The 127,123-nt window shown below is 34.0% G+C and overlaps 13 protein-coding genes, 3 long non-coding RNA genes and 5 pseudogenes across 32 annotated transcripts; 9 read left to right on the plus strand and 12 right to left on the minus strand.

Annotated features, from left to right (window-relative positions):
* Window positions 1-4,888: 4,888 nt before the first annotated feature.
* On the minus strand, window positions 4,889-6,038 carry LOC147930843 (putative F-box/LRR-repeat protein 23 pseudogene; annotated as a pseudogene).
* A 6,928-nt stretch (window positions 6,039-12,966) lies between these two features.
* On the plus strand, window positions 12,967-17,406 carry LOC104732374 (putative glucomannan 4-beta-mannosyltransferase 15). 2 transcript variants are annotated; one of them, XM_010451906.3, is made up of 10 exons: window positions 12,967-13,118; window positions 13,568-13,873; window positions 14,495-14,593; window positions 14,734-14,986; window positions 15,286-15,396; window positions 15,474-15,610; window positions 15,903-16,016; window positions 16,439-16,638; window positions 16,731-16,910; window positions 17,126-17,406. In XM_010451906.3, the coding sequence occupies exons 1-10, from the start codon at window positions 13,053-13,055 to the stop codon at window positions 17,271-17,273; spliced, it is 1,614 nt and encodes a 537-aa protein (XP_010450208.1). In that variant the 5' UTR covers window positions 12,967-13,052; the 3' UTR covers window positions 17,274-17,406. The 2 variants fall into 2 exon arrangements, with proteins under 2 accessions (XP_010450208.1, XP_010450209.1); XM_010451907.3 differs by lacking the exon at window positions 13,568-13,873 and having other exon boundaries at window positions 12,976-13,118.
* Window positions 17,407-21,796: 4,390 nt separating this feature from the next.
* Window positions 21,797-24,329, minus strand: LOC104732375 (uncharacterized). Its single transcript, XR_002034601.2, has 7 exons — window positions 24,098-24,329; window positions 23,799-23,938; window positions 23,019-23,081; window positions 22,490-22,524; window positions 22,324-22,412; window positions 22,145-22,229; window positions 21,797-22,058 (listed from the first exon to the last, which is right to left on the minus strand). It is a non-coding gene; the product is annotated as an uncharacterized LOC104732375 (long non-coding RNA).
* Window positions 24,330-25,651: 1,322 nt separating this feature from the next.
* LOC104733717 (uncharacterized) lies at window positions 25,652-27,755 on the plus strand. Its single transcript, XM_010453273.3, has 3 exons — window positions 25,652-26,552; window positions 26,628-27,236; window positions 27,330-27,755. Exons 2-3 carry the CDS (start codon window positions 27,096-27,098, stop codon window positions 27,618-27,620), a joined length of 432 nt encoding a protein of 143 aa, XP_010451575.1. The 5' UTR covers window positions 25,652-26,552; window positions 26,628-27,095; the 3' UTR covers window positions 27,621-27,755.
* A 354-nt stretch (window positions 27,756-28,109) lies between these two features.
* LOC104733718 (uncharacterized) lies at window positions 28,110-30,765 on the minus strand (annotated as a pseudogene).
* Window positions 30,766-30,956: 191 nt separating this feature from the next.
* LOC104732377 (uncharacterized) lies at window positions 30,957-35,391 on the plus strand. Of its 4 annotated transcripts, none has more exons than XM_010451909.3 (14): window positions 30,957-31,926; window positions 32,029-32,106; window positions 32,286-32,335; window positions 32,436-32,489; window positions 32,575-32,627; window positions 32,933-33,005; window positions 33,216-33,277; window positions 33,468-33,536; window positions 33,982-34,087; window positions 34,232-34,299; window positions 34,455-34,555; window positions 34,728-34,823; window positions 34,977-35,044; window positions 35,150-35,391. In XM_010451909.3, the coding sequence occupies exons 1-14, from the start codon at window positions 31,858-31,860 to the stop codon at window positions 35,274-35,276; spliced, it is 1,074 nt and encodes a 357-aa protein (XP_010450211.1). In that variant the 5' UTR covers window positions 30,957-31,857; the 3' UTR covers window positions 35,277-35,391. The 4 variants fall into 4 exon arrangements, with proteins under 4 accessions (XP_010450211.1, XP_010450212.1, XP_087335049.1 ...); XM_010451910.3 differs by having other exon boundaries at window positions 31,649-31,926; window positions 32,032-32,106; XM_087478923.1 differs by having other exon boundaries at window positions 31,752-31,926; window positions 32,020-32,106.
* A 3,744-nt stretch (window positions 35,392-39,135) lies between these two features.
* Window positions 39,136-44,220, minus strand: LOC104732378 (heavy metal-associated isoprenylated plant protein 18-like; annotated as a pseudogene). Its single transcript, XR_015573533.1, has 5 exons — window positions 44,080-44,220; window positions 43,881-43,966; window positions 43,192-43,458; window positions 39,526-39,610; window positions 39,136-39,408 (listed from the first exon to the last, which is right to left on the minus strand). The product of XR_015573533.1 is annotated as a heavy metal-associated isoprenylated plant protein 18-like (transcript).
* Window positions 44,221-45,940: 1,720 nt separating this feature from the next.
* On the minus strand, window positions 45,941-47,689 carry LOC104733719 (heavy metal-associated isoprenylated plant protein 18-like). Its single transcript, XM_019233924.2, has 5 exons — window positions 47,520-47,689; window positions 47,321-47,406; window positions 46,644-46,896; window positions 46,432-46,514; window positions 45,941-46,346 (listed from the first exon to the last, which is right to left on the minus strand). Exons 1-5 carry the CDS (start codon window positions 47,561-47,563, stop codon window positions 46,072-46,074), a joined length of 741 nt encoding a protein of 246 aa, XP_019089469.2. The 5' UTR covers window positions 47,564-47,689; the 3' UTR covers window positions 45,941-46,071.
* A 1,671-nt stretch (window positions 47,690-49,360) lies between these two features.
* On the minus strand, window positions 49,361-50,416 carry LOC147930844 (heavy metal-associated isoprenylated plant protein 18-like; annotated as a pseudogene). Its single transcript, XR_015574255.1, has 3 exons — window positions 50,089-50,416; window positions 49,876-49,958; window positions 49,361-49,790 (listed from the first exon to the last, which is right to left on the minus strand). The product of XR_015574255.1 is annotated as a heavy metal-associated isoprenylated plant protein 18-like (transcript).
* A 6,037-nt stretch (window positions 50,417-56,453) lies between these two features.
* LOC104732380 (tubulin beta-4 chain) lies at window positions 56,454-58,332 on the minus strand. Of its 9 annotated transcripts, none has more exons than XM_087478085.1 (5): window positions 57,671-58,332; window positions 57,484-57,540; window positions 57,254-57,379; window positions 57,072-57,171; window positions 56,454-56,736 (listed from the first exon to the last, which is right to left on the minus strand). In XM_087478085.1, exons 1-4 carry the CDS (start codon window positions 57,897-57,899, stop codon window positions 57,149-57,151), a joined length of 435 nt encoding a protein of 144 aa, XP_087334211.1. In that variant the 5' UTR covers window positions 57,900-58,332; the 3' UTR covers window positions 56,454-56,736; window positions 57,072-57,148. The 9 variants fall into 9 exon arrangements, with proteins under 9 accessions (XP_087334211.1, XP_087334214.1, XP_087334213.1 ...); XM_087478088.1 differs by having other exon boundaries at window positions 57,484-57,510; window positions 57,671-58,327; XM_087478087.1 differs by having other exon boundaries at window positions 56,454-56,910; window positions 57,484-57,510; window positions 57,671-58,325.
* A 2,454-nt stretch (window positions 58,333-60,786) lies between these two features.
* On the plus strand, window positions 60,787-63,581 carry LOC104732383 (protein CORTICAL MICROTUBULE DISORDERING 3-like). Its single transcript, XM_087478814.1, has 5 exons — window positions 60,787-62,113; window positions 62,216-62,434; window positions 62,516-62,607; window positions 62,699-62,991; window positions 63,094-63,581. Exons 1-5 carry the CDS (start codon window positions 61,001-61,003, stop codon window positions 63,429-63,431), a joined length of 2,055 nt encoding a protein of 684 aa, XP_087334940.1. The 5' UTR covers window positions 60,787-61,000; the 3' UTR covers window positions 63,432-63,581.
* On the minus strand, window positions 63,534-66,952 carry LOC104732382 (3-hydroxyisobutyryl-CoA hydrolase-like protein 3, mitochondrial). The gene is made up of 10 exons (XM_010451914.3): window positions 66,447-66,952; window positions 66,181-66,282; window positions 66,026-66,090; window positions 65,293-65,427; window positions 65,102-65,198; window positions 64,721-64,850; window positions 64,454-64,632; window positions 64,183-64,310; window positions 63,999-64,100; window positions 63,534-63,772 (listed from the first exon to the last, which is right to left on the minus strand). The coding sequence occupies exons 1-10, from the start codon at window positions 66,661-66,663 to the stop codon at window positions 63,671-63,673; spliced, it is 1,257 nt and encodes a 418-aa protein (XP_010450216.1). The 5' UTR covers window positions 66,664-66,952; the 3' UTR covers window positions 63,534-63,670.
* A 431-nt stretch (window positions 66,953-67,383) lies between these two features.
* LOC147930845 (uncharacterized) lies at window positions 67,384-67,538 on the minus strand (annotated as a pseudogene).
* Window positions 67,539-72,181: 4,643 nt separating this feature from the next.
* On the plus strand, window positions 72,182-74,639 carry LOC104732385 (uncharacterized). Its single transcript, XR_015575596.1, has 2 exons — window positions 72,182-72,235; window positions 72,569-74,639. It is a non-coding gene; the product is annotated as an uncharacterized LOC104732385 (long non-coding RNA).
* An 874-nt stretch (window positions 74,640-75,513) lies between these two features.
* LOC104732386 (uncharacterized) lies at window positions 75,514-77,558 on the plus strand. Its single transcript, XM_010451917.2, has one exon. The coding sequence runs from the start codon at window positions 75,561-75,563 to the stop codon at window positions 77,409-77,411; it is 1,851 nt and encodes a 616-aa protein (XP_010450219.2). The 5' UTR covers window positions 75,514-75,560; the 3' UTR covers window positions 77,412-77,558.
* A 1,707-nt stretch (window positions 77,559-79,265) lies between these two features.
* LOC104732387 (uncharacterized) lies at window positions 79,266-83,495 on the plus strand. 2 transcript variants are annotated; one of them, XM_010451919.3, is made up of 13 exons: window positions 79,266-79,599; window positions 79,841-79,972; window positions 80,080-80,141; window positions 80,248-80,335; window positions 80,430-80,491; window positions 80,568-81,030; window positions 81,216-81,617; window positions 81,710-81,844; window positions 81,932-82,039; window positions 82,141-82,221; window positions 82,500-82,632; window positions 82,726-82,765; window positions 82,905-83,495. In XM_010451919.3, the coding sequence occupies exons 2-13, from the start codon at window positions 79,874-79,876 to the stop codon at window positions 83,038-83,040; spliced, it is 1,809 nt and encodes a 602-aa protein (XP_010450221.1). In that variant the 5' UTR covers window positions 79,266-79,599; window positions 79,841-79,873; the 3' UTR covers window positions 83,041-83,495. The 2 variants fall into 2 exon arrangements, with proteins under 2 accessions (XP_010450221.1, XP_010450222.1); XM_010451920.3 differs by having other exon boundaries at window positions 79,322-79,599; window positions 79,850-79,972.
* A 324-nt stretch (window positions 83,496-83,819) lies between these two features.
* On the minus strand, window positions 83,820-88,752 carry LOC104732388 (uncharacterized). Of its 2 annotated transcripts, none has more exons than XM_010451921.3 (13): window positions 88,484-88,752; window positions 86,284-86,660; window positions 86,117-86,190; window positions 85,862-86,021; window positions 85,734-85,758; window positions 85,560-85,649; window positions 85,298-85,469; window positions 85,119-85,192; window positions 84,858-84,927; window positions 84,688-84,759; window positions 84,465-84,598; window positions 84,276-84,349; window positions 83,820-84,183 (listed from the first exon to the last, which is right to left on the minus strand). In XM_010451921.3, exons 2-13 carry the CDS (start codon window positions 86,471-86,473, stop codon window positions 84,134-84,136), a joined length of 1,185 nt encoding a protein of 394 aa, XP_010450223.1. In that variant the 5' UTR covers window positions 86,474-86,660; window positions 88,484-88,752; the 3' UTR covers window positions 83,820-84,133. The 2 variants fall into 2 exon arrangements, with proteins under 2 accessions (XP_010450223.1, XP_019089722.1); XM_019234177.2 differs by having other exon boundaries at window positions 85,734-85,788.
* Window positions 88,753-95,761: 7,009 nt separating this feature from the next.
* LOC147930846 (uncharacterized) lies at window positions 95,762-98,433 on the minus strand. The gene has a single exon (XM_087478092.1). It carries the CDS (start codon window positions 98,175-98,177, stop codon window positions 96,045-96,047), a length of 2,133 nt encoding a protein of 710 aa, XP_087334218.1. The 5' UTR covers window positions 98,178-98,433; the 3' UTR covers window positions 95,762-96,044.
* A 284-nt stretch (window positions 98,434-98,717) lies between these two features.
* Window positions 98,718-99,274, plus strand: LOC104733721 (S-protein homolog 5-like). Its single transcript, XM_010453278.2, has one exon. The coding sequence runs from the start codon at window positions 98,739-98,741 to the stop codon at window positions 99,195-99,197; it is 459 nt and encodes a 152-aa protein (XP_010451580.1). The 5' UTR covers window positions 98,718-98,738; the 3' UTR covers window positions 99,198-99,274.
* A 21,960-nt stretch (window positions 99,275-121,234) lies between these two features.
* Window positions 121,235-123,603, plus strand: LOC104732389 (uncharacterized). Its single transcript, XM_010451924.3, has one exon. The coding sequence runs from the start codon at window positions 121,492-121,494 to the stop codon at window positions 123,433-123,435; it is 1,944 nt and encodes a 647-aa protein (XP_010450226.2). The 5' UTR covers window positions 121,235-121,491; the 3' UTR covers window positions 123,436-123,603.
* Window positions 123,604-123,805: 202 nt separating this feature from the next.
* Window positions 123,806-126,357, minus strand: LOC147930847 (uncharacterized). Its single transcript, XR_015574574.1, has 2 exons — window positions 125,922-126,357; window positions 123,806-124,481 (listed from the first exon to the last, which is right to left on the minus strand). It is a non-coding gene; the product is annotated as an uncharacterized LOC147930847 (long non-coding RNA).
* Window positions 126,358-127,123: the final 766 nt, after the last annotated feature.

The following is a 127,123-nucleotide window of genomic DNA, read 5'->3' on the forward strand; positions in this document are numbered from 1 at the left end:
TTCTTCTTTAAACTCAAATAACATCAAATCAAGGTTTAGCAACGTCAATCCTTCTTTCTTAGACTTTTTCTTTGTCGACAAAAGATTAGCTCAAACGAGCCAATGTGAAGGGAAATTGTTTACATACAAAACATTATGCGGAGATATGCGTGCATAGCGTGCCAGAAGATCCGCTTTTACATTTGCATTTCTATAAATAAAAGATAAGGAAAAAAAAAGAAAATTCCTCCCTGTCCATCTTGATATCATCGAGGTATGTCGAGAACACCGGCCAGTCCTATGGTGAAGACACCATCTTCACCAAGTCAGAGCAGTCTGAGTAGAAAGCCACATTACGGTAATCATGCCCGATCATGCAACGCATTGCCCAAATGAAAGCTTCGACTTCAGCTTCTTTCTTAGACTTAAAAATACAAAATTTACTACAAAAGTATCAAATCATCTGTAAAGTCATACATAAAAACATGTTTTACAGCTCATAAGAGATATAAAGCACAAACAGAGATAAGTAAGATAATTTCAAGATATTTGTACAAAAAAAAAAAGATAGTTTCAAGATATTTAAAAATTTGATATATAATATTTAGTAATTCTTAAACTTTTCAATTTTTTATAGAGATTAAATATTTAAAATATTTTAAACTTTAGATGTAGTTTAAATATTTGTAACATTTTATTTTATTTTAAAGTTAAATATTAATGACACTTTAACTTTTTATAGAGTTTAAATAATTATAATATTTTAACATTTTAAAGGAGGTATTTATAATATTTCTAAACATTCTATAATAAATATTTAACCTTTAAAAATTTTAATTTGCTAAAATAAATCAAATAAAACTTTTAAATTTGGAAACCTGATAAATAAGCATAAATCAAGCAAACCTGATAAATTTATAGTTAAAAACATATTAGTTTTATTTATAATGGTTCTCAGCCATTGTCTAAAATTTTCTAGCTGATGTGAGACGTTGTACATATTTCTTTTTTTTTTTAAATCTTAATAATATAGATTACTACGATTTTTCCAAAAACGTTATTAGTGAAATATCTAATTCTTATTGGGTTTTTTAAATCCTATATGGACACCTTTAGGAGTTTATAGATTCAACTTTTTATTAATATAGATATAATGTCTTAAATTTTCTATGGAGGTTAAGTAATTGTAATATTTTAAAACATTTTATCAAGTTTAAATCTATACTAAATAAAAGTAGAAGTTATAAGATCCTAAGGCTGTCCACATAGGATTTAAAACATCCAATCAGAATTTGATATGTAACTAATTAACATTTTCTAAATTTCCAGAATTTTCTATATTAAAATATTTTTAAACAACCAATCAGGATTTGACATGTCATTCATTAACATTTCTAAATTTCCAGAATTTTTTAGAAAAAAGAAAATTTTAAATTTATGTAAATAAAAGAACTATGTACAATATCCCACATCGGCTAGAAATTTTTTAGACAATGGTTCAGAACCAGTATCACTATTTATAATATTTATAAACTTTTAAAAATTTTAAACATTATAATATTTTTTTTTGAAACATTTTAAAGTTTTAGTTTGATCAAATAAAAAACTGGACCAAACCGAATAAAACTTTTAAACTTGGACGCCTGATAAATCAAGCTTTCCTGCTCATTCGTTGTTGGAAGCATATTAATCTTAGGGAGATTGACACAATGACACACTTTTTATGAAACTTCTTCCATTTTAGACACTTTATGCTATTGGAGCACTTTTTCTATTGTTCACTATTTTTATGACAAGTTTACCCTTACTCAAATATAAACAAAGAAAACAAACTAAAAAGTAACCAAACCAAATATATTTTTGTCTCTATCTCATTCTTCTCTCTTATTTTGTTACTTGCTTTCTATCTCTCAACCAAATAAAAAAAAAAGATTTAAGACAACTCATAATTTACACCATCAATATCTCATTAGATTCCCCTTCTGTCTATCATCAACATATTATTAACTCTTATTTATGCTTCTTGCTCAAAAAAAAAAATAGAGAAATTATTTTGAACAATTTTATTACTAATTGTAGCTAAATAACTTGTATGATCATGATGTGCTTATGTATGTTTTCTAATTTGCTTCTTTTTAAATATATATATATATATATATATATTTTTAATATAGTAGAAAGTATAATCCATAAAATATTAATTTTAGATGAGCGACTAAATAGTTGATTTTATTTTTGAGATTTAAACAACATAATTTATTTATTTTCTTCTTATTTTCTATGATTTTCTAGATTTATTAATTTCAAAAAATTTAAGATTAAAAAACAAAAAAATGAAAGTTTATATGTTAACAAGCATCATGTAGTGCCAGAATTTATTTTCAATTTTGTGGGATAGGTTTATCCCACATTCTTGTTTATCTCTTTCTCTCTTTGTAATCAATTTATTAATTATTATGACATATATTTTCAATTTTGTTTTTATGATTCATTATAATATTTTTTTTCTACATTTGAAGATCCATTTTACTATATTTAAAATGAATAATTGTATTACATATTATCCAATTATAGTTGAATATTTGTAAATTATTATGTGGATACTTATTTGTGGATACTTTTACTTATCTGTGGATACTTTTTTATGGATACTTATCTGTAGATACGTTTTTGTGAATATTTTTTTTGTGGATACTTTTTTGTGGATACATTATAATGCCTAATTAACATAATTATTCATTATTAATGCATTATTTCCAATAAGAATGTTTCTCTAATAGAGTCCATTATGTATTGTTTATGTGGACAACATTCTTTACAAAATTGGTGTCCATTAATTTGTATGGAGCGATTGTATTTGTATCTTAAAAACTAGGTTTGTATAATGAAAATTTGATGCCATCATGTGGATGAGGTGCTATGGATACTGATTAGTTATACATTATCTATTTATATTTGAGTAATTGTTCGCTATTATGTGGATGGTTAACCTCATCATATCCCCTAAAAAACTAAGCATGAGACCGTTCATTATATCCTATCCTAAATCGTAAACTCTAAACCTCTAAACTCTAAACCCTAAACCCTAAATCCTAAACCCTAAACCCTAAAGCCTAAACCCTAACACCTAAATTCTAAACTTTAGACCTTAACCTCAGATCATAAACCATAATCATAAATTTAATTTCATAGAAACTTTAACAAATATAGTCAAATATGAAGATCTTTTACTATAAAACATGAAATTGACCTACCCCAACCTGTAAACCCTGAACCTTAAATTATGCCAAATTTTTGACTTCTTGCATTACATTCTTTATAAATTTTCAAATTCATTGATATTGTTCGCTATTATTTGGATGGTTAACATGCATAGATGGATAATTATTTTGGATGACCAGAAAAAAAAAACATATGAATACCTAATTAGTTAAACAACTTGTGGTTTATTTAGTAAAGTAGTCATGGTAAACTATCAAACGATTTTAATCTTTCATGTCCATAAAATCAAGTCCACATGGACGCTAAATTATACACGTCCACTAAAAACTACTTGTGTTTTGGTGAATTAGTCATTATTGTTAACTACCAAACAATTTTAACCTCATCATATCCCCTAAAAACCTAAGCATGAAACCGTTCATTATATCCTATACTAAACTCTAAACCCTAAATCTCTAAGCCCTAAACCCTAAAACTCTAAACCCTAAACCCTAAATCCTAAATTTTAGTTCATAAACCAACCATAATCATAAATTTAATTTCATAGTAATTGTAACAAATGTAGTTAAATCTGAAGATTTTTTACTATAAAACATAAAACTAAAGATCAATAACATATGAAAAAGATTTGATGGATGATATTATATATATTGAACATGAAACTAATCAATCATAAACATATAAGCATCTGGATTTGATTTTGTAGATGATAAATAAATCAAAATGAAAATTTTTTAAAAGATATAAATGTGCCTAAGGGATATATATATTGTTATCCACTACTCAAGATTATTCAAACACATATATCAAAGAAAGGGAGCAAGATAAACAAATAAAATAAAAATTATTTGGAAATGGGGAGAGAGTTAGAGAGGGTGAGAAAGAAAGATAAAGAAAAGAAAATAGAGTAAAAAATAAAAAAATAAAAGAAAGATGTGTGTTGAGAAGTAATGCGTTTGGAGAGAGAGAGAGTTAGAGGGTAAGAAAGTAAAACACTATAAGAAAAGTGTGTGGTGGTCCAAAAGTGTGTTAGAATGCAATTTTTTTTATAGAAAAATGTGGTAGAATGCAATTTAATGGTTACAATCTTATTTGGAAAAGAGGATCTGAAATCGAGATTTAACTAATTGTTACAATCCATATAACCTATAACCTATCAAATAATCAAATAATTAATCTTATAACTCATATTATTGTCTGCAGAAAAGGTTGTTTACTTCCGTTTTGTTATATAGGGGATGTATTCCAAGTGAAATTTTTGAAATTCTGAATTGTGCGCATGTTGCAGCTGTAGAGATGAAAGATAAGAACAAGAAAAATACGATTACACTCATAGCCATGGTTTACATGGAGGAACATTTTCCGGATTATCCAAACAGACGAAGAAGACAAACATTTGATTTTGTTTTTCTTTAATTAATTGTTTACTAGAAAAGAAAATCGCAATGTCTTGCTGTTTATCGTTTTCAAAACATTAAGATTTTAAACTGCCACATCGTCGATATAGGAAAGAGTTATAATGCGGATGACTTTTGAGATTGCAATATTGATCTTCACTTATTTGACATAAGGGATTATCTTGCAAAAAAAAATATTACTTTGAGAAACCCACAAAGATAGAAAATAGTGCATACACGAGCTCATAAGTTGGTGACCCGAAAAAAATAAAAAAGAACGAGTTCTCAAGTCACAGCCACGCGGGGTTAAACTTGACAAGTCCAGCAAAACATGTCTCTGCATTGTCCACAAAGACTTCAACGTCAAGTCCCAATGATAGTCACTTGGACTAGGACAAGAGAACTCAAAGTCAACATCATTGTCGGCGCCACAATAAAGATCCAAAACCCATTCAGGGCACTCATATTCATACATTGTGGTTAGAAATGATAAATCAGCAGTTGAGTCATATGGGCGTCTCAAAACACTAATCCTCTCAGAACACTTCTTCTCGAGATCCCCGACAAGGTTAATGTTAAAACACTTGCGTAAATCAAGGTGGTCCAGGTGGGGACAACCATCAAGAATGGCGTTCAAGCCTGTGTTGTTTAGTCCATTCCCAATAAGTTGGAGGTGGCGTAGCTTGGGCATGCATTCTGCAATTTCTGTGGCAATACTATTATGCTCATAACAAACAGAAAACTCAAACATAGGGTTATGGTTTAGCTTCAATGTCTTCAGGTTTGGACAAGAACCTATTTTTATTTTTATTTTTATAGCACACTAAGAACACTAAGAACCTGAAGCCAAACATTAAGACTTTTTACTGCTAAACCAAACATTAAGACTTCATAAGCACAACAATTCTAATAAGATGTAAATGTTCTCTAGTTCAACCCTATTCAATTTCCAAAGCTGCATTCATCAGAGAACCAATATAAGGATAGAGAAAAGATAAATCTAGCTAAAAAATTGACAAAAAATCCTTCAAAAAACAATCGTAAGCTAAAATTAATTGACGTGCTTTTGAGTCACAGCCACAGGGAGAGAAAAAGGAAAGAGACAGAACCTTTCAGCGATGTAATAGAGGAGATATCAGTACCAAAGTCCCAAATATCAATATCAACCAAACCACCTTGGCTAAGATCAACTGCATGACGACACATGATCTCGAGGTCGTACTTCATTGCAAAGTCTCCGAGGTTGCGCATGTCAATCTTCCGCCACACTGAAGGGTCTTTACATACGCGACGCCACGGCCTACAAACTTTCTGAACGTTTTCCAGTATATCAATCATGCCAAGCCGATTAAGTATCAAAGACGTCAACTCGGACGGAAGCTCCGCCCAGTTTCTCGGCTCTTCATCTTTCATCAACGAAGGCACGTAAGAGGAAGCCATTTTAGAGAAAACAAAATGTCGAAGTGAAGAAATGAATAAACAAGGTCAACGTGAAGTAGTTTTGGACATCTCACAAAGATTGATGTTCTATGATTTATTTTTGTCCGATCATTAAAAAAATTTAGAAATCTCAGTAGTCATTGGTTTATAAAGATACAATTCTTTTTTAATAAGAAAACAATCATTATTTCTTAATTTGTGTGAAATACCTTAAACATTTATATTGGAGGGACAGAGGGAGTATAAATTTGATGGAGTAGATAGGGCACTATGATCACTTATTGCTTCCCCTTTAGCCGTAAGATCGACACGCTCCAGTTTCTTGGAAACTTGCAAACCTATCAAAGTAAAGATCTTTGTTGGAGTTTTTTCCTTTTTTTCATAGAAAACCAAGAGCCACGGTCAAAATGTCTCTCTTATTTTTCCAAGACATTCATTAACTAATACATTGAAATTTTCCACGTTCAAACTCACTTTAGTCAAACAGCAATCAGTTTTAACTTTTTCTGATAAGAGTAAAAACATTATGTTCTGTTCATGTATACAACAATATCATTTTCCCAACACGAGAGTATGATTAAGTTGGGTATTGTAGTTTCATATTATCATATATAATCCCGAAAGCATGTGTATTCTACAGTATTTCTTCAGTAAAATAAAATTAAATACTAGATGTATGCATTTTTTAAATACTTGGTAATGTCATGTAGTACTCTAGATGGCGAGTGTTTATTTTCCTCTTATGTGTATCATGATTTGATTAAAAATGTAGGATGTGATTTAGAGCTGATTGGTTTTCCTTCAAAAACTATGTTTTCTTGTAAATCTCTTTATATCGTCCCAACTCATTCAAAATTGCTAAATTTTAAAAGCTTATTATCTCACAGATGTTTTCATTTATGGGCATGAGCTGATGTGGCCATTCTAAGTAAAATCCATATTGGCGATTTGGTGAGGTAATGTAATTGTTTTAATGTAAGTAAAGTCCATATTGACGACACGCTCTAGTTTTAATGTAAACAATTAATGGAGTAATTGTTATTTTTAAGAACTTGGGTGTATCATATATGGGTTATTTAATAAAAGAATTTGAGTAATTTCTGCATTTAAGAAAGATTAATTCTCAAAAATATCAAAAGAAACTACTATCAAACAAACCTCTACAAGTTTTTGGTTACTTTTCTCATGTTGTTTTGTTCTATACCATTTCGTGTGGTCCAAATGAAAACAGCAACACAAGCCATATTTGACAATGCTTTATTTTTTTTTAATTTATTCTGATTCGTTTTCGACATTTTGGAAAAAAAAAATGTATTATTAATATTACAAAAGCCTTCTTCCTTAAATTATTTGGGTTGCATTTGCATACACAAGATTCTCTTATTTTTATCTTCCGCATCTTCATAAGTGGCTTTAGATAATATTATATTCCCACGTTTTACACTCTTATACATATAAAGAGACTTCAAAAAGCATATTTAAGAGATAATAAATCTTAGCCTCATATTGTGGAGAGAGCCGGGCAATTATTGCCACATTTTTATTATTAGAGCCATATATATTAATGGAAAATGAAAATATTGCATCTACATCCACTTTTCTACAAACTAATAACACTTACCCCTACTTTGTGCTATTGGTATATTTTTACTACATAAAATGCCTATATATTTTTTTATCTTATTTTACTTTACTTTTTTTTTCCTTTTCATTTCTCTCTTTTAATATTTACTAGGTTCGGACCCGCACGTACGTGCAGGGTTATGTTTATAAAAAAAATTAATTTTGTATATATAATCAAACTTATACTAATTGAGATTTTAGTTTGTATTTGGTTTGCTTTATTAATGTTTGAAAATTTAAAATAATAATGATTTCACCAGTATCTTAAAATTTGGAACAACATAACGGTTGGACCGGTAACAAACTAAATCCAATAAATGATTGGTTAGATTCTATTAAATTTGTGAACTATCAAATTGGATATATAACCGCTAACAGCGATAAAAACCCGTTTGAAACATAGACAAATATTTAGGATGGCCGTAACTCTCTTTTCGTTTTGTCAAGTTCTATTATGTCTTACACCCGTTCTCAAATTTTCGTTGCATAACAGAAAGCATTCTCAATATGGGACATTCCAGATATAGGAAAAATTTGTATTTTCTGATTGAAAACGGGAGGGGATCGGACGAAAACATAAATTCTTGAACTCCCGTATGAAATAAACATAAATATAATTCATAGTATATCTATATATCATATGTTTTAATAAAAATATTACAAAATTAATTGACTTCTTTATTCTTACTATTTTATAGATGTTTCACCTATATTAGATTATGTTTTTTAAATACTTTTAACGGTTATAGAACATATTTTATGAGCTGGCAAAAAAAACATATTTTATGTATTTTTTTTTTTTTGAACTTATGCTAGTTCAATTGAAAGTAGTAAGATTTATTTGAAAAAATTAAATGTATTTTAATATTTAATAGAACACGTCAAGAATTAAAATTATTTATTTAGCATGTGTAAACATATTTATATAGTCTAACGTCATTAACCCAAAATTTTGAAAATTTTGGTTTATGAATATTTGGGTGTTTGAGTGTTAATCAGTACTTTAAAATTTTAATTAGAAATTTTTATACTATGAACTATACTATGAGTCATCGTTACCTTGAATATTTCATTAGGGATTCAAGGTAATTATGACTTAAAAGTCTATAAAAATTTAAAAAGTATTGAGATTAACACTCAAACACTCAAATTTCAAGGAAAATTTTAATAGACTTTTTAAAGATAACATGATTTAAAAACAAATTTCAAGGTGCTCATGTTATAAAATTTTACTGCCATGTGTGTTTTTTTTTTTCTTTTCCATATATTATAGAGCCATTTTAATAAAGACTGTTAACATCATATATTTGAAAAAATAAGAAAATAATATAATTTAATACATCCAGCTGATTACAGTATAGTCATGGAAGATTAATTGTACTTATATAGATTATGTATACATACCCCTCGCTGTATTTGCCGGTTTCAAAAGTTAATTAATGTTAATGCAAAGCTCAACTACATACTCTAATAAGAATTTCCTACGGAGGTTTCTTAAATAAATCTATATAAAAACTGAAGAAAACAAACACTAATATAGTATTTTGTGACTTACCGGGTTCATATAAAAAATGTGGACTTCTTTTAAGCAATCAAATGTAATTTTGTTGTTTTGCAGATGCTATGTCAATTGGATGAACATCCGTTCATACCACAATCTTCCCTTATATACAATCTCTAGGTAGAAAAATATATGCTTTAAAAAAAGATCTTGATTTATATATGCTTATATACACGATAGAAAATTATAAATTTAACAAATCATAAGAATCATAAATCATAAACTGGACATAGAACATAGTATTGGCGAACTAGAAAAAGAATATAGTAGATGTTAGCAAGAGGTATATTATGCAAACTCAATACAAAGACATTTTTTTATTTTATTTTTACAGAAACAAAGAGATACAAAAATAATGCTAGAGTGGTGCATAACTGTATATGATATGTGAATGTTAGGTCGATTTCTCTATTTATAAGCTGGAAAGAGTAAACATTTTTACTTTTACGTTTAAAACTAAAAAATCTATATAAAATCTTTTAAAAACTTATTTAGTTTTCAGTTAATGCATATACAATATGTTTGAATCTATATGGATGATTAGATTTGAATTTTGAATTAATTGTCTAGATTTTCCTATTATACCGATGAGAGTACATATATAAGGTTAGTTTTAGAAATAATCCCTAAATTTTAGAAATTTGGTAAATAATTACTGATTTTATTTCAAGATATCTTAAAATAAATCATCTATTTAAATTTAAGTTAAGTTATTTTCATAAATACTATTCGAAATTAATTAGATTCATTTGTTATGGAAATCTTGTTAAATAATAAGTTACATTTTTGGTATGTTATTAATTGCGGAAAACTCTTATTGTTCTATAAAATTTTAATAACTATATAAATTCAAGAAATTATTAATAGAAATAATTTTGTTTTTATTATAATATTTTAAATTTCATTTTGTAATCTTGTTGGCTTTAATTTCATTTAGAAAACTATACATGTTTAGTATTTAATTTAGAAAAATATTTGGATAACTTAATATATTCGAAATTAATTATTTATGCTTTATACCCATATCAAAAAATAGATATGAAATCTATAACCAATTATAAAAAAGTTAATTATTTATTTCTTTAATAGTTGTTACCATTGTTTTAGGAAAGTTTATTTTTTTTTTATTATGTAGGCAAATGGGTCTGTTTGGCAACATGGATATATGTTATATTTTTTTCTTTTTTTTATCCCTAAGTGTACTCCCCAATTAATAGTATAGATGTTTTATCTCACTTTAATTATATTATTTTAAATGTAACTTGTAGATTAACATTGTTTGTATTTTTTAATTCTTTTTTTTCACAAAACAAAAAAATTATGAGTCCAATCTAAATCAACTATAATTGAATTAGTATTCATAGCCAAATTAATAATTTCTAATTACACCTAAATTAGTATTTTATTTTATTAATTAATAATCTAAATATGACTGAAAACAGCTTCTACTTTTAAATCTTAACATATATCTGGTATCCATAGTTAAAAAAAATATAGAGTCATGTCAATCATCCATGATAGCTCATCCACCAAGCGATGTCCATGTGGATTACGTTGTATGATATGTGTGGTGAAGAGAAAATGTAGATATGAGCTAGTCTTACAGAGAAATTAATGACCATGCATGTGTAGTATGCTTGGTGGATAGGCTTTGAGATTAATGACCATGCATGTGTAGTATGCATGGTGGATAGACTTTGAGATTAATGACCATGCATGTGTAGTATGCTTGTAGTGACACTTCTAACATTCCTAGTTCTAGATGAGAAAATAATGCAAAAACGTTTGGATAAAAGACATCTAAATGACTAATTTATCTTGGACAAATTTCTCCTCATCTAGAATGAGCAAGATATTATGAAATAGGTATCCATAGCTACTCATCCACATGATTGATATCCAATGTTTTAAATAAATCAGTGTTATCTATTTTTTTTTATGAACCATTTTGTGTATATATGTTTTTGTTCTAACACAAAACATGATGCAACGAGCTCCTGTCTATAGATTTGATTGTGTGGATATTGTATGATGGTTCTTTGGTCTGTGTACATTGGTATCCACACAAAAAATATCCACAAAACATACTTTTCTATCTAAAAAGTTACACTATAACCCCAATCAATAAACATGTTTCCATGTGGACTCGTTGTCATGGACACCGGAATTGATAGATATTACTAAACTCTACACTCTGAATCTTAAATCCTAAATCTTGAACCCAAAACATAGACACATCATTCACATAAGCCCTAATACCTAAACTTTAAACTCTAAAACTTAAACCCTAAACCATAAGTCATTCATGTTACTTCACATGCGGAAGACATCCACAAAAGTGCATCCACAAAACCACATCCAACCAACCACATTACATATTCAAATTATGAATTTAATAGTCTAATCAAGTAAGTATCCACAATTTACCATCCACTTATCATAAAACAAATGTTCAGCTAAAATTGGATAATATGTAACTTATTCATCTAAAGTATAGCAAAGTGCATCTTAAAATGTAAAAAAACTGTAATTATAATCTTTTGTGCAAAAAAATATACAAAATTTATTAATAATAACTAAATAAATGATAATAAAGATAAATGAGAGAGAAAGAGAGAGAAAGAGAGAGAAAGAAATGAAAGCTGAAAAAGATAGAAAAAGTGACGAAGAGATAAAGGTTTTTGTTTGATATTTTTTAGTTTATTTTCTAAAGAGGTGATTGAGGGTAAAATGGGCATAAAATAATGAAAGTTGTAAAAAATAGAGGAAAAATACACCTGTAGTGGAAAGTATGTCTATATGCAAAGTTTCTCATCCAAAGTAGGTGTGGATGCAATTTTCTCATGTAAAATTATGTTTAACTAAACAATTAATAATAAAATTATGATTTTTAATAATGAAAATGTATTCTAATGGAAATTAGAGATGTCATTATTATATATGAAAGCAGATTCTATGGAAATTTTTTTCATTGATATACTGAAACACATGCCATAATAATATAATAAGGTAAAACTAAAACATTAAAACCAAAAATTCTAAAATTTGTGCTTTATAAATTTATATTATTAATATTCATTATGATTTTTATTTTTGAGACTATAATATGATTACTTAAAAATTTATTACAAGAGCTATATTCTTTACAAACCTGAGCAATTCACTAGATTATGGTTTCAGATGGTAAACTCTGCAGAGATTTCGGGTTCAAGTTTTACTTCGAACAAAGGGTTGCACATGTTCGGATTTTAGGGTTTTACCTCGGATTACTTGCCCAATAAGAGCTTCTGAGAAACTCGACCAAAAAACCTTCTCACTTCTCGGATTTAATAGAAATACTATTTCTAAAATTATGTGTACATTACACAAATCTTTTTTTTTGGCACCAAACTTTTAAATTAAAAAGGAAACTTAAGAAGTCACAAATCTGGTTTTGTCTACAAGCAAATTAATTAAACAGTCTATCCTAAAATTTAATCGATGATCTTTTTAGTATTCTATTTCAGAAACTGATTTGAATCGTATAAAAACGAATAATCGTATAATCTTGACCAACTCAGAGTCATCTCTTGTTCTTCAAACTCCATGTTGTCTATCTGCAATTAGAATGTGTTTTATTCTTATTTATCATTTATTTTCCTTATTTTCTCCTGCATCTTTGTTACTTACTTTAGGTATTAAATTATTTCCACGTTGTGATATTCTCATATACCAAATATATATATATATATATATATAAAACAATGGTAGCATGGGGTTCTCTTTTCCTAAATATATCAAAGAAGGCAGCATAAAAAAAAACCACTCAGTCACTGAACCCAAAAAAAAACATGTTACAGCTTCTGAAGCCTCTCCTTTTCCTACAAGATTCATTTCTTTCCCTCCTCTCAATAATGGTAAGTCATCTTCTCTCTATTTCGTAAAAGGTTTTCAAATTTTTGACCTTAATATAGCATTCTTTAATAATAAAGCCGATCAAATTCAACTAAACTATATATATACATTTGCAGTTACATGTATTATATTCTTATCATTTTTTTATATAGATTCTCCACCTCGTTGGTTTCTCATATCCCCCATATTCAATCTATCAATTAAGATCGACAGCACAACTTAACATCTCAAAAACCAAAACTTAAACGTAAACGTGAAACACAGATAAATTAAGAACTATTTATCTGAAGAAGTAAATGTAAACATATAGTATGAACATTATTTGTCTATTGTAAATGTAAACGTGAAACACAGATAAATTAAGAACTATTTCTCATATAGTACGAACTTCTGTAATTTGCTTACACTAAGGATAGCTTTATTCTTTTTTTTGTACGCCTACTATGAGAAGTTCCATGGAGGAGGTCGTAAACCATCCGTGGATGGTGTGAGGATAAGCATGAACACTATGTGGAAAGAAACAAAGACTACACTCATAGTACCAGTGTTTAAGTATTTAGTGGCTATGTGTTTGATCATCTGGCTCTTAGTTTTCGTAGAGTGTGCTTACATGAACCTTGTAGTACTCTACGTCAAGTTGTTTAACCGCAAACCTGAGAAAGTCTACAAATGGGAAGCAATGCAGGAAGATATGGAGCTTGCTCATCAAAACTACCCAATGGTCCTTGTCCAAATTCCCATGTACAACGAACGAGAGGTTGTATATTTACTCCCTATCTCTTTATGATATCTTTTATATATTAATTGACAACAAAAGCATAGAATAATATGTTTGTCCAAAAAAAAAATAACAGCTTAGAATAATATATGATTTGTTTATAAATTACATCTCTAGTTACAATGTATAAAAACAAAATATATTTCTGAAGAAGTTGGCTCCACCATTTGAGTGGACTGGCAGAATTTATCCAAACTGTCTGCCATTTTTGTCTAAAGCTTCTTTATATATTACTAAGATGACAAAAGTATATTAGACAGAAACTTAGTTTAATATATTTGTAGAAATTAATAATAGATGTTGATTATATATACACTTACGTCATCAATACTAGCTACCCGGGTATCACACCATGCATAAACCAAAATCCGTCATAATATCCTACATATAATTACTTATATGTACATTTCAGAAAATCACCAAAATCTATTTAGATATAAAAAAAAAAAAAAAAAAAAAAAAAAAAAAAAAAAAACAAGAAACGATATGAAAACTTGGTTATTGTTACTTTGGTAATATTAATTAGTTTTTTTTTTGTTATGTGTGATGGATATGTAAAAGTAAAATATAATGTATACTAACATAGTTTTAAATCTTCAGGTCTTCGAATTATCAATAGGTGCTGCATGCAGACTAATATGGCCATCGGACCGCCTAATCATTCAAATTTTAGACGATTCCACCGATCCAACCATTATGGTCAGTTCTTAATAAAGTCTCCAAGGACAGAGTGGGCTAATACAATTTCGAAAAAAAAACATATGAATACCAAGATGACCTAATTATAGCTTTATTGAATCGATTGTATACATATACTTAGTAAATAAAATTTCATGCAGGAACTGGTGAGCATGGAGTGTGCAAAATGGGCATCAAAAGACATAAACATACACTATCAGAGGCGTGACAACAGAAATGGTTACAAGGCTGGAGCTCTTAAGCATGGAATGAGGCACAGCTACGTCAAGTTGTGTGACTATCTGGCCATATTTGATGCTGATTTCCAGCCGGAGCCAGATTATCTCCAACGCGCTATCCCGTTTCTTATTCATAACCCTGAGCTCGCTCTTGTCCAAGCTCGATGGAGATTTGGTATGTACATATTTATATATATAATGACGACAAAGCAAAGTTCCTAGGCATTTTAATTATTTGTTTTTGGAATTATGGTTCCAACTTGAACTCGGTTTGAATGAGTAGAGAAGAATGTCGATCATATAGAATGTAAGATACAACCCCATTTGTGATGTGGCACATACTAACAAAATCTGACAATGAAAGAAACAAAATGTTACATAATCATTGGTAAACTATCCTCATTGCAAATTAATGAGTTTGACATAAAACTTAATGCGAATGTGGTTCTGGACATATATGATTTGGTCATGCAGTGAACGCGAACACATGCTTAATGACAAGGATGCAAGAGATGACTCTCAACTACCATTTCATGGCAGAGCAACAATCTGGATCCACAAGACATGCTTTCTTTGGCTTTAATGGTGAATCAATCGTTACAATATTATATAACATCTATCTATATAAAAATATGATTAGAAAAAGTGTTTTATATATGCAGGAACCGCGGGAGTATGGAGAATGGCAGCTATGGAAGAAGCCGGAGGATGGAAAGATCGGACGACCGTAGAAGATATGAACTTGGCCGTTCGTGTTGGTCTTCTCGACTGGAATTTTGTCTTCATCAATGACCTTGAGGTACGTTATATCTTTTGTTTTATTTTATTTTATATTGCTAGAATGTTGTTTCTGTAAAACTAGACTTGTTTAGTAATCCACAATTTGTAATCTCTTTTTTTTTTTTTTTTTAACGTTTACATGCAAAACATTTGTTCCAAAAGTTAACATTCGATATGTATGTATGTACTATTTGTTTCTAGTAAAATGTAAACGAAAAGACTAATCATAAACATATATTGTATGCATTTGCATGTGGCTATGTCTAATTTAAGTGCTTATAATGATTGTAAAATATTAACCGTGGTCGTAGGTGAAAAGCGAGCTACCAAGCAAATTTAAGGCTTTTAGATTCCAACAACATCGATGGTCGTGCGGTCCAGCCAATCTCTTCCGCAAAATGACGATGGAAATTATTCACAATAAGGTCGTTTACTTTATTTCATTTTCACTTTTCAGACAAAGTTTTCACGTGCCAATTATATTTTCGCTGGCTCATCTTTAGCGACAGTTTGCAAAAAGGACAAGTTTTAAACCACTAGAAACAAAATAAAAATACAAAAGTAAAATGTTTCGTAGTTATAACTTCTGGTCATGCTGAGTTAATCGGTTTTGTATGGTTTTTTTCTAACTATCACGGTATGGAACTTGATTTGATATCTAGTAATTTGTTGGTTTAAACATGAGAAATTCTAGGTTTGTTCTAGAATTACCAAGTGGAACCAAACGTTGCGATTTGGTTAAACCAAATGTAACCAAACATTGAGATTTTCTTTTATTTCTGTACTTTTTCTTAAGATGGTATGCTTTATGATAACTTTAATCTAACTAAAAACTTGTGATAAGCAGAGAGTGAAGATTTGGAAGAAGTTTTACGTGATCTATAGCTTCTTTTTTCTACGGAAGATCATAGTCCACTTCTTCACTTTCTTCTTTTACTGTGTTATTCTTCCTACAAGTGTCTTCCTTCCCGAAGTCAAAATTCCTACTTGGTCAACTATATATGGTCCTTCGATCATCACCCTCTTCGGTGTAATCGCCACTCCAAGGTTAGTAGTACTATAATTACTGACCACATTTATTCACTCTATATATGACCTTAATTTCATTTTTACTATGAATTATTGGTATATGTGTATAGATCATTCTACCTTGTGGTTTTTTGGGTATTGTTTGAAAATGTAATGGCGATGCACCGGACCAAAGGAACTTTCATTGGCTTATTTGAAAGGAAAAGAGTCAATGAATGGGTTGTCACTGAAAAACTAGGAGATACTCTTAAGACTAAGCTGCTTCCCCGGAATGGACAAATTCTCAAAAGGTAAACTAATCAGAAAGAATGCAAAAACAAAAATCAAGTAGTTAACATAAGTTCTTACATAATTCATTCATGTGTGTTTGGTTTAGTGATTTATCCGGTATCAGGCTAGCAAACAACTTTGTGACAACCCATTCATAGACTTCATTCATGTTAAATTTGTGAGTCCATAAAGAAAACAAAAGTACTAATGAGTGCAAGAATTTTTTTTGTCGCAGAGTAAATATGAAGGAAGTGATGATGGGTATATACATATTATGCTGTGCCTGCTACGACTTTGCCTTTGGGAACACATTTTTATATTTATATCTCTTCATGCAAGCCACTGCTTTTCTCATCTCCGGAGTCAGCTTTGTTGGAACTTAACATGACTCATTTGAGAATCTTCTAATCACAATCAAGTTCAAGTATATATATGCAATAAGCATTCTCATGCTAAAAAATATGTGAATTCATTTGTTTAGCATGATGTTAATATGATATATAGTTTTCCATGGTATTTTTCTCCAAGTGAAAAATTAAGTGTTTACTTAAATATTTTTGGATGAGAAAAATACACACATATATTTTCTCTGACAATAATTTTTGAACTACTGATTCTTTTCACCGTGAGGGAATGTCGAATGCTCGGGAATAACCAAAAAAAACATAATACAGTTGATTCGACCAAGGGGGACAAACCAAGTTAGACTCAAGCCAACATTTGGTGAAAGGTTAAGAGAAAAAAAAAAAAAAAAAAAAAAAACAAGTGGTGAAGGATTCTCTCCTCCAACCGCCTTCATAGGGTCGTATACCTTTCACATTAACAAGATCATCAAGATGGTTCCAAGTAGACAAAAATGAATTTGTCTTCCTAAGGCACTTCAATGCTCAAGTCAAATATTGGACAACGTGACTAGCCAGAAACTGAATTTACGAGATGAAAGTGGGAGTTAAAATTATGGATCTTAGTGTTTTAAATCTCATATTTAGATAATGGTTCGAAAAGAGTGAAAACATGTCTATTAGAGTGGGGATGGAACACCAGGATGAATTTCAACTGTGGTGAAACTAATTAAAGTTTAATCAACTCATGGATTACGAGAATTATAAATGAAATCCATATCCCTTATATATTAACGGAGGAACATTCTTGAAAAAATGTTCATAATCATAATTAATTAATATTAATTACATCTATGTCATTATAGATTTAAATCAAATTTTTTTATATAAATTAAAATTATTTGTATCCATTATATTTGAATCTCTATTATACTACTTTCAAAAATAGAAAATTAATTTCTTTTTAAAAAATTAATAATTATTTATGTTTTATTAAAATAAAGTCTATACAAATCTATATATACATTTTTGGAGACATTTATGAAATAAATCATGGAGTTGGAACTTATTTACAATCATGCCATTAACATTAATTTTATAATTATTTTTTTATTTTAAATAATATCAAATTTGGAATCAACTTAAGAAGATTTTCTCCTACTCAAATTTCCAAAAGTATCGGACCAACACCCATTAGCATTAAATATTTTATATTTAATTAATCCATTTTCTAAAAGACTGTTGATAATAACTTATTTTTAGGTGTTTGAAAGCCAAGTGATTAAACTGTTGATAATAACTTTAATTTTTTAAAAATACAAAATATATTATATACATATATAGTTAATATAATAAAGAAATTTTATTTTGCATTTCTAAACAAAAAAAAATATAGTCCCGCGGTGTACCGCGGGTGAACATCTAGTTTCTCTAAATGCTAAAACTTTTTTTCCATGTTTAAATTATTTAAGGAGTAAAATATATTATTACACAAACTGAATACAAATTTGAATAAAACAAAAAAAATTTAGTTACACATTTTGTTTTAGAAATCTTAAATCCCAATAATTAAGGAATCTTACTATGTGCGGGTTGTTACGTGAGAGCATGATCAAGTCATCGGTTTCGCGTTATTATGAAATAGGTAGTAACCCGTGCTACAGCACGGAGACAAAATATTTTTATATAAATTTTGAATTCATAAAATGATTAAAATTATACTAACACGGGTGCTATAGCACATGTGCGTTAATTTTCATTTAAATTAAAAACAAATTTTCGTCCCATCCTCTCATTTAAGGTTTCGTCCCATCCTTTCATTTCCCAGTCCCATCCCATCCTCTCTTTTGCCAACTCATCCCCTCTCGTCCCGTCTCATCCTATCTAATCTCGTCTTGTCTCATCCAGTCTCTTTACGTCTCGTCCCGTATCCATCAAAATTTTTTTGTCTTATGTTCGTTCTCTTTTAAATAATTACTCGTTAGATAATATTTAATAAAATAGATTGGGTAAGAAATTTAGACGGGATATTAGAGTGCTCCATTGATTTTTTTTATTTAGTTAGTTGAGATTATAAAAAAATATATAAGTTTCAAAACTATATAATTATTTTCAAAAATACCAAAATTTTCAAAGTGTCGTATAGTCAATCTTTATCCAAATTAGTGAAAGTTTGATACTTGAATTTATCTACCTATATTTTTTTATTTTGTACTTTAATCTAAAATTTATGTTCCCTTTTTTTTTTTAAAAAGTATTCAATATATTGTTTTTCATTATTTGAATTTACTAGTTTCAGTTTACATATACTGGAATTCTCTCAAAATTTAATTATTATCTTTAAAGTATATGTACTTAATTAGTAAATTAAATTACTTCAAAATAACACTGGTAAAACATATATTTAGTCAAGTAATAAACCTTTTTCAGTTGTAAAATTTTAATTGTATAATAGTAGTATTTTTCCATAAAATTTGGTTGGCAAGTCTTTTATGGTGTTTTGTAAATATTGTGTTGTAAATGTAAAATACTGCAACCGTTACCAAAAATAAACATGATTATCATCTTCATCAGCTGGAAAATATATTATTTTTTGCAATCCATCCGTAATAATCAAAGACAGCCTCGTGTTTGTTGAAAATATTAAAGTAATTTTGTTACAGGGTCTTAAATCTCATCCAGTCCTATTCCATCCCATCCCATCTCATCTCGTCTTGATCCATTCCATTAAAAATTTTATGTCTTATAACCATTTTATTTTAAATAATTATCAATATAATAATGCTCTTAATAAATTTTGGCTAAGAAATTTAAATGAAATACATGTATTCTCCATTTGTATGTTTAATTTATATCATTAGTAGAAATTATAATTCTCAAAAACTCTCAAAATATTTTCAAAAATATCTAAAATTCTCAAAATACCTGTCTCAAGGTAGTAACCCGTGCTATAAAACAAAATAATTCATACAAATTTTAAATTCGTAAAATGACTAAGAATTATATTAACATGGGTGCTATAGCACAGATGCGTTATTTTCATGTAATTGTTTTTAAAATTAAACCTAGACGTATTTACTTCGGAAAAGGAAACACGTCCAGTCCTGTCCCATCCTCTCTCGACCCGTCTCATCCCGTATCCATCAGAATTTTTTGTCTTATGTTCGTTCTCTTTTAAATAATTACTCGCTAAACAATATTTACTAAAAGAGATTGGGTAAGAAATTTAGACGGGATACCTGATTTCTCCATTGAATATTTTTTTTTTAGTTAGTTGAAATTATCCAAAAATTATAATTTTCAAAAACTATATAATGATTTTTCAAAAATACAAAAATTTTCAAGTGCCCGTTCTAAAGTCTATAATTACATGTCGCATAGTCAATCCTTATCTAAATCAGTGAAAGCTTGACACTTAAATTTATCTACCTATTTTTTTTGTTTTTTGTAGTTTTATCTAAAATCTATGTCCTTTAAAAAAGAAAAAGTCAATATATTGTTTTTCATCATTCGAATTTACGTGTTTCAGTTTACATATACTATTTCTCGTCTTAATACCATAAATATACTGGACTTTTCTCAAAATTTAGTTACTGTATCTTAAAGGATATGTACTTAATTAGCAAAACTTTCATTAAATGTGAATTTTTTGTTATTATTAATATCAGAATTAAAAAGTAGAATTATCATTAAATAGCTAAAAGATATATTAAAATATTTTTGATATCAGTGGTATTATCTCGTAACGTTTGCTTATTTTTTACTGAAAGTTTCCTTTTCTATTTCTATAATCTTGATTGAATAAATTAATGGATTTTTGAAAACAAAAAAATGTTAAAAACTGCTACCATTTAAGGTCTTAATCTTATACCATAAAACAGAAAAGGGGGTTTTTTTGTTTTTTTGTTTTAGTGAATTTATTCAAAACATTCGAAATTTCTTTGTCAATGCTTTTCGCAAAATTTAAAGGATATTTTATAGAAGACATGTGTTTTTTTTTCATCTAAAAAACCTGTTTTCTGTTTTAATATTGTTAAGATTATATGTTTGTAAAATTTGGTTAAACAAAACCATATTTTGGAAGAGTAATGTAAATTTATGGTTATTTCCACAAACGATGTGATTTTCCTTTAATTTACAATTAAAATGTTTGTTTACAAAGGTAGAGATATTTTGACCGATTTTTTTACAGTAAATTAATTTTTGAGTTTTATGGAGATTTTGTATATTCAGTTAAAAAAAAAGAATTAAAGTAACTCTTTTTAATAATTAAAAAATGAGATTGCGGATGAAAATGAATAATCGGATAAATTTGAAAATATCTTTAAAATTTGTTTAGAATAAAAATTATTTTGGAAACTCGAAATATTTCATTTTTAAATTAATGTTTAATAATTATTCGAAGATAATAAAAAATAAAGACATCCTATTAATATTACTTTTAAGAAATGCTGATTACAATATTAATATAATAAAATAATTAAGATTTAAGACCACAAACTTAACAAAGAAAAATAATAGAGATTTTTGAGGAGAAAATAGGAATCAATCACCTAACAGAAAAATATGAAACAATTATGATTAGTATGTAATATGTTTGGAAAACAAAAATTTAAATAAAACATGTTAAATTTTGTTTTAGATAATCCTATTTCTGCAGATCTAAATTATTTATATTTTGTTGTTGAAGATATAAATAAATATGGAATATAATAGATAAATCTAAAATAAAACGTAGTGCCTCCAAAAGATCTACATAATCTCACATGCTCACATGCCATCATCTTCTTCATTTGAAGGTTGTCCGACATTACTTTGAGGTTTTTCCTGCACAAGAGAAAACAAAAAATACAAATCTCAATATAATAATAATAATTTTTTCTAAGTATAATAAGTTTGAAAAATGAACTGACCCGTCTCTCTCTGCTCCAATCTTGGCCTTAGTGACAGATCAAAGGAATGACTATTCTTGTTTCTATGTAGTGTACTATTTTGATTCTTGCAAAGATTAATTACGTGGAATTATATCAATTGCTACATTTGTGATTGTCTAATAAGTAAAGTATATTAAGAGAGTGCAGTAATCTTTTACCAAAGAAAAAGATGGAAAATCACGTTGTTGAATAGGTACATGAAGCCATCGAAACAACGATATGTTGGTCAATGAAGCCATCGAAACATCTGCAGATCTTATAAGATTAGTCACATATTTTTCCATTAATTAGAAAAAAAAATCTAGATCATAAGATTAGTCATACCTTATAAATTTAATAAAGAATGATTTCATGATAACCTGAGAGGAAAAAAAACCAATGTTGGAAATATAAATCTATGCAGGAATATTAAGAAGGCTTAAAATATTAAGAAGGCTTACAATCATGAATGTGATCCGGTAATGAGAGATCTGGTAGTAGAGGGTATATATAGATTTTAAAATTTGGGCTGTTTTTTTGAATTACAAAAGAACTAGGTTAGAACCCGCGCTATGCAGCGGGGTACTTTTCAGAAATTGTATTTCAAACCAAGCAAGTAAATATTTTTTCGGTGTTTCAAAACACTTTAAAAAATTAGCTTATATAGAAAACCAAAAGCATTAGTGGTTTTGTTGTAGAGTTTATATGAAACTGTTTTCAGTAGCAATTTTTCTCTTATATTTCTGTTGAGATTGAAATAAGATACTAAAATAAATAATTTTTATATATAATTAAATTTCCATTTATTAGACTAATCCATGACCGTGTCTACTCTACTCCAGCAACATATAGTCGATAGTAGCAAAAGTAAAACCTGCTTGTTCTTCTTTGACACTATAAGTGTATAACTCTCATCCACACCCAATTGAAGCTGAAACTGAAAAGATATCAAACCAAAATCAAGCAATTTAATATTTTTTCAGTTTTAGTTCCTAAAAAATTACAAATTCGATTCATTAAAACACAACAGTACTTCACTAAAATATAGTGACTAAGACTATGGTCGCTTTATACAGTAACTATGTATTTATACATAATTTATACAAATTACTATATTATTTTAATCATAATAATTTTATGATAAATTTAATTAATTTTAAGTATATATTTCTAAATTATGAATAATGATCTTTTGGAATGAAGTGATATAAAAAAATTAAAACACTATATTTATTATTCAGAAACCATGATTTGAAAAAAAAACTGTATCAATGAATAATTAGAAGCAAGACAATATTTTTTCTACTGAGACACCTAAAGTTCAATACTCATTTTGACCCCCACAGACCAATCTTTACCAGAAAACCAAATAAACCAAGAACTCGATATGGCTACTAACATTGAATTAGACCTACGTATAATATTTATGAGATTTGATTTGATTGGCTTTACTAATATTAACACTAATTCATTTGGTACATTAGAACTGATGATATTGCAGCCATAAGAACTGGCAAAAAATGTCAATAGATACATTCTATAATTATAATCATAAGAAATCACCATTATACTTTTGTGCAATAATACTTTCTAAATGTTCAAAGAGAAACATGAATCAATATGTATGGTCTACTCAAACCAAACAACTGCATACCTTCTTCAATTCCATAAAGAAACCGACTTAGAAGCTCTTGTAGTGAAGAAGACAAACTCAGCCTGAATTCTCACAGAGATAAATTCGTGATCATGTTGTTGTTCAGAAGCCCTCTTGTCCAACTTCTTGACAGCAAACAACTGTAAAAGACAACATTAAGGATAAAAGATTCAGAACCAAAGCAGAGTTTTGTTCTGTGAGTTTTTAAGCTTTCACTTCAAATCTACTATGATCAATAGAAACCCTTAAGAGAATAAAACAGTAGAAGTAAGGGATACAAAATCAATCGCCGAACTTACTCAATCGCCCAGGAGTATGATATCCGCTACAGTTGTTTCTACTGTTTTGCTTTGGTTCTGAATCTAGGGTTCTATTCTGTGAGTTTTGTTTCTGAATTAATCGCCGAACTTACTCAATCGCCGAGGAGAAGTTCAAAGAAATCAAACAAAAATCAAGATGGAAATAAAAAAACCAAACTGAGTTACTCAATCGTGTTAAACGACGGAACATAAAACCATTGCAAAAAGACATGTAAGCAACAATTGTGCTGATCTGTATTAATTGTTTTAACTTGATTGGATATTTATTTTAACTGATGTGTCAGTCTCTGCTTCAATACAAATGTTGATGTGTTATGCTCTGGAAAAAAACATTTCTACTTTATTATATTGATTGATATTTTTAACACTAAAATATGCAAGATCACCAGGATTGTAAATTTTTTTTATGTGAGTTAATTATTGAATTGATTGGATGCAAGATTTATACTATCAAAGATTACATAACGTTTTGCTATTTTTGGTAAATAATTAGAATATATGATTATCTTATAAAAATGTGAAAGAAATCGCTTAAATGAATCAATCCAGTAGCACAAAAAAAGGAAACAAATTTAATTAGCATTGCGATTTTATTGGAAAATCTTAAATGAATAACTCTATTAATAGTGTAATTATATTTTATACAATATCCTTAAAGATATCGATAATAATATTAGGTAATAAATGACTGAATTATAGGAGGAAGATTAGGGTGTGAATGGTTGCAGCGGTTGGGGCAGAAATCCGTCTGCAGACTGGACCGCTTTTTATTTACCATTCAGCAAATGTAGTTCGCAGTGGTGCGGTCCAAATAAAGCAGAGACAAGACCGCAGCGGACCAATTGTGGACTGTTTTTGCATATAAATAGAGTTGGTCCGCAACGGTCTGTAATCTACCTTAAAAATGAAGTGATTAGACTGTAGATGGATTTGGCCGCTCTGACCGCAGTTATCATTCAAACCCTTAGAATATAATTAGCATCTCTTCCATTTGACCACTTAACTTTTTTTTTTTTTTGAACGAACCATTTGACCACTTGACCATGACTTGTTTTTTAGAGTAAGGCGAAAGTAATTGTTTTATTAGTACCGTGAAACTGGGAAAAAAAATAAAAATAAGATCTGACCCGATAACCCATGCATTTAACCGATTAAAAGATAGTTAATTGATGCTTTTACTCTTAATGAGAATCTATTATTTGGTCATAATTTTAATGGCAGTCCGTTGTAATTTTTACAAAACTAAGGTTAGTTTTTTTTTTTTTTTTTTCACAAGGGTGTTATTTATTCATAGACAATCGGACCAAGCCAATTGTAACAAGCCAAATATTTTACAAACCATTAAAATAAACATACCACTAAAACATAATAATGAAAGCCCAAAAGCCCAAATAGGGAAACCTAACAATGAAGAAAAAGCATTCGACAACAGCGAGGATACGTGACAGAAGGAAACAAGTTAGATGCCACGTGGGAAGCCAAAGAAGATGGATTCTGGTCGAAGGCACCGTGAAGTTTCTCAATTCTTGTATCAGATCTCAATCTTCGCCGAGAGAATTAAAGGCGAAATCCCAGTCTGCTTCAGATAAAGATCTGATCTTGGCTGCTTTCACTCCAAACAGATCAAACTAAGGACTACTAAAAAGAGTAAATCCAGCCTAAAGTTTCAACAGAAAATTAAAAGACTAAAAGGGGAAAAACCAAATTTCTCACTTAATCCCCATCCTAGGAACATTTACACTTAACACGCGACCTAGTGAAGCCATGAGTGCAATCCAGTCAACCCAAAACTTCGGTAAGACACTCAGTCACGAAGATCCCAAAGCTTGAAAGAGTTGTAAGCCAAAGATTAAACTTCTACGATTCTTATTCATCTTCTTCTTCAAACAAACGCTTTTAATCTTCAAAGAAATTACGTAGTTCACCAAAGATAGACTTGCTTTCATCAAAACCGTTTCAAATCCAAAGTTTTTCTTTTTTCCTTTGACAAGGGCTGGTATCCGTCGATCCAAGACAAACTCCGATCAATTGGACATCAATCTTCGTCAGATCCAAAACCAAAAAAATCCCAACTGGCGGTGGTAACACCAGATAGAGACCCAACTGATCTCGCTACAGAAACCGATATCGTTAGAGCAAAGCCAGCCACATGTGTTATATAAACCACCTATGCCGGAGACAAAGCCGGCCACATGTGCCATGGAAACCACATATGCCAGAGACAAAGCCAGCCATAGGTGTCATGGAAACCACCTATGCTGGAGACAAACCCGACCAACCAACCATCGCTGTGTAAGCTGGAGGAGGTCGGACGGAAAACCGATTAACAAATCGGACGGCGGAGCAAAAGGAGTCTCTCTCTCTCTCTAAAAGATTTTTAGAGAGATAAGAGAGAGAGCTCTTTTTCTTTAATTAAGTCCTTTTTTCTTCTAAGGTTAGTTTTGTTAAACGACTTTTATTTTAATAGTAGGGATGATATAAATATTAATACTAATAAAAAATATCTCAGATAAATTTATTTTGGAAAAAAGATTGTGAGCTACCTGAAGTATGGCGGAATGCATTACCACACATGCCAACTATGATAAAGGACACTCAACTACATCACCTATATGTATTGCATGATCACATGTATGAAGTATATGATGTTATGTGCTCAACATCATACATATAGAATCTCGGTTTACCTGATCATTTACGCTGACGTTGACCTACCATTGACTCGTCGGAACCGAAAAAAAGACCCGATCGGATTATTGACCCGAACCCGAGACCTGACCCGGTTCAGATAATTGTTGGGTTTAGTTTTTGGGCCGAAATTTAATTAAAATTTAGGCCCATTAAAAAAACCCTGAAATTGATTCCATCGTTCTCTCTCACAAGTGAAACACGGTTTCTCGAAAACAAAGATATTCGAGTCAGTCGCTGTGAAAGGTCGAGTCGACTATTAGGGTTCTTAGTGTTCATCATTTCAAAGATGGAATTAAGCTCGGGATCCTCCAGTAACAGCAGATTTGGGGGGCGCAAAGTCTGTGATTGTGGATTGCCGGCAAAGATTTTCAAGTCTAAAACGGCAAGAAATCCACATCGAAAGTTTTATGGGTGTGAGTTGTACAAGGTATGTTCTTTAAGTGTTATTAAGAATGTTTAGGTGGTGAGATTTGTTGATTAAGAAGTCTCCAATTGAAGTCTCCAATTGATGTGTCTGTAGGAAGGTGGGAACGCTCATTGCAAATACTTTAGGTGGGTTGATGAAGAAGAGGTGAAAGGCTGGCCGAGACAAGCGTTGGTAGAAGCTGAAGCTGAAATTAACGAGAAGATTAAGATGATCAGTCAACTAAAATCGACAATTAAGGAGCTTCGTGGTGATTTGGAGAAGAAACAATTGGAGATATCATCAAAGAATGCTGAGATGGAAAGAATTGTGTATCGTCAACGCATTGTCATCACTGGATTGACAGGATTGCTTGTATGTGCTGTTGGAGCCATTGTTTTTGGCTGAGCATTGTTGTTGTTTGAATGAGCTTTGGTTGTAATGTCTTCGGTTAGTGGCTTTGTAATGCCTTCGGTTAGTGGCCTTGTAATGAATTTGTTGTTGTTTGTATGAATTTGGTTAGTGAATTTGGCTTTTGGTAAAGAATTTGTTTAGAAAAAGAAGTAGAACACTTGAACAATTACCAAATTAAGTGTTTAAAGTAACCAAATACATGCTCAAATTGACCAATAATGTATCCAAAAAACCAATCTGACCAACCTAACATGTCAACAATGTATCCAAAAAACCAACCTTACATGTGCCAATTACCAACCTAACATGTCAATAATGTATCCAAAAAACCAACCTCACATGTGCCAATGACCAACCTAACATGTCAATAATGTATCCAAAAAAGCAACCTGACATGTCAATATGTCATCCGATTAAAGTATGTCACCAAAACAGCCGATTAAAGTATTTAACCATCCAAAAAACCTTCTACAAATCAGTCCCTCATCCAAATAGCATCCTCTCGACCCAGCTTCTCTGTGGTGCGGATGAAGAAACATCTTGCACTTCAGGTTCTTCAGCTCGATGTCCAGCTTCAGGTTCTTCAGGTCCAGGTGCTTCCATTGCGGCAAATGCTGCTTCCATTTCAGATTGATCTTGAGCTTCCAATTGACCCGGTTCTCCATTTAATCTTATTCTCTTTGCCCTGCTCTCAGAAGACTATAGAAAGATATATAAGAAAACTACTATTAAAACATAACCAAAAGGAATATAAAGATATGGTAGAGACATACTTCATGTGGACACCGTCTTGAATTATGACCCGCTTCACCACAGAGACCACAGTGCATAACTCTTCCTTCCCGACCAACTTTCTTGTCAGATTTCTTTTTGCGTGGTGATTCATTAAGACCTTTGATCCTTGCCTTGCCCCTAGGTCTCCCTGCAGGACGCTTGTAAGGCGGTGCAGCAATCCGTGGTCTTCCAGAGTCCTTCCAGAACTTAGGACCATTGACATGCCTCAATCCTCTCCTATATGTCCCTTGCCATTTCTCAGTCAAGTAATAGTCTGACATATAGTCTTCTACCTCGTAATTCATCTCTCTGATCGCACATACAGCATGACGACATGGGATACCAGTCAAATCCCACTTCCTGCATGCACAAGTACGCGCACTCAGATTCACAAAGTATCCGGTGCCAAACTCAACAATCTCAAACTCGCCTCCTGTGCTTGTAATCATGGCACAATATTGAGCTTCATCACATGATTTCTCCAGCTCTTTTCTTGCTTTTTTGTGTACTTTGCAGTTTCTTTTGCAGCAATAGTGGACCTGGTGGCAACCCTTTGCATAGCATCCCACCTTATCAGCTCTAGCATCTGGACAAATGGCTTCCTCCTTGCAATTTTCAGTGTCCTATTATATGACTCGGTATGATTGTTGTGAGTATCCGCACAACAACAACCAACCCGAAAGAATGCTCTGCACCATGTACTTGGATCCTTCCTAAGTAGAGTTTGGCAAGATTGAGGATCAAACTCTTTGAAAATCGCCAAATTCTCCTTGTAATCAGCTTCATTGAAGCTGCTTGCAACTCTCCAGAACAGTGGCTTCAACATATCTGCCTTGTTTGATTTTTTCAAGGCAGAGTAGATGTGTCTAGCACAAGCTCGATGCTCTGCCATTGGTAATTCAGTAGCAACTCCGTGAATTAACCCTTTGTGCATATCCGATATGAGAGTGATGTTCTCACCCAGCCCCAACTCCAAGTCTGCTTTAATCTTCTTCACAAACCATTCCCAATTGGGATTGTTCTCACAGTCTACCACAGCCCATGCTATTGGAAAAATCTGGTTATTAGGATCCCTTCCAACAGCAGTAAGCATCATCCCATTTGAAGAGTTCTTCAAGAATGTTCCATCCAAACCTATGACTGGTCTGCAATTCTGCTTCCAAGCAGTCCTCAACGGCTCAAAGCAAATGTAAATTTGGTGGAATGCCTCACGACCATCAGCTCTTACTACTGTGTTGATCTCCACTGTAGTTTGAGGATTAGACCTAAAAGAAATCAAAAACTTATTAAGACAACCACGATAATAAACCAAATAAGAAATAAAAAATAATAAGACTAAGGCCAAAATCACATTAACTTACGTTATTAGATGAAGTTCATAGTCTCTTAATCTTGCGAACTGCTCATCACATTCGGCTTGCAGCTTATCAAATACACGTCTTCTTGCAACTTTTGCCTGGTTTGGTGAGATAATGATGTTGTACCTCCTCTTCATCTCATCTTTAATCTCTGGACCACTCATCTCTGGATCCCTCCTAATATCTTCAAGGAATAAATCAGCAATGACAGGAGTCTTTATAATTTCACATCGTCCTGTTGGATGGCATTGATGGTCGTAGTCATAGGTCTTCACCATCCATTTTCCAATAGGGTTCTCCACAGCACAGTAAATTTTCCACCCACAGCCTTTTGCTTTACACTTTGCACCAAGCTTTTCCTTCTCCCACCTATCATACACAACATTCCGCCTAGTCTTCAATACATACTTGATCACATTCTTCTTAAACTCACTCCCACTGTTAAACACTTGCTTCAAACTAAACACACCATCAAGTAAACCACCTCTCTGCATCCTCTCTGTTTGTGCTTCCTCATCCCCAGATTCATCATCAGTTGCTGGATACACATCATCTTCATCCGATATCTGCTCCTCGTAGTTTTGGTTGTTGAAAATTTGTATGTCCTCTTCAACAACCTCAGCCTCCTCGTCAACAATGTCAGCCTCAACATCTGACTCTGATGATTCAGATAAACATGCCTCCGAATTCTGACCTTCATCATTATCATCACACGCGACATCCTTGACAAGTAGTTGTGTTTCTTCTGTGATCTTTTCTCCTCCAATAGCCGTGTCTTTATTTCCAACCGCTCTTGTGTCTACACCTTCAACACATTCCCCTACTTCCTTCTCAAAATAGATATCTACTTCTCCCATCCATCGTCCTTTTGCAACCAATTTCTTCTTATTGGCATCCACATTCTCCCACAGACGCTTCCTATCAGATAAATCCTCAAATGGTAGCTTGTACCACATCTTCCCAATGTGCTTAATTCGCTTCTCAAGCATACTCATCAATACATCTTCAAAGATTGTGACAGAATCCACCTCCAAAGTACAAACAACTCCATCAACGTAGTTTAACACACCATCCACCATCTTGAATTCCCCAGAATGGTGACATTTCACCTTTACAGATATTCTCGCACTACAAAGAAAAAAAAAAAAAACGGGTCAAAGTCAAAGTTCCCGATGACTATTTACAACTCTATGAGACAATACAAGTCAAACAAGACGGCAAAACTGCAAAATCCCGACACAAACACGACGTGTCTAATTTTTAATTGACAATACCACGAGAAAAGGAATCAAACAAAAAGTTTCTTCTTTCGAGTAATAAGAAAACCCGAAACAAACCCCAACAACTACACGACAACATCCCCACATCCCCACTAGTTCAGACCCGTGGCATATGTTACCAAATAAAAAGAAAATTGAGAAAGTTACCTCATCTGAATGAGAATTCAAACCCTCACTCTGACCTTTTCTCGATTTCAACCAATACAACAGATTCTGTTGCAGATTTGATTCTTTTGTCGAGTAAAACCTAGATCAAAAGGAGATCTTGTTCTTCGCCTCAAATGGACAAAAGTGAGAAGTGAAAACGATGGAATCGATGTTGTTTTGATGGAATCAATTTTAGGGTTTTTTAATGGGCCTAAATTTTAATTAAATTTCGGCCCAAAAACTAAACCCAACAATTATCTGAACCGGGTCAGGTCTCGGGTTCGGGTCAATAAATCTGATCGGGTCTTTTTTCGGTTCCGACGAGTCAATGGTAGGTCAATGTCGGCGTATATGATCCGATAAACCGAGATTCTATGTGTATGATGTTGAACACATAACATCATATACTTCATACATGTGACCATGCAATACATATAGGTGATGTAGTTGAGTGTCCTTTATCATAGTTGGCATGTGTGGCCATGCATTCTGCCATACTTCAGGTAGCTCACAAAATATCCAAAAAAGAATCTTGAATTAGTTAGTCCCCTTTGTCAATTTCTTCCAATTCCAAGGTCTCCGGTGTGCCGCCGATTCCGTTTCTCTTTCCCCTGTTTTTGCTCTCCGACGTCCTCCTTACCTTTTTTTCCTCGTTTAATTACGTGCCGCCAAATGTCTCTCGCGTCGGACTCCACCGTGCCAACTGTTTCCACGGTCACCGTATCTTACTCGGAGCTCAAGGTAAAGATTGATCCCGAACTTGTCTTCATTTTTTTGTCTTCTCTGTGTTCTGTTTTTGTCTTATTAATTCTTCTTTTATCTTTCAATTTTGAGTGTTTATAGCAGAGCGACATAGATTTGTCTGAGAGGATTGAACAAGGATTTGGACCTAATGGACTTGGAATCCTCTCGGTTAAAGATGTATGTATCCACTTCTTAGCAAAAGCCATAGTTGTTAATTTTTTTAAGATTTAAAAAAGTACATAACTTCATTGAATTTGTGCATGTAATTTTTGTGTTGTATGGTTATTTGTCATCTCAATTGTGTTGGTTTAGAAGTAAAGATTACAATTCTGAGGTTGAAGTTTGTGTTTTTTTAGGTACCAGGGTATTCAGCTTTACGAAAGAATCTACTTCAGCTTGCACCTAGGTAATTGTTCTTTTTTCCTATAGCTGATTAGTTCAATGAAAGGTTAGAATTTTATGTTTTGGAAATAGCTAACAAGGGTTTATTTGTTTCCTATGTAAAGGTTAGCTGGTCTTCCTGAAGAGGTGAAGAGAGAGCTTGAAGATGCTCATAGTAGGTGAATATACTATTCTATTGTTTAACTTGGTTTTACTTATAATCTTCTATTCCATTTCCTACTCTTTTACTTTGTTTCTTCTTAGGTACAATTTTGGTTGGAGTCATGGCAAAGAGAAACTTGAATCTGGGAAGCTTGGTGAGCTTTTTATTAACTTTTTTTTTTTTTTTTTTTTTAATTGCTTCAGAACGAGATGAAATTTCCCAGTCTATGTCTAATAACAAAACGAGATTTCTTAGTTGCAGATAGTTGGCTAAGTAAAGCTTTTCGTTTAATATCTTGTTTGGCTCGGTTACATATTACTCGATAACTGCAAGAGCTTATATACCATCTATTCGGTCCTTGTATACAAGAAGTTGAAATGTAATTTATGTGACAGTATTATATCTCTGGCCTGCTCTGATGAAAGTACTAAAAATAAAGTTTGTTTATTGTTTGTGCAGACGTGTTGAAGGGTTCCTACTATGCTAACCCTCTACAAGATGTACCAACAAGTAATCCATATGAAATAAAGCGGTAAATAACAACAGTTTTATGTTTGCAAAAGTCTTTGGCTTATGTAGCATTCTTGAAATGTGTTGAAATATTGACTGCCCGACTGAACTCTTGTGATTCCCAGATTCTCTAATGTAAAATTACTTGTATTCTGTGTTATGTTTACATGAACTATGTGTTCTTCTCTTCTATGATTCGTTATTTCATATTTATATTATTTTGCTTAAGTAGGTATCCATCATATTGTGGATCAAACATATGGCCAAGGAATTCTTTACCGGAGCTCGAAGGAGGTAACTAGGTGATACTTGCTTTGCTTTCGGATGTCGTTAGTTTGTGTAATCGGTAATAAAGTTTTTGTGTCTCAGCTTTGAGAATGCATAAAGTTTAGAATTTCTGGTATAGCTTGTTTTTTCTCAATTTTTCCTCAAGTTTAATATTTTCCTCCAATTAACTGAGTGTTTTCCATTCATGACATGACAGCTTTCAAAGCTCTTGGTAGTCTGATGTTCAAAGTTGGGCTTATGGTAGCTTACCACTGTGATCAATATGGTAATTACTTTTATTGGTGTTATTGAATCTATATTCAAACATCCTTGAATACATGTCCTTAAAGACGCTGAAGCTTCAATTGCCAAGATAGTCTTGGAATTGAGCGGAAAGCAGAAGCTCTCTTTGAAATGTCATCCAAAAAGCAGAAAATTTTCACTGAATTATTATTCCGGAAAATGCGATGCATTATGTGACTGTGTCTGTGGAGTAGCCTAGTTCACTTCTTACTCTTAAAATGATGAATAGTTAATTGTCTTAGTATAAGTGGGTGGATATAGTCACTGAAACCAGTGTATTTTCTAGATGCTGGCATGGTCTTTATATTGTGCATTACCTATGAAATGTATTAACATGAATCTGGTCCTAGATTTTTCCATGGTGCTAGTAATTTTCATGATTTTGTCATTGTCAATTTCTGTAGCCCTTTCCAATCCATGATTTGCAGTGTCAAAGGGCGTAAAACAACATGAAGAGCAAAATCTTGAAAAGATACTACTTGACTCTCGATGTCACAAAGGACGTCTACTTTATTATTTTCCTGCACAAGATAGGTAAAATTAGATTCCGGCCCTTCACAAGCCCTTCACAATACTTGTTGAACTCATGATATTTATGCCTCTTTGATAGTAGAACTTTCATTTGGGCGATAAAGGTACTTTATTGTCTTAGATATTGATATATTGTCTTCCATTCAGCACGATGCATGACAACGATTCCATCTCATCTTGGTGTGGATGGCATACGGACCATGGTTCACTCACAGGTGTCAGATTTTTCTTCTCTCTTGCTTTCCTGAGTTGTTAATGTTGGCTTAGGTTTAGTTGGATCCTTTTTTGATAGCATACTCATCTTCCTCTCTATATAGATGATATGTAGATATGTTTTTATTTAACTGTATCCTTATACGAATATCCACAGGTCTTACTCGTGCAATATTTTCTAGAGATTCAGTGGAAGTACCTTGTCCAGATCCTGATTCTGGCTTATACATACAAACACGGTCTGGTCAGATCGTAAAGGTAAAGTTGCTTCTCATGACTGTGCATAGTTCAGTGGAGCCTATTTGTTATCTAACGTCGAAACCAGATTCTGTTATGAATACGAGCTATACACCTTGTCCACTGCCCACTCTGCTTTGCTTACTTGTTATGAATAATTTTCTTAAGAATTGAATCCTTTACATTTAACTAGGTTGTGTATGGGGAAGATGAAATAGCATACCAAATAGGCGAGACAACAGCAATTCTGTCAAGGGGTTATCTTTGTGCTACACCTCATTGCGTACGGGTAAAATATTCTTTGTGCATTTACGGATAGATATGGCTCGTGGAATAAAACAACTAATCTGTTCATCATGGATGGTTCCTTTCAATTGTATTAAGTTTCAAATCTCTCTCTCGCTACACCAAAACTAATACATAGTTTCTTGTTTCTGTTCAGGCGCCACAAGGAGAGGAGGCTCGTGGTCTAGAGCGATCGACATTTGCATTGTTCATGCAACCTGACTGGTATTATTCTGAACTAAAGATAATTTTTAATTGGTTTAACACTGGAAAATCTTATTGTTGTACAAATATTAATAACAACAAAAACTGTGAATGTGGTGTTTGTAGGGATCAGAAGCTAACATTCCCAAAGGAAGTTACAATCGATGAAGAGTTATCTCTCTCTGACAGCGTCTTGACGTTTGGAGAATATACAGAGAAACTGCTTAACAAATACTACGATACAAAACCATAAGACCCTCCCCTTTTAATTCACTCTGTAAATGACGATTCCATTGGTGTAAGATATAAGATACAATCTCACCAACTTAGTACGTTATTTGATTTTTAATATATGGTTTTAGTTTGAAGTTTGAACCATATAGAACTTTACAGAAAGTACAAATAGCTGGTAAATAGGATTCTGTACCATGAACGCATTTGGTTCAATGTTTATTGAAGAACGTACAAAATACTGCAATACTACAATGAACATCAAATGGAGGTGTCGCTTTTTAGTCCTCATGGGACGAATGGATAAGGTAAGAAAAAGAAACGAGTACTACATTCAGACAAAAGTTAGGAGACGTGGCTGTATGTTGTTTGAAGGGGGCCACTCTTACTAGTACAAGAAGAATTTTGCTAGTGGTTAATAATATCTCTAATCTCTTTACACGGCTACACGCTTTTAACTCTCTCTAGTGGCCTTTTGGAGTTCCTAGTAGTTTTCTCTTTTCTTATTAGATTCTATCACTTCGCCGATAAGGAAACCATACTGAAGATTCTAATGCATGCACTAAGGGAGAAAAACAAGTAGAGAATGATATCGATAACGCAAAATAAGACAAATTGTGCTATACGTATATTATATGGTCCAAAGTCTGCGCTTCATAAGGTAGAAGAGTCAGATAAAAGTAAGTATGTCATGGCTTGATTCTAGAACATTTTGAATAATACATGGAGAGTAGTATAAATAAGATTGGATCCACTCGATTCGAATCAAGTAGTCCTCATCTTCTCTTTACTTATTATATAAAATGATTCATTCGATTCGTGGAGATAAGACATTGTTCATTATTGTTACTTTGAAAATATTGATGGTTTCCAGTTATATGTAAAATTTGACATGGTCAATCAAATTCTAAAACATTTTATTCGTGTCCACCTCTAATAGTAATAACAGAATTATATGAATCCAAGATCTAAAAACTCACAAGAATACGAAAGTGTTATAATTAGAAATGCAATAGAATGATAAAGAAATTGGATATTTTGTATAAACATTAGAAGGGCAATAACGTCATAAGCAACGAATAATAATAAAAAACGTGTTGGATAAAGAAGAAAAAAGATGAGATTCGCAGAAACAACAAAAGCCGTAGAACCACGTCCGTAGCAGCCGCGTCCGACTTCATCATCACACACACACGCTCTTTTCCTATAAATACTCTTCACGTCACTCACTCATCTTCAATTCTCCAATTCCTTCTCTTTTCACATCCTCCAGAGAAAAAATAATCGATCTTACTCTCTCTCTCTCTCTCTCTCTCTCTCACGTATATGCCCAATCCTTGTGCTCAGACTAAACCGAACCGGAAAACCAGCTTCGGAGATCGGTGTTTATTGATGGCTAAGCAGCAACGAACTCGGCTTTACATCCTTCGACGATGTGTCTCTATGCTGCTTTGTTGGCACGACCACTCTGATTAGGACGAAAATCTCTGTCGGATCCATGAAACCGGAACTGACCAAAGAAGTAGAAATCAGAAGAATGCGGTTTTTTGATCTAGAGTTTTTCTTTTAGTTTTATGGTTCTTTTGCTTTTTAGAATCCTCTTTTTTGCCCAAAAAAAAGAATCCTTGGAGAATCTTTTTGTAATTTGAGAAAGATTCTAATGATTGGGCCTTTTGGGCCTTTGCACATACTTTGAATACCATATGAACCTTCGGTTTTTTACTCAATGCCTAATTTTTCTCTGTCATTAATCATCATACTAGTAACTAGGTGATATCCCGTGCTATAGCATGAGATTATATATTTTGTTAGTTACTTTTTTTTGTAATATAGTTTTTTTATTTTGACTTATTTTGTTTGTTTATAAAGTGTTTATTTGTATATTTGGGTTTATACAGTAAATTGGAAATCCTAATAGAATAAGTAGTTTGTAAAATATAATTTTTCACATAAACAAACACACCGCAATATTGGATAGTAGTTTTGTAAGAGAATAGACACTCCGCAATATCGGATAGTAGTTTTGTAAGAGAATAGATACACCGCAATATTAGATAATAGTTTTGTAAGAGGAAGAGTTTTTCTTTATTTTGGTTTGTCGTCAAAAGAGGAGAAGTTGCTTGTTAAATTTTAGTATGAAATATTTCAATGGTTAGGAAACCATTGTATTTATAGTGAGATTAGGTATATTTAGGTTATCATTTAGAAGTTAATATTTGATATATCAAATCTCAGCAAAATTGTAAAAAACCAATTTAATTTATAGTTTGATAAAAATATATGTTTTAACGGGTTTAACTCAAAACTTTTTTATATTTTAAAACTTTTAAGAGTAAAAATATTAATATTACTTAAATATTTTATAGACTTAAATATATTATAATATTTTAAACTTTCGATGGAGTTCAAATATTTAAAATAATCTAAACATTCTATAAAAATTTAAATATTTATAATCTCTTAAACTTTTTTTAAAAACGTAAATATATTATAATATGTTTACTTTTTTAAAAGTTAAAATATGCTCAAATATAGAACCAAATTAAACTGTTAAATTTGGATACCTGATAAATCAAGCTTCCTGCTCATTTGTACTCAAAACATATTAGTCATATATTTATAGTGATTATGAACCTTATTCCAAAATATTTAGTCGATGTGGGATATACAGTACACATTTGCTGTAAATTAGTTTACAACTTTACATATATTTAATTTCTGTGTTTTTTATTCTTTTCATCTATACTAATCATAATTAATTACTATAATTTCGTTAATAAAATATTGAAAATTCTAAACTAAATGATGATTTGTTATTAATTAATTGTATTAAGTTGATTTGTTGTTTCCCTAAATATCTCACAATATAAAAGCAAATCAAATAAGTTTACATATATATATATATATATATATATATATATATACAATTTCGTATTTAATCTATTGATTATTTTGGAAGCAACAAAGTCACAATCCATAAGTCTTAAAGATTTCTCATTATCATTAATATTCATAATAATTATAGGGATTAAGTATGGTAGTAGTTAATATTTGATATTATTAAAGCCATTAAATACTCGGATACCGGTTTCCTTATTTATAGAGATTATACCTCTGTTTGGCGACATAAATAATTATTTTTGAACCAAACAACATACAAGATCCGAATATTATAAACCTGGAGTACAAACAAATCCACGAGCTTTTTCTTCTATTACCGGGTTTAAGAGGATCCACGTCCCGACCCGGTCGTAATTAAGTGGGTGAGCAAGGGGTATAATGGTCATTTAGTGAAATCAAAACTATAGGGTAATTAAATTAAATTAAGTGATTCTCTAATTATTTTTAATAAAAAACGTACCAAAACAAAGTCATGGTCCAATTTGAGTCTAGTGAGTACTTCAGCTTTAATAGTATAGATATTTTTTTATATCAATTTATCATCATAAAAAAGATAAAGAAGTATTAGGATCACTGGAGCCAAAAAAAAGGAAAGAGTCCAAACACTTATAGATTGATGTGTGATATCGTCTATTGGGTTCAAGTTCTTTTAGTGTTCTATATTGTATTTGTTAGGATGAAAAAAAAACAAAAAACGTAATGTTCGGGAGGGTATTAGATGGTTCGTAATCTGTAAAAGTTAATGAAATCGAGTTATAGGACGAGAAAATAGTTATCTTTATTAGTATTTTCTAAAAGTATATTAATGGAATGCATTTAAATGATAAAGCTTATACTAAAAAGTAAAAATGAAACCAAACTATTACTTTTCTCCATTATATTATATCAAGGTAAAGAAAATAACAAAGCATCACCAAATAAATATAATCCATTATTCATGCCATGTTTTTCATGGTGGATACTAGTTTTACTATATTTCATTACGAAATAGAACATGAATTAGGATTTTCATCACTAAACATCATATATTTGACCATCTCTTTTTCAGCTACTTGGATTGATATAAATACCTCTATCCATTTCAATTTCTTCATTTTTCTTTAAAAAATTCTTTGTCCTTTTTTTTCTTCTCCATTTTGTTTATCCTTTTACCCATCTTTTTCTTAAGTTTCTTCAACAATTTCACCTTATCAAAATTGCCTCTGATTACAACTTTTTGATTTTCTCTATCGACCACACATGTTTTGACTCCTATTCATACACCATTTAAAAGAAATGAATACAATACACATTTTGCTGTATTTCTTATTTCATTAATATTATTAAAAGTGCTGAAAATATATATAAATAGAAGTATTTATTATTTATCTTCGAATTCAGAAATAACTTTTCCGACGTCTACCTCGAACTTCTCACATAGAAGTGCCATATGAATTTCGACTTCTGTTGTACTATAAAAAAAGAAGTATGAAGAGTTAGAACACATGTAATATCCTTAAAAAGTAGTTTTTTTGGAACTTTCGTAATTAATCAAAACTATTAACTAGCAAGAAGTGATACACCTTGTTTGAGTCCTTGTTTTAAAAATCTCCGCCTACTACCGATTACACCCCGTAAAATCGGTAGACCCACCCTATCCGCCTCGACTAATGACTAATCCCCGCCTAGTATCAATTATTCGATTATGCGTGTTTAATTCAACATGTTTAACTCTGTGACAACCCGTCCCGCAGACACCACTAGCCCACTGCTAGCCATCCCAACGGACCCCAAGCTGGCCCTGCAGGGCATCAATCCTAACTCCTCACTGTTGACAGGAACTATTCATCCAAATCCACTATTAGGTTATTGGTGCGCCAGGCGTTCCTCGAACCTTGGTCCCCACCCTTTAACAACCTTCCACAAGACAAGCTGTCACCAATTGAGCTGCATAGTTGCTTTCCACAGTGAGGGGTTAGGATCGATGCCCTGCAGGGCCAGCTTGGGGTCCGTTGGGACGGCTAGCGGTGGGCTAGTGGGGTCTGCGGGACGGGTTGTCATATAAAAATCTATTTTTATGTAGCAACCTATCCTGTTGACCCCACTAGCTCACCGCTAGCTTGCCCCCATAGGCCCGAAGCTGGCCCTGCAGGGCATCGATCCTAACCCCTCACTGTGGAAAGGAACTATTCATCCAAACCCACCAGTAGGTTATTGGTGCGCCAGGCGTTCCTCGAACCCTGGTCCCCACCCTTTAACAACCTACCACAAGACAAGCTGTCACCAATTGATCTGTAGTTGGTGTCAGCTTGTCTTGTGGAAGGTTGTTAAAGGGTGGGAACCAGGGTTCGAAGAACGCCTGACGCACCAATAACCTACTGGTGGATTTGGATGAATAGTTCCTTTCCACAGTGAGGGGTTAGGATCGATGCCCTGCAGGGCCAACTTCGGGCCTATGGGGCAAGCTAGTGGTGGGCTAGTGGGGTCAACGAGACAGGTTGTTACATAAAAATAAATTGAAACGACCCGACCTGTTTTTTTTTAATAATAAATATAATACATAATTAAGCATCCCACAATCTCTCCCAAAAACCTCAAGAACACTTCCTCTCCTTTTCTCTCTATCTCAAACGGCGTAACACCACCCAAAAACACGACCTAGGTCATTCTAAGTATGACAGTTCAATGGTTTTTCTTAAACCAAACCGACCCAAATCGATGAATTAAACAATCTGGTCGAACCAGAAAAGCTGGTGTCGACCGACACTACCATGGTGTCGATCGACACCCATCCCCAAAATCTCCAATTTTGGTTAACGGATGTTACAATTCTCCCCCTCTAACAAACGATTCGTCCTCGAATCTGAACACAATGCCACTCATCCGCAAAACTCATCAAACCACCGTCGTAACGGTTCGCATCATCCAACCATCTGGTCTACCGCAACCAGAACACCACTGGTCCAAACCAACCTGACCCCACTAGTCAACACAATCAGACCCCATCGGTCAAACCAAACCAGAATCTACCGGTCAACTAAAACCAGACTCCCTCAACCATCACAACTCTGGTCCCCCCGACCAGCATCCACCTGACCCTCCCGGTCCACACACAGCAACCTCGAGATGGAACCCCCATCAATCCCGAGATCCCGCACCTGATCTCAACCTGAAACCTGAGATTGAACCCCCATCAATCTCCTAAACCCACATCCGGTCACAATAGATAAATCTGATATTGAACCCCCATCAATCTCCTTATCCACTTCCGGTTACAATGGAAAATCTGAGATTGAACCCCCATCAATCTCCTTAACCCACTTCCGGTTACAATGCTTACCCCACGTCCTTGACACTTTTGCCACCAACTCATCTGCTCTTAAGTTGCAACTTTCAAGCCATACCAATCACACTCTCAGACCCCCCGTCTTCAAGCACACTCTCAGACCCCCCGTCTTCAAGCACACTCTCAGACTCCCCATCTTCGAGCCATACCGTCTCACCCTCGAGATCTCGGTACCAGGAGAACCCCCATCTCCTCTGCCACCCTCAAGACCGCAGTCCCTTGAGCTGTCGGTATCTAGGGAACCCCCTGTCCCCTCAGGAGAACCCCCATCTCCTCATGAGTTGTTCAGGACCCCCCGTCCCTATAGCAACAGTCATAACGTCTATAAGCATTTCTCCAACCGGGACCACCCCCGTGATCCGCATAGAACACCTCAGTGTCCTACCAACACCATACTCTCTCCCAAAATATTACCACTGCCATGACCACCCCCAGGCCTCACTCCAAACATCCCAAACATTTTGGATGTCCCCTCGCACCCTTTCCAAAAATGGACAACTACTACCTCTCGAAAAACTTTCCATTTTAAGAAACTTTCCATTTATGAAAACTTTCCAATTTTAGAGGTCCCACGCAAATTCCTTTCCACATGACACACAAGTCAAAAATCCAAAAGAACTTCATTTGCAAAATATCCACTCCCACCAATCACTGCCAACGGTATTTCCCGATACCGGCGTGATCCACCACTTTCCAACAACTTTCAATAGCCAACTGCACCTCCCGCACAGAAGCTAAAAACACTACACAGATAACATCACACAAAATCATTTACCGTGGAATCTCATTGAAGGCTCGAAGAGAATGATACTAGGAGTCCATTCCACAAACAAATTGACTAACTACTCATAATCAATTTCCTCACACAACATCATATATCAAGCAACAGGAAAATAATTCACCCAATTAAATTCCTAACCGCTCTAACCATCCACTTAACCATCCTAGAACCGTAAAGGCTCTAATACCAAATTGAAACGACCCGACCCATTTTTTTTTTTAATAATAAATACAATACATAATTAAGCATCCCGCAATCTCTCCCAAAAACCTCAAGAACACTTCCTCTCCTTTTCTCTCTGTCTCAAACGGCGTAACACCACCCAAAAACACGACCTAGGTCGTTCTCCCACTTAAATATGACGGTTCAATGGTTTTCCTTAAACCAAACCGATCCAAATCGACGAATTAAACAATCTGGTCGAACCAGAAAAACTGGTGTCGATCGACACTACCCTGGAGTCGATCGACACCCATCCCCAAAATCCCCAATTTTGGTTCACAGATGTTACAAACTCGATTATAACTCACCTAATCTGACTACTCCCAACTTAATTTTGTGTATACAGATTATTTTTTGAGCCAAATATAAATCAAATTTTTTTTTATTTAGACATCTAAACTAAGAGTTTGTGATGTTTTATAGTAACTAATGTACAAACTTTTAATGAAAATTATAAAATTTTATTTTAAAATTATGATTTTACATGTTTACTATAATTTTAAAGACAGTACTATAGTTTTATATTTTATTTGATATATTTTTTTAACATAAATAGAGTTATATATATATATTTAATACTATATATTTATATTTTATTATTTATTAATAAAATAATCCTAAAACTAGTCCCTGATTAATCCCCGTTTAATCCCCGATTTTCTCGCTAAGCCCACCCGAATCGCCCGACTAGTGCCTAGAAATTGTTTATGGTTCTTTTTTTTTGTTTTTGTTTTGTTTTTTTTTGTTCTTTATTATTCTCTATAATTGTCTCATCTTCATCATTTTTTTCCTGAACTACTTCAGGTTCATCATCTTCTTTCTCAACCATATCTGCTTTCTCATTCACCTTCAAGATTTCTGTCGTTTTGCCAGTTTTCTTCTTGAGAGTTTTCAATAGCTTCTCCAAATTAAAATTACCACTAACCATAACTTTTTGATTACCACAAACCATATCGGTTGTACATGCTTCAACTCCTAGAAATCACATATAATTTAAATTTATTATTATAACATAATTAGTATCTTATCCTTAATAATATATGCGACGGTCCAAACAGTACAAAATATACAAAGCTTTGTTACCAAATTTTCATCATGACATTTTAACTTTGTTCCTACAATTCCATTAATTCATAATTTTTCTAAGAAACATTAAATATATAATATGTAAAACGTAAAAAAATAAAAAAATAAACAATCAGTGAAAACACTTTTTGAAAAAAATTAAAACCAAAAAGATAATTTTAATTTATTAATTACACCAAAATATAAAAATATAAAGTATTCAAAAAAAATATAATTCAATGCAAAAGCAAAATGTATAATTTGTATCACAAATACGATATCATATTGAGAATATGAACTATAAATCTATAACATATATATATTTTGCTTACCTTCGAATTTGGAAATAGCTCTTTTGATATCTTTTACGCAGTTTTCACAATGCATCCAAATCTTCAACTCGGCTTCAGTTGTATCGCTGAATATATTTTCAAAAGAGAAAACAGATAGCGTCATAAGAACATATAAAAGACACAAATCTTATTTAATTTACATAGATATGAAGAAATTAAAACTATTATGTCATTCTACTTTTTTGGAATATTCCGTCATGACTGCTTTGAAAAAAAGCCCATGGCTATCTAACTCTATATAAAATATATTAATTATTTTAGAATTATCTCAGCCTAAGTTTATAAGAAATTAAACACTTCAGAAATAAGAGAAGAAAATTTTTGTTAATCAATCTTCTTTTGCTAGCAGAAAAATAATAATTTACAAGGGATTTATATAAAAATTATTTTCCTTAAAAGATTTCACAAAAATTTGCCTTAATACAGATGTAAGAAAAACATATATTTTTTTTCATTTTCTTATTTGTTTGTTTCTAACAATTTAATCATAATTTAGGAAAATAAATAAATATCTTGTTTTCCTATTAATAAATATTTAATTTTAAATCTAAAATATTCTCATTTTATTTTTCTTTTCTAAAATAACTCATTTTATTTATTTCTATGGTGTTTTTAGGTAAACAAGAAATAGTAATTTTATTATCTTTTTATTTACTTTCATATCATTAAAAACATGTCAGATTTGTGATTATATGTGGGATATGTAAACATAAGACTATATATAAGTATTGGAGAAAAGTTAAAGAAATAAAACATGAGAGATTTATTATGAAAAGGGTCTTTCGACAAAATTACAAATTAATTATCTTTCTCTTTTTTGAAAATCACAATTGTTTGAAAAAAAATCGTTGAAACAATTTTTACATGAAAAGTCCAAAAAATTGTTATAATTGATTGTAGTAGTTGCATTGATTTATTTAATTGGGAGTTGTAATTTGATACGACCCGACCCATTTTTTTTTTTTAGAATAATAATAAACCATTGGTCTCATACCCACTACCACCTGATCACAACCAAACCAAACAGCGGAAAATAACCAACATATATCATTAAACCAATAACCAATAAATAATAAACCAATAATTGAATGGCAATAATAAACCAACCAACAGTATCATAAAACATCAACTAGCAACCTAGCGATGATATAGTGACCCAACTCTAACAACCTAACAGAAGTCAGATCACATCAATGAGCCACTAGAACATCCTCATCTTCATTGCCTTGATTCCACGATCACACTTTGCCTTTACCTACACCACAACACATATGAGATGGGTGAGCATTTTATAAACACTCGGTGAGGCAATCCTCCCATCTACTGGGCTATACATACAAGCAATTGAGATATCTCTAACCATCAAACAACAATCAACAAACAAACCAGGAACAACATCGACCGACACCAACCAATGCATCGACCGACACCAATCATCATAAAAAAGATAAAGATGCATTAGGATCACTGGAGCCACAAAAGGGAGGAGTCCAAACACTTATAGATTGATGTGTGATATCGTCTATTGGGTTCAAATTCTTTCAGTGTTGTATATTGTATTTGTTAGGATGAAAAATAAACACAAAAAACGTAATATTCGGGAGGGTATTTTATGGTTCGTAATCTACAAACAATGTCTTGAGTGACGTGATTGCTTTACTGAATCCATAAGCAGTGGATGCTCTATCATGGCTTCTTGGTAAGAAGCTTCAGGTTTTGGCTAAAGCAGATATCTCTTTCTCAAAATATACAATATTTGAGCCAACCGAGTAATTATATCAAACTTGTCAAGCTGCATGGATTAAGTTTTGAGATCTTTACAAATCGTTTACTAACGGAGTTGGAGTTGAACTTGATTTATATGTTGGGACAGTCTTCGTCTAATTGAAACTTGAATTGAAATCTTAACAACTAAAAGTTACTGAAATCAAGTTCTAGGACGAGAAAAATATCTTTTATTAATAGTTGTTGAAATTATTAACTAAAAATGATATTAACTGAATGCATTTAAAAGATAAAACTTATACTAAAAAGGGAACTTGAAACCAAACTATTATTTTTCTCCATTATATTATTTCAAGGTAAAGAAAATAACAAAGTATCACCAAACAAATGCAATCCATTATCATATCAAGTTTCTCATGATAGATATTCGTTTGACTATATTTCATTACGAAATAGAACATGCATTAGGATTTTCATCACTAAACATCATATATCTGGACATCTCTTTTTCATCAACACTACTTGGGTTGATATAAATACCTCTATCCATTTCAAATTTTTCATCTTCCTTTATAGGTTCTTTGTCCTTTTTCTTCTGCTCCATTTTGTTTATCCTTTTACGCATTTTTTTCTTAAGTTTTTTCAATAACTTTTCCTTATCAAAATCGCCTGTGATTACAACTTTTTGATTTTCTATATCGACTGCACATGTTTTGACTCCTATTCATACACCACTCAAAAGAAATGAATACAATACACATTTTGTTGTATTTGTTATTTCATTAATATAAATATAAATATTTACCTTCAAATTTAGATATAACTTTTCCGACGTCTACCTCAAACTTCTCACATAGAAATGCCATATGAATTTCGACTTCTGGTGTACTACAAAAAAACATGAAGAATTAGAACACATGTTTTTTTTTTGTTTTGTGCAAAGAGTTAGAACACGTGCTACTTTTTTTGGAACTTCCATAGTTAATCAAAACTATTAACTAGTACGAAGTGATACACCTTGTTTGAGGGGTTTCAATTTTTTTTTCATCTTCATTATTCTCTATAATTGTTTCATGTTCCTCGTTTTCTTCCAGAACTACTTCAGGTTCATCATCTTCTTTCTCAACCATATCAGCTTTCTCATTCACCTTCAAGATTTCTGCCTTTTTGCCAGTTTTTTTCTTGAGAGTTTTCAATAGCTCCTCCAAATTAAAAAAACCACTAACCATAACTTTTTGATTAACCATATCTGTTGTACATGCTTCAACTCCTAAAAATCACATATAATTTAAATTATTATTATAACATAATTAGTATGTTATCCTTACTAATATATGTGACGGTCCAAACATTACAAAATATCCAAAGCTTTGTGACCAAATTTCATCATGATATCTTAAATTTGTTCCTACAATTCCAATAATTCATAATTTTCTAAGAAAGTATTAAATATATAATATGTAAAATGTAAAAACTAAAAAAAAAATAATCAGCAAAAACATTTTTTGAGAAAAATTAAAGCCAAAAAGATAATTTTAAATTATTAGTTATACCAAAATATAAAAGTATAAAGTATTCAAAAAATATATAATTCAATGCAAAAGCGAAATGTATAATTTGTATCATAAATACGATCTATATAGTATATTGAGAATATGAACTATAAATCTATAACATATATATAGTTTGCTTGCCTTCAAATTTTGAAATAGCTCTTTTGACATCTTTTACGCAGTTTTCACAATGCATCCAAATCTTCAACTCGGCTTCAGTTGTATCGCTGAACATATTTTCAAAAGAGAAAACAGATAGCATCATAAGAACATATAAAAGACACAACTCTTATTTAATTTACATAGATATGAAGAAATTAAAACTATTATGTCATTCTACTTTTCAGGAATATTCCGTCGTGACCGCTTTGAAAAACAACCCATGGCTATCTAACTCTATATAAAATATATTAATTGTTTTAGAATTATCTCAGCCTAAGTTTGTAAGAAATTAAAAACTTAAGAAATAAGAGAAGAAATTTTTTGTTGATCAATCTTTTTTGCTAGCAGATTAATAATAATTTACAAGGGATTTATATAGAAATTATTATCCTTAAAAGATTTCACAAAAATTTGTATTAATACAGATGTAAGAAAAACATATACTTTTCTACATTTTCTTATTTATTTGTTTGTAACAATTTAATCATAATTTAGGGAAATAAATAAATATCTTGCTTTCCTATTAATAAATATTTAATTTTTAATCTCAAATATTCCCATTTTATTTTATCTTTTCTAAAATAACTCATTTTATTTATTTCTATGGTTTTTTTAAGTAAAAAGAAATAGTACTTTTATTATCTTTTTATTTACTTTCATATCATTAAAATCATGTCAGATTTGTGAAATATGTGGGATATGTAAAAGTAAGACTATATATAAGTATTGGAGAAAAGTTAAAGAAACAATACATGAGAGATTTATTATGAAAAGGGTCTTTCGACAAAATTACATATTAATTATCTTTTTTTTTTTGTTTTGTGAAAATCACAATTGTTTGAAAAAAATCGTTGAAACAATTTTTACCGATGAAAAAGTCCAAAAAAGTGTTATAAACGATTGTATTAGTTGCGTTGATTTATTTAATTGCGCGTTGTAATTTGAAACGATCCAACCCGTTTTTTTAGTATAATAATAAACTAGTAGTCTCATACCCACTAGCCACTTGACCACAATCAAACCAAACAGCGGAAAATAACTAACAAATACCATAAAACCAATAACCAATAATTCAATAGCAATAATAAACCAACCTACAATATCATAAAACATCTACTAGCAACCTAGCGATGATCTAGTAACCCAACTCTAACAACCTAACAGAAGTCAGACCACATCAATAAGCCACTAGAACATCCTCCTCTTCATTGCCTTGATTCCACGATCAGATTTTGCTTTTACCTACACCACAACACATATGAAATGGGTGAGTATTTTATAAAAACTCAGTGTGACAACCCTCCCATCTACTGGGCTATACACACAAGCAATTGATATATCTCTAACCATCAAACAACAATCAACAAACAAACCAGAAATTGCATCGACAAACACCAACCAATACATCGACCGACACCAACCAATGCATTGACCGACACCAATCATCATAAAAAAGATAAAGAAGTATTAGGATCACTGGAGCCAAAGGGAAGAGTCCAAACACTTAAAGATTGATGTGTGATATCGTCTAATGGGTTCAAGTTCTTTTAGTGTTCTATATTGTATTTGTTAGGATGGAAAAAAAAAACGTCATATTCGGGAGGGTATTTTATGGTTCGTAATCTACAAACAATGTCTTGAGTGACGTGACAGCTTTACTGAATCCATAAGCAGTGGATGCTCTATCATGGCTTCTTGGTAAGAAACTTCAGGTTTTGGCTAAAGCATATATCTCTTTCTCAAAAGATACAGTATTTGAGCCAACCGAGTAATTATATCAAACTTGTCAAGCTGCATGGATTAAGTTTTGGGATCTTTTATAAATCATTTACTAACGAAGTTGGAGTTGAACTTGATTTATATGTTGGGACAGTCTTCATCTAATTGAAACTTGAATTGAAATCTTAACAACTAAAAGTTATTGAAATCGAGTTCTAGGAAGAGAAAAAATATCTTTTATTAATATTTGTTCAAATTATTAACTAAAAATGATATTAACTGAATGCATTTAAAAGATAAAGCTTATACTAAAAAGGGAAATTGAAACCAAACTATTATTTTTCTCCATTATATTATTTCAAGGTAAAGAAAATAACAAAGTATCACCAAATAAATACAATCCATTATCATATCAAGTTTCTCATGATAGATATTAGTTTGACTATATTTCATTACGAAATAGAACATGCATTAGGATTTTCATCACTAAACATTATATATATATGGACATCTCCTTTTCATCAACACTACTTGGGTTGATATAAATACCTCTATCCATTTCAATTTTTTTCATCTTTCTTTATATGTTCTTTGTCCTTTTTCTTCTGCTCCATTTTGTTTATCCTTTTATGCATTTTTTTCTTATGTTTTTTCAATAACTTTTCCTTATCAAAATCGCCTGTGATTACCACTTTTTGATTTTATATATCGACCACAAATGTTTTGACTCCTATTCATACACCATTCAAAAGAAATGAATACAATACACATTTTGTTGTATTTGTTATTTCATTAATATAAATATAAGTATTTACCTTCAAATTTAGAAATAACTTTTCCGACGTCTACCTCAAACTTCTCACATAGAAATGCCATATGAATTTCGATTTCTGTTGTACTACAGAAAAATAAAAACATGAAGAGTTAGAACACATGTCTTTTTTTTGTTCATAGAGTTAGAACACATGCTACTTTTTTTGGAACTTCCATAGTTAATCAAAACTATTAACTAGTACGAAGTGATACACCTTGTTTGAGGGGTTTCAATTTTTTTTCATCTTCATTATTCTCTATAATTGTTTCATGTTCCTCGTTTCTTCCAGAACTACTCCAGGTTCATCATATTCTTTCTCATCCATATCAGCTTTCTCATTCACCATCAAGATTTCTGCCTTTTTACCTGTTTTTTTCTTGAGAGTTTTCAATAGCTTCTCCAAATTAAAATTACCACTGACCATAACTTTTTGATTAAGTATATCTGTTGTATATGCTTCAACTCCTAGCAATCACATATAACTTAAATGTATTATTAATTATAACATAGCTACTATATTATCCTTAATAATATATGTGATCGTTCCAAACGTTATAAAATATCAAAAGCTTTGTGACAAATGGTTTCCTACAATTCCATCAACTCATAATTTTCCTAAGAAATTTTAAATATAGGAAATGCAAAACGTAAAAATTAGATTTAAAAACAATCAGCAAAACGTGATTTTCTGAGCCAAAAAAAACATGAAAATATTTTTAAATCATCAATTACAGCAAAAAATAAAAAATACTAAATATTCAAGAAAATATAATTCAATGCAGAAGTGAGAGGTATAATTTGTTCCACAAATACGATATATATAGTATATGAGGAATATGAACTAAATATTCAAGTTTGCTTGCCTTCTAATTTGGAAATAGCTCTTTTAACATATTTTTCGCAATTTTCACAATGCATCCAAATCTTCAACTCGGCTTCAACTGAATTGCTGAACAGATTTTCAAAGAGAAAACAGATGTAGCATCACAAGAACACATAAAAGACATATCTCTTTTTACATAGATATGAAGAAATTAAAATTATCATGTCACTTTACTTTTCAGGAATATTTTGTCGTGGCCGCTTTGACAAACATTTCATTGACAAACAATCCATTGCTAGAACTCTACATAAAATATACTAAATTTTTAAGAATTATCTCAGCTAAATTTATAAGAAAATAAACACTTAGGAAATAAGAGAAGAAAAGTTTTAAAGACATAAAAATATTTTTTGTTGTTGATCAATCTTTTTTGTGCTATCAGAAAAATATGAATTTGTCAATCTAAAAAAAAAGAATTATATAGAAAACAAGAAAAATTGCCTTAATACATATGTAAAAAAAATACATATATATATATATATATATTCTATATTTTCATATGTGTTTTTATCTAACAAATTAATCTTTATTAAGGGAAATAAATAACTATGTTTCTCTTCTATTAATAATTTTAAAGTTTTTAAAGTTTTACATCTCAAATTTTCCCATTTCATTTTTATTTATATTTAAAATAACTCACTGTATTAATTTTCTATGGTGTTCTTAAGTAAAGAAAAGGTACTTTTATTATCTTGTAATTTACTTTCATATCATTAACAAATGTCAGATTTGTGAAATATGTGACATATGTAAAAACAAGATTATATATATAAATTGGAGAAAGGTTAAAGAAACAATAAATGAGAGATTTATCATATGGAAAGGGCTTTTGAAAAGATTACAAATTAATTATCCTTTTGTGAAATTATATGTTCATATAATTAAACACATGTCAAAATTTTGAAGTATCTGACATATTTGAAAACAAGACTATATAGAGAAAAATTAAAATAAAAAAAGTGGATGAGAAATTTCTTTGTTGAAAAGAGTCTTCTACAAGATTACTTTAATTATTAAAAAAAACTAAGAAACACCATCCATAGGTATTTTCATTAATTTGATATTTTAAAAAGGGAATTTGGCAAAAATAAATATAAAAAACTATATTTAACTAAGTAATCATTCTAACCATTTATCTATTATATACCACTAGGTTTTGAACCCACACTATGCGTGGGTTTATTTGATAAAATTTATATATGATTGATGACGGTAATGAAATATTATCTTATAGAAAACTTTAAATTACTATTAAAGAGAAAATTAAATTTCAGATACACAATTTTAAAAAATATAAAAATCAGTTGTGTTTTAAAATCAAATCTGATAAAAAATCATGAATTTGTCTTGACATCCAGACAAGGCGGATCAAACTGGTGACCTCACATATAACCGTTTCTTTAACCACCAGAAAAACGAAACAATTTTATAATGAGTTTATCTCGTTTTTCATATTTAATTGATCGCTATCACCTATGTTTTCGTTTTTTTTATTCAATATTTTCATATTCTTCATATTCTCTATTATCATTTTCATTGTCAAATTTTATGGTAATTGTCATCGTTACTTCTACCGTTTGGTTTTTTGTTATACTTATACTCTTGTCCTTGTTCTTCCTCGTCAACTTCTTCACATTCTTCCACTGAAAAAAAAAGTTTTGGACTACCACACAACTTGTTAACCCATCAAACACCAAGACCAAAATTATTTCTTTTCTTATATAAATTGTGCAATTCATGAAGACCAGCATAGTCAACACATGCACCCAATTATTGATAGTTTCATGTTTATACTTATTCGGTTTTAGATCCACACGTATTGAAACTTCTCAAACCAAAATCCTTACTTGCAGAGAAAGTAATATGAACACATGTATAGTTAAAACAATATTTGTGCTTTTCGTGGATTCTTTGTCTTTAAACTCAAATAACATCAAATCAAGGTCTTGCGATGTCAATCCTTCTTTCTTAGACTTAAAAATAAAAATTTTACTGCAAAAGTATCAAATCATCAGTAAAATCATACACAAAAACATGTTTTACAGTTCATAAGAGATATAAAGCACAAACTAATATTTAGTAATTCTTAAACTTTAAAATTTTTATATCTAATATTTTATACGTTAATATTATTTAAAAAATATTTTATACGTTAATATTTTATACCTATCGTTAATATTATTTTAATATTTTATATGTTAATATTTATTCTAGATGAAAATACGTCAATATATCTTATATATGTTCATATTATAATATGTTCTTAGTATAAATATTAATCATTTAAAATATTTAAAACTTTAGATGTAGTTTAAATATTTATAAAAATTTTTTTTTTAAAGTTAAATATTAATGACACTTTAACTTTTATAGAGTTTAAATAGTTATAATATTTTAACATTTTTATGGAGGTATTTATAATATTTTTAAACATTCTATAATAAATATCTAAACCTTTAAAAAAATTAATTTACTAAAATAAATCAAATAAACTTTTAAATTTGGAAACCTGATAAATAAGCATAAGTCAAGCAAACATGATAAATTTATAGTTAAAAACATATCAGTTTTATTTATAATGATTCTCTGCCATTGTCTAAAATTTTATAGCCGATGTGGGATGTTGTACATATTTATTTTATTTCTATAAATTTTACTTTTTTTTTCTAAAAATTCTTAATAATATAGATCACTACTATATTTCCAAAAATGTTAATTAGTGAAATATCTAATTCTTATTAGTTGTTTTAAATCCTATGTGGACACATTTAGGAGTTTATAGCTTCAACTTTTTATTAGTATATATATAATATTTTAAAATTTCTATGGAGGTTAAGTAATTGTAATATTTTAAAGGGAGAGTTACTAGAATATTGCATAAAAGCTTCCTTATTACAAAAGTAACATACAATTGTTTGTAATTGCTAGACTAACACATTGTACCTATACTACCCCTGAAGCTAGTGTTGGGAAAAAACGTAATTACGGCTAATGCCATTAGAAAAAAAAAACATTGGAAGTTGGGACTAAGTCTACCGATCCTTTGATGGTAGATTTATACACGTGGACTGATTAAAGGTGTACATCAGATATTTTTGGTACACTTAGTTGTAGTGCTGGTACAATTAACCGTGGACGTAGATGGTACACTTAGTTGTAGTGTTGGTACACTTATCGGTCGACGTATATGAAATCGATTCGTTAGATTAAGTTAGTAGAGGAATTTCCCTTTGATGATAGACTTATGTTTTTAGCGCGTGTAGTGACAAACATAAAAGGGTGGGAAGATATTTATGGTAGACTAATGGGCTGTTGCGACAGATTTATGCGACAGCCTTCTCTCGTTACAGATATTTTTGGTATACTTTGTTTGTTTTTTGAAATAGTTTTCGTAGTGTTGTGGTAGGCTTCTTGTCCGTGGTAGATTTAGTAAGCAAGATTGACAGCTGTTAAGTCTTACCAGAATAACACGAATTTGTTTGAGCTGGCAAAGACAGTCTAGCGTTGCGATAGACTTATTGGAGGAAGATCTAAACAGGTTTGCTGTTCTTCCGATTAATGGTGTTCATGTAATAAAGTTTGTAGCAGATTCATCAATCGTGTTCTGTTTGTCGGCCGGAGCAAACTTTTTTTTCCTACTCAGTTTCAAAAATCTTTCCTCTGGGTTCATCCATGGAAGAGCAAGATATCGTTTCGTAAATCTATATAACTCACTTTTTATAGGTTTTTAATTTAGAAATCAGATGTTGAGACGAAAATCTATAATAGTTGAGTAAAAACCCTACAAGTGAAACCAAAAAAATAGACATAAGTCGTGAAAAAATAAAGTGAGGCAGGGAAAATTAGGGTTTTCAGTCGTATGTTAGAGGTAGAAGACGAGGATATTCTGGTAATTTCGGGTTCATTAAACCTAAAATCGAACGTGTACGTACATAGAAACGTGTACGTACATATGAACGCATACGTGCATAACGTTCTTGAGTTTAGTGTACATACATAACGTTTTTTTGCTTAGTATCCATAAATCCGTTTAAATGAACGATATTATTGTGATTTTGTAGTTATCTTCAACATATCTTCTTCTGCAACCCTAGCTAATATTGTTGTTGTTGTTCACCGGAAATGGAACAAGTAAGAGATGTTACTAGAAAAAGTAAGAGATGTTACTATAACAACCTATGTAATTCGTAATTGTTTATTTATTTATTATATTTCTGAGAGGTAATGAATAATAACCACACAAAATTACATTTTAACTATAGAGGGTAATATTTAGATAACATAAATATATAATACTCAGTTCAACTAGGTACAACTAAATATATATTTAGATTTACATTTATATTTAAAATATGAAAATGATAATTAAAGTTTATAAGAATTTCTTTACATATTGAACTATTAAATAACCATGTTTAATCAACAATACAAGAATTTATCACTTTCTAATATATACTATCGTTTTCACATAAAACACTCTTTAAAGTATAAGGAAGACTTAGTAAGTGATCACCTCAAATGAAGCAAAAGAGGTGAAACCCAAATTTTTATGAACATTGTGTTATGAAAACCTTGTATATGCTAATTAATACTGATAAATCTTGTGGCCAACTGCTAATTAATAATTTATATTATAGTCCAACTGAAAATACGAAAAAATGCAAAAGTTCAACTATGGATATGAGAGTACAACTGGACAACTATGTATAATTATGTGTATACCAAATAATTTTTTACTAATATCTTGTTGTGTTTGGCTACCTCCTCCTCCAGACAGACCTATCTACCAGCACGAAAAAGAAGGATGGTATGGTTGGCTTACGGAGAATGACACAGAACCAAGCCCTTCACCGATGGATCTTAGGAATCAAGCACATAGGTTACTGTGGGATGCCCTTGATTTTGTTGTTTCTGTAGAAGCTGATGTGTTCTTCCCCGGTTTCAACAACGATGGTAGTGGGTGGCCAGATTTTTTAAGTTTGGTGATGGGTCATAGGCTCTATGAAAGGCCCTCTTCCTGAACATATAGACTAGACAGATAAGAAAGACTATTGTTAATGACTGCATTTAGCTTTTTTCCATCGTTAGGTTAATTGCACACTTGTTATGCGGATAAACTTCTTACTCTTTTGGGTTCATTATTCGTAAATTGTAGCTGATCATGCATCTTATAGTTTACTAACTTTTGTGGAATCTATATTTTACAAATTCATTATACGTCAAAACCTTCTCAAAAATATCAGTATTGCCTCCGGATGCCCTATGCATCGACGGACGGACAACTTATGCAGCAAAGGATGCCCGTTATGCTTCATCCTTCTCTGAGGTCTTCCTTTGAAGCAAATGTGAAGCTGGAGGTATCTTTTGCTCTTCTTTTTCTCATCATTGTAAATCTGATTAAGGTTCATACTCAGATTCTTTTATCCCTTTTTCTACGATAGTTTTTCTGGATTTGTTTTGACACACTACATATATAAAAGATAAAGGTATATTTCAACAGAGTTTTAATACACATTTGCTGTCTCCTGATTCACATTCATATTCATTAGGCTGAGAAGTTCACTGAAAATAGCTAATTCATAGTTCCTTTCACTTCTTTTTTAGACTGTATTGGTATAAATAGTTTGGTTAATGGTTACAGTTCCTTTCACTTCTTTTTTAGACTGTCCTGTAACGCCATTCCATAGCCTAACTGATTTATCGAACGATGCACTTGCAATCCATTTTCCATCAGGTGAGAAATAGACATGATTTACAAGCTGTTGATTTGACCAAAATTGTCCGTAAACAATCAGAAAGAGAACCAAAACCTCGGCGAAAAGAATGAAGTTTTCAAGAAAGTACATGTTGATGACCAGTCAAACGTTTTTTAGATTGTTTGTTAACAGAAGGTTCCCAGAGGAACATTGTAAAATCATCAGAACCAGACACTAATCTTTCAGGGGCATCCCCTTTTGCTTGATTGTATTTTTGGAGTGCCTATAATAAAAAGAAGCCAGCAGTTTGCAAAGGGACAGATGAAGATCAGGGTAAAAGGAGTGATTTTAAGTGTGTGGAATACTTAAGATCAGATTTTGCTAAATCAATATCTAACAATTCTGATTTTGCTAATGCCAAGGCAAAGATCCGAGAGCATACTTATGAGCTTCTTGCCTATATAAGATAAATATCGAACAATCATGCCTTTAGTAGGATTAGAGGCCACAAACTCATGACATTAGATTTGTAGGTTATCGGGTGATAGGTGATCATCGGTGCAAAACCAAATCGAGAAACACTAATGGCGCCTGCATTTGGACAATATTTTTACTAACCTTGACTGATTCTAAGTTTCTCCCAGGCTATACAGAACCCATCGGAATGGCAACTTCAGCTAAAAGGGTCTCCCAGGCTACATTACCCAATTCTTGTGCCCTGAAAAGGTTAGAGATTAACTATTAGTACGAATCCAGAGAGGGAAGTAATCTGAGGAATGATGGTGAGGGAAAGTTCAAACCTTTGCAAGTAAACAATGGAGTTTCAGTGTAGAGATCCCAAAGCCTGACAGTGGTGTCACCTGAACCACTTGCTAATTGCTTACCGTCAGGACTAAATGAAACACAAAGCACAGCTTCCTCGTGGCCTACAATATAAAAACAAACCAAATAAACTCAAGTAAGCCATTTGCATTGAGTTCATCTCTAATTAAACAACTCTGAAACGGAGGAAAGCAATATTATGACGTACCAGCAATGGTTTGTGAGCAACGGTTAACTGTAAACATAAAAGAGAAGAGAACCATATCTATCACAAAAATGTACATAACACAAACCATCTCAATCAACAAAGACCAAAATCGATTTCGTTTGTTCTCGTTCCTACGCAGCTTCAAAATAAAAAAAAACAGATCGAGATTCAAAAACATAGTTCGCACCTTGAAGACAATCGCTGTTCTCAGCCTCCTTCCTGACAACATCGAGAACGGAATCAATCAACTCAGCACCTTCGGTATAATGACCTTTGGCCCAGTTGTTACCAGCACCGGACTGGCCAAAGACGAAGTTATCAGGACGAAAAATCTGACCAAAGGGACCAGATATGAGGGAATCCATGGTACCAGGCTCCAGATCCATAAGAACAGCGCGAGGAACTTTGACTCCCATCGAGTAAGACTTAGATCTGCAGAGAAAACGTCATTTTTTATGGAATCTTTGTGGGCTTGACGAAATTAGGGTTTCTGGTAGGAAGTATGCTCTCGCGCTTGGCCATGAGCAGCAATGATAGCCATGAGGGAGGAAGAAAAACTGAGAGAGCAAGGGAGATTGGAAGAGACACAGTGGAGAAGAATATCGGAGACGGCGAGGGAAGAGGAGGATATAGTTTTTTTTTTTTTAGTCACCAAACTATTCTAAGATTGGTAACAAATGTCGAATTGTTCTTCAAGATTTCTTTCCATTCACTCTTGATACTCAACTCCAACAAGAATATGGTTTCTTTTGTTTGGATGCTATGATTTAGTCGAAGAACATGAAGCAAAGTACAAGGAATTGATTTCATGTTTTTTTCAATTAAATTTAATTATAAATGGCATAAAACATAATAAAACACACAACTCAAGTATAGAAGTAATTTGCAAACTTTTATGTGTTATTCTAGTAAGTCGAAAATCTCAACGTGTTAGTCTAGTAATAAACCTACTTTTATGTAATATTCTAGGTAATTTCCCTATTTTAAAACATTCTATGAAGTTTAAATATTTTAAATATTTGAACCTTTTAAAAGTTTCAATATATAAAATATTTTAAACTTTTAAAATTTATAAATTATAATTTTTTAGAAACCTTTTATAAGCTAAGAAATTTTTAAAATTTAAAGATTATAAGATTTTGAAACCTTTTAAAAGCTAAGACTTTTAGAAGTTTCAATATTTAAAATATTTTAAGCTAAGACTTTTAGAAGTTTTATTATTTATAATATTTTAAACTATTAAAATTTAAAAATTATAAAATTTAAAAACTTTTTAAAAGTTAAAAACTTTTAAATATTTCAATATTTATAATATTTAAACTTAAAAAAAATTTCAATATTATAATATTTTTTTGAAACTTTTTAAAGTTTTAGTTTGATCAAATAAAAAATCAGATCAAACCAAATAAAACTTTTTTACTTGGACACATGATAAATCAAGCTTTCCTGCTCATTCGATATTGGAAGCATATTAATTTTATTTATACTGGTTCTGAAACGTTGTCTAAAAATTTTTAGCCGATGTGGAACGTTGTACATAGTTATTTTATTTCCATAAATTTAAAATTTTCCTTTTTCTAAAAATCTTTAATATAGAAAATTCTGGAAATTTAAAAAATGTTAATGAATGACATGTCAAATCCTTATAGGTTGTTTAAAATAATTATTAATATAGAAAATTCTGAAAATTTAGAAAATGTTAATGAGTGACATGTCAAATCCTAATAGATTGTTTAAAATCCTATATGGACATCTTAAGGAGCTTATAGCTTCTAATTTTATTTAGTATAGATGTATTATGTATAATAATAACATGTTTGTCCTCTATGCCATGAGAATAAATAATATCCTCTCTCATACACAGCTCACCTACGTCTTTGTATACCATGTGTTCTTTCCTCTTTTTTCTTTACTATTCCCTTTTATTTTTATCATATGTGCTTTAAATACTTTTACAAAAACTAAATCAAATCATTTGTAAAAATAATTTTATAGTATTTGCACGATGAGAGTTAAATTATTTTTATAGTATTTGAATGATTAAAGAATTTGCATATTTTTGTGCGTTTTTATTGTTTAGATTGGCTATATTGTATCTCTTAGAATGTATGTTTTTTATTTATTGTGCAATTAAATTATACGTTTGGGTTCTTTATGTTTATGTTGTATCTTCTAGGGTATAGCGTGCTCTTTTCAACATGTAATTAATTTGAAATTAGTTAGTTTCTTTATTTTGTGCATGAGTCTTCATCTAATGTATATTTGGTCTTCTCATCACCGCTACCACCACCATCATCACCACAGCCACCATTATCACAATTCCGTCATTACTACAACCATGGGCGGAGGCAGTAAGGAGGGAGGGGTCAGCTGACCCTATTAAATTATTTTTTTGATGTGTTTTTAGTTAGAAATAACATAATGACCCATCTAAATTTTAGATTTTGACCCTACTAAATTTAAAATTTATATTCTGACCCCTGTATATTTTGAATTTTGATCTTATTAAAACAAAATTTTCATTTTGATCCTCAAAAAACTTTGGATTTTCACCCCATTAAACCAAAAAAAAAATCAATTTAACCTCTTAAGTTTTATATTTTTAGTCCATTAAAAATGAAAATATTCTTTTGACCCCTTTAAGACTCGGCTCTGGTTCCGCCACTGACTACAACCACAACTGCTGTCGTCATAGCTACCATCACTACAACTACAACCACCACTACTATTAAATTATTGCAGGTTGTGCTAAATACTTAGATAGTATGTAATATACTATACTATTTTATGTGTTTCTATATGGAATTTTATCTTTTTAGTTACCAAAACTATTCATCATCTTAAAAATTTTATATCTGATTTTAAAAATTTAACCTATGTCAAATGTAGAAAAGAATCTACATTTTGTTTACATAAATTTTGGATTTCATATTAATTTTGTTGAAAAAATATATTACTAACAAGTATGAAAAAGTAAAATGCCTAATTTAAATAACAAATAAAAAATAAAAAATACAAAATCAAAGCCAATGTTCTCGTTCTTTCTTCATGCGCGTGTGTTGCTTTTGAAGGACCTGTTATTTTGTAAGATCCATTGGTTAGTTTCTTTATTTTTCACTTTAAAATGTATTTAATTTTATTATCAAAATTGGTTATTGAGCAAAATCACCCTTTTAAAAATGAGCAATACAAAAAACTATTTTTTTTTTAGTCAAAAATCTAATTCATATCTTTTTTATCACTGTACTAAAGAAGGTTCAAGAGGAGATAGATAAATAACGGTTAGTCCGGTCCAAATCTGCCGGTTTAGAATGAGCATTTAATTTGATTATCTCTTTAGTCGCATTATTATCATAAACAGTTCCGCAAGAAACAAATAAAGAAAGTACAGAAGGAAAAAAAAAGAGAGAAACTCGATTTCAAAATTTGAATCTTGTAACGGCCAAAGCTTCAATACCTTCTCTCTATATCCTTCTTCTTCTTCCTTCTCTCTGTTTCCCCAAATACACACTCAAAAATGGCGTCACTCGCTCCCGGCATCCTCCTAAAACTCCTGCAATGCATGAATTCCAACACACGCCCCACCGGAGACCACAGATCCGCCACACTACAAGTCACCGGAATCGTTCCAGCTCTCGCCGGCTCCGATTTATGGCCCAATCAAGGGTTCTTTGTTCAAATTTCAGATTCTTTAAACTCCACTTATGTGTCTCTCTCTGAACGAGACACAGATCTAATCCTCACTAACCGTCTCCAGCTAGGTCAATTTATCTACCTAGAACGGCTAGAGTTCGCGACTCCAGTCCCGCGTGCCGCCGGAATCCGCCCTGTCGCTGGCCGTCACGCCTTCGTCGGATCTCCGGAGCCGTTAATCGCACGTGTATGTAACGGATCCAAACGAGATTTCGTGATACAACCAGTTTCTGACTCCGAGTACTCTCTTGATCCCATCGCTGTTTACTTAAACAATAGACGATCCAACGATAACAACGGCGGCGGCGGAGACGGAAATGTTCCTAAAAGGGAAGCCCTTGCTCCGGTGAACCAAAACGAAATTCGAAAACAGAAAACGACGCCGCAGAGGTTCTCGTCACCAGCATCGTCAAAACGGTCAGTCTCATCGATGAAGAAGAATAGCTCCGGTGGTGTGACGACGGCGGCCGTGGTGGAGAGAGATCCGTCGCCGGCTGTTTCTGGTAAAGGGAGGAGATCTGCTTCTCCGGTGCCGTCGAAATGTGTGGTGCCGAGTCTTGCTGCAGCGCGTGAGGAGCAGAGAAGAGTTGCAAGAGAGCCAGCGATTGTTGTGCCGTCTAGGTATAGGCAACCGTCACCTAATGGGAGGAAGATGAATCCATCGCCTAGTGGAAGAAGAATGTCGATCTCACCTGGACGTAGGCTTTCTACGGGTTTGAAAATGTCTCCTATGGTAGATTCTTCAGGGAAGAAGAAGATGGCGGCGATGGCTGCTGGAATCTGCAAAGCTTCAGAGGCTTTAGCCTGTGGTTCTTCGGCTAAGAATCGGAAGAATTGGGATGAACTGTTAGCTGCTGATGGAAATGCTCAAGTTGAGCACAAGGAGAAGAGTTGTGTTAAGAATAAGCCTGATCATCAAGCAATTTTGCGTACTCAGGTAACAAAAAACTTTGTTTAATTGGATGAACAAATTTGTGTGTTTATTTAAATGATTTCTTATGTGTGATGGACTGATATTGGTATTGTATAATTGTTTTAGGCTGCTATGTCGAGCCGGCTCAGTGATGCGAATAGGCGGAAGAGTGATTCTTCATCTTCAGCGTGTGAAGAGAAAGCCAAGTCGTGCTCATCAGAGACTAGTATACTAGAAGAAGTCTCAGCCTTTGGAGGAGTTGGGATCACTTATTATGAACGTAAATGGACTGATGGTAGTGTTCCATTGGATAGCATCTCAGAGGAACTTGCAAAACTTGGAAAGGTATGAAGGCTGTCTTTTCACGTTATTGAGCTGCATTAGATTATAACACTAGAGTGATCGATTGTAAATTGATTACTCCAGGAAGCTATGCAAAGAAGAGACTTTGCTGCTAAAGCTGCAGCTCGGGCGTTGGAAGAAGCAAATGCCAACGAGTGCATCATAAGATGTTTAAGGTATACAGTTACACCATCCTAAATGTTGGCATACAATCTTATTACACTTTCGTACCGTCTTTGATACCTTATCTTTTGGTGGATGTTTCAGTAAATTCTCGGAACTTTCTTTAGCCTCCAAGGTGGGGAATCCTTTGCAAATCATCAACCAGTTTTTGACAATCTATGAAGATGTCGTGAAATACAGTAAGATAGCCTCAGAAAACAGTTTCAGCTCGTCGTCTGATCAACAAAACCCAATCTCTCTTTGGGTTGAAGCTGCGTTAGCTACTAACCTCAGTGTGGTCTCACTAGTGAACAACCAGAACAGCCACGAATCACCATTGTCTCTGAAGAAATCAATGCCTACTCGTCTCTCCCCCCGACCACCCTCTGTCAAGACAGGTTTGTTCTTTACACTGAAAAAACGAAGTTCCATATCAAAATGGCTTTACATATCAAATGCAGAGTTCTAAGTTTAGTAATTAGCATTTGTTGGTATTTCAGACAATATTGTTGGGATGTGGACAGACATAGATGGCTTGAAGGAAACGGCTAAATTCGCAGTGAACCTACAATCGGAAATGCAGATGTGGTTCATTAGGTTCGTGGAAGAGTCGTTAGACAACAAAAACACAGCAAAGCGATCTTTAGATAGTAGTTCCATAGCTGCTGTTCTGTCTCAGCTGAAACAAGTTAACGAGTGGTTGGACCGGGTCGTGTCGAACCAAGAAAACCAGATCACGACAATGGCTCTAACAGCCAAGATCGAGCGGCTGAAGCGCAAAATCTATGGATTCGTTATCCACCACGTCGGATCGACATACGACAACTCTGCTTCTTGATTTCATCTTTTGCTTTTGTTTCTTCAATGTTCTCACGTTTCCATCCTCTGTAATACAATGGCTCATGTTTTTAAAGATAATTTATCAACTGCCCGAGAAGAATTTCTGTGAAAAGAAGGTTTCCAATTTATTGAATAGTTTTTACAGTAACAAGCTTCTTCAACATCATGGCTAAAAGATTTGTTTATTCATAGAATACTTTGTCTACACACTTAAAACAGAGTAAAATAAAATGAGAATCAAACTTTTAACTCTTCCACTTCTGGACTTAATGGTTTAAACAGAGCTTCCACCTCGTTTTCGTCTACTTCTTCAATGCTTGCCGGGTTCCATTTTGGGTTCTGCAAAAGAGTTTTCACAGAGCAAATCAGTTTTGATTGACTTGAGCCTTGATATTAACAAAACTTTGGCATTAAAGCAGCATAGGTCGATGCAGATAACAAACTCATATGCCCGGTCACAACAAAGACATTTAAGATGATCAACTGAGTGATTAAAAGAACAGATAGATGAAGCTGAGCACAAGATGAATCAAACAGAGAAAAAATTGAGTGGCAATGAACAAACCTGATCCTTGTCAATCAAAACTGCTCTAACGCCTTCAGCAAAATCACAACGCAAGGCAGATCTTAGTGCAATGCGATACTCAGTTTTCATCACACCATTAAGCTTCACAAAGGAAATTAATATGGGAGGTTAAAATTCGTCTTAGTGGAGAGAAAAATAACGGAATTTATGAATTGAAACTCACTGTTGTTAATTCGTTCACAGTTTTACCCTTGGCACATGCAACATTGGCAAAGTACTTCTGTGTTAGGTAAAGAGAAAACGGTGCTCCTTTTTCCAAACCTTTGAGTGCCTCATTAGCCCATTCTACAACTGTATCCAGACATTTTCCAGTATTCACAAAGGTAAAAGGCAGCGATCTTAGTTTCGTCTATAATCTTAAACTATAACTTAAAACGGTTTGAATGGTAACAGTAAGGCTCTATGAGCATTACAATTCCCATGGAAAATCATACCTGAAGGCTCATTGCTTTGCTGGTACTTTTTGAGCTCTTCTATTGTTTCCTTGACAGACTTATTTGAGCTAAAGGCTGACTCTATTTGAGGCAAAAGCAATTTGAGGGTGGCCTCAGATTCAGGATTGCCGCTATATTTTGATAAAGTTGCTTGGATGTCTTGATCAGGATCCTCAGAACTGCATTATGGATTGTATTAGTTCTAAAATAGAGAAAAATATTTCGTTTTGAAAGAAAGATAAGAAAGGAGGTCGAGAAAGGCCGTACAGGTTAGCTGACAAAATGGCTTCCTTTAATGAAGTTAGCTTTTCAGATGGTACATAATGCGTCCCAAGACCAACGAACAGTGCATCTGATGGTGTGGAGATCCTTTTTCCAGTCAAACCAAGATAAGCACCTGTAGACATTTATGCCAGAAAAGTTGCACTGAGCAATATACCACAGGAACCTTTGCTTTCACTATAAACAGGCTTCCATCTATATGAATTCCACTCTATACAAACTTAGAAGGATTTAACGGAACAATAACCATTTTTCACTAATCAACTAGGAATGACCTTTAACTGGCGTTGACAATTTCCTTATTTCCTTTAAATATAGCACCTTAAAACTATATAGGCAGTGTAAGGAATTCGAGTATGAACATACCAACAGATCCTCCTCCAGGACTGTGAGCTGCTATATATGAAAACCCGACATCTGGGAACAAGCCAATTCCATTTTCTGGCATGGCAAGAACTGTCCTCTGGAATGGAAACAAAATATGAAAAGAGTCAAGAAAGTAATTCCAGTTATTTACATACACAAGAAGCGCAGAACAAGTATTTGCTCTTTAGTACCTCTGTTATCACACGGTAGCGACCGTGTCCAGAGAGACCTAGGCCAAATCCCATTGTTATACCATCCATCAATGAGATATATGGCTTTTTGTACCCAGCAATAGCGCATATCAGGGTATATTCTGCTGTAAATACCTAAGGAAGTCAAATTTCAAAGTTCAAAAAAATCAACGTTCTGGAGGTTAACATATGCTAAGAATTTGGAGGGTACTACTCAAAGAAGGGCCAAACGTAAGAAAATCTAAAGAACAACATCCAAGAGAGTACCACAGACATACCTGTTGATCAAATTAGTACACAATTTACTTCATTATATTCAGTTATAAGAATCAAAGTTAAGTGCTCTTCAGAAATGAGCTAGTTCTGTAATACAAGGTGCTTAATGACAATGAGAGTATTGTTATTTTCTAAAGCATGACCTGAAGTATCGAGATAACACCACATAATTTCATTTTCGTGTCTAATATCTTATATGGTGATGAGTAATGACAGAAAGTAACAAGCAAACCAGGATTAAATCTGACAGTTGCTGTAAGGTTATTATCTGCTTCACAAGCAGTTAAACTAAGTTAATATGGTTATTTTCCTTATCTAAAGACGGCTCCTATGATGCAAACTTTACCCATCGCAACAAACACAACCCGGAGATAACCAACAAAAATAACCATATTGCATAGTTCTAGCATCTTATATATTTAAAGACAAAGTATGTTTTGCATGATTATTCAGAAACCTTTTGCACAAGAGGTGTGCTTTTGTCCTTTTGGATTTCTGCAGCGACTCCTTTAATATCCATCCCTGCAACACCATTCATAGATCCCATAACGTGGTCAAATGCCACATAGCTTCATCTACATGAAACAGTTTAACAGAAAGTAGAGCAATCACCTGCACAAAAGGCTCGAGGAGTGCTGCCTTCGACGATAACACATTTGACTCTAGGATCAGATTCCCATTCGTCAAGAACGCTTTTATACTTTATATCCATATCTGTAAATATCATAACCAAATTGAGCAACTCTGTGATCCCCCAAAATCCAATTCCAACAAGTTGATAAGAAGATTTCTCAAAATTGAGTCTGATTCACCAAATTGGGGAGATGAAGCAATCATATAAAGAGAGAGAAGAGAGTATTTGCAACTATTTGTTTTACCAAGATTCATGGCGTTGAGAGCTTTGGTTCGATCGAGAGTGATGAGAGCGACGCCATTAGGAAAAACGTTTCCTTTAACGAAGTCATCGCCGCCAGCTCCGGCCATCACTGAGAATTTCCGATTATCGGAGAGTGAGAGTCTGAGGAGGTGATGAGAAGAGAAGTTTGATGAGAAGTTGGGGAAAACGATGCGATGAGCCAAAGTTTTGATGATCATAGTTAAGTTTAGTTGGAGAAGAAGGTCGATGAGGATACAGTCATCAGTGACGGTGAGAGATGGAGGCTACTGTAGGTAAACACTCTTTCTGAATCAGCGGTTTCTCCTTTGCTGTACATTTTTTTTATTCATCTCTTTGTAGCAATTACATGTTAGCAAAATATATATCTTTTGCTATAATTTTTTTTTTTTTTTCTGTCACTAGGAATCTATATTTTAATTATTTTTGTAGACCAAAATATGGTTGTGAAAATATTTCAGAGCCGCAACCAATTCTACCTGTATCTCTAAGTGTTCGCAGCACCCCCCGAACCATTCTTAAGACCACCAAGCTAGAGAACCTAATTTCCGATGCGAGCAATCAGTCGAAGGAATAGCCAGATAGTATCCTTCTGTGATATCCCGTATGTAACACCCGTCCCGCCTTATTGGCCAAGACAACATGTTATTCAAATGGTCCCGTCAAAAAGCTTTTTTCTTTAAAATAAAACTCTTCAATCATAAAACTTGTTCCACGTCTCATAAAGCTTTTAACCCGAGGGAAAAGATAAAAGGGTGAACACAATGACGATATTCTAATCACATACAACAATCAATGTATAGCATAGAATCAGACTCCACATTTTTGATATACATTCAACAAGCATAACGGCTTCACATAATATTCAATCTAGCATATAATCATAATATCATTTAAACCATATTTAAACACCAACACATTCATCGATACACACATTCATCAACATCGCTAAACCGAAATCTCATCAACTTAGCATGGCACGAAACAAATCTCATGTTCGTCCAATCTCTAGGTACGAAACAAATCTCATGTTCGTCCAATTACCAGGTACAAAACCAATCTCAGGTTTGCCCATCATGAGTCACAAAACAAACCTCATGTTCGCACCCTCACGAGACGCGAAACAAATCTCATGTTCACGCCCCCATCACATAATCTCATTTCATATCATCATTCAACAATTATCATGTTACACATCAACTCATTCTATCATGCATCATACCATGTCATCATACCATGTCATCATACCATATCATCATACATTATAATCATATCACGCAATATCAAACAATAGACATATCTAATCATATAGTTTCTAAGCCTATACAAGCAATTCATAAAGAACATGCTTAGAAAATAATCATTGTGTTTCCGCGATTACCACCCTCACCTTTGCCACTTAAATGTTGAAACTCATTTCTCCTTTTCCATGTCAAACCCAATATTAAAGAACACCAGCTCCATCCAACCTCGTTGCCAAACCAAACAGATGATGTCACCATTTATTCTATACAAATGAGCCTCATAAACACACGTGTAAAACCACAACTAACCGTTAAAATCACAATCCCACCGTTGAATCTGTAGCCAGTAGTACCGTGAAGCTCCCCACCAATTCTCAGCTCGAGCAGGTAAGTTTTGGACTACCAAGCGCTGTTCCAAGGAGACAACCTTGAATCCGATTTCTAGGGTTGCAGGTTCGGACAGTTACAGATATTTCTTGCGCAGAAGCAACAAACATAACTTCTTGAATATAACTCCGATCGGACTTCCGTCAGTTGATACGAGCTTGTGGCTTGATGGTGATCACGCCGGTGTTTTCAGTTTCCTAAACCGATGTTACCTCCGGCGCCGACGAACCTCCAAATATGCCTCCTCCAAACTGTTTTCCCTCCCTTCTCCCTCTTTCTTATTTGCTTTTCTTACTTTTTGTTGTTCTTCTCTTCTTCACCTTCGATCTACTCCGACTTTGCTCCTCCACCAACATCAAGGCTTTCCACGTACATGACATAAATAAACAGACCCCACCCGTGTTCTCCACCACCGTCGCAACGTCTCGTTCTCCCCTCTCCTTCACGACTACCGTTCTCTCCTCTTCCCCCTTTCTCTCCCTTTTCTATCTCTTCTTCCAGTTCCATCTCTCGGCTCCATATTGTCTTCTTCCTTTTTCTCTATCCTTTTGTTATGATCTCGTGCTCTCCCTTACTCTCTTTCACGTCATAGGCTCTTAAGGTTTTTAATTCTCCTTTGTGCGGCCATGGAGATAAAAACGAACATACACACAAACACCCAAAACCCTTTGTCGTTTACTAGATTCAAGACTAATGGGCTTTAACATGGGTAGAAAAACAGACCGGCCCAATTACATGAAATTGAGGATGTTACAATTCTCCCCCTCTTATAATGAATTCGTCCTCGAATTCATAGCGAGCTTTCCAAGCATCTTAATAATACAACATGCAATCTCGTTTCCTTCAAGTCACTCGAATGATTTAGCAGAACTTCTAACTTAACCACCTTAGTACAAACACTATTCTTACTTTCACTTCCGCAGTAGGAATAACGTTTAAAAGTAATCAACACAATTCAAACACAATCAATCAACTCACTTAACATAAGCACATAACAATCAATCAATCAACACTTTTTGTTTTGTTTATTTTTTTTGAAAACGATTTTTAAAATCTGACCCTCCGTGATGTGATCCGGAGACGCGGTTACGGTACGGTCGTGGTACGGTCGCGGCTTGAGCTCTCGGTCAACTTTCGAATGGTAGAACTTTCCTCGGCAAAGGTTCTTGACTTTGGATCTAGGCGAGAAACAAACGAGGAAAATGGAGTTTGAAGTGATTCAAACGAGCCGTTTGGGAATACGGTCGAGAAGCCACGAACTGGTTGATCGGATGGTACGGATGTGGGAACGAACAAACGGTCGGTTGCGATGGAAACGATGATGGAGTCGAGTTGAGATGGTTCGATGGAGAACTCGAGATCTTGTGGAAGAGAACTCGAGGTTGCGAAGGGGAAAAGATGGAAGTGAAGCGAGGGGAGACGAGAGTGGATTGAATGACGACACAAGAGAGTTGGTTCTTTTCTTGATACGGTCGCTAACAAGATCGAACCCGGTTCGAGTCTTGCTAGGGTTCTCTCACTTAGACAATCCCGGATTGGACTAATGAGAGGATGGATACAAGTTAAGAATCTCTCTTGAGAAAAGTTTTATTTTCATTCAAGTCTAAAGGAGGAACAAGGGCATAAGAGGAGTTTAAATAGTTAGGTCTAGGTAGGGGCTTAAGGACACGCGGATTCATCTTGATCCGCACATCGTCCTTTGACGTGTTCTGTTTGCAATGAGAACACGTCGCCACCTTTTGACTAACGCGCTAGCCACAAACTCTCTCAACGTCAATAAGTAAAAGCATCACGAGAGGAATATTCCCCAATGTTCAAATTTAAACCAAAATAAAAGAGGAAAGAGAGATAACCGCCTTGGCCTTGCGCATGAAGCAACTTAGCCTTTAGGCGTTGTGCACCAAGCTCCATGCCTCGTTAAAACCTCTCCGGTAAACCCAATGAGAAAAACCCGGAGTAGGGGAAAGAGTACACTTCCTTGCTTTGGCGACTTTGTTGTCTTCACTCTTGGGTAAGAGTGAAGATCGATCGGACCGAGTATTCGAGTTCTCCTTGGGACGTTGTCTGAAGGGCAACTGATCATACGAGGAGCTGTTCCGGGGCTGATGATATTTTGGCCGCACCGTTGACTTGCGCCTTTGGCTTCCTGTAACGCATATTGGCTCCGAGCTTTGGTCAGGTTCGGCGGTCCTAAGTTGTCTTGGGCATCTTGGCCGGGGCTCCTTGGGCTCGCTATGACTCCGGTGAGTTCCTTCGAAGCCTTGGCAGCGTTCAACTGAGGCGATTTGTTCGTGGCCGGTGCGTCCTGGTTCGGTGTCTTGGGATCGCTCCGCGCGTCTCGGTGGTCTTGGCTAGGCTCCGTTCCCACTATCACATCACTCCGGGTCGGAACCGGAGTGGCCTTAACCTAGGCTTTGATACCAAAATTGTAACACCCGTCCCGCCTTATCGACCAATACAAGGTGTTATTTAAATGGTCCCGCCAAAAAGCTTTTTTCTTTAAAATAAAACTCTTCAATCATAAAACTTGTTCCACGTCTCATAAAGCTTTTAACCTGAGGGAAAAGATAAAAGGGTGAACACAATGACGACATTCTAATCACATTCAACAATCAATGCATAGCATAGAATCAGACTCCATATTTTTGACATACATCCAACAAGCATAACTGCTTCACATAATATTCAATCTAGCATATAATCATAATTTTTGCTTCAACCATATTTAAACACCTCATTCTCATCATTACACACATTCATCAACAATATTGCTAAACCGAAATCCCATCAGCTTAGCATGGCACGAAACAAATCTCATGTTCACGCCCCCATCACATAATCTCATTTCATATCATCATTCAACAATTATCATGTTACACATCAACTCATTCTATCATGCATCATATCATCATACCATGTCATCATACCATATCATCATACATTATAATCATATCACGCAATATCAAACAATAGACATAACCAATCATATAGTTTCCAAGCCTATACAAGCAATTCATGAAGAACATGGTTAGAAAATAATCATTGTGTTTCCGCGATTACCACCCTCACCTTTGCCACTTAAATGTTGAAACTCATTTCTCCTTTTCCATGTCAAACCCAATTAAAGAACACCATCTCCATCCAACCTCGTTGCCAAACCAAACAGATAATGTCACCATTTATTCTATACAAATGAGCCTCATAAACACACGTGTAAAGCCACAACTAACCGTTAAAATCACAATCCCACCGTTGAATCTGTAGCCAGTAGTACTGTGAAGCTCTCCACCAATTCTCAGCTCGATCAGGTAGTTTTGGACTACCAAGCGCTGTTCCAAGGAGACAACCTCGAATCCGATTTCTAGGGTTGCAGGTTCCGACAGTTACAGATATTTCTTGCGCAGAAAGCAACAAACATAACTTCTTGAATATAACTCCGATCGGACTTCCGTCAGTTGCTAGGCTTGATGGTGATCACGCCGGTGTTTTCGGTTTCCTAAACCGATGTTACCTCCGGCGCCAACGAACCTCCAAATATGCCTCCTCCAAACTGTTTTCCCTCCCTTCTCCCTCTTTCTTATTTTCTTGTCTTACTCTTTGTTGTTCTTCTCTTCTTCACCTCTGATCTACTCCGACTTTTCTCCTCCACCAACACCAAGGCTTTCCACGTACATGACATAAATAAACAGACCCCACCCGTGTTCTCCACCACCGTCGCAACGTCTCGTTCTCCCCTCTCCTTCACGACTACCGTTCTCTCCTCTTCCCCCTTTCTCTCCCTTTTCTATTTCTTCTTCCAGTTCCATCTCTCGGCTCCATATTGTCTTCTTCCTTTTTCTTTATTCTTTTGTTATGATCTCGTGCTCTCCCTTACTCTCTTTCACGTCATAGGCTCTTAAGGTTTTTAATTCTCCTATGTGCGGCCATGGAGATAAAAACGAACATACACACAAACACCCAAAACCCTTTGTCGTTTACTAGATTCTAGACTAATGGGCTTTAACATGGGTAGAAAAACAGACCGGCCCAATTACATGAAATTGTGGATGTTACACCCTACTACGAGTCCTCCGTCTCAGATTTCATCGCCGCGGTCATCTGGTTCATCGGTACTACCAAAAAGTCTCATGATGTGTCTCAGGTACCAAAAGTCCTTCAATCACTATTACCATCATCGTCAATAAGGTTATTTTAGTTACCATATTTATAGATTTATTACGTGTTGCTCTAATGTTCTTATGAACATGCAATTAATTTATATACCCTTCATCTAGAAGTTTATATAGGAAGAACAATAGCAGATCTACATCATTTTAATCTTTTCATTTTTGAGGTTCAGTCTTAATAATGCACTTGTTTGAATATAGTGAAGTTTGCTTTATACAGGATTATTTACTCCAGACATCATAACATATAAGACTTTTCGAGAAAGGAAAGAAACAAAAAGATAAGTAATCAGCCTCTTTTGTTTCAGGTAAAAAAAAGGTTATTAACAAAATGGAGATAAAGATTAGAAGAAGGTGGTGTCAATCGTATCTGTTATATAATCTATTCAAATTAATGTGAAAGGTTAGTTACAGTTTTATTTATATTTGCGGTGATGAGAATTTCATATATACTTAGGCACTACTTGTCAAAAAAAAATTAGAATTTATTTAAGTAAGGTTAGTATTAAGTATTAACCAAATGGAGATAATGATTAGAAGAAGGTGGTGTCAATCTTATATATCAATTAATATTGGGATATCATTTACTCTGGAAATCATATCCCATATGGTAAGTTACAGTTTTATTTATATTTGCACTGATGAGAATTTGCATATATACTTAAGCATTACTTCTCAAAAAAAATTAAGAATTTTAAAGTTCTAAAATCCAAGAATAAAACTGTAAAATAATAAAAAAACAGGAAACAACACAAAGCTCCAAAACCCACTTTAATTGCTTAAACTGTTCTAAACAATGAATATGAAATTATAAAATGTTTTGAGTAACACCAATAGTCCAGCTTGCTCTTGACATTCAGGTTTTAGCCTAAAACATGAAAATAAGAAAAATCATCAATAATCTATGATTACAATTGTGAATAACGATAAAGGAATCTGATATCCATGCAATATGAATTGTTTACCTTTTAACAACAATCATCTTCAACAGTAAATAAGCACTAAAGATTTTAGCAAGGATTGTAAAACCAAATGGCTGGCCATTTTGGTGAAAGTAGTTAACATTTTTCGATATGCTGTGAAAGTTTTGAGTGTTTTTTGAGTATTGATTTCGACTATTGTATTTATAGGCTAAGAGAGTTGGTTGTTATTTTAGGTTTGAATGTAGGATGAAATCTTAAAGAATATATTTTCAGGATAAAGTTTAAACTCAAAATTTGTGGAATATGCTAAAATTTAGTTAGATAGATATTAGTGAAGATAGTTAGCTTTATTTTAGGGGGTTAATTTTTTGTTATATTAAATATATTGTTAGATATGGTTATTATTGAGATTTGGGAGTTATATAGAGATAATTTCGGGATTATGTAAGATCTGAACTTTTGGTTTTTGGTTAGTCGGAATTTTGATTTTTTTTTTTAATTATGCAGAGAATTAGGTCTGTTTGGCAACATGGATATATGATATGGTTTTTTTTTTTTTTTTCTCCTTTTGTACTCTCTAATTAATAGTATAGATTCTGTATATTGTACATGCTGATTTGATAATGGATCAACTTGGAATAAACCATGGTATACTAAATTTGGTTAAGTAGATTATTGGTTCCGCACATCAAACTATCGAACTCGTGTAAGCTAAGCTCGATCAACTCAGCCTCGGTAACAAGTTGGCGACCGACCTATCAAGGAATATGGAAAGATTAGACCAAATCTATTTGAATATTCACTATATCGAATAACGGAATATTTTCTCCGAAGAACAAAGAAACTAAACATATCGGAAGTTGGGGATTTCCTAGTATAAATATCATGCAGGAAAGACCTAGAACTTTTTGTACATTTTTTCTTCTTCTTCTGATCATTTTAGAACAACCATGAGTTATGTTGCATCATCTAATCAAATCCTCTCTCCATTTTTTTTTTTAAGTTAATACTATCCACGTAACCAACTAACCATGAATTAACATATAGTACAACTTTTCAGGTGGATCCCTCAAATTAATGCAGTTAGATCGATGGTAAAATTTGTTATGTCACATCTTTGTTTCCTCATCTGCGCGATTCTTCTCTTTAGTTTGGATTTTGCTTTTCGTCTATCTAGAAATGCGGTATAGGCAAAGCAGCCTGCGGCCGATAATATTAACATTTATTTTCGGCTACTTTTCAGCAAAAGTCCAGCGGTTTAATGACGTAAGTTCTATTGTTCAAACCTCCAAAATTCAGGGACAGCTATGCTATAGATTTGTTAGTTCCTCATATTTGTTGTCTCGTGGTTTACTGCAAAGAATGAAAGCATTTTTTTTTGCTAATGTACTGTGCGACAAAACTTATTGCACGCAAACATGTTTTTTTTTTGACAATACACCCAAACATGTTTATATTTATCTTCATCGATCGGTCTAAATGGCGTTAATTGAAAATGACTAGAAAGACCGATGAAAATGGTCTCTTTGTTTTTCATATATAGTTATATTATACTATTCGGTGAACGTGGTCGCCCATGAGGAAAGAACATGGTCTTGAACCAGTATAAAATAGTTGCTCACACGATCGAGTCGCCTTCGGTTGCCTTACCTAAAGAATAAAAACAGATTAAGCAACTCTACTAAAATAGCATATAATAGCTATGTCTTACCAAACCGTTGTAAATGTAATAACCGATCGGAACTGTTGTATCTCAACCCTTAGATTATTTGAAAGATAATGTAGACAATGAGGAATCATATATAAGGTCATATTGGTTCTGTGTGGAATTTTGATGCATTGAACACAATAAGCATAACCACTTGGCCTCATATATTTTTATAATCATGAGAATATTATAAACTTGTTGATCCGTTGTGTTGAAAAGAAAAAAACACATATGAGTCAGCAATAAAATTATGGTTTGTCACATTCTTTTTTTCTTTTATAAGAATATGAATATCATATCGATGTCATATTAATGTTAATTAAGAAACAAATATTTTCATTATAGCTTATATAATCATAAACCAACATATATTTTTCGTTCTTCTAATTATTTGAGTCGATTAAATTCATCAAACAAAAGAATATGTAAACAAATGAAAAACTTTGAAGGTTGCAGGAGAATCTAATAAAATTTCATATTTTCCCACAAACCGCTTATCTTTCAACAAACAACTTAGCACGTCCTCTAATATATTTTTGGAAGTGCCAACCACGAACCCAAGTTGAGAAGATTATATAATAATTATACACAAAGAAAGACTATATAAAGGGCGTTCATGTTCAAGTATATCATAACCAAAAAACAAAGAAACAAATTAAAGGAGCAGTGATGGGATCCTCAAGAACGATGGGATTAGGGCACTGCATGGTTTATGTTGTGGTTCTAAGTGCCATTGCGGCTACAGTGACATCATACCCTTACTCATCCCCGCAAGCACCACAATACAATACTCCAAGCCATGAACACAAATCACCTTACCCACCAAAAAAGTATTCCCCATACTACTCTGCATCCCCACCACCTTCACCACAATATAGAAGACAAGGTCCTAAGTACACACCACAACCAAAACCATACGTTTACAGTTCTCCACCCCCACCAACTTATTACTCTCCTTCTCCCAAGGTTGACTACAAATCTCCCCCACCTCCATACGTCTACAGCTCACCTCCTCCACCATACTATTCTCCTTCTCCCAAGGTTGACTACAAATCTCCTCCACCACCATACGTCTACAGCTCACCCCCTCCACCATACTACTCTCCTTCTCCTAAGGTTGAATACACGTCTCCCCCACCTCCATACGTCTACAGCTCACCCCCTCCACCATACTACTCTCCTTCACCCAAAGTAGACTACAAATCTCCCCCACCACCATACGTATACAACTCACCCCCTCCACCATACTACTCTCCTTCTCCCAAGGTTGACTACAAATCTCCCCCACAACCATACGTCTACAGCTCACCCCCTCCACCATACTACTCCCCTTCTCCCAAGGTTGAATACAAGTCTCCCCCACCTCCATACGTCTACAGCTCACCCCCTCCACCATACTACTCTCCTTCACCCAAGGTTGACTACAAATCTCCCCCACCACCATACGTCTACAGCTCACCCCCTCCACCATACTACTCTCCTTCTCCCAAGGTTGACTACAAATCTCCCCCACCACCATACGTCTACAGCTCACCCCCTCCACCATACTACTCTCCTTCTCCCAAGGTCACCTACAAGTCTCCCCCACCTCCATACGTCTACAGCTCACCCCCTCCACCATACTACTCTCCTTCTCCCAAGGTTGACTACAAGTCTCCCCCACCTCCATACGTCTACAGCTCACCCCCTCCACCATACTACTCTCCTTCTCCCAAGGTTGACTACAAGTCTCCCCCACCACCATACGTCTACAGCTCACCCCCTCCACCATACTATTCTCCTTCTCCCAAGGTAGACTACAAATCTCCCCCACCACCATACGTCTACAGCTCACCCCCTCCACCATACTACTCTCCTTCTCCCAAGGTTGACTACAAATCTCCCCCACCTCCATACATTTACAACTCACCCCCTCCACCATACTATTCTCCTTCTCCAAAGGTCACCTACAAATCTCCCCCACCTCCATACGTCTACAGCTCACCCCCTCCACCATACTACTCTCCTTCTCCCAAGGTAGACTACAAATCTCCCCCACCACCATACGTCTACAGCTCACCCCCTCCACCATACTACTCTCCTTCTCCCAAGGTTGACTACAAATCTCCCCCACTTCCATACATTTACAACTCACCCCCTCCACCATACTATTCTCCTTCTCCAAAGGTCACCTACAAATCTCCCCCACCTCCATACGTCTACAGCTCACCACCTCCACCTTACTACTCTCCTTCTCCCAAGGTCACCTACAAATCTCCCCCACCACCATACGTCTACAGCTCACCCCCACCACCATACTACTCTCCTTCTCCCAAGGTCGCCTACAAATCTCCCCCACCACCATATGTCTACAGCTCACCACCCCCACCATACTACTCTCCTTCTCCTAAGGTCACATACAAATCTCCCCCACCACCATACGTCTACAGCTCACCACCTCCACCATATTACTCTCCTTCTCCAAAGGTCACATACAAGTCTCCACCACCACCATATGTCTCCAAGACGCCATACTATTGATTTTGAATGGTTTCATCAACAATAAATATGATTGCAATAATTTACTTTTTGATTTTTTGTCTTGGTTCTTATGATTTTGTTCCTTTGTTTTACTATCTTTTTAAGTTTTATATTTAACCAAAATAAATTGGCATTGTTTCTTATCCATTTTTTTTTGTTTGATACTTGTCCCAATTGACTCGAAATTTATAATATTTATGTTTCACTATTAAATGATAACAATTAAAATTTGGTTATCTTATTATATAAAGTTTATTTTTCAAAGTTCACTCACGTAATGGCGACAAATGTAAACTTTTTTGACTAGAGATTTTGCCATGTGTAAATCAAATAAATTATTTTTAACAATATTAAAAATTTAAAAGGATAATTATAAGAAAATTACAAAATTGAAAAAAAAAAATAGTTATGACTTATGAGAAAATTCTATGTATATTTGTCATGAAATTCGAAAGTACAAAATTGTTTACATATTTTAATTTTATGTTAATAATACTACAAAAATGGATAACGTTCTAAAAAGTAGGCTAAGAATTAACGTAATTATACAATTAATTATTAATTCCAACAATATTAAATATTCACCTCTATAGAAACAAATATACTGTTTCGTATTTTTGCACCAAACAAAGTAATTTATTCAGAAACACTATTATTATTTTATTGGTAAAACTTTTTTCGGTTAAATTTATGTTTTTTATTTTTTATGAGATTGTCTCATTCTTATAAAATAAAGCTACACAAAGTTCTATAGGATGCATCATACATTCTCTTCTCTTACTGTCATAATATGTTTCCTACCATTTTCTTACGATAATTGCGATAAGAAATTGATCATTTTCTTACACATATAGAAATAATATACTTTAATAATAAAATATATTTGTATGTAAAAATATTAATTTTTAAATAAAATATATTTTTGTTAATTTATAGTTATAGATAAATTAATATCTATTATTTATAGTGTAAATTAATACTTATTAATTAATAGATGTATTTTTGATTTTTTAAATTCTTAGAAATTAGAAATTGAGATAATTTTATAAAAAATATGATTAGACTTTCGGATGTTATAGATTTTATGGTTTTGAAATTCAGATTATAATTTTTAGAAAACATCATTGACATTAATTACAAATAAATTCACTTACACATATGACATATTTAAATTGAAATTTATGAATAATAATATCAATCATATTTTAATAGCCTATAAAACTATCAAAATAAAAATTATGCATAACTAGAAATTGAAAAATTAAAAAATAATTTGCTTTTGTATGACATGTTATATAGTATTTTATATCATTATAGATTGAAAATACAACATAACATTTGTTTTATAGAGATAAAAAGAAATTCATTTTTAAATAATATATTAAATCAACATATGTAAATTCACATCATTATAATTTATGATATTATTGGGATCGTATTTTACATGATGATTTCAAAAAGATTATTATCTTATTATTTTATCAAATTTTGTTATTTTATACACTAACCTGACTAGAGACCAACAAAATTTATTAATTTATAGTGTTTATTAATTTATAGAGGTTTTACTATATATAGAATATAAAATATATTGAAAAAGGATAATGGATTTTTTTTTTTTAATTTTTGTGAAAAACCTTATAAAACTACACAAGTAATTTCAAATGGAGGGAGTAGTAAACACAAATCTTAAAATTTAGATGCGCACAATTAAGTTTATAGATCATATTAATTTCATTACCTAAAAGTTCAATGCATATATTAACTTTCTAATATTTTACTAGGTTGTATTAAATAACGTATGTAGTTTACTACCGTAATAATTACTTAAGCAAAGAAACGAATAAAATTTTCATAATTATAAAACTATAAATAGCCATATTTAGTGGACTATAATAATTTTTTCCGTCAACGGGACAGACCACAGCCGTCGACGTCGTCAAGTCAATCAACACCGGTCTTTGTCCTTTTTAGTATTCCACATCTAACGCCGTCAATTATTTCCGTCCATCTCCTTGCTCAAATCTCAACTCTTAACCCCACAGACCATTCTTAGCTGTACAAAAAGACTCTCTCTCTCTCTCTAGAAACACACTGATTCAACAAAGAAGACAGACAAAGAGAAGAATCAAATCTCCAGATATTGGGATCGTCGTTGAAAGCTGCAAAGTCAGACTCGTCTTCTCAGGTTCTCGTCTTCTCTGCTCCCGTTTCTCTTCTACAGTTTCTGGATCTATATTTTTAGGCGTGATCGATCTTTAGGTCTATGAACTGATGTATTTGGTGGCTAGATTGAACGAATAAATCTCTAAATTCGAAATTGCTCCGAACTCGATTTTGCCATTGTTGATTCAAAATACTGATCCTGAGTTCCTTAATTACAGCCAAATATGCAATTTTGTCAGTCTTAAAACTAAAGTTTTGTATAGTTTCTGTAGCTAAGTGTATTTGGAATCGGTAAAATGGCTAATCGAGTTAAAGAAGACGAGAAGAACGAAAAGATTATTAGGAGTCTTCTCAAACTTGCGGAGAACAAGAGATGTATAAACTGTAACAGCCTTGTAAGTTTTTGCTCTTCTTCTTCTTCTTCTTTTGTTACTGTTTTCATCATTTCAATGGAAACTTGAGACAAGTTACTTTATATGTTTCCCTTGATATCATTTCTTAGGGACCACAATATGTTTGCACTACTTTCTGGACTTTTGTTTGTACTAACTGCAGTGGAATACAGTAAGTTTCTAGATTCTTTTCTTTATCTTCTCCATTATTCTTCTTGTGTAATAGTTAGTGTTCATGGAAATGTATGTTGATATATTCATTATGTATTTCGAAACAGCCGTGAGTTTACCCACCGTGTTAAATCGATTTCAATGGCGAAGTTCACGTCACAAGAAGTTACTGCTTTAAAAGAAGGTGGAAATCAGGTAAACAAGCTAAATCTCTCTTCTTTTTTGATGACTGATTCTTGGCATTTGTGGTTTTAGTATCTTATGTTATTGATTTTGCCTTGTAATATAGCATGCTAAGGAGATTTATTTTAAAGGACTTGATCAACAGCGGCAGTCAGTGCCTGATGGCAGGTATTACAAAATATCCCTTATTGTTGTAGAGATGATGGATGTGTTACATTGGCTGATTGTTTTTTTAATCTGTTAGTAATGTAGAGCGGTTAAGGGACTTCATCAGACATGTATATGTAAATAAAAGGTATACGAATGAGAAGAATGATGAAAAGCCTCCAAGTGAGACACGTAGTTCTAGTGGCTCTCGGAGTCCGCCATATGACGATGTTTATGACCGTCGTTACAGCGACAGATCAAGTCCTGGTGGAAGAAGTCCAGGGTTTGAGCCAAGTAACAGGAATGTTGGTAATAACAGAAAAAGCCCTGCTCGTCCTGAGATCCTGAATGATTGGCGCAGAGAGGATAGATTTGGGGGTAAAAAAACATCTGACGAGGGCTCCCAATCACCTGAACAAGTAAAAGACTTGGGTTCAGCTAGTCCTCCTGTAGCTCGACCTGTTAGGGAAATTTTAGGTGACAGTGTTATTCCTCTTCGTGTGGTAGAGCCTCCAAAACCCCCTGTCAGCCGAAATACTGATGCTTCCACACATGCAAAGGTTTGGCTTCATCTTTTTCACAGTGCATGAAGGATGTAAAGTCTATAAGAGCCATTGATACTCTGTTTATATTCAAGACCCTTTTCCTAAATAAAATTGTTGTAGAACATGCATTCGTGGTAATACAATCTAATTCTTAGGGAAGAAAGAAAAAATGTTGATGTTTTCTGTTTCTGTTATTTCAGTCAGGTACATCATTGAGTAGTTTAATGTCCACAAATGAGAAGCCGCCAGAAGTGAAGCTGGAGACTGCTTCAAGCCTGATTGATTTTGATACTGATTTTGAACCTCCTGCTCCATCTGTTGCGATACAAGCACCAGAATCAACCGCTCCTCAGCCTACTCCACAGCCTGCAACTTTATCTAATGATAACTGGGCATCTTTCGATGCTGCACCCAGTGCCCCTAGTTTAAATGTGTCGCAACCACCACCCAGTGGAAACACACTGGATTCACTTCTCTCCCAGTTGGCAGTGCCTTCTTCTGTGCCAGGTCAGACGACTACACCATCTAGCGGACTTGGGCATCTTGGTCATTCCACGTCACAAATCTTTGCACCGTTTCCGAATGAACATTCAAGCGAACAGGTGGGCACTTCAGTGCATGATCTCTCATGGAATTGCATAATATTCTGCTTCCAAAATATAATGTGCTTATGCTTCTCGGATTTTTGTAACAGCCATGGAACACAGCCTTTGCATCTAATGTCCAAAGATCAATGAGTGCACCGTCACTTCAACCTCTTCAAGGAGTCCCTTCCGGTGGCCTGCAGTCTTCTGAGGTTAAACCTTCCGGAAGAAACGAATTACCAGCGGTATCAATTTAATTTAGCCATTTGACCTGTGCTTTCTGTATTCTTACCATCTTTGGGAGGGTAAATGACATGCTAACCTGTCTACAGGATTTATTCGCTGTAACCTACCCATCATACCATGCAGCAGTACCTGGGTGGCAAGCTGGTCCACCGCATGGTATGCACTATGGCATGCAGCAGTATAATATCCCCGCGGTTAGTTTTCTGATAAATTTCTAAATTCATAATGAATTTGAGCATCAGTTACATCCCAGCCTGTTGCTTTCTTATTATTAATCTTCTATTTCCTGCAACAGCCTTACCAGAATGTCCCGCAGCCAGCCAAGTCAATGAACCCTTTTGACTTCAGCACTGGGCCGCCATCACAAACACAAACGGTATGTCCTCTATCTCATTCGACTTATCCAGAATATAATTTTTTGTGTGAAAGCAAGCATGTTTTGGAATTTAGCTTTTAGCGAAATTGCTCATTGGCAGCTGAGCATATGTTGACTTTAACACTTAATGAAATACTTATGAAAACTTAGCTTATGAGTTAGTTGGTTAACCCGTTCACTTTACTCGGTTAACATCTGCAATCGAGCAGCTTGACTTGCCAAAGTACCTATACAATAGTCGATTTGTGATTACGATAGTGATGTGATATACTGTACAGGAAAATCAATTCCCTTCCATGGCTCCTCTGCAAGGTGCATTACCTCCTTCAGGCATGATGCCTTCTCAAGGAGTACACAATCATTTCAATATACCTTCTCAAGTCTCAGCCCATCCATCTGCGATGCCACCAAGTAAAACATGCCATTACTCTGTTATTCCCTGCTACTGAATGATGTGTTCACTCTTATGAATTGCTTGATGAACTATTTGCTCCTCATTTTCAGGGTACATGTCTCCTCCATTACCAGGAAGCATGCCACCTAGGTATGACCTTCTGATTCAATTAATCCATTAGTGCTTGCTCTAAACGTGTACTCCATGATTCCGTACAAAAGCTTTTAACACGCTTCCTCAAGATTTGGTTGAAACCTCTGCTTATTTTATCTTTTCGTTTTATTTGCAGCAATGTAAGCCCATTCGGCGACATGAACGCTTCATATGATGCTCAACAAACATATCAAAATTTTGGAAGCTCGTTTGCGGCTGCAGTTCCTTTGAACCCACCTTCTTTCCAATCAGGAGGAAATCCGTTTGGGTAAGAAAGAGCGAGAAAATTAGCTCGAGAGAGCTATCTTATGCTTGAGGATAGTGTTTGTGTTCTAAGGTGTAGTATAAGGTATCAAACTGAATACAAACATGGGTTAAAAATAGGGTGAACGAAGGAAGGTACGAGCCATGATCACGAAGAAAGAATTGGGTTTGTGAGTGTTAGATGATTTTTTATAAGCATCAAAATGTTTTGAAATAGGTTTGATATTTATTCTTTGGTGTTTCTATATTTCATTTCACTTGTGATGTTGTGTTATTGTAATAAACTTGAGGGTGGTAAGTCTTTCATCTCTTTTTATTTTTTGGGGCTACGGTCGTTTAGAAAGTTCTTCAGGCTCCTCCTTTTGTGTTGTATGATTTTGTAAAAGGGTTTACACATTGACCAAAGTCTTGTCAAAATTGAACTTTGGCAGTTTAGAAATTGCTTTTGTGAGACTTTTTAAGATTTGGTGAAGTGTCTCTTCCTCTCTCAACTCCCAACACCATTTGTTTGTGTATAAATGAAATTGTAACATGTAAAGAACACCAGGAGATATGATTAGGAACGCGCAACTCGGAGCCTTTACGATTCTTACAACTTTTCGCACAAACTTCTTTCTCAAACTTTACAAACAGAGTTGTTAAGTTCTTTCTTAAGGACTAGAGATGCGTTACTTCTCTTTCCAATAAGCTTGTAGTGAAGAGTCTCTTCTCTTTATTGTTTAGAATATAGACCCTCTTTTTTTGGAGTCTTTGATATGGTTCCAAGTTTAAACTAAAACTTGTAGCATTTAGCCTTTCAGCACCCAATTCCTTAATATAAAAACTACTGTATGTATAATTATAGTGTGTACAGTATGTGTAATAATAATGTGTACACGCTTCATGATTAGAGACCCGTTAGGGGCACACACTCATAGTACTACTACTAATCTATAGCTTTTATTTGTATAAAGCTTTCTTTGATCCTAAATAATCTACAGTGCAAATATATGATGTTTTCACACGCAGTTCCCCAATCTTAATCTTCTATTCTAGTTTTCCAGCCAAATCCACAATACCGAGATGAAACGAGAGTGACAAAAAGCTCTCTGTGGTGATCTCTCATGTTGTTTGTCTGCTTTTTAGTACCATTGGAGCCACCAACATCCAAACTGCAACAACCATTAAAATCAGCATTCAAACATCACAAACTGTCTTCATTCCTATTGAAAAACGAGTCGAAGAGAAGTTTTTCTTTACTTACTGTAAACGCCAACCGCGAGCCATTCGTTTACTATCCTTACCCAAGTACTTGTCCATCCAACGTCAATTGTCCACCTAACCAAAAAAGCACGAGTATGGAATTATCAATGGAACCACAAAGATTTTACTAAGCCTTAGTTAGTTTAGTGTTTGGTATATGATGAATTGTGCTTGTTCATCAAGAACTTACTTTTTCATGGAATGATGAATGTTCCAGCCAACAAGTAGCATTGCAAAGTACATTGCTCCGGTAGCAAACACAAAATGGAAGAATCCGTATCCGTAAGGAATTGCATCTTCCTCATGATTCTCATCTTTTCTAAACTGTAAAATTAAAGGCCACTTGCTATAAGTCAAGTTTCTTCTCTATTGGAGTTTTCCAGCAAAGTTGGCATAGGTCATAGATAACATACCTGGAAACATTGGGAATCTACTCCCGTGGAGAATGTGGCGATTACCATCGCAAGCAGTGCAACAACAAAGCTCTACAATACACACATATATATATATAGAGAGAAAATGTTTTATCAAAAATTCTGAAAGGTCAACCAAAAGATTCTTGAAAAGGTCTAAGATCTTTTACTATGATGGTAAGCCAGTCCGTTTTGCTAGAACCTTCGGCTTTTCTGTTGCAGATTTCTCCTAATGGCTCACTGCAAAACAAAATTTGTATATATGACACAAGTACTCTATTGATCATATATATATATATATATATATATAGATAGAGACTACACTCTTTTTTATTTGTGGAAAAGAGACTACACGCTTTAACTGCTAGATGTTCATCTGATTGTTTTTTGTACTGGTTGTAGTATTAAAGATAAGTTAAAATGAAACATGCCTTCGAATGGCGCACCAGCAGATGAACACAACATAAAGCCCCATAAGCGCCGGAGTCAATAATCCAGCATTAACCTGTTATATGCAAGCAAAAAGAAACATTTTTCTAAAATCATATAATAATACAACACATAATGAAGGAAGAATATTATTTGTTTGAACCTCGAAACCGTTACTTACTTTTGGGTGGAGAGAGATACTTGTCATGAGTTGGATGAGGAACAAAGTCCATGTGATGAAAAATATGTTGAGAAGGCATGATGGTTCAGGCACATACCATATGTACATCAAAATCACCCCTAATATGCATACAGTGTATGCAGTAGTTGCTAGTAGCATCACATGGACTCGGCTGCAACATAAAAAAGCTTCATCAGAAACAAACACATCGTTTTGTATATGTATCCCAACTATATAAAGGAACAGTCTCATTGGGTCTCACCATCTTTCTGCATCTTTTTGGGCTTGGAAACATTCATTAAGCCATGTAATAAAACTGATGATACTAATGAGCTGAATTAGAAGAAAGACCCTATAAAACAAGACAGTTAATGATTAGCTTCCGAGATTACTTTTAACCATCACATAGTTTCTGAAATAGGATTAGAAACTATACCCTGCACCAAAATGGGCAATCTCTCCTGCAAAGCAAAGCAAAGAAAAAAGCCATTCTAATAACTTGTCATGATGCTAATAAAATTCTGATAAAATACAATAAAAGAAAATATTCGAGGAGCCTTATACCGTAAAGTTGAATAATAGAAGAAGGCAACAAGAAAGGGAATATGACTAAGCCAAGCCACATGAAAAGCTTAGCAAACCACCATCCTGAATGCCATTTATCTCTCGATGAATGCATCTTCGATGTGCCAACGGTTGAAAGAAACATAATGAAATAGAACAGCTAGGAATACACAGTTAAGGCAAAAACGTCTCTCAAGCCATGAAGATAATGTATGTATATGTATATGAATATGAATGAGTCAAGAATAAGGATACAAAACATCCAAAGCTAACTCGTAAAACTCCTTCAGTCCCTAAACACTCTCCACCATCTTTACAATTCTTGAATTCTGCAGTAATGAATAAACGTACAATCATCAATTCATCTGAATAAAAACACTATTGTCAAAATTCATAAGGCAAGAGACTCAGATAAACCATACTTCTCATTTCGGTCAAGGCACCTCGGCCATAATCGCGCAAGGCCCAAGCCAGCAGATTAGCCAAGAGGAATATCAGACCATACACATATCTAGCCATCCATGGGTTGCAGCCATTACGAAACTGGATAAACCATGAACCGTTCTTGATTCCTTCATAGCCATTGTTGTCAATACTTGCACCGGTCTCCATAGGTCTTTAAACTTAGCAGACTCTCTCTTCTTCATGACATTGAAAAATCATATATGCTTGGCTGATCAATAGCATCAATCCCGAATCTCCCGGTCTTTGGGAGATCGTCCGTTATTTATAAGACCGGACTGAACACAAGGAAAGACACTCCAGAAGCGTGTAGCTGTCTTCCTTCAGAACAAAGAACCTAAAACAAGAAACCATGACATACAGGGAACGAGAAATCAAGTTTATAATCTCTCAAATCACACTTAATCCATTTTCTAAACAGAAAGCATTTGTTAAGTATTTTTGTCAAGCAGAAGACAATAAAATAATACGTGCAGTACAAGTTTGCCTAATTGATATGAACTTTTCTGAAGGCATGCTTTTGATATGGCACAAACGTCAACGAAATCTCTAATCCATCATACTTTGAATGAAGTTGTATTAAACTATAAGATATTAAAAATTATTGAACTCCTACAAGTCAGTAGAAGTAAGTATTTATGAAATTTCAGAAATACAACTAAGAAGTGGCCAAGAAACTTTTTAAACGAAAGCTTTAAAAGAAGAGATAAAAAAGGAAACAAATCCTTATAACTATTTGGTGGGATGAATGAATGTATACAATTTGCATTCTAAAATGAAACGTGTACGGACACTATTGGGCTAACGAATCTTTTTATGCAAGTGAGCAAATTGTTAATGCTGTTGAGCCACATCATATATACTCTTTTTGCTTTTCTTTTTTTTCATTTCTTTTTTTGCCTACCAGAAATTGAGAAAAGCATACTTATTTTTAGAAGAGATTCACAAGTCCACTTTATTGAGTGAGACCCGTGGTTAGTGGTTACCTCTCAAACAATTTAATTAGAAAAGGAGGTTGATCAAAAAAAAAAAAAAAAAATAGAAAAGGATATAACCAAAAAAGTAAAAGATCAGCCGAAATATGATATGAAAAAACTGTATATTGTATGATGATCATATAATAAGAATAATATCAAAATAGACCTACAGTATGTTGATAGCTCAATCGGTGTAGTAATTAGCCATTAAAAAAACAAGTTTTAAGGTTAAGAGTTTAATAACCGGCAACAAACAGGATACTAATCTAACGTACTCTTGTCCTTGTTCAAGGAGATTATGAGTCTAGGACCCTCAAATTTCTTAGATATTAATAAAGATATCAAAATTGTATAACATGTTGAGTTGTTGATACCTAGTGATTAAGAAGTTAGATAAATTCCAAAATTACTCTTTTAGTTTTTAATAGAATCAACGCTAAACAACATTTAGTGTTCTAATTAAACTAGAAAAATACTATTCAATATTATAAGATAAATAAAATACGATATGTAGTGGTAATATTATTCTAATTAAGCTCATTACACGCATGATGCCCTTCGGTTGTTTCGATCAATAAAACTATAATCTAATGCTTTCTTGTTACAATTTTTTACATTATTGAGTTTTGTCATGTAAGGAAAAAACCGAAAAAATAAAGAAAACGTATAAATGAAGCATAGAGGACTGAGGAGAAGCATCATGTACCTGGAAATATTAATCACCCATAAATTAAGGTTTAATTATGTTAAAGTTACGTCTAATCTGTTTAAAAAGCTAGATAAATTAGCAGAAAGCAAAGAGAGGAGAGGACAAAAACATAAAAAAGAAGGAAAAGTGAATATTGACTGGTCCCTCTCTGCCTCAAATCTTTTGAAAAAAAGAAACTCATTTTAACATTTTGGGTTTTGCAGAAGAAATCTAGTGTTTGGATTCCCAGAAAACAAATGAAAAAAAAAATACTACAAAACTCGAATCCCCATTCATTTTCCCAAGAAATATCTGTGAATCGCAAGATTCATACTAAACACTTAATAAAACGATTCTTACGTGTAGTTACTAATATATATATATATATATATATATATAACAAGTAACAAGCAAGCACATGCATCATGCATGTTACTAATTGAATCTGATAGATCCAAAAGAACAAAGAAAGAAAAAGATTAGATTGAAGAGAACCTGTTTCTTTCGGGTGCAGAAGCTCAAGATCGGATCTGAAGATGTGAAGACTGTTTCTTGTAAAAGGTTTTACTTACAAATGAGAAACCCCAAAAAAGATTTGAGAGAGAAAGAAAAAAAAAGAAGAAAATTAATGATTTCAGGTTTTGGTGTTTCGTTTGAGTTTGATCTTTTGCCTTTTGTTCTCTCTTTTAAAACACTTCTTAATAGTATATATGTGTTGTTGTGTATGGGCCTATGGCATGCGTAGAGTATATAGATTGTGGATCTTTTTTTCTCTCATTTTATTATATATATATATATATATATATATATATCCTGTTTATGTTTCCTAATTTGTGAGCATATTCAATAATAAAATACTCTTTTCATTTTTCTTTTTAAACAGTTTTTTTCTTTTTTTTTTGGTTTTTTTGGTTAAAGTTAAAAAATATTATTACATTGTTCTGTCACCTAATTCATATGATTATCAAATTGGGGATAAAAAAACGCAAAATTCTCTCTCAAAACTCTAGTTCTCCAGCCGCCGCCGTCTGAGTCTCGATTGCCTCTTCGCCGCCCGAGGTTTTGCCGGTGGTGTGAGAGGGCTCTGCTCTTCTTCTTTGTTTTATTCTCTAGTTGTAGTAGTAGTATGGTGACTCGATCTCTTCCTCTCCGGCGGTGCTGAGGAGTGGCTCAACTTTTGCGGCGGCTGATGCTACGGAGTGAGATCTCGGCTCGTTTCCTCTCCGGCGACTGATGGTGGTGGTTCGAAGCTTCTCCGGACGGCCTTCTTTATAGCTTCAGGGTTCGGATCTGGGACTTGGGTCGCGCCCTCCTGCTACACCCAACCTCTCTGCCAGAGATCCTAGTTAGTCCGGAGATTAGCGGTTGACTCGGGTTTAGAGTCTACCGATTATTGGGGAGGATTCTATGTGCGTTGGTGGCCGAGATTTGAGGACATCCTTTAAGCCGGCGTTCTTGAGAGCTTCCTCAATTTTCTGGTTTCAGTCTGGCTAAGAAGCAAGACAATAAGGCAGATGCGACGTGGCCAATCTGGAAAGGCACCGTGAAGTAAAGTTATGCTAATATGTACTCCAATTTCTTATCTTTAGTTGATTAGCATTCTGGATTTGCGAGATAAGTTTGGAGAAGCCTTTGCTCTTGCTGGTTTTGCTTTGCGTCTCTTGGTCGGTTCAGTCGGATGTATTGTCCGTTTTTTGGCTTAGGACCGGAACAATGAAAGCCGGAGATACCAAGCTTTTCTGATTTTGTGCCACTGGGTGTTGATGCTATTGGGACAAGTTCTACTCGCCGATCCTGAGGTTCTAATAGCTTGGATTTGAATTGTTCTTCAGTATAGGATTTGGTCTTCTTTGTGTTAGTACTTGTTCTTGTGTCATAGGGTTTTTAGGTGGTTTAAGAGATGATTTTACACCGAGTCCTGGTATGTTATCTATCTCGTTTGTGGTAGGAAAATGCAATGTTTCTCAGTTAGGTAATGTTGGATCCGCTAGTGTTTCAAAGTTTTACTAGATCGACTCATTACATTTGGTCCAATTTTTTGGAGGGAATTATTAAGTATCTTTGATTTGGATGTATTAACTTGGTATGTATTAACTTAGTTAATGAATAGTTAATATTGACCCAAAAAAAAAAAAAAAAAAAAAAAATAGTATGATATTCTTTTGCTTTCCTGCCGTTAAGTTTATCGTCTCCACTCGACGCCCTCCTATCTTTCAAGTAAACTGTAAAACAATGATAACTTTAACAGTTGAAATGTAAAAAATGGAAATATTAAACAATATTAATATTTTAGAATAATTTCAAAAGCCCAAATCAATATTATTAGTGGCAGATCATATATTCATATATAATGTAGAAAGAGATCAGCAAAATAAAATTTCAATTCGTTTTTGTTTTTTGGTCAAACAGCATCAATCAGAATTGCTGATTTATTGGACATGCTACATTTGGATAAATGAAAACAGATAATATGGACACAAATGTATATCTTGGGTTATAAATGTGAGACGTTTTGTGTAAAACACATTTTGACCATATTGATGAAGCTAGTTAAGGCATGTGATAGCTACGCCATCTTTCGTTAACGGATTCAGAGTGTTTTGACCATTTTGATGAAATTAATAAATAAAACGTTATTTGAACTGACTAATAGTTGGATACTTTTAAAACTAGAGGTATTGTTGATAATTTCTTAGTACTATATAATCACATAAAGTTGAATAGTTCAACGGTGGTGTTGATTGGGTAGTTAATACTAATATATACTACTATCTAAAACTGTCATTGAGTAAATCTCAGTGGTTACATATTTTTGAATCAATTAAATTGTGGTTTTAGTTATATAGATATAGTTAATGCTAAAAAATATATTTCTGTCATTTTTTTGTATTCCTTATAGATTTCACAAATGAAAATGTTGGATGCAGTATAAATATTTCAATAAAAAAAGAATTAATTAAATTTTGGTTTTGTTTGCATATATTAAATGTCAAATAATATAGTCTGTTTATATTTCTCAAATTTGCATAGATGTTACAAATAAAAATGAGTGAGATAATATTATTATATGAATAAAAAGTGGTTTTAAAATTTAATACATATATATATATATATATATGATTTTCCTAAAATTAAGTAGTTCCCTCCACCTTTAAACTATAATATCAATAAATAAATAAATAAATAAATTCGTTACCATAATTACATAGTTATAATTATGATTTATGAATAACTTAATAAATAATTACCTAATGAAGAAGTTCCTAATTAACTGAAAAAAGCATAGTTTTATAGGCGACATAAAATATTTTTTTTTTTTTTTTTTTTTTGACAACAATAGATTAGCTCAAACGAGCCAATGCGTAGGGAACTTGTTTACATACAGAACACTTTGCGGAGAAGTGCGCGCATAGCGTGCAAGAAGATCCGCTTTTGAATTTGCATCTCTGGAAATATAAGATAAGGAAAAGGAAGAGAACTCCTCCCTGTCCGTCCTTATGTCATGTAGGTAAGTCGAGAAAGCCGGCCAGTCGTGCGGTGAAGACACCATCTTCACCAAGTCAGCGCAGTCCGAGTAGAAAGCCACATCACAGTAATCGTGTCCGATCATGCAGCGCATTGCCCAAATGAAAGCTTCCACTTCAGCGTGTAAGGGGGAAAGACTTCGCCGGAAATTAGTAGCACCCCTTCCTGGCCTTGGGTCATGGGACTGGATACAGAACCACCCTGCTCCTGCGAACCGATCATTGGATTTCCAAGAACCATCCACAAAACAAAGGTAGAGAGCCGTTGGGCCGCTGTGGGCGGGATTCGGCTACCGTAGGTTGGTCAGAGTTAACCCCATCTTCACCTCCCTCCTGAGCCTTATGCCAGGATACAGCCTCACCTTCAGCTATCCGGACCGTTTCCTCTGGGCGTTCTGTAATATTTTCGAAAACCTTTGCATTACGCGCCTTCCATAAATACCACAAAATCCACGGGAAAGCGGACACATGAGAGCCCGGGCTATTGGGGTCCAATAAATGATCCATATTTGCAAAAACTGACTCCACCGGAAAACACTGTGAACCGACCGGTACCTGGGATAATGCCCACACCTGACGTGCCGGGGGACAAAGGAACAAGACATGATTTACTGTCTCCTCCTCTGCACCACAACGTGAGCAGGACAAATCACATGAAATGCCACGTTTCCGCAAATTTCGTGAAACCGGGATACACCCTGACAAAACCTGCCACATAAAATGGTGCAGTTTTGGTGGGCAACGCACCTTCCAAACACTAGCCAGAAGAGAAGTAATCTCTGGTCCGACCCCAACCGCCTTAAAAGGCCCTGTTTTCGTCAAACGGGCCACATGATAGCCAGACTTAACAGTATACCTCCCATTTTTCGTAAAATGCCAACCAAGAGTATCATCCTTGGGGCAGCTTCCTAAGGGCAGTGCACCTATCAATGCAACATCGCCAGGATCAAAGTGGTCCGAGAGCACATCCATCCGCCATGAACGTGTCCGAGAATCAATCAAGTGTGAGATTTTAAGAGAAGGGTCCTTAAAAGGGCCCTTACTAAGAGCTGGTCTCGGGGATTGAGCTGGTATCCAGGGGTCAGTCCATATTGAAATGGACTCGCCCGAACCAACACGTTTAATAAGCCCTTTTTGTACCAGAGAGCGAGCTGAAATTATACTCCTCCACCCGTAGGAAGGAGAGTAGGAACGAATCGGTTCCATGGGATCCGAGTTCCGATAGTACCGACCCTTAAAAACCCTGGCAAACAAAGAATCCGGATATTCAATAAGCCTCCATAATTGTTTTGCCAGCAAAGCCGAATTAAAATCATCGACATTCCGAAACCCTAAGCCGCCCTGTTGCTTACTACAACAAAGCTTCTCCCAGGCAAGCCAGTGCATACCACCCGTCCTTCCATCCGAACTCCACCAAAAATTTGCCACCGCACTGGACAATTTGGATGTGATCGTCTTCGGTAGCCGAAAGCAAGACATCACAAACGTCGGTACCGCAGTAGCAATCGATTTGATCATAACCTCCTTCCCTCCTTTAGAGAGCAGTCTCGCCGACCAACCCGTCGTTCGACCCTGCAATCGTTCCCGGACAAACGAAAACACTTTTGTTTTCGACCCCCCTAAACTCTCGGGCAGCCCCAAGTACGATCCCATACCACCCTGAGCTGTGATCCCTAGAACCCCTTGAATCTCCAGTTTTGTCTGTTCCGCAACCGTGTGACCAAACTGGATGGAGGATTTCGCAAAATTAATTTGCTGACCCGAGGCGGCCTCATAATTCCGTAAAATCCTCAAGATGGCCTCACATTGGTCCTTGGCGACCTTACAGAAAAAAAGACTGTCATCCGCAAATAAGAGATGGGTGATTGGGGGGCATTTGTTGGCCACCTTAATCCCTGTAATTAATTTTTCTGCTTCCGCCTTCCGAATATTGGCAATTAAAACCTCTGTGCATAAAATAAATAAATAAGGAGATAAAGGATCTCCTTGTCGTAATCCCCTTTCCGGAATAATCAGACCATTCGGTTGACCATTCAGAAGAACTTTGTACTCCACCGAACTAACACAAAACATAATCCATCTAATCCATTTCTCATCAAACCCCATCTTGTGAAGTAATTTGTCAATAAACTCCCATTCCACCCTGTCATATGCCTTGCTCATATCTGTCTTAATAGCCATAAATTTCCCTTTACAAGACGGATTAGTCCGTAAGCCGTGAAACATCTCCTGAGCAATCAGGATGTTATCCGAAATGAGCCTTCCCGGGACGAAAGCTGATTGTGTTTCCGAAATAAGGTCCGGTAAAAGCTTCTTTAGCCGTTGACACATGATCTTAGAAATAATCTTATATCCCACGTTACACAAACTAATTGGACGCAGCTCCGTCATCCGAGTCGGCTTAGCCACCTTCGGAATGAGACAGATATGCGTAGTATTCAAACCTCTATCAAAAACCCCCTCCTCGAAAAAACCATTAACTAGTGAGACAAGGTCTCCTTTAACAATCTGCCACGCTTTTTGGTAAAACAAAGCGGTCATCCCATCTGGACCCGGAGCCTTATCCGGATGCATCATAAATAAAGCCGCGCGGACCTCTGATTCTGTGACCCGGGCTGTTAACTGAGCATTGGCCTCAGCTGTAATCACTGGGTGTACCTCACGTAAGACCTCATCAAAATTTGTCGGATGTAATGTTGTAAACAGATCAGCAAAATACGATACTGCAATATTGCAGATGTCCTCATCCTCCGTAGACCAAACCTCATTTTTATCATAAAGACCAATGATCCGATTGCGGGCCCGTCTTTGCTTGGTCAGAGCGTGAAAGTACTTTGAATTTTGGTCGCCCATCTGCATCCATTTATTGCGACTCTTCAAATACCAATACACCTCCTCATCCTTATAGGCTTCCCACAGTCTAGCATTTAAATCAGCGATAACCGAAAGTGGAGTTGCATCGTCAGCCTGCGCGACAGACAACTGGCACTTTAGATCCTCAATTGTTTCCCTACCAAAAGGAACGTGGTCCTTACGCCACCTAGAAATAGCCCGTCTACAAATTACAATTTTATCTAAAAAATTGGGTGAGCTCTGAGGAGTCCCCCCAACCCATCCTGCCTCGATTGCCTCCATCAACCCTTCCTTCCCAATCCACCGTGGGTCAAACATAAAACGTCTTTTTCCCCGTGGCCTTTTTGCCCCTATATTGACCACAACGGGCTTATGATCAGAGGCAATCATAGGTAAATACTCGAGTACCGTATCTGGAAATAGATCATGCCAATCTTCATTGCCGAGGGCTCTATCCAACCGACACCGGATTGGCTTTTTATCCCGCCAACCTCGCCAAGATAAGCAATCTCCTAGGAATGGAAATTCCAGAAAACCACAATCTTGGATCATTCCATTGAAAGGAAGAAATGAAGACGGATGCCGTAATTTGCCTCCTCGTTTCTCATGATTACCAGTTAATTCATTGAAATCACCAACAGTAAACCATGGAGAGGACCGAGACACACCAATACGCAATAACCGCTCCCACACCATGTCACGGTTCTTCGGGACTGGATCACCATAAACGAACGTTAAATAAATGACCCGTCCTTTATAAACCGCTTCAATGTCGATTAACCGATTAGACTCAAATAAAATTGTAACATTAAAATCCGCTTGAGTGTAAAAAAGTGCCAAGCCCCCACTTGAACCAATAGGTTCCACTGTGGTTAAATCTGTGTAGCCAAAATGCCCTATATATTTTTCCAGAACCACACGAGGCTGTTTTGTTTCCATCAAAAACAAAAAATCCGGGCGATGTTTATGCCATAGATCCCGCAGATTGCCGATTGTTGCCTTGTTACCTAGGCCTTGACAATTCCAACTGATAATATTCATTAATTAAACCCCCAAAAAAATGTGGTTAAGACCACATAATGCTACCCGTCCAGACCACGGACAAATAACCAAAGTAAAGAACACCACTTTAGTCCGAAAACAACCAATAATATCCACTAAGGCCCAAGGCCCACAACACCAGCCTGGTCCGAGTGTGAAACTCCAAAAACGAGAAACAACCAAAGAAAAACTAAGAGGCTGTGGTATATTGATGCAATACCTTAGACCCCAGTCCAGATTGAAATTATCCCATAGGCATAATAAAAATCCCCAATGAAATATCCAACACACGAAGACAAAAACAGTGGTCCGAAACTGAGAGAAACGCTGTGACCAACAGGAAAATACCCCATAGTAAGAACAAAGACACCAGCATAGTTTTATTATTGTTCTTATGAGAAGGTTACAACAGGTCAGAGCCTGAATTTGCGAAAAAACCCTTTTTAAAGGGAACTGAAGCAAAAAACAAAAGTGAACCAATGGGGCACCCATTATAGTATTATTGAAACCAAGAGAAAGAAAAGGAGATATAAAAACCCGACTACGCCAGAACACAGTCTTCTTGTGGAAGAAACACCAATAACAGATGAGATGAATTAGACCCACCTCTCCTTGCCAGCACAAACAGACACTTAACATCAATTACCAGGATTAGTTGGAGGTTTTCCTCCATGAGTAGGACCTGCACTCCCTTGCACTCCTCCTCCCACCGTCGAAACCGACGAACCAAGTCTTTTGCGCGGCGAAGCTAATGCATAAAGGTTTCGCTTCTTAGTGCTTGCACCAGGAAGGACCCCTTTGTTCTTGACTGATTTGGACCGAGGTGGTAGAACCCCATTCTTTGCCTTGATTCCCTGCTCCGAAGCCGTATGGTCACCCTCCTCAGCGAGGGTATCCTCATCGTCATGAAGATCCTGCTCCTGGGACTCCCCTAGACCAGAGTCCTTGGTGACAAACGTCACCTCCTCATCAACGATGGGTTGAACCTCCTCAGAGGCTAACCCAGATGCGACCCCATGTTCCTCCATAATCGGACCCAGACCTCCGATCTCTTGTGCATCAGGGAGCTGAAACTCCTGAGCCAGCAAATCACTCAAAGCAGCAGAAAAGAGATCCTCCTGCTGGTCCCGAACCATATCCCGAGTAGTAACATTGTGAGTGTCAGATGCAGGAAAGAGGTTCTTGCACACCGGATTATTCTCACCAGAAGGGACCACAACAGTCAGCGGAAGAGCCCCCTGAATCAGAGATTGATCAGAAGAAACAGCAACCTCCTCCGTAGGAGACACCACAAAAGCGTCAATCAACTTTTGCTCTGTCGCTGAAAGGGAGATCCCTACACCCTCATCCGTACCCTGAGTTGGACCAACACCCTCACCCGCAATCAATGCAATGGTATCAGTCATCGGGACCTGTGGTGGAGCTTGCTCCTTTGGTTGAAATTCCCTACGGCCCCGTTTTGACTTGTGTCCAAAACCTTGTTTGTGGCGATGATTGTCACGCTGACCACCTCCAGCACCCCTTTCTCCTCCTACAGCAGGACCCTGGGGATGAGCCCCTCGCATACCTGAGCCAGAACCAGAACTAGAACCACCCGCAACTGCTCCCTTGTAACTCTGTAACCTATCCTCAGGACGAGGATCCGACCCACCTGCCTGTTGTTGTTTCCCCGTATTACCAAATAACGGGCAACGGGAAACATCATGGCACAGGCTGAAACACCGGCGACAATAGCCATATAACCTCTCGTACCGCAGGGTTACCACCGTTTCTTCACCACTATGGAACTCGACCGAAGCTTCAAACACTAATGGCTTAAAACCATCGAACAAGACTTGAACCCGACCAGTATCGATGTCAACCTCTACAACCTCTCCCAGGTCTGAACCAATGCTGCGGAAGGTCTCGTCTGCCCAAAAATGAAGTGGGACTCCCATCATGCGGACCCAGAACTTGATGAGGTACGGATACTTATGGTCCACCACCGGTTCCCACCTGACCAGGGAGAGCATCCAATGATCAAAGTGGTAAGGTTCCATCTTCAGAACCTCCAAAATATCTTCCTCTTGATCAAAATCAAACTGAAAACGCCCCATACCCAGGTCCGCACCCACAACCCTCTCTTCAATCTTCCAGATCTTTGGCAGCATAAACAAAAGAGCCTTCATGTCCTGCATCGCAGGGTTCATGCATCGACCAATGAGTGTCTTTGCATACCCTTCGATGAGTGCCGAGTTATCAAACCTTGGGACCTTAATCTTCAGCTTACCAGTAGACCCCGACAAACTCTCCGAAGACCTCTGAGAAACCAATAACCCGGTTTGAGCCATAGTATCCGTACGAAGAAGAGAAGAAGGACAAACAGAGAATAAAGGAACCAATAACCAACAAGTTTCAGACCAGGAAAGTTTAAGTGAATAGACAAAAGAACACAGATGAGTGTGAGAAGCAAAGACGATTCTAGAGCCCCTTTTATAACCCATTCCAACCCCCTCGACGTGATCGACCATAATGACGATAATCACAACAATAATTGACCCAAAGATTCGGCCAGAAACCGGGCAATAATTGACGATTATCGAACCAGAGGAAACCAGAGCAAAATCCGTCCAAGCAAATCCCCTCATCTGAGCCCCAGGATCCGTAAACCCAACCCAAAATCGCCATTGAAATCGAACCAGAGCAGAGCAGATCAAAATGTGCCCAAACCTGGGAAAATTCCCACCGTGAAATCCGCCAAAGAGGATTCGATCCCCTACCTGTCTTCCCATCAAATCACCAAGGCAATCCCATGGAGATCCGGAAATTCCCAACACAGGAAACCTCAAATCCGCAAACAAAAAACCGAAATCAGGAGGAGACCGATAAGAGAAACCAAATAAAAACCCCCAGAATCTCGAGGCGAGATCCGCCAGATCGTAAGCTCACCGCAATCGAAAACCAAATCGGAAACCTAAAGACGCATCGAGAGAAAGAGATATTCTCCGCTAATTCTTGTTTCACGTTGACCTAGTCAATTGTAGGCGACATAAAATAGAAATTATAAATATGAAGTTTTTGTTAGAAAAAATAATTATTTAGAAAGAATTATATATTGATTTATGTAGTATGCTTATATGAGATATCTAATTAATTATGAATGATACATTTAGATATCCTATATTCTGTCAATAAATTATTTTAATTTATAAACATAGATTTTCACATAATCCCAATAAATAATCAATATTTGTTTCAATAATAATAAAAAGACAATAAATGTTATTCAATCTATAAATCCTTCCACCTAAACAAGAGAAATATTCCTCACACCTTAAACGAAAAACACACCCATGGCTTCTATAACAAATCAAAATTTCATTTTTACACTAACCATCTTTTTTCTTGTTTTTCTCAAAACATCTTCAGCTTTTGGAAACCATTCATCCACCAATGGGTTTTTACCATTCGCATCCAAACATGTCATTATCATTAACAAATTGATCTCACGTGCAACAATGACTGTGCATTGTACAAACAAAGGGGAGGATTTAGGCGTAAAAACACTGCCCTTTGGAGCTAGTTTTGATTTCAAATTCCGTGTCAATCTTCGTAAGACGACAAGGTACACTTGCACTTTTGAGTGGCCAAATACTAAAGCAACATTTGATATATTTAAAGTAGATAGAGACGACAATCCAAGAGGTAAATATAGAGTCTGCAGCGAATGTATTTGGAACATTTTTGAATTATCCCCTTGTCGGGATAGACGCGACGGAGGCCAGCCTGAGTGTTTTAGATGGGATTCTTAGTGATTTCAAAATATTCAGTATATGTTTTGCATCCCCCTTGATTAAAAGTAATAAAATCAAAATATTTGGTGTTTGAATTTTTGGTTAATTTTTTTTTGTTTTTACAACTAAATTTTATATATTATTACTAGTCTCCATCAAAGAAAGAAATGGTTACAAAAGCAAAATTCCAAGCCAACAAGGCTACCATCATCGTGGCTATATAAACCTAACAAAGCACATAAAATACAAGGATAGTTATAAGCACTCCTAATACTCAAGCGATAAACATGATTACGGAGTCCTTGAACCTTAAGAACAATAGAATCTATTAGTAAAAAGAGACGCCTGGAGGAACAAAGAAGACCAAAGTGATCGATAGTTCGAGCTTGACATCAGTAATATTTTACTGATACTTAATTCAGTAATATTTTTATTTTAAGTTAAGTATATTTTTGATCAATTATCTATATATACATTTTTTGAGACATTTAGCAAATAAATTTTGAAATTGAAATCTATTTACAATCATGTCATTGGCGTTAATATTTATATTTATTAAATTATGATAAGGTTTCCGTTTTTTGTAAACAATTATTCCCCCATAATCCCAACTTTTTTAAAAAATCGGAATCACTACTATTTGCATTAAATACAAATACTAATTTGGTAATAATTAAATAATATAACTTTCTTTAAACTTGAAAAAAAAATTCTTCCTAATCAAATTAATAATAGTTTTGCGGGTTAAAGTCATTAAATCTGTTGCGGGTCAGACCTCACATGGCAGGTTAACACATGGGTGCAGACTATATACTCCCATGGGTTTTGTAGGATAATTTTTTGCAGGTTAAAATCATTTAATCTGTTTCAGAACCGACCTGACATTACGGGTTTGAACTAACACTAAAAATATTAATTTATTTCATATATTATAGATTTTTAACTCACAAAATAATTAACTATCCTTCACACCAAAAAAATATAATTAATCATCCTATGAAATCCGTGAAAGTATATACATGTCCGCAACCATTTCAGTACATACATTTTATTAAAATTTTAATGGTAGAAATCTTTTAACTTATAAAATATTTAAAGAAAAACATACCTAATATTAATGATAATTATTTCAAAAATAAATGTACATATATTTACTAAAATATTTAAATGTTTTAGAAACAAAATAAAATCAAAAATAGTCTTGCGGTGTACAGCAGGTTCAAAACTAGTTATTATTATCAGTTTTTCAACCACATATTAATTAAAATAAAATTCCCTAATTATTAGCTCAAACAAGAGTAAAAGAGTTTACGACCAATTATTATTATCGACTCAATTCTCACATCCAAATTACTTATGACTAGATATTCATCCGTGGTACACCGCGGGACTATGTTTTGTTTAAGGATGTATAAAATTATTTATTTATTATTTTATCTATATGTAACTGAATGGTGTTTTTTTGCTTTTTTTGTGAACTAAATGTTTTATATTTTTTTAAATGTACTATTGTTTTAGCGTCTAATATATTATGTATTGTATAATAATTAGTGTGTATATTTATTGCTTGACCGCAGGTTAAAAATGTAAAATATCCTTATTGTTCTAATAATTTACTTTACTTTAATAAACACTGAGTGTGTTTTTGTGATTTTGTATTTTATTTACAATGTATGGATAATATTTTTGTAATTCTATAATTTTTTATAATTAGATGAATATACTATAATTTGTCAAACATAATTTAGGTTGTTTCATCTATATATCATTTTAACACTTTTGTATTTATAGTTGTGCAATTCGACTAAAACGGTGGAGTGTTGTCTTAGCATAATTGGGTTATTTGATTTATAGCATTTGTTACTTATTAGTATGGATCAAATGTCTTTATAATAATGTATTAGGTATTAAAAACGCTTCTTTAAAGAAGGTAGGAAAACATAATAATTTGTGTTAGTTGGGGCCTTTGGGTAAATACCTATAAATACAAAAGTTATTTTATTGTAATTTTATTTAAAAATTACCTTGTCTCTTTGTAATTTTATTTAAAAATTATTATTGTTTTTTTTTTTGTCTCAATCGAAGGAATGATTGTGTTAGTTGGGCTTGGGCTTGTTATGTTAACGTTTAAGATTCGAACCCAATCTGTGTTTTTTTAAAAATTAATTCAATGGCATGGTTGTAAATAAGTGGGAACTTCAGGATTTTTTTATAATTGTCTCAAAAAATGTATATATAGATGCAACTACACATCAACTTTTTTTTTTTTTTTTTTGACATCTAAACAGAAATGTTTTGAACTCAATCTTCATAATGTTGAAACAAACACCACGTATTCAGATGTTTGAATCACCAAAACACCTAATGTATTATCTTTCATAAGGTGCTTTCAATTTTTTTTTTCTCCTATCAATGGGAATAATTATAAAGAAAGGTATTTTTCAAAAAAGAAAAAAAAAACATATAAAAAGTTATATAATAAGTGGGAGTGTTGGACAACGCTCTCCGAATCACCACATCCTTCTATGAGATTCTTCCAAATTACAACATTCAACTCATTTCTTATCAATGCTTTCGAAAGAGTGTTTAGAGCTTAGACTATATTAGTTAATTGTTAATTAATAATGAGAGTATCGTCACTTAAGGTATGATACGATGATAAGCACATGGGTAGCAACATCATAACCTTTAACCACTCTTCCCATTATACACCATTCATCCTTTTAATCATTCTCTATATTTCTCCTCCTACCTACAACTTTAATTTTTCTGTATAATCTAAGAAAACACAATCCCACTCTTTTGACTTTATAAAGAAAATTAAAAGGTTCAGTATTCATTGTAGCCAAACGAAGATGAGCCTAATAGATATAGTGCTATTTAAGATACCAAATCTGAACATTAACACAGTGACTTGTCTTCTGAGCCGAGCTGGAGTATTACTATGTTCTTAATTTGTCCATAATATCTTGAAGCAGCCCGTTAAGTATTTCGTTGATCTTCTTATCGTTAACTGAACAGAAGAATGCTGAATATTTCTTGAGTATTGACAAGCCACACAGGCCGAGATATATACAGATACAAACTTGGTGAAGAAGCTATAGTTTTAAATGCCTAATTACAAGAACGATATCAATTAGAGATATGTACAACTACATGATCGTAGATGAGAAGATATCATTTCCTTATGTGGAGAGATCGTATTCACTCCAATACCCTCCCTCAAGTTGGAGACTGAGGATCGTGAAGGCCCAACTTGCCAATCAAACCATCGAATTCCCTGCGACCTAAGGCTTTGGTGAAAACATCCGCAAGTTGAGAATCCGAACGAACAAAACGAAGTCGAATGAGTCTGGCTTTAGCTGCGTCACGGACATTGTGACAGTCGAGTTCGACATGTTTGGTACGTTCATGGAAGACTGGATTAGCAGCTATATGAATCGCTGCTTGGCTGTCGCAATGCAGATCAATCGGTTGAGTTTGGTGGACGCCTAAATCTTCCAACAAACCTTTTAACCATTTGAGTTCACGAACTGTTAAAGACATACTACGATACTCTGCTTCCGCTAAGGACATGGAGACAACATTATGTTTCTTTGATCTCCATGATAAGGGTGAGTTGCCAAGAGAAACAAACCAGCCAGTGAGTGAGCGTCTATTAACAGGACATCCCCCCAATCCGCGTCACACCAACCAGTGAGCTGCAGGTCATGATCGGAACTTAAAAGAATACCATGGCCAGGGGAACCATTTAAGTACCAGACCACGCGGAGGGAAGCATCCCAATGAGCATGTGTTGGTCGCTGCATAAACTGAGACAGGATGTGGACTGAGTACGTCAGGTCTGGTCTTGTCGCAAGAAGATAGATCAGCCGACCAACCAAGCGGCGATATCACGCGGGTTCAGCTAACAGAGGACTGTTCACGCGACCAAGACCATGTTGTTGTTCCATGGGGAACGTTTCTGGTTGACAGGTTTGAAGACCCGTTTCTTGGAGAATATCGAGTGCATACTTCCGCTGGTTCAGGAATATCCCATCGGTTCTCCTTGTAACTTCTATACCCAAAAAATATTTGAGAGCCCCAAGATCTTTCATGTGAAAACAAGAACTCAGATACTCTTTGAACGCTGAAATGGTTTCTAAACAGCTGCCCGTGATGACTAAATCATCCACATAAACCAAAACATACAGCTGAACAGCACCTTTTTGTAATGTGAATAATGAATAATCAAGATAAGATTGTTTGAAACCATACCGAAGTAGTGCTGTTTGTAGTTTCTCAAACCAGCATCGAGGCGCCTGGCGAAGGCCATAGAGAGACTTCCGAAGACGACAAACAAGATTGCGATCACCATTCTCAGGATGAAAACCTGGAGGCAGTTTCATATAGATTTCTTCATTCAAATCGCCGTGTAGGAATGCATTATGCACGTCCATTTGATGTAAGGACGAGTTGCGAGTGGCAGCAACTTCGAGTGTGGTGCGAATTGTAGTCATCTTAACCATAGGAGGGAAGGTTTCAGAATAGTCGATGCCTTCCTTTTGGTTGTTGCTGAGAACCACTAATCGCGCTTTATAGCGCTCAATCGTGCCGTCTGCAAGGTATTTGATTCGGTATACCCATTTGCAAACGAGAGCTTTCTTACCTTTTGGTAATTCAGTGATGTCCCATGTGTGATTAACGCCATGAGCATCAATCTCAGATCCCATGGCTGCAGTCCATCGCGTGTCAGTCATCGCGTCCCGGAAAGTAGTGGGTTCGGTGTTGTGAGTGAGGGACATAAGGAACGCGCGGTGCTGTGGAGAGAATTCTTCAGAGGTAAGAATATCCGAAATCGGGAAGGGACAAGTCGGTTCCGGCAAAATTGGACTAGCAGTCACCGTACGAACCACAAAATCGTTCAGCTTAATTGAAGGTATCTTCGCACGCTGTCCACGACCTAGTGCTTCAATCGGCGGAGGTTCATCATCGGATGAACCCTCCCTGACGTTGGAATCGTTAGGCTCAATCGTGTGATGAGTATCAGCTGAGGAAGAAGACGATGATGTGTCTGATGGGCTGGGCTCAGGCCCATGACTAATAGTGTTTTCAGGCTCATTTTCTGGAGTTGATTCAGCCGGAGAAACAGGCCCAGTTGATGAAGGAGAATGAACAATGCCATCGCTAGGGACATCAGCACCCCGAACAGAACTCGATTCACCGATATCGGTAGTGTCGGAGAGAGATGATTCTTCAGGGAGCCAATCACCATCTAAGTTGACATCAACTTGAGAGACACCATGAGGCAGATCATAAGATGGAAACACATCTTCAATAAATACAACATCACGAGAGACAAAGAATTGCTCTATTTTGAGATCAAACAGAGTACAACCTTTCTTGCCGAATGGATATCCAACAAACACGCATTTCTTACTTCTAGAAGCGAATTTGTCACCACCTCGTTGTTGATTGTGTGCATAGGCTAAACAACCAAAGACTTTGAGATTATCATACTCCGGAGCAACACCGTAAAGAAGTTCATACGGAGTTTTCCCATGGAGTAACGGAGAGGGTGTGCGATTGATGACATAAGCGGCTGTTAAGACACTTTCACCCCAAAATTTCACAGGCAGGTTGGATTGAAAAAGCAGAGCTCGAGCGACGTTCAATAAGTGACGGTGTTTCCGCTCTGCTCGCCCATTTTGTTGTGGTGTGCCAACGCATGACGTTTGATGAATGATACCGTGTTCAGCAAACATGTCGCGCATACACACAAATTCGGTGCGGTTGTCACTTCGTACAATTTGAACCTGCTTATCAAACTGACAAGAGACAAGTTTCATAAACCGGGAAAATATATTCTTGACTTGAGCTTTGTCGTGGAGCAAATATACCCAAGTTCCTCTTGAAAAATCATCAACAATGGTTAGAAAGTAGTTGGAGTTGCAGGTACAAGATGTACGATAGGGACCAAACATCCAAGTGTACTAATTCAAAAATCTTCGACGCTTTATTATTACTTGAAGGAAAGGTATCACGAGTTTGTTTTGCTCGCAAACATACATCACAAGATGAAAAATCTGAAACTCTTTTACTAAGAACTGGAAGTAAATCATAGACGCCATTTGACGGATGGCCAAGCCTCTGGTGCCAAGTATCTTGGGCTCCATTGTTATTCATGCAAAAAGCAGAAAAATTTCCTATGCATCGGAAGAAGTATAACCCCTCTCAATTCACCTGTGCCATTCAACGCTCTCGTTGTACGGTCCTGTAACACACACCCGATGTTAGTAACTTGCATCACACAATCGCATTCCTTTACGAGCTGTGAAACAGAGATCAGATTACAACGCAACTGAGGAACCAACAATATGTTTTGCAATGAAAAATTTTCATCAAAGCAGACTGCCCCTTTCTTGTGTGTTGTAGTCGTATGGCCATCAGAAAGACCAATTTTACAAGGTAGTATGGTTGTTATATCACTAAGAAAGGCAGAACTACTGGTCATATGATTTGAAGCACCAGTATCAAGAACCCAGTCAAGAGAATCAGGCTTACCACTTAGTCGATTCGATGGCCCCTTGTTCTAGTTTTCGAGAAGTTGCATCAATGTTTTCCACTGATCATTATTGAGACCAGTGAAACCACTCCTTGAAGCTTTGGCGCTGTGGTCTTCAGATCCTAAGACCTGCGTTGCGTTAGCTCTTGCAACTCCACCAGATCCACGACCGCGAACGGATTTGCCTCCTCTCTCACCCCACCATTGTGGATAACCAACAAGTTGAAAACATGCCTCCTTGGTATGACCACGACGTTTGCAATGAGAACAGAGAAGCTTGCTTTTATCTTCTGGTACTTCAAGAGGTTTCGGGAGTTGTACTGCAAAGGCTGCAGCTTGCGTGCCTTGCTCCTCGCGATTCCTCATGACCGTACGTACACGTTCCACCGCTTTCACCTTGGAATAAACTTGATTCAGGTTTGGGAGTGGCTCGCTACTAATGATTGTTGTGCGGAGACTACCATAAACCTCATCATTGAGACCGAGAAGAAACTGATGCACCTTGTCATCCTCTCTTTTCTTCTCCAACTGAAGACGCAAGTTGCAAGTACATCCATTGCATTGACACGTCGGGAATTGGTCATAGTTCAGCAGATCCTCCCACAGGATCTGTAACTTTCCAAAGTAATCGATAAGGCTCATCCCTTGTTGACGACAGTTTGCTAATTCAGCCTTGATCTCTTGAATTCTTGGCCCATTGCCTTCAGAAAATCGCTCTTTGATCTCTTGCCATAGATCCTTCGGGTTGTCTTTGTTATCAAGTGTCCTAGGCACCTTTGGTTCAACATCCATAAAGCTACCATGGAGTTGACGGACATCCAATCCTCATACTCTGGTGCATCCTCCTTTGGCTTCACCACCGTTCCATCGACATATCCAAACTTTTTTCTTCACACGCAAAGCAGATCTGATTGCTTGCGCCCATTCATCAAAATTTTCACCGGTGAATTGCACCTGAGCAATGATTCCGCCGGGATTTTCGGTTGCAGATAGCTGATATGTCGAGTTGGTTTTTCCGATATCAGCTCCTGACTCATTTCTCACGTTCTCGCTATTCTCAACTTGTTCACTCATTTTTGATTTGCCGTGATGGTTCTGATACCATGAACAGAAGAATGCTGAATGTTTCTTGAGTATTGACAAGCCACACAGGCCGAAATATATACAGATACAAACTTGGTGAAGAAGCTATAGTCTTAAATGCCTAATTACAAGAACGATATCAATTAGAGATATGTACAACTATATGATCGTAGATGAGAAGATATCATTTCCTTATGTGGAGAGATCGTATTCACTCCAATATTAACTCTAGTCATTGGTCTAAAACGGATACATAGAATGCATTTTCTTCATCATCTTTGTTCATTATGATGTCCACATCACAAATTAAAAAAATTCTAATATGTTATGTCTTGTCTAATTGTATTGTCACTAAGATTCAACTTGCGTTACAACGCAGAACATATATATTATTTTTCTATTTGTTATCAAACGTTAAATTGTAGTATATATGATTTTCGGAAAAAAACAGTTGTCGTAGCAATCAAGATATTGTTATTTGTTAGTCGTATTTCCTAATTAATCATTATAATTTATTTTGAAATTAATATGTGAAAGTGAAATGCAATTTCTGGTTTTATAATTTGAAAAGTTAGGATTACATAGATTAGAGAAATATAAAGGTGTCTTACACTATACCTCAGTTCAGCCAAGTTCACAGGAGGGTTCTTATTCGGATCGGAGGGACCTCAAGGGTGACTAGGGCTTAGTTTCTTCTTTATGTTTTTGATCGATCTTCCTTACTTCGTTAAGCGAATTCGATAAGGTGAACGTAGATCAAAATATGGGTGTATCTTAAACTCTCTTGCATCATTGTTTTTTTTTTTTGTTTTGTTAAGAATATTGAATCTGAGGTTGTTAATGTATACTCCGAAAAAAAGAGTTTAATATCCGTTTTTTCTGTTTGAACTGAAAAAGTTCTAATCAACTAGACATTAAGATAGGTTAGATAATAAAATGTTTTTATTTTTTTGTTCGTATTGCAATTCATTATTTTGAAATTGGATAGTGTCACTGTCATGCATGCATTTTGGTGTCTATATGAGTTATGATGCTAAAAGATAATTACTGAATAAAAAGTTACAGTCTCAGTCATCATTTAAGGACACTAAACAGTAAACACTCATATAAGAAAAAAAGACTAAAAACTAAACAAAATAATAGAATGTAATGTAAAAAAAAAAACATGTCATATATTAGAAACATTATAGAAAGAGGAAAATATAATATATTTTAATAATTAGAAAACGAGGTAGAAGAAGAGGCATAACCTGTTAAAAATCCCACAAGAGGCGCAAATGTTGAAAACGGGGGTTGATGATTAGATTCTCCTTCTTCAGATGCTTGAGAGGTGTCATTTTTACATCTTACTGCCGATATGTGAATTTGAGATTTGGAAAAGAAACTCCACTAGTTTTCGTTTCGTTTTCACGATCCATATTTTAATGCCAGTTTATTCCATCTAAATCTGTAACCCGGTTTACATAAACCAACATATTTGACTTATATTTTATTTCTTTTTGTTTATTTACTACAAATTATTATTTTATAAGTTAAAATTAATGTTTGAAGATTTTCAAACTTTAAAAGTAATTAATTTTTGATACCAAAAGTATATAGATTAGCATTGTACAGAAATCCAAAAGATATATATATATATATAGTAACAATTAATATGAAATGATATTTTTAAAAAATTTGATAATCTTAGACAGTTTTATTAATAGTTTGTATCACATAGATATAGATATGAAATGCACAAAGCTAAATAAAAAGACAAAAAACACTAGCTTTTACCAAAAAAGAAAAAAAAAAAGCACACTTGACTATTGCAAAACATTACTCCATCTCTCCATACCCTCCCTATATATATAGCTTCACATCCCTTTCACCATGTCATAATCAAAATCTCCAACATTTTCAAGAAGTGGAATAGAGTGATATAGAAGAAAATCACTAAGGTCATTGACCTGATTTAAGAAAATGTGCTTAAGTAAGAACACTCTTGTTTAGATGCATAGACGATATTATTCATGGGAACTAGACATAGAGAGGAGGAGAGTAGTTAAAATTATACTTTGTTGAAAAGAGGACGAAATGGTTAAAAGCACAACCTATTGTGTTGTTAATTTCATTCCTTTTTATAATAATTGAAAGAAGGGCAAATTTGTCCAGTAACCAAAACAAAAAAAAAGACAAAGAATATAGCTAGTTAATGTAAGAAATTAAGTAAATAGCTATGACCTACGATGAGATTACCAAAAAGGACAAATGTGGCATGTACGCGCTGCACTGAGTGGTAGATGTTGATGAGTTATAGATGAATAAAGAAGAAAAATAAAGAAAAATGGTGAGAGGAAAGGGTCATTTCATACCCGTACACATCCTAAAAGTGTGAATTGCTGTCTGTACAAACAAGGAGTGCTAATTTAGACATGTACCCTAATACATTTTTAATTTCATACCTATATTCACAAAATCGAGCAAATTACAAAGTCCACGTTAACGGATTTAAGTCAACCGTTAGAGATGCTGACTCACGTGTGTATTGACGTGCCATCGAAAATGCAAAACAACGCTGTTTTGATATGTTTTCCTCACAAAAAAATTATGGATATTCCACAATCTGGGGAGATTCGAACCCTTGATCTCGGACATTTCCAGCATTGGACTTAACCAATTTATCCCACAACAATACTCGGTAATATCATACAATTATATTCTAATAAACCTAAGGTAGCATCCAAATCGAAAAAAATGGGAAATACACACTCCCATTGGTCGAACCGCGTTTTCAGATTTTCATAGCGTAGGACATAACCAATTGATCCCACAACATTACTCGGATATATAACACAATTATATCCTTATAAAGCGAAAAGATATCTAAGTCCCAATTAAAAAACCAAAATCAATTTTAGTGTAACCAAATAATTTGATTTTATTTTCTCAAAAGTTTTGAATATGAACAGATGTAATCTAAAAAATTTAAATTAATTAATTCATTAAAAAAATGAATAAATTAATCTAAATTTATTAGATAAATCTAATTAATCTAATTTTTTTAGATTAATTAATTCATTAAAAATTAACATTTTTTAATCTAAAAATTTAGATTAATTAATTTAGAAAATATTAATCTAAAACAAATTCATTTTTTTCTTTAATTCATTAAAAAAATTAATCTAAAAAAATTAACTAATCTAAAAAAATCTAGATTAATTAATTCATATTTTTAATAAAATTTTTTTAGATTACGTCTACTTTAATACATCTGTTTATATTAAAAAAATTTGAGAAAATAAAATCAAATTATTTGGTTACACTAAAATTGATTTTGGTTTTTTAATTGGGACTTAGATATCTTTTCGCTTTATAAGGATAAAATTGTGTGATATATTCGAGCAATGTTGTGGGATCAATTGGTTATGTCCTACATTATTAAAGTCTGAGGACGCGGGTTCAACCCCCAAGGGTGTGTATTTCCCATATTTTTTCGATTTGGATGCTACTTTAGGTTTATAAGAATATAATTGTATCATATTAACTCCAATGCTGGAAATGTTTGAGTTCAAGGGTTCGAATCTCCCCAGAGTGTGGAATGTCAACAATATTTTTGCGAGGAAAACGTATCAAAACGGCGTCGTTTTGCATTTGCGATGGCACGTCAATACACACGTGGATTCTGAGTCAGCATATCTAACGGTTGACTTAAATCTGTTAACGTGGACTTTGTAATTGGCTCTATTTTATGAGTACAGGTATAAAATTAGAAATGTATTAGGGTACATGTCTAAATTGGCACTTCTTGTTTGTACAGACAGCAATTCGCACTTTTGTGATGTGTACGGGTATGAAATGGCCCTTTTCCCATTGTAGAAGATATATAGTATATCATAAGTTAATGGTTAGAGTAGTCAGTCATTTATTTAAAGATTTTTTTTGGTTACTTCTACCAATTCCTCTTGAAATAACTTTTATATGACTTGTCACTAACCTCTAAATTTTAGTGTCTTGAAAAGGCTTCTAACAAAATATTCTTTTAGACTTCAATGAATAGATCGATGAATTTTGTATCAGGAAGACATGCAAAGAACCAAATCCAAGATCCCTGACTGATCTTTACGATCTATCAAGTATTATACAACATTTGGTCCCGGGCTTAAAAACAAAAGAATCAGAACCTCGAACATAGTATACACATGAACAAATAAAAATCATTGACTTGAAGGTGGATCATAGAATACAAGTTGATAGAGAACCTAGTATGTGATCCATGTTTGAATTAATTTGAATACAAGTTGCTTTAAATTTTGAAAGGTAAACTTGTAAAGACTTTTTTATGTGGATAATCATAAGAAGTAGTCAAGAGTAGAATTGTTAAAGTAGTTAATTCCATGTAGTCCTGATCAATAGTATTTGTCTTGTACGATATATTGTCCCTCTTTTTAGTAAATATCAAAGCACAAAATAAAAAAGAAGACAGATTTGACCTTTAGAGATAGATGTAGTCACTAGGTGTGATAGAATAGTTATGACAAAAACATTGATTCTGCCGTATTATAACGCAACCCTGACAGAGTGATATTTCAAAGGAATGTGGTTCTCCTTTTCTTCTTGCTGGTCAGTGGTGGTGGCTCATGCTTAATGCCATTTGTTCTCCATAGATGGTCCAATATCTTCTTATATATACCAAATTTATTTAGTCTTGGTTATTTCAGATGAAAATTTTAGTTTTTGTTTGCGTTCACAAAAAATTCTCAAAACATCTTTCAGTTTTGTAAAAAAAATAAAATACATTATTGTTTTGCATTGTAGAATATTTTGCAAATGTTATGAATATTCTATATTGTATGGATGTCCATTATCAGCCCATTAGTAGATCTGGTGTATAACCTAAAATTCTAATGTTGTATCATTATATATATGTTATATCTATGGGATAGATAATAATACAATATAACAATTCCCTAAACCTCTTGTTATAACACGTTATCAGCAGAGTCTCTAACCCTAGCCGTCTAAAAAAATAGAGAAAAAAAAAAAATCCTTGCCGGTGTCTTCTATGTATTGTGATGCCGCTCGCCTCTAAGTCTCCATATCCGTCTATAATATCCGATCCTTTGAAGCATATCTTATTCTAAAGAAAAGACAAGATTTAATAGGTCATTAATATTGCTGTCATGATCCTTAAACGGTCATGCATATATTATGTCAAAACCCTAGTCGATCCGATCTATGCTTCTTCCGACAACGTTTCCGATCTGACCACTCATGATTACCAACGAAAGCACACGGTTTCAATTACTCAATCGAGATAAGTATCAATCTCATATTTCATAATTATAGCATCATGCCCATGTCAGACGTTAGGAAACAGAATTGTTTTTGCTTTAAATCTTTAGCCATGCTTTATATATTTGATCTCTTGGTTCAGGACTGATCAGTTATATGTCTTCACGAGAAAATTTAATTTCATTAGTTAGGCCTCATTATTTTATTGCTTCATGGTTTGGCTCGTTTAAATTTACCCACTATGGTTTAATAGCGTATATTTTTTATGGAATCATACACGCACGTATGCTGTTTATAATGTGTATGTAAGTTGTGTACGTATACCAATCTCTAGATTAATTAGTGGCTACAACTGATTTAAATAGACCATTAACTTTTGTATTAAATCGAATCGATAATTGACTAAAAACTTATTATTCTTTTGAAGCGGAGGATTTACTATATAGAGTAACCATCATCATTCCTTGGCCGAAGATGCTTTATGTCTCTGAACCTCGGCAACGTCTCCAACGAGACAAGTACTATCACTATGTTTTATCGATTAGCAAACTTATAAGCATCATATATTTTCGTGAATGGCTTATCAAAATCTATTATTTGGTAAAACGTTTTAGATTTTATAATAAAATCTTTAGAAAAAAAAACGTTTAAAAGAAAAAAATATATATATGTATACACTATTTTATAATAAAATGTTTTAAGAAGATATATATATATATATATATATATATATATATAGAAATTATGCTTAATAGTTATGTAACACTCATTTATATGATTGTTTGTAACATTTGTGAATTACTTTATTTGTTTAATCACAAATTTAAATCTAATTATATTAGATATAATATCATGATGAAATATTTTAAATCATATCTCTAACCTTCTTTGGTGAATAAATTGAAAATTTAATAACAAATTACTAAATAATGATTATTGATCATGTTTTCTTGGCATCACTTCTATGAAGAGGTTTAAGACCAAAAATATGACCATAAAAAAAATCAATAGTTCTTTAGAATTATCTAAAGAAAGTAAATGATTAAAATTTTATAAAAGAATACAAATCAACTTGATTCCAATTATTACCAAGATTATATAATTGAAAATGATATCTTTGATGGAAAGATATTAGAAAATACATAATTTACTTGTCACAAAACATTGTTGTCATGTAGACACAATATAGTGAAAAATATATTTTTAAAATTTTATAATTAGTTATTTGTGAATGAGTAAAATTATGAGATGTTGATGTGAATCACATCCGATTGGGCTGGTCTATTCTTTGAAGTGAATATGACTTTATGCTATAAGTGGTTTCCACTATTCCACTACAATATTAAGAAGTAGTAGAAAAAGTATTGAAAGCTCTTGAAGAGTATATATACTATTGTCTATGGGAACACAATTTGATATTAATGTGTTATTGTTTCCCAAGTCTCAAAGTTAAAAAGGTCTAAGATATAATAGACAACCCAATTTGAGAATATTATTGATTACAGAATGGGCTTCAAATCGAGATTGATAGACATGAAGTGTCATCATCTCGAGGGGGAGAATTAAGGAATCCCACATACAGAGGTGATGGAACAAATATAAAATTATGTTCACACCTAAAATGAGTTTAATCACTCATATGAAAGAGCAAATCTTGAGGATTTGAAAAGTAATCATGTTGAGATAATAAGCAAAGAAAATACTTTGAAATCATAAGTATTACCCAAGACAATAAAGATATTTTAGAGATTACATGCATTATCTAGAAGATAAAATGCTTTGTGAAAATCTCACTGTTTGGCATGACCAGTTAAGCCATTTCGGTTCAGCAGTGATGCGAAAGAATAATCAGAAATTTCTGAAATGATTCACTGTTTGGCATGACCAGTTAAGAGATTTGCTAGTGATTTCTTATATGTGCTGCTTTACAAAACAAGCCGATTATATGGCTTTCACCGACCCCAAGAATTTGGATAATGTCAATTTTCTGGTACGTATACAAAGAGATATTGTGGACTGATCATCCACTATATATGTTTGTTATCAATATGCAATCTTCAATTTGCGAGAGTATTTGGTTAATTGACAATGGTGGTGAAACCATGCTAAGTAATTGACATAAATGACTCTAAACGTCAAGAAGTTTGCATCGGGCCAATGAATAATCATGAGTACTCCCATTACAATTGGTTTGGGTCAGAAACCAAATGTATTCCATCTAAATGTGTTATACATGTTGAGTTGCTCCACCAAGTGATTAAGATGGGATTTGAAAGAATGTTGGAAATATGTTGGATATAAATCTCTCTTGATGATTGAATATCTAGAGATGCAGAGACTGTTGTTTCAGTGAGTCAGTCTTTCCAACATGAGGGGGAGAAAATAAACAGCTGGTAAAGAAATATATTGGAAAAATTGTCTTGATCCTCGTACTAAGAAATGTGCGCTAAAAGTTGAAAAGATAATTTTTTGCAAAGTTTAGCAAATATGCTAGAAGGTATTTTCTGACCTTAAGTGACAAAGTCACATATACCAGCTGTGCTCCAATTGAAATTAATATCCTAAAATCATAAGATCAACTGCTAGTAAGTCTAAAGATCGCATGAAGTGTGATAGACTTATGGTTCGAAATATAAGCATCCTCGAAAATAAAAGGAGCATAAATTGATATGGCACCGAGGAAGCAAAGAGTTATGAAAAATCTCTAGAAGAGATGTAGACATGAGTAAGAAAGAGATTCAAGTACCAGAGAATGATAATGAAATGAAATCTCAACAAGTTGAGTCATGTCTAGAAAGAAAATGAACCAAAAAGCAAATTGATGGCGTAAATATGTTTGCATGCAGTGATGCAATTGATTATGTTATGGATAAAATCGAGGATCATAAACCGCGGTTAATTGAAAATGTTTTATTGAAAAGTGTACACAAAGAATGATTGGTTAATCATTGAAAGAAGTAATTATTTGAGATAGTTCAGTCTCTTAAAGAGATAATGTTTGGACTTGTAGTCCTTACGCTTGATAGTATAAAATGAGTGGAACATCAGTGGATATGTATGAGAAATAAAGTATGTATAGTAGTACAATGATTCTCAGAAAATAATTATATGAGATGTAATCTCTTTTGGTAGAAGCAACTATTCTAGATCCTTTATGAGTTTGACAGTAAGAGTAAGACTTGATTCAGTCAAGTGAGAAGGTTTTCAAACTGTCAGAAGTTTCCCTTAAAGTGATCATAATATTTTATATATAGTTCTCGAGAAAAAGTTTTGTAGACTTTTGATACCTTTGAGGTGAAAATGGTGAAAGTTTATCTCTATGAGAGAATCCTGGGTGTAGATCATTATTGTTGATCTTATGGATCTCATAATGGGTTGAAAATAGATCGAGAACAAGCTAAGATAAAATCTTAGGATTGTGTAAATCCGAGATTGAACACTAATTGTAATTGTGTTCCAGAAGTGTTTTCAAGAAAGTTTGAGGATGTAGGCATTTGCTGAACCTCGTTAAAAGAAAAATTGTATATGTATCTTGTCTCTTCTGCTTTTACAAATGGTTCTTGTTAAAAGAAAGCTACAAAGACAAATGCAAAATATGTTGATGATGAAAATATTATCTGATCTCCGGTAGAAACAATCAATGATGAAGTATTACTCCTGAAAGATGGAGAAATCGGATTTTATAAGATCAGATTTTTCATGAAATTTCTTGAGGCTATGAATTTGACATTTGTTGAAAGAGATGTTTTCTCAAGATGCTACATTATCTTAAATAGAAAAATGGACTTGTAGTACCATACTAAGAAGAAGAGTTGAAAGAGAAAGTTTTACAAGGAGATTATAAATAACTCCTATGTATAAGATGATTGTTTGGAAGATTATATGTAAAAGAAGATTTGGGCTTAAAGTTCAAATAGATCTTCTATATGAAAAGGGTGCAAATGACTTGAAGTTCAATGACCCGAGAGAATATATGATGATCATATGTGTTTTTATACACTAAATCTCTGTTTTTAACAGTTCAGTAAAGATGATATATATGATCATAATACAAAACCTGAAGATGATGCTTTCAGAGAGAGAAATATGATTATGTGCATGGTTGTACTCTTTTTCCCTTATCATGGTTTTTATCCCATTGAGTTTTTCCATGAAAGGTTTTTAATGAGACAACAAAAGAACACGCGAAAGATAAACACCCGAAAAAGAATATTATGATTCCAATGGTGAAAGACTATCATCTTCAAAGTCTTTGAAATACATTGATGAGATTGTGAGAAACAAAGATAATGATAAAGATGAGTCACTTGCGAGACCCATGACCAATAGAAGAATGTCGATACACGTTTACTACAGAATCGTTCAAGTGAAGATTTGGCAAACCATTTACCAAGGCATTTCCAACCACTATTTTCAAGAAGCTACTTCATCATACTGGTTCGGTCATCTCGAAGATTTCAAGTGATGTACTCAAAAGGGGTAGTAAAAGCGCGCTGCACTCTTTTTCCCTTAACCATGGTTTTTCCCACTAGGTTTTCCTGGTAAGGTTTTTAACGAGGCAGCATCTCACATGCGCATTTTGAAGTACATTTTTATAATGGTCATCCAAGGGGGAGTGTTATGAATATTCTATATTGTATGGATACCCATTATCAGTCCATTAGTAGATCTGGTGTATAACCTAAAACCCTAATGTTGTATCACTATATATATGTTATATCCTATGGGATAGATAATAATACAATAGAACAATTCTCTAAACCTCTTGTTATAACAGCGAACTGTATATGTAATCGGTTGTTCTCGTCTTTGTTTCAATAAATTTTTAATGAGAAAATGCGCACTCGTCTTTGTTTTAATAAATTTTCAATAAATTATGTGAATCAAAATTTTACTGTATTTTCGTCAGACATGCATATAAAAAAAAAATTAGTGAAGTGACTTTTTTATAGTGGCAAAGCATAAGTCCACTGATAAGAGACATTATCACATCAGAAATCGAGTTTCGTTTTTTATAAATTTAACTAGATTAGGACCCGTGCTAGAGCACGGGTTGAAATTCTTTTTATATGATTGTTTTTAATATAGCTTGTATAATTATTTTTAATAGTTTTATGAATAAAATTAAAGAATCCGTGCTAGAGCACAAATTAAAATTCCTTCCATTGTCATTTTTTTTTTGTGTTTTTGGTATGAATATGAATAATGTATTCTGGTGAAAAGAGATTTGCATGATTTATATTGAAAGTTTGGAAGATTCTCATTATGATTTTATATTCAATTGTAGAATAAAATCTCGGAAATCACGATTAAGTGTGATAAATTACTAAGATTTTATTCTTTTTAATGCTTTACAGTATATTTTTATTTTTTTAATAAGTTGGTTAATCATGTGGGCTACCAATAAAATCTCCCGAAAATAAATTTGAAATATTCTCTTTAAAATCTTTGGAAACAACATGCTCTAGCAATAAAATCTTCCAAAAATAAATTTCGGTTGCACCCACTATATATCTTGTAACCAATTAATCTATAAATTTGGAATATTTTCTTTAAGATTTTCGGAAACAATTAAGTTTGCATCCACTATTTAACTTGTAACCAATTAATCAATCAATTAATCTATAACCTATTTGTAACCAACTTATTATAATTATAGTCTACAAAACAATGTTGTGTACTTCCGTTTTATTATAAAGGGGATGATATGGCTAATGAACCGGTCAATTGTAGTCCAATGTTGACAACATAAAATAAAAATCATATACATAAAAGTAAGGTTTCACTCTCTCCTTATTGGTCCACTTGGCAATACAATTTTAACAAAAAATATTTCTATTAAACTACAAATTAAAAAACATTTAATCTATTGTATTAAAGCTGAGGTTATAAACACTTAACTCACATTTTAATATAAAACTGAAATCATATAAATTATGCATTAACTATATTTCTCCACTCTATTGTATTAAAGCAAATAATAAATTAGGAGTGTAACTCCCATTTTTCTAAATGTAAATTTTCATCACTTCTCTTCCTATAAATACTCATTATCTTATTCTCTAAGTTTCTCTTTCTGTTTGTTCAAAAAAAAAAAAAAATTCTCTTTCATTCTTTCATTCTTTCATCTTCTTCCACTATATCTCAAAAAAATTTCATGTTTTTTTGTTATTGTTGTTGTATGGGTTTAAAAAGTCAATTTAAATATCATTGTAGAAGCCTAATTCTAAATTTTAATTTTAGAGTTTGTATGATATGTATATCTTACATTGTTTTTTATTTTATGTTTTAAAAGGTTTGTCTTCATCGTGTATTCTAGACTAGCACCTTATAAATCATTATTTTTCATATTCTTCTACAATATTCACCACACAATAAGGTCATGAAGTTGTAAAGATCCATCTCTAATTCTCTATTATGTACTATGGTTATCTCACATATTCATTTATCATTTTTAGTAAATTATAATGATCAATATAATTATCCATTTATAAGTCAGTTTTGTTTTGTAAAGTCTATAAAACTCTATATTGTTTTGTGATCCAATAGATAAATTTGTAAAGTCAATATAATGTTTATTTTATTTTAAGATTTGAGGTTTTTTTTTTTTTTTTTTTGTCTTTTTGATTTAAGCAAAATGAAAATATGATTCCAAAAAGAAATCCTATTTAACTGGAAGTGAAATATAGAAAATAGTACAATTTTAAAAATATCATTTAACTAAATCCTCTAAAGATGAAACCATTAGAATGAAATCGAGCACTATAAATTAAATTGATGAGTGAAAATATATATATATATATAGAAGTTATCCTTGGGGTTTTAAAAATTCTTTAGATTGAAGTTCATATAATTTTATTAGAAAACTAATTTAGTTTGTCACTTCAAAAGTAATATTTTCAATTTGGAATATTATGTGTGAGTGTTGAGTTTATATCAACAAAACAATCAAATCATTTGTAAGTTTAAATTTTGTTTGAACCACTTGGTATTCATTTTCTTTTAAGTCAGAAACAAATTAAAAATTTATTTATAATTAACTCACTTTTAAAGGCATGTAACTCCATTTAACTCTACATTTAACTCAAATGTAACTCCTACCCAACAATTTTACATTCATTCCTCCAACTAATTTATTTATCTTTGAAGAGAAAATGATTTTGGTTTAATTTTAATATTTTTTAAATTATTTTGGTTAGCAAAACTTATAGTCATATATATATATATATATATATATCTATATATATATTGTTTTAAAATTTGAAATGAGGAATATTTTATACACAATGATTTTTTTTTTTTTTCAACCGAACATTAATAAATTAGAAAAGAACTCCATGATTGGTAGCCCAAACAGGAGGAAAAGAGTTTACAAAAATAGATTCAGAGGTTGAGCTTCGTGAAGTCCGGGCCAGACAGTCCGCCCTAACGTTGACGTCTCGTGGGATCCTGACTAAGGTGAAGGAAGGGTAGAAGGTTCGGAGGAAAGCGAAATCATCCAACAAATTGGAGAAAGCGGGCCAATCTTCCGGCGTCTGCACCATCGCAATCAACTCAGCACAATCCGTCTCGAACGCCTGACAGACAACTCCAGCCGCCAGTAAACACTCCATAGCCCAGATCAGTGCTTGTAGTTCCGCATGTAAGGGGGTAAGACCTCTTTGGTGACTCCGTGCTCCCAAAAGGAGCGTTGAATGTTCGCTGCTACAACACCACCAGCCCAAACCCTGAAAAGGATCCGCATTTTTCCATGAACCATCGATCTGACAGCGAGGGAAGAGACCCCTATCCTCCAAGAGAGGCGGTGGATCCAAATAACGCGTCGACTATGATTTGGCCTCCTCCCACAGTAATTTATCGTTAGCGGCTTGATTCAAAATCTCATTCAGCTCTACCTCAATACCTTGGAAAACTTTTTGTAGTACAAATACTACAAATTGATAAGCTATATAAATATAAATAATAATATAGTAATATGAGTGATTCTATGTTTATCATGTTTTATAGAGGTTAAAAATTGATTTAAAGAGATTCAATTGATTCTACCTCAATAAACAATGATTTTATACGTAGTTACTAAATTTTTTGATAATTTTATTTGATTCAGTTTTACTATACTACAGTCTTATGTTTTCAATGACATTAAGAAAAACTCTTTAAATCAATTTTTAACCTCTATAAAACATGATAAACATAGAATCACTCATATTACTATATTATTATTTATATTTATATAGCTTATCAATTTGTAGTATTTGTTAATTTCTGTTCTACAGAATTTTTTTTTATATTTTAAATTTTGTATAATAAATAACCATACCAAAAAATGTTGACAGGAGTGTTGTTTTAAGAAATTGCTATAATAAATTTTGAGATTTATATTTTAGTAGAAAAAATTATTTCTTTGATTATGTTAATGTTTATAGAAAAAACAATATTTTAGTTTAAAAATTTTCATAAATATAATAAAAACTATTATGCATGCAATCACGCACTGCGTGGACTAATTACCTAGTTATTTCAATGGTTCTGTTTTTTTGCTAAACGCTGCGATAACAATTGGTAAAGAAGAAAAACAGTGTTGCCGGAGAGATGAATACACAGAGATGAAAGAAAAGTGTCACAGATAATGAACGCTGATGAAGATTGACTTGTCGCTATTATTTTCAGCGATCAATGTGATGTTGTCGCGACTCAATTAATGCCATCCGTGACTCATCTAGATCTGTAATTTTCAAGCCCACAGTGTTGTTTAACATTGCTACTATTTCGCTTGATACATCGTTTCAATCTGTCGCTATCGCTGCCGCTATCGCATCGTTTAGTAAACGAACAGAGTAATTAATATATCTTTTAACTTATCTGATCATGAAATAAGTTTGTTTATAATTATATAACTATTAATGCAAGTTGCTCTCCAGAATTTGTTTATGGATGTGTGCAATATATATATAATTAATTCTCTTTTACAGAAATGATTTTAATAAATTAATCATCTTTTATAGAAATGATATGTAAATAAAATAACTATTAACGCTATTAGAATCACTTATCTGAAAAACTACTTTTCACAAAAATAATTTGAACTTGTGAGATGAGTATGATTTGACCTTTCTATAAAGTATAACAAATATAGTTCATGACTCTTATTATCTATTAGTTAATACATATATTTTAGATACAGCCACAGAAAAAAATGAAAATTTGAGGTCAATATTCTCTTTTTTTGGTCAATATTCTCTTTTTTTCTCTCTCTAGTTCGGTGAACAGATAAAACAAACTTTCCGAAACTAATCTCCCCAGATCGGCGTTGCTCCGGCGCGTCGTTTCTCACGAACACCATCTTTGGTTTCGTCCTATCTCTAGCTATCCACTGAACCATTTGGAGTCTTAACCGGCGGTTTATTCGTCATGGGTCTGGGATCCAAATTCGACGGTAATTCTGGTGAGTTGCTTCCTCCGGCAAGCGTCAACCTGAGATCCTCTTCACCTCTCCTTGCCTGCTTAGAGTCTTCAGTACCAGATCCGCGGTGGCCAAGCAAGCATCGTTGGTCAGCGTCCGAGTTAAAGGTTGCAAACCAAAGCGTCACTTCCTCTGCTCACGACTCCTCTTCTTCATCGCCGGCGAAGTCTTTTCCTCCCACGGCTGTTGAGAAATCACTGGTGTCTGTTCAATCTACCCTCCCGGTGGATTCTATCGTTCAGAGAGATGAACCCAAACTGGCAAACTCTTCTCCTCCGACCAAAGGTATGAAGATTTCGACATTAGCGGATGGTGTCTCGGCGGATTTTGTTCGTTGTTCTTCCCACGTTGCCGTGAATAAACCTCCTCTGGTGGTTCCGTCACTACCGGTTAATGACGAGACTGAACCGGTGTCTTCAAACCAACCTCCAATTGTACCTGTGGAGATTGTTGCTGTTGCATCTGATAGACCCAATGCCCCTAAGGATTTGGTTTCTCCACCTCTAAAAGGAGCTTGGGCGAAGAAGTTAAAATACACCTCCTCGTCTGCGAGTGGACTAGTAACGATTCCTGTTTCATCGAAGGAAGATGATCTTAGGTTTCCTTGGGCTGCTAAAATGGATCCGGCGGCAAGGAATCTTTACAGAGCTACCTCTCCAGAGTATATGGAAGACGGTACTCCAAAGGTAACGATTCCGAGTCATGTCTTGTTGCAAGGTCTTGAGAATCAAAAGGAGTATGTCTTAGGTCAGTTCTATAGGTGTACTCCTCCTCCTGGCGGCTTGATCCATGCAGTGGTAAATAGAATTTGGGGTAGAAAGTGTAAAATCTTTATGCGTAAGTTAGAGGGTTCCAAATTTCTTTTCCATATCCCGGATGCTTCAACCAGAGCTTGGGTTCTTCAAAGAGGACTATGGCATGTTGATGATTTTCTTATGTTTGTTGCTCCTTGGTTAGCTGCAGATACATTTGATATCCCGGAGATATCAACTATTCCTGTTTGGGTAACACTTAAGAATATTCCACACAGGTTGTATTCAATTCCAGGTATTAGCCACATTGCATCAGGGTTAGGTGCTCCTATGGCTACTTATAAACCAAGACTTGACCCTTCTTTAATGGGTGAGGCCAAGATACTGGTGGAAGTGGAGCTAAGTAAAGCTTTCCCTCCTAGGATTGCTGCAGCTGACAAAAAGGGTAACATTTCTATGGTGAATGTTGAATATGCTTGGGTTCCAGCCATTTGTGGCGACTGTGGACAGCTGGGGCATAAGGACTCCCGTTGTATGCAACCCCATGTGTCAAATGAAAATGGTTCAAAGCTGGCTTCAAAGGATGTTATCACTCCTACTATTGTAAGTATCTCTAATACCAATGATTTGGTCTCACCAACCACTCTTCAAACCGAGTCTCTAGTTGTTCCCATTACCACAATCACAGAAATCCAAATTGATACAGCCTTATTAGTTGAAGCTGTCCCAATCCAAGTCACAGAACAAAGCCCCGAGGTGGCAGAAGGTCACACAAATGTTGAAGCTGAAGTTGTCACTGAGGCTATTTGCACAGTTGATATAGTTACTGAAACTGCAGGCACACATGATGATGCTCTTAGTGACCGAGAGGTAAGACATGTCATGACTAATAACAGGTTTAACCATTTAGGTTCTTCATTTTCAGATGGGGAGTCACTTGACTCTGATGGAGAGTCAGTTGAGTCAGATGATTCAGAAAATGTGGCGAGATTGATGGATCAAATGACTCCGGCTGGGCAACGAATTTTACGTGAAAGACCGGTTCAACTGTCCCTCAAAGCTAAGGAGATACAAGAATCTTCTATAGCTCGAGGAAGAGGTTACCGGGGGCGTGGGAATCGTGGACGCAGGAACCGGTGACGCGGCTAGTTGTCCTCTCATGCTGAACTAAGAAGCCAACCGAAGCGGAAGATTCGGTCACCATCTTTATTTTACTAATATTGGCATCTGTCGGTATTGTTTTTGTTCTAAAAACTGTATGACTTCGTCATGGCTTATGTTTCTTTATATAAAATCAGTTTTTTTTTTTTTTTTTTTTTTTTTTTTTTTAAAAAAATGAAAATTTGAATATTATATCATGCATTTGAACTTGAACTTGTGTGTTAACGTTTATTGTGCATTTACTATCTTACTATATATTTCTGATGTTTTATTGTATAAAGTAAACCTTTTGGTTTAGTGACTAAACTCTAATATTATGCGTTGATCTCTCAAATTGGGAATATCTATGTAACCCGAATATTTTTTTTGAAATGCTTATACGAATCGTTGTACAAGTACACCTATTTAGCATGATGAGGAAAAAAAAAGTATTTAGTGTACCCGAACTCGATATCCGGAACTGGTCAACGGGTTGACTTCCTGGACCGATCCAAAACATTCTTTAATCGCAAAACCGCCAAATAACTATGCAAAAGGGACTCTTGGCTTAGCCAACCTGCAAAAAGAGGGGTGAGTAATTGATAATTACTCAGTGAGGGAAAGCCACAGGGCTCCCGAAGTCTCCACATCCAAACACGCTTAGACAATCACAAAGTCTAAACCTAAGACAAGCAACAATCATTGTGTCCTAAATCCCGTGACACACAAACATCAAACAAATGAGACTACATCCCATAACGATCATCGTGCATTACAGGATTCTTCATGTTTTCGCACTTCTTCCTGCACATTTTCATAGCCGTGCATTACGGGATTCCTCATGCTTTCGCACTTCTTCCTGCACATTTTCACTTGCGTATCCGGATTCCTCGCACTTCTCGCACTTCTTCCACGCACAACAACTCGTTAGCTCGTCAGCCAATCCTGATCTACCCGCATTCCGCACCCGTAGACCACCACACAACTGCAAGGATCTCTCCTTGCATGACTCTCTGCGGCTCACCGCATCTACGTGCCCTTGGCACCTATATCCTCACACACAAGCACTTATTTTACCACAACAAAACATGCATTCACACAATCACGCCATCATCAATTAACACGCATAAAATATCCATTTTATTCAATAAATAACTCTAAGATACTATTTCTCTTTCTTATACTTCATAAAAATATATATATATTTATATACTATAAATATTAATACACTCAACAAACAAATACAGTTACTTATAATATATACAACTCGTAGGTATACTCAGCTTAACCATAGACTAAGCAACTATCCAAACACATCTGAATATGTAAAAGACACCAACTAGTACTCACCTTAGCCATACGAATTGAATCCTTAATTTAGAAATAGCAACAACGCAAATCCGGTTCAACAACAGTTCTCAATCTTCAGTGGTTTAAGATAACAACATTCCATTAAACCAGCCCAAACCAAAGTCTGTAATTAATTTTGATACAGTAAAACCTCTATAAATTAATAATGTTGAGACCAAGACATTTTATTAATTTATAGTGATATTAATTTATCTATAAATTAATAATTATTATTTTATAGTGTAAATTAATAATTATTAATTTATAGATATATTTTTAATAGTTTGAATTTAAAAATTATAAATTGAGACAATTTTAGCAAAGTAAAATTATACTTTCGGATTTTGTAAATTTTATGGTATTGGAATTGAATTTGTAATATACAGAAAACATTATTAACAATAAATTACAAATACAATAGACAAATTCACTTATACACATGACATCAATTTTTATATTTTAATAGTCAATTATATTAAACTATCAAAATATAAATGATGAATATCTAGAAATAGAAAACTTAAAAAAAATTAGCTATTTTATAATATGTTACATAATCTTTTATATCATTATAATTTGAAAATTCAACATAAAAATTGTTTAATAGATATGAGCTTTAGGAGAAACATACATTATATATAATATATATATATATATATATAAATATGTAAATTTACATGATTATTAATTTATGATATTATTGGGACCATATTTTACATAGATATTTCAAAAAAAATTATTGTCTTATTATCTTATCGAATTTTGTTATTTTTTACACTCGCCCGACTTAGGACTAGCAAAATTTATTAATTTATAGTGATTATTAATTTATAGAGTATTAATTTATAGAAGTTTTACTGTATATTCCAATTAAATTAATTAGACCATAATCTAATAATTTAATATACCACAATTCCACTTTCACGTCACATGAATTTTGGTTTCATAATCAAATCTCAACTCAAACTAATAGCACAACACCACACTCCCACACGGGACCACTAAACTATAAGTCAACTCACGTCCACATATACGGTTCTTGTCTTATGTAAGTTAAGATTCATTGGTTTAGAGACACGGTTCAATAATCAACAAAACACAACAACAACAACACGAGGCAAGGTGCAGCCGATTACCTTTCTCGGCAATTACTCTCGACAGATCTGATCGGCGGCTTGACAACGACGCGGCCATTAAAGCTTACAGCGGTTAGATCCTCATGGCTCAACCATGAAACAACAACAACAACAACATATCATTAGACAACATCATTTACTTCATGCGCAAGTTACAAAAGAACACTAGGGTTCCCTTACCCTGAACGGCCTCGACAATGGCTATGGCTGCTACGGAGACAGCGGCTGACATCTCCGCTGACAGTGGTTAACAAATGGTTTCAAACTCCGGTGATTCACGATGGCTTGACTAAGGGCGGTGATTGACAGTGGCGAACAACAAATCTCCGTGACCTCTTTCTCTCCTCAACAATGACAATGGTGGCTCAGCTCTCTCTCGTCTCTCTCATCCTCGGTGATTGTTGAGTTTTAGGTTTAGAATCATCGACTCCCTTTTACGGCTTTAACGAGAGCACACAACATAACCTTTTTTTTCATTTGCTTTACGTTCAGCTATTGGGCTTTTAATGGACTAATTCTTAGTAACAAAATTGACCCAAATACCAATTATAAAATTGGGGATGTTACATTTAGCATGATTTTTTCCAAATTAAGAGTTCGAATATTCTTCTTTCATATCCTTTGTTTATATTTTTTTTTTCTCGTTTAATTGTCAACTATAGGCCCAAAACATTCTCTGCCTGTAGCCCATTAAAATACCAAGTGCAGTTCTGTTCAAGATAAGACACTATTAAAGTGAAAAAGTTGTGTGTTGTGTCCTTACCTCCCACTAGATTAACATTATCTTAGACCACCAAATTAAATTCTTCTTTGTTTAATTGCACCAAATTAGCTTTTAATTTGCCGGAAGTATATGTGATATATTATACAATGGAATTATATACTAAGATTTTTCTTAACTTGTAACTTCTTAGCAAAGGGTTTAAAGGACAAAAAGGGGTGTTAGGTAAATACTTTTCACTGAATAGTAATCTGCTGTCAATCCAGTCTTAATCTATAATCCGCACAGGCGCACACCTTTTAAAGTGTTTTACGATACTATTTTTTTCTATGTTATGAATCGAGCTCACAATGTAAATGAAATAAGTATAAGAAGTGCTTATCTTATTGATATAAAACATGTACAATATATATAGTGTTAAATATTAGGGTTTAGTAATAACTAATTACACAATAGTCCCTAAGTTATATCTCTTTTCTAT

This window comes from Camelina sativa, chromosome 12, assembly GCF_030686135.1.
Source record: "Camelina sativa cultivar CO46 ecotype springtype chromosome 12, ASM3068613v1".
In the NCBI taxonomy this organism is placed as follows: Eukaryota; Viridiplantae; Streptophyta; class Magnoliopsida; order Brassicales; family Brassicaceae; genus Camelina; species Camelina sativa.

Coding starts and splice junctions, on each gene's coding strand:
- LOC104732387 (XM_010451919.3), top strand. CDS start 79,874: ATGGCTAATCGAGTTAAAGAAGACGAGAAGAACGAAAAGATTATTAGG. Junction 81,845..81,931: donor GAAGAAACGAATTACCAGCG/GTATCAATTTAA, acceptor ACCTGTCTACAG/GATTTATTCGCTGTAACCTA. Junction 82,222..82,499: donor CGCCATCACAAACACAAACG/GTATGTCCTCTA, acceptor TATACTGTACAG/GAAAATCAATTCCCTTCCAT.
- LOC104732374 (XM_010451906.3), top strand. CDS start 13,053: ATGTTACAGCTTCTGAAGCCTCTCCTTTTCCTACAAGATTCATTTCTT. Junction 13,119..13,567: donor TTTCCCTCCTCTCAATAATG/GTAAGTCATCTT, acceptor TACTATGAGAAG/TTCCATGGAGGAGGTCGTAA. Junction 16,639..16,730: donor GGTGTAATCGCCACTCCAAG/GTTAGTAGTACT, acceptor ATATGTGTATAG/ATCATTCTACCTTGTGGTTT.
- LOC104732388 (XM_019234177.2), bottom strand. CDS start 86,473: ATGGAGACCGGTGCAAGTATTGACAACAATGGCTATGAAGGAATCAAG. Junction 85,650..85,733: donor ATTGCCCATTTTGGTGCAGG/GTATAGTTTCTA, acceptor CTTGTTTTATAG/GGTCTTTCTTCTAATTCAGC. Junction 85,193..85,297: donor GTATCTCTCTCCACCCAAAA/GTAAGTAACGGT, acceptor TGCATATAACAG/GTTAATGCTGGATTATTGAC.
- LOC104732382 (XM_010451914.3), bottom strand. CDS start 66,663: ATGATCATCAAAACTTTGGCTCATCGCATCGTTTTCCCCAACTTCTCA. Junction 65,199..65,292: donor GCTACCGTGTGATAACAGAG/GTACTAAAGAGC, acceptor TTTCCATTCCAG/AGGACAGTTCTTGCCATGCC. Junction 64,311..64,453: donor GCAAAGCAATGAGCCTTCAG/GTATGATTTTCC, acceptor GTCTGGATACAG/TTGTAGAATGGGCTAATGAG.
- LOC104732383 (XM_087478814.1), top strand. CDS start 61,001: ATGGCGTCACTCGCTCCCGGCATCCTCCTAAAACTCCTGCAATGCATG. Junction 62,608..62,698: donor TGCATCATAAGATGTTTAAG/GTATACAGTTAC, acceptor TGGATGTTTCAG/TAAATTCTCGGAACTTTCTT. Junction 62,992..63,093: donor ACCACCCTCTGTCAAGACAG/GTTTGTTCTTTA, acceptor TTGGTATTTCAG/ACAATATTGTTGGGATGTGG.
- LOC104733719 (XM_019233924.2), bottom strand. CDS start 47,563: ATGGGTTGTTTTTCAAAGCGGTCACGACGGAATATTCCTGAAAA. Junction 46,897..47,320: donor AGCTATTTCAAAATTTGAAG/GCAAGCAAACTA, acceptor TGTGATTTTTAG/GAGTTGAAGCATGTACAACA. Junction 46,515..46,643: donor ATTGAAACCCCTCAAACAAG/GTGTATCACTTC, acceptor GTTTTTTTGTAG/TACACCAGAAGTCGAAATTC.
- LOC104732377 (XM_010451909.3), top strand. CDS start 31,858: ATGTCTCTCGCGTCGGACTCCACCGTGCCAACTGTTTCCACGGTCACC. Junction 32,490..32,574: donor CTTGAAGATGCTCATAGTAG/GTGAATATACTA, acceptor GTTTCTTCTTAG/GTACAATTTTGGTTGGAGTC. Junction 34,300..34,454: donor GGACCATGGTTCACTCACAG/GTGTCAGATTTT, acceptor GAATATCCACAG/GTCTTACTCGTGCAATATTT.
- LOC104732380 (XM_087478085.1), bottom strand. CDS start 57,899: ATGGGAGTCAAAGTTCCTCGCGCTGTTCTTATGGATCTGGAGCCTGGT. Junction 57,541..57,670: donor GAACAGCGATTGTCTTCAAG/GTGCGAACTATG, acceptor TTTTTGTGATAG/ATATGGTTCTCTTCTCTTTT. Junction 57,172..57,253: donor TCCATTGTTTACTTGCAAAG/GTTTGAACTTTC, acceptor TAACCTTTTCAG/GGCACAAGAATTGGGTAATG.
- LOC104732386 (XM_010451917.2), top strand. CDS start 75,561: ATGGGATCCTCAAGAACGATGGGATTAGGGCACTGCATGGTTTATGTT.
- LOC104733717 (XM_010453273.3), top strand. CDS start 27,096: ATGGAATTAAGCTCGGGATCCTCCAGTAACAGCAGATTTGGGGGGCGC. Junction 27,237..27,329: donor ATGGGTGTGAGTTGTACAAG/GTATGTTCTTTA, acceptor ATGTGTCTGTAG/GAAGGTGGGAACGCTCATTG.
- LOC147930846 (XM_087478092.1), bottom strand. CDS start 98,177: ATGGGAAGACAGGTAGGGGATCGAATCCTCTTTGGCGGATTTCACGGT.
- LOC104732389 (XM_010451924.3), top strand. CDS start 121,492: ATGGGTCTGGGATCCAAATTCGACGGTAATTCTGGTGAGTTGCTTCCT.
- LOC104733721 (XM_010453278.2), top strand. CDS start 98,739: ATGGCTTCTATAACAAATCAAAATTTCATTTTTACACTAACCATCTTT.